The 128,744-nt window shown below is 44.3% G+C and overlaps 1 protein-coding gene across 1 annotated transcript; it reads left to right on the plus strand.

The window, feature by feature from the left end:
- The first annotated feature begins 264 nt into the window (after positions 1 to 264).
- On the plus strand, positions 265 to 99,630 carry LOC118772137 (coiled-coil domain-containing protein 91-like). The gene is made up of 13 exons (XM_036520407.1): positions 265 to 335; positions 23,090 to 23,132; positions 27,734 to 27,815; positions 34,794 to 34,912; positions 35,569 to 35,733; positions 36,368 to 36,472; positions 55,804 to 55,881; positions 70,537 to 70,644; positions 72,884 to 72,976; positions 73,739 to 73,807; positions 74,132 to 74,308; positions 79,127 to 79,240; positions 99,432 to 99,630. Exons 2-13 carry the CDS (start codon positions 23,103 to 23,105, stop codon positions 99,579 to 99,581), a joined length of 1,290 nt encoding a protein of 429 aa, XP_036376300.1. The 5' UTR covers positions 265 to 335; positions 23,090 to 23,102; the 3' UTR covers positions 99,582 to 99,630.
- The last annotated feature ends 29,114 nt before the right edge of the window (positions 99,631 to 128,744 follow it).

The raw sequence follows: 128,744 nt of genomic DNA on the forward strand, positions 1-128,744 counted from the left end.
ACACTACCCCACACCTGTTGAGACGTGTTAACTTGGTGGCTTTGCAAGAGAATGCTTTGCAAGAATGTTGCACCACAACACTCCAAAACAACAAATTACGAATATATCAATTAGGCTGTTATGCTGGTATTGCATTTTACCAGATTTCCTTGAAAGCAAGGAGTTTGATGCCGTCTGCAACGCATACATTGCAGCGCGTCCGCTCCCGTTCTTCTTCTCCTGTATATCTGCATTGCGTATGCAGTCGTTACACTTCCGGGTTGACCATTTCCTGTTTCAGGTAACCTTTTTAACTAAAAAAAACTACCGAGACCGAAGAGAAGACGAGCATTTAGGTAAAGCATTTTTACACGTAAATTATTGTGCCCATGCCAACTCTGCGATTTCTGCCATGCAATCATTCCGTTCTCTCGGTTTATCCTGCTACGATTCATGCTGAGCTGGTTATCACTGTGTCACTTCGCGAGCTAACGTTCGCCTAACATACAGAGCATAACGTGCATCCAAAGGTTTAAAGTTGTTCGTTCATCGCTGTGTAAAAGCAGTGACCGTCAAAGTGCTGTCAGACGAAACTTTCAGTACCACAAGTGAAAATTGCGGTAGGCATGAATAGACTTAACGATATACAGCTATCAGGAGAACAGTCGCTACATTGATAACATCGGAGAAAGTAAGATAATTTGTCGCGTAATGAAGTCCATTTCAGATTTGATCGTTGATGATCGTTAATGATGTTCGTAAGGGACCAATTCCTGTTTGCATCTGGTGACCAGGATGTTGTTGCGAGGAGGGGTCATAAGACACTGCTGTCAAAGAATATCTTGTTGCTGGGTGTTGATGACTGTGAGGACGGTTTTGAAACAGAAAAGTAACTTTATCATAATTTCATAATTTTATGCCTTTGTCACCTCTATGACTTGATTTGGCGTGCAGTTCATGGCTTTATAGTCTTTATGAAGTTTATTGATTCCATTAACGATGGCAAATATTGTATGCATGATTTATGTGTATTTACAAACACAGTAAATAATATATTCACTTAGTTAACAAATACACAACAATGCCAAAGGAGACTTCAGGGGAGAATTTCCAGTCGCAGATTTCGGGAGTAGTTCTACCACTAAATAACTAATAGGACTAGTAAAAAAATAACCAGAAATGCTAACACGAAGTGCTCCCTTAAAGTGGCATAGATGTGCAGCCATGTTTGTGCGGGTTTGAGGATGTATAGTGTGTACAGATTAAGACAGCATCGCAGGATGGATGGACATGCCTTAAAAGGATTAGATGTGGTTCTGGTGCATAACTGACACATTTATAATGGCTATGAAGAAAAACTATTAGTTACATACATAATTTGACAGCAAGTGTGTCGCAGCAAGTGTATATCTCCACACTCAAGTCGGCAAGCATATAACAATAAATAGTAAGGTTCATACACAGTGAAACTAATGACATAATTCATTTTATACTGTAAGTGAGAGGAAAGGTGGTGGGACTAAAAGTATGTGAAAAATCCTCTCTGAAGTGCCAGCCTCTTTCCTGTCTCCTGTCTGTCGTTTCAACACACTGGTGGGAACAGGACCAGACATTACATTCGCAATAAATGGCGGGTTTTATATGATAAACATCTCAAGTCACCAAGGCCTGTTTGCACAATTTGTGGGTTGACAGCTTGGAGAATTTTTTCCTTCTTCTTCCTTTTTCTAGATTCATTGATTTTTCACAAAGAATTTTTTTCTGAAAACAATGTTTGTTTCTGGGTGGGACTGGGAATTGAGGGACCATTCTTTTTGCTTAGCTTAAAGGGGCTGTCCACAGGAAAAGGAATTGTTTCTTTTGCTATCCCACAGATATGTTTCACAAACGGTTCTTTGCCATCTGATCAATCCAGTTAAAATGTGAACCACCATGAATATCATAATAAACAGCTTTGTTTGAGTTGAAGACAGTTTTCTGCAGGTGGCTGCAGACTTTTTTTAATACTTCACAAACTTTTACTTTTTTGGGCTGTAGTAATCTAGTGTTTTGTTTTGTTGGTCAGCTATTCAAAGAGGGTGACTAGATCTCTACCTAGTTCATTTAGTAAATTGTGTTTCCTACTGTATAACACCAGAAGGTTTCCATCGAGCAACTCAGTGAAAGGCCCATGCAGCAGAGTGAAGATTAGAATTGACCTTAAAATGTATTTTACAAAGCAGTGTCTCATTCATGTGTTTCATTGATTTTATAACTAATGAACATATTAAACAATACATTAAAATCTGAAAGGTATTAAATGAACGTTGACACTACATTTGTCTCAGCCTCTCATTCCCTACTCAAGGTAGCAACAGATTACAGCAGCAGGTTTGTTGGGTTTGCTCTTATGTAGGTCCTTACAGCCTTGCCGAGCAGCAAAGGAAAGTTCACACAATGGTCCTTGTCTCTCACTTCCTGTCTGTTCTGTACCACTTGTAGAAGGACTCAGTGATTGTAGGTCATTGTATGGTGTTATTTTTGGTACCCACTCAGAAAAGGCCTGAGAAATTATTTGAGGGATAAATACGTTAAAATATATACATATTAAAAATGTTTCTTACTTCAATTTTTGTTTGCATTTGTAGTGCATGCAGTGGAAGCCACCACTAGCGGCTAGTGTTTCATGTTTGTCACCTTATTCAAATGCCCAAATAGATCTGAGAGGTTGACTTGGAGGTGAAAGTATGCTGGGCTTGAATGGTATTCTCTGGTGTGTCATATCCAATCCTGCATATCCTCCTGTCTCTACTAGAGAGCTGTCAGGCTGTAGTGTTGGCCAAGGCTAATCATTGTTGTGTAGATCAGATCATTAGGAGGTAAGACTGGTAAGACACTGTGGCTCATTTGTGCGTGATGTTTGCGTGGTTTGCAATGTGGCGGGAAATGTTTGAGCATAGAGCTGTTTGTCCGTTAGAATTTAGGAAACTCCAGCATTCTCACAACATTTTTACATGGGACCAGCTCACCAGCTGTTGATAGCAGGGCTCTCCTTGGCCTGCTTGCCTGTACACAAAGGGGCGGGGTGGTGGTTGCTTTGGTTGCAATTAAAATTACAGGTTCATTCAGCTAATGCTGAAATCCAAGGATGAGTCACTGGTGATTACCTGACTCAAAATCTCCCAGGGGTGCCCTCACTTTCACCCATGGAGCTTCTCAGGGGCTTTATTTATAGACCAAATGGTGAGCACTTACACAGTGAGCATGGATCAAGGCAAGCACAGAAGAGCCATGAAGTGATCCAAATACCTGTGAATTTACTCTGTCCCTACGTAGCTACCACTATGTGTACACAATGATGTTATTATGTAAGTGTAATTACTCAAGCCACACACTGTGGTAAGCACTCTGTAACTATGTGCACGTACACAGCAGTTTACCATACCTTTGGCAGAGTGTAAATACACAGGTACTATTGCCACTTAATGTTAAGAGGGACTGAAGCAACACGCAGTGCGTAGTTAGATCCGTTTCAGCTTCGTAACTCCAAGCCTCTTACACAGATTGCAGTGCTTTACAAAGATACCAGCCCTGTGTCTTGAGAAGTACTGAGGTCGTCCTGAGCTCTAAGTTGACCAATGCAAAGCAGTGACCTTGAATGGCCCTAAAGCGCCATGCAGTATTTTATTACTGTCTTTGGCTGGAGATTCAGGTCTGGAATGCTGTAGCTTGGTTGTGCAGAGGTATGCCCTGGAACAAAAACATGCAACATGAAAGAAATGGCAAAGAAATTCCCAGTTAAAAGCTTTCAGTGTCAACAGGGGACATGAGGTTTTTGTGTAGAAATCAGAAGTTAGCTGTTGCTTAGCAGGGAAGAGTGAAGCTAGACAGAAATAATGGGAGTGTCTGCCTCCACATCATTACCAACACAGGCAGGGACTGTGTGGCTCTAGGGCAGATGTGCTTGTACAGTAATTAGCTAAACGAGCAGGGCTGCATAAGCTTAGACCCTCAGCTCCAGACGGAGCTGTTTATTTAAGTAATTTTGCCAGGGATTTCACCAAAGCAGAACAGTCGTCTCTTCGCTACCTGCCCGTAAAGTTCCACTGGTTGTACATGTCTATTGTGAATCGGGGCCTGCTGGACACTTTCAGGGCTGTGATTATTTGGCACATGCTGTAGGAGATGGATATCATTACAGTGAACTCAAGAGAAACTCCATGCTTGTAAAATATTAACTCTACCTAAATAAAAAAGCCTTATTTTTACTCGAGTTAATACCATCACTAGCTGCATGAATTTTGAGCAAAACGTCAGTGTGAAAATCAATAAATCCAGGGAATTTCAGCATTGGTGCTTCATGCTGTGTGCACTGAGTCATTTGGAGGCTCTGTGTTCTGAAATACACCTTCCACAAGTTCCCTGTAATGACTGAAGGGCAGTTCCAGGAGGTTGCACAGCAAGCAGCTTCAGCCCCAGTCAGACTCAAAGGTTTCCATCTTTTGCAGCCGTACCACCACAGAGCTAACGTGGTTCAGATTAAGCAGTCAGATGCGCTGCACATAAAGCAACTTAAAAAAGGAAAGCTGATTAAAAACAGCCCCACATTACATGCTGTGAGGTGGTTCTACTGTATGAAAGGGGTAATTAAGGCCTCGCAAACAATTAGTAAAGTGCGACAGAATCAAACATAAAACCATGCTTTATGATTTGAGCCTGCGTTAGAAGGAAGCTCTTTTTCTGCTGAAAAGAGGACAAAGCCAGCCATGGTTTTTGCATGTGTGCGGCAATAATAGCTGTGTGCAAATGATTGTGCTGTGGTATTTACGAAAGTAGAGGGGAAAACAATCTTCATCTTTCTCCAGGGTCCCCTGTTCCCACCCACCGCTTTCTTGCTGAAACTTGAACTCACCAAAAGGGTTGATAGAACTCCTTTTGCTCTTTAGATTTTTGATTTTTAGGTGATTTATTAAAGTCTTGATGCAACCATAAATCTCAAAAAATCTTTTTTGCCTTCACCAAATTGGACAGCACTCTGAAAAAGACCTCGAGGCATGTGTGTAAAAGTGTAAAAATGAAAAACCTGCAGATCAGTGAACGTAAACTTGATGTGTACCTGCACCCCTTCAAAAAGGAAAAAAAAAATACTCTTGAGTGCGGACCAAGCCATGTTGTTTTGGACACAGAGATTTTTTTGCTGTTGACTTTCCCAAGGTCACCTTATAGGCCAAGCAAAAGACTCTTCCATTGTTTGCTTTTGCTGTGGACTTTCAATTATACTCAAAGTGTTTCCAAAACCTTCGGTATTTATTGAATGAAGGTCCTGTTTGATCCAGGCACTGTGTACCTCGCCCAGCTGCAGTGTATTTAGAACCACATGAAAGGTCCTACTGGTTGTGCACGCGTAACAGTGTAAAATGTGGTCACAGAGTACACCTTTCACTCCAAACCAGAGCTGCGTAACTCCAGTCCTAGTGGGTGGAAAGGTTTCTGGTTTTCTGTGCACCTGAGCCCATAATTACCTAATTGAATTCATTATGTGTTTGATTGGACAAGGTTAACCCATTTCCTTGCTCTTAAGAGGCTGTAGATTTAAAGAGACTCATAAAACGTGCTGGACTGTAGTCTCTACAGATGAGTTTTGGGGACCCGGTTAAGTGGAAATTTAATGGGTTCACACGCTACTCCAAAAACTCCATGCCCAGTATATTTTGTCCTTCATGATGTTTGAACACCACATCCCAAAATATAAAACAACCACTAGTATGACCAGGTTTAGTGATTTTTAAATTATTTGTAGTTTGATTTGAATTGTTTTTTTCAGTTTGATTTGCAAGAGGAACACATGGTTGTTTTATAAATGATAGAAATAAATTATCAATAAATATTTGCAAAACACAAGGAGGTACAGGTCACATCAAAATAAGGTTATTGATTGATAAAACTTTACATACAGTGTAACCAAACCCAGGGGCATAGCATAGCCAGAGCATTGTTATAGCAGGAAACTGAAAGCGCAGAGTTTGACCAATGACATCAAAGGTGGGTTGGACTAGGGGTGTTAACAGCAATAGGTTGTTCAGTCAGAGGCAGAACGTGTTTTAGTGTTTGAACAGCACGATGCATGGATGTATGGGGAGTGGACCAGCTATTATCTTTGTATATTTTGAGCCCATTTTTGTAATGGAATCTCGTTTTCATATGTCTGTGCGTCATACCGGTGTAGTTTGCCCTTCGAATGTGGAAATCAAGCCCTGCCAAAGGATTTTGCAAGCAAATAACAGATGGCTAATGTGATCTAAGTGAACCAATTTAATTCATATTCAAACTTGAAATTATTGCAGGCAGGTTTCACCACACTGTGGCAGATGATTTACAAGTAGCTCAGCATTTTTTTTTTTCCAGACTGCCATAAGAAGTTCTGGACAGGCTGATTGGATAATCATTGCAAATAAGGACTTACACTACACTAGTCTGTCATGAAAAGAAGAGCATGTGATAAAAAAGAAAACAAAGAAGCATGGATACGTCCAATTAAACGCTCTCCCTGGGTTTAAGCGTTTCGGGGAGTAGCCGCAGCATATTTGAACAGTGGCAGGTGCTCTGTAGGTCTTGTCACAAGTGAAGTTCGTCATGGTTTGGATCGTCCACCAGGTCGGCCACCGCCGACTGGCGCGGTCGATCCTGCGAGGAGAATAAGTGCACTCTGAAGAAGTTCCCACTCTCTGGCCACACACACCTCGAGTTTGACAAGTTAATGATGGTCCGAGCATGGCTGTTTGTTTAAGCGAAGAGCGCGCTCGCTGCCTCAATAAGAGCTGCGCACACAGCCTCCGACCGCAGTTGAGGTTGAGCCGGTAAACAAGGTTGGCAAGCTAACCACAGCGTGTGTGTTTGTATGTGTGTGTGTGTGTGTTTGTGTTTGTGTGAGGTCTAAGTGGTCACACGGCAATTACAGGCCTGAGGTGGTTCTCCCTGATTTATTCAGACAGAGATCAGACCCGCGGTGCCTGAATGAGGCGTTTGTGAGGCCACCCCTTCCCTCTGTGCACACTTACTGGGCCCTGATCTACCGCTCTGAGGCTCGGGCCTGTCAACATGACAGATGACCACTTTGCAAATACACACAAACAAACTACATTGTGGACGGACCAGCTCTTACAGCTCAGAGAACATATTGTGCTGTGAGGTGCAATGGAAATGGTCTTGCCTCCTGTAATCTCTGATTTGGAGATGAATGCGGTCATTGAGGGCATTGGCAATTTCTGTGACTTCACTGCATCACAGATGGAAATGCCATTCCTGATGCATGGCAGTTTTGATCCATTCCAGGTTTTACTAAAAGCAGGTTAGTGTATGGAGAGAGAGTCTGCCAGCAGTACACTAACCTGCTGTTAGCAAGACCTGGATTGGCTCCGACACCTGTGAAGAATGAGGCCAGTCTCCTGTCTTTGTGTAGTGGTCTTAGTGTACAGTGTTTGCTCTGGAAATAGCAGGTTGAATTCAGATCAGCTGCAACCTCAGATTTGCTGTAGACTTCCACTCCAGCCGTGTCCTTAACCACCTGATTCAACCAGTTCTCTTGGTTTAAGAATGAGAATCTTAGCACTGTAACGTTAGCACTGGGGGAGATGGAAAACCTGTCTGTAGCAAATTCTGGTTTGGGAGGCCTATTTGGCCCACCTGCAGTGGAGCTGGATACCCCTGGCTTTGGCAGTGCATTTCATTCCTTATGTGAAGAAAAGAGTCAAGTAGCTTCAGCGGGCCAGACCGAGGCTGTGAATGTGTCCCCCATGGCGGATCTTGGCCAGGTGCAGTGACCTGTGACCTAAACAGGAAGCTCTCTGCTTAGACTGCGCCCGCCGGTAATTCTGCATGGTACGCTTAAGCGACCACCGTGAATTATGCTTTCCATGAAGGAAAGCGAGCCCCTCTCTTTGCTGGGTCCCATGTGCTGCTTGCTTTTCCCCTTTCGGCTTGAAGACGTGGTACAGACGCAAGCCGTGATGTCAAACTGTTCGGACATGAGGTGAAACAGGTACCTTAGGGGGATTGCTGGGGATCGTTTGGAGTTTCGTGTCATGCCGATTTTGCGTTCAAGATTAAATCTTTTCCTCCACTTTTCATTTTTGCACAAATGAGTATGAGTATGTGCTTTATTCCCACAAATATGTGCTGGAACCCAAAAAATAATAAATAAATAAAATATAGTATTCTTTAAACTTGAGCTTCAGTTTTGCTTACTTTTTGGATTGGTTTTCTTAGGTGTCGGCAAATGTGATAATTGCGCTACTTAAAGAAGGAGGAAAGATTTCAGGACACGGAGTGCAGACGAAGCCCCTGATCTACACGATGCCATTTTGGATTATGTAAAAATGATAACCATATACATGACACAGGAAAGGGAACACGGTGCAGACAGGTTGTGTCATGGTGCAGGGTACCTTCAGAGAGTGAGGTGAGATCCCTGGCCACATTCTTCCTTCGGACAGGAAATGAGGTTGACTCAAGGCACATAAAACTGTACGCGCGCAGGCTACCGACCCACCGGTGGGCAAACTACGGTACCGCGAGGAGGAGTGACTTCACTCCTGGGTTACAGCGGCTTTCTCTGTCTGCCACCCGGCCCACTCCCCGGCTCTGGTCTTTCCCCCCTGCTGAGGGGAAATTGGAGCTTCTGGGAAGACCTGGCTCTCGGTGGAGTTTGTAGAGAGAGAGAGAGAGAGAGAGAGGAGGAAGGTCTCACCGCTGGATGAAGAGCAGAGGGTCTGTTCCAGTGTGGCGGGAGAGACGTCAGGCGGTGGTGCAGGAGGGGTGTTCGCTGGAGACGACGGCGGTTTCTTCCCAGAGTCCAGCGGTGCACCCAGACGAGACCTGCGCTACACCCCGTTGCAAGAACACGCTGAGGGTAGAGAGGGGTGGAGGGTGCAGGTTCATGGGGTTTTTTTCGTTGTTTGTTTGTTGTCTTTGGTAAGGCCGCAGGTTTCACCGACAGGCATTGCTGGGTTACACCTTGATGTAGGCGGCTGAATGATGAGTGATTTGCGATAAAGCGGAACATGATTCATTCGTTGTAATTGGCCATAAACAACATCACATAGTTTGGCAGTTCTTACAACCATTCATTCTGAATCCACCTATGTATCTCATTTTTCATAATCTTGGTGTCATGTTATCGCGTGCTACATTTGAATATTGATGGTCAATACAGACACACAATTTATATGTCACTAAATCTAGCTCCCTTACCTCCTAGTGCCCTAGTCCATTAGATTGAATTCAGCTCATGATGAGGCAGTAAGCCACCCCTTGTTAAATCTTTCAGAGTGGACACACTTACACCTGGCTTTGCTGACCATTTGATTGCCTGAGGGGTCTGTTGGAGTGACTCCTTTTGAAAGTTGACTCCATAAAGCAGGTTCATCCTGGGGCTTTAGTCCCTGGCTCCACTGTTTGTGAGTCCACAGCCCTAACCACTGGACCGCACTGTTGTCTGATGCTGGTGTAGGAACATCATGTCACCACCCTTGGTTAACCAAAGTTTCCAGCCATTAATGGGAGCAAGCAAGTGTGGCCACTGCGAGGTCAGACTCATGACTAATGGGCTGGTCATTATGGGATGTTGACTTCCAAGAGCAGTCTCAACAGTCCCTCCCAACGCATCAGTCTACAGGGTCACTGTGTCTTTACACCAGCATTTCAAGTTTCAAATTAAAGTTTCTTGTTTGTTTAGTGAGCTTCTTTTTTAATTAATTGCTGTCTGGTGTTCATGCAAGCACCACTTAAAAACTGTCCAAGGGTGTGGGGAGCTTGGAAAGACATTTTTTACTGTGACGTTGTTACAATTAAACTGATCAGTCGGGTGTGTTGTGCGGCATGAACAGGCAAATAAACTGAGGGCTTGGAGGTGACTGAGTCACAGCCGCCAGCAGTGGCCTGCCTGTCTGACTGTAGAAAGGATATTTACTGTGGCAAATTGGGTTGAGCACTTTGCCCTGAGCACCTTGGCCGAGGGGACCAGAGCTTACAGTCTCTGTGTTACCAGGTTTGAAGGAGTAGGTCAGCAGCAGATAACATCACTGTGAGGGGACCAGAGGTTTGGTTGATTTTTTATGACAAGGTTAGCTGTCTTGGTTTCATGATGGAAAAAAATGGTGTAGTTCTGTCGCTTACAATGCTGCAACGAGGATGTTTTCTGCAATTGGTGGAGTCAGCGTCCAATGAGCATCCATCGGTGTTGATCTGGAAAAGGCTTTCTGTTGCTGACTCATGGATCCGACTCCATACAGAAACTCTGTGTCTGTCTTGGGCGGGGAATGTTCTCTCACATTTCGCTTCTTTACAGAACTGCTGTAGTCAGGATTATAACACTTAAAAAGTACAACATGTACTCTCCATTTGGTTGCCAATGCTGAGGAATCTGCTGTCCAGGAATTTGATTGGCAGAAGATTAAACTGTAATGACATAGTGAATCCACACTCAAAGGAGTTCAACACCCAATTTTGAAGAAGTCTGTGTGTCTTTCGGTTTGAGTTAAAAATGTGTTTACTCTTGTTTTAGCGGGGAAGTAAGTTCAGCTTTCACATTCTTAGCTGTTTGCCCAGTCACATCACAGTGCACATCATCGTGGCTTATTGGATTTTTGTCTGTGTATTTCTGTATGCTGTGAAATAAATAGGGCAGATTTATGTACGGGGTAATTCATGTTCAGTGATGAACTGGGCAGTATTGAGTTTTATTTTAATTCAAATCTGAGCATCTGCAGTGGATTGCTTTACTGTCCAGCCACAGATGACTGGAAGGTGATTGGTCAGTTTGGACGATATATATATATATATATATATTTTTGTAAGATAGGCATAGCTACACATAGTGAGAGCACACTTTCCAAAAGCTGATAAAAGTTCATCTAACACAAAAATTTGTTTTACTTGCTGCTGAACATGATGCTGGGGAAATCTGTTCCATGGTTGAAGTGACACAGCATGTTCTGTTTGCGGTTTCCTCCAAGTTTGAAACCGTGTCATCCAACCAAACCCCCTAGTGTCCCTTTCATTTTCCCTCAACTGAAACTCATTCACTGCATCTTGACATTTGTGCCTATTTATTAGAAAAACTGATTTTATGCTTATAAATGCTGAGCTTCAAAGCGCCGTGCTGTTAATAACTTTAAATTTGTGTAAAAATGTATGAGTTAGACCTTTTCTTGGATACTTGGGTTTGTTAGGGCTTTAGTTTGCATTTGTTTGCAGGCAATGCTCTCAATTACTGTGCTTTCAGTGACTCCAAGCTGAGCTGCCTGGCCACCTCGCCACATGACTGTAGAACGCTGCGTTTGAACTCTTTCCTGTACTGTAGTCTTGCTCATTGTGGAGTAATTGCCGTGACCTTTGCAGGTTTTTCTTGGCTCTGTTCAAAACCTTTTGAACCTTGACGCTAATTAACCACCAAGTTAATACTCTCCCTGTACCATGTTCTTACTTTTTCACTCTACACTTAACACTTCTGTTTGAGAACTTGTGAGTGGGTTCCTTTTTTTTTCCTGGTTTACTTTCATGATGTAATAGTTGGCTAAAATTAGAACAATTCATCTTGCATACTACATAATGCTCAAGGAGGTTTTATTTGAATGTAAATCTCCAGAAAAGGCTCAATGGTGCTGAATGCTGCAAATTTAAGACAACAGTCTTGAATTTACTGTATGGTAGATTCCTGGAGAGGAGAGGGTAATCATCCATGTACATTGATAAAAAAGGTGCAGTTCAAATAAAAATAGCCTGTGCTGGATATATCGTTGTGAGCACTCAAACCAAGAGCTGTGGGAAAGCCAAGCCACAACTTGTTTTCTTGCCTGAGACATTAGCAGACAAGCATGTGCATTTAAAAAAGACATTTTTGGTGTTTTTTTATGGCTTTTCCTTTCAGTGTATTTCCAAAAGAAGGTAAAAAAATGAAACGATAAATCAAAATCACTTAAAAAGTATCCCCCCAACATACACACACACACACAAAAAAAGAGAGACTTAGCTAACTTGAACTTTCCAACCGTCAATCCAAAATTTGGGCCAAGTGTTCTCTACCAGCTTGTAAGCGATCCATTCAAATGAGCTTGTGTCTGCCTGTTTCCTGCCCAATTACAGTCGACTCGCGTTTTATTTATTTATCCATAGGCTATTTTAAATGGATCCCTTTCAATGTAAAGGTCGTGCCGCGCGGTCCTGTCTTCCCAGCCCGCCCTGGGGCACGGCGCGCGGTGCTTGGCAGAGGGAGACGGATACAAATGGCAGCCTCTGGACAGCTTAACAGTAACAGGGAAATGCCACCCGCTTTGAACGTGCCCTGGGCCAAAGAGACAGGGCAAAACCTCCCATTTTTACCCTCTGGAGGAGCTGGAGCAATGTGCTCTCATTTCTGTAGATTACCACCCAAAATGTGATAACCCATTGGTGTTGTGAAGTGTTGCGTGTCCATTCATTGCCTGCTTTCAGCTTTGTCTTTTACTCTGTACGTAAGTACTGAACAAGAACAGATTTTAAAAGGACCAGTTCTGTGGTGTGAGGGGTGATGTACAATATTGTTGGTTTTCAGTGTGGGTAGATTTTGGGCAAACAAAAATTCCTATTTTTTTTCCAAAATGAAGTCACGGTTTTGGGTAAGCAGTCTTTATGCATCAACTAAGATCACCAAAAGTATTCTGCTGTTGTATTAATGCACTCATTCCAAATGTGTACTCCATCCCAGATCCACTCCAAATGTGTACTTGCTCCAAAATGTCCCTGCGTTAAATGCTGATAATTTACAGAGCTCTTGCCTCTGGTTTTCTAATATTATTGAATTTGCATCACATTCTCTCTCGCTTCACAATTGATCAGGGTAGAGAGTTTTATTTGGGTTACCCTTTGTTACCTAAAACTGTTCTTTGTCTAATTTAATAACATATCTGCACTACAGGTGGTATATTTATTAGGCTACTTGTCTGAAATGTAGAAATTATGGTTTCATACTGTACAAATGAGTTATGAGTCAGAGTTCACCTGCTGAAGCCATAACTGTGAGGGGCTGTCAGACCAAGTCAGACTTCAGATGGTGATACCTGGAATGAAACTGAGGGCTACCTAGGGGGCTGTTAGAAACCTGAGGAGTGCTCTATTTAACAGGTGTGTCTGGTTCCCATATTGTCTGTGGCTAAGCCTAACAGAGTCAATTAGTCTGATCTTCTCGAAAGCAGCCCTCATCTATGAGGCCTTCTGTGTATTGCTGGGTACTGCAAAACTAAGATGGTTAATGCTGTACTTTGGTAAGGAGCTGAAAATTTTTCTTAACGAGGCTCCAATATTATCTCTGCAGTCAACCTTCAGTGACAGAAAGTATGAAAAGCCATATGATTTTCATTATGGTCAAATTGATAGAAATGTAATGAGAAGCATGCCTTTTTGTTGTTGTTCACAGAAAGACTTTTAAAGTCTTTGGACTAATAAATATTATGATTTCAACACCTCCTCAAACAGAGTCTAGACAAAAGAAAATGAGTAAATGAATCAATAAAAGAAATGACCTCTCTACCACTGTATTTTCCGCGAACAATATTACGATGGTCGAAAGGGGCATCGCCAGGAAAGAGAAGGACCTGGTTGTGATTTCAGCTTCATCATTTCAGGTTGTAAAAGTCAGACAGCTCTTTAAAAAAGTGGAAAAGAAAAATACAGGATTTGCGTATAGATGATTAAACGCATTCCCCCCCACCACTCCACTGTACATGACCCCATTGGAAAAAGGGGGATTTATGTCTGTGTGATGGAAAGGTTACTGTTTGTAACTCTAAACTTTGGGTAATATCGGTAAAACTGCGTGCTGACGATTGCATCACAGAGTGTGTTTACTATAACATTAACTGATTGTTTTATTTTATTTAAAAAAGAAAATGTAAGAGTTCGCCCCATCACTGACATATCTATACTTGTCGAGACCTCAACTGTGGACATCAACAAAACATCTGGAGCTGGTAAAGGCAAAGAGGAATGGAGAGCTGGCAGTTGTAAACTTACAGTAGGGGCTACTGTATGGTCTTTATTTATTAATCCCGCCCTTATTCCTGCACTAGGTTTGAATTACTCGACCACATAGTAAAAAAAAAATCCCAATCCACAAGACTGCCTTTGGTTTGAAATCCCCTGGCAGACTGTGATCCTGTCACTGAAGTCTGGTGGTGGCAGACATCTCGACTACAGTGCGGATGGATCACCTCGAATGCGAGCGTTGTTAAACTCCAGCCGAGAACAAAAAAAAAAAAAAAAAAAACGAACCCAGCGCAAACATGAAAACCGCTTTAATGAAACTTGTGCTTTAGTCAAGCGCTAACGATGTGAGCTCGCCACCCACCCAGAGTGCAAATGTAGCATTGTGGCAGGTTCCCAGCCATGGAAAATGTGGCTCAGTTTTGAACTCTTCGCCCACCCATCCCCCATCCCCCATCCCCATCCCCTTCCCAACCCCCCCTTTCCTCTCTGGTATGTCTCAGTTCTTTAGTTAGTTGGAGGATACCATCATTTTTAACGGGGTGCTGATGTTGAGTCAAACATTTCACAGTGTGACTTGAATTCAGATTTCAGATTCAAGATTCTTTGCAATACAGACATTATACCATGTACTCTAAATTGTATACCCATTTTCATCCATACAGATAGAAGTGTAGTATCTGTGGGTTGTCAGAAGGGATAACACGTGAATCTGTTTGCATTTGGATTACTCTTGGATATGGCACTAAAATTTCAGATGTGTTTGTGAAATCCTATTTTTTGCCTACAAAATCACAAATACCTTTGCTGCAGAAATTACACTCTACAGCTTTCAACTGTAGTACATATAAGTCATGTACATTAAATAAATAGAAGAAATTGCATGTCACACCGGATTCAAAAATTTTTCCTCGCTCTGATTCAGTTTTCACATCACCGTTAATTGAGAGTGAGGGTGGTGTTGGGACTTGCGCTATAATCTTACACAGCGCTTTCCATGCATGGAGATGTCTGATTCTGAGCGGGAGCCGTGTCATTCATTATGTGGGCTGCCGAACACATCCTCTCATCTGGTTTTCAGTTTCTACTCATGGGCTTCTTCTCCACATGTCTTGGTTGTAATGTATATTTCGGTCTGGTGCCATACCATGGTTTTACTCTTCTGAGCGCATGGGCTTAGGTATTCCCAGTTGTCCTTAAGGACTGAAGAAGGAATTTCATTCGAATGGGTTATTTTTGCAGCGGTGGGATCTTGCCTACCCCTCCTGAATTAATTCTATTATTTTTGGTTTGTACTGTCATCCAAGTGGAAACTGAATAGTTTGCATTGCAATTATTGTCACAGCAATGGAAACCCACCTCAGTGCAGTGGAAGTCATGACTGAGCACTGACCCCGGTCCACTCGTTTGGCGTTACTGAAAAATTGAGTGGCAGAAGTAGTCTTAAGTTAACTTTTTTTTGACTAAATATACTGAAATTGCAATTGATTTGATTTTGCAAAACATATTACCATATGAACAGAGTGGAACTCTAGACTTAACTGTGCCTCCTACTTTCATGGCTCAGTGGTTTCTTGTCATTTGGCTCATCTAAAACCCTTTTCCTTAAAATTCTCTTTCCCTCGGTCCTCGGCACTAACAGTACATGTATTTCCACAGTAATTCCACACACAATTAAAGTTGTAGCCAGTGGTGTCTTCTGCAGTGGCTCCATTGGGACCGTGTGACTTTTACCCTTCTTATCCAGTTACCCACGGTGTAATTTCTGCTTTTTCACTGTATAAGTTCTGCAGCCCCAACATCATGTTGCTGCATTGTTTTGGCTGGTCTGTGCAACATAACAATGACAATTGAATGGACGAATGAATTGTCACACTTAATCCAGTTAACCCATATGAAAAATTATGTGTATTGGAATTTATTGAGGAATATGTTGTTCGGCCCAATAATATAGTCATGCCAATGCCAATATTTTGATTTATAGTTTTTTTTTTTTATTATTCTTATTTTCCAAAATACATTCTTAGTGCATTTTTTTACTGGAAGTAACACAATAGAGTTTATGTTTGGCCTGCGTGATGAAGGCAGAGAAACAGCATGTTCCATATGCAACTTAATTTATATGCTGTTAACAGAAAGGTCAAAAATGAGCATGTGATATGATATGTGGTATAGTATTCTTGAAATGCACCACGACTGGGCATTGTAGACAGCAAACTAAGCAAATCCTTCTCCCTTGTCCTCACCATAAGCAGCTTTTATTCAGCAGCATTGTGTATGTCTGCATTCACACTAATTAAATGCTCTGGCTTGCTATAAGGCTGGCTTGAGTCCTCATGTGGTGGAAACGTATCGTGTTCTCGGCTTGCAGGACGTGGTTCAGAAGGCATAATCTTGCCTGTAAGTACTTAATACATATCATAAAACATAATTTAAAAAATTTTTGATCATAGATCCCCTTTAATTTTGTGACATCCGTGTTTGGTAATCGCACAATGGGCCCTTCCCTTTTAATTGACTGTGTGTGACCAACAATCCCTCAGTATTATGTTGGCCGCAGTGAACAAATACATAAATAGTCCTGTCTAGCCAATTGTTCCACTCTCAGATAGCACCCTTTCATATGGTAAAGATCACTGCTATTCATTTTTTAAGGCCACAGTGATGGAAACAAAAATACCACAGATTGTTTTATAAACTGACTGGTAAAGATAGGTTCTATAAATCAATTTGTAGAACCTCTCACACATAAAATTGCCTGATTTCCTTGAACAGAATATATAATTTAGCTTCTTTTTTTAGTATCTATGGAAACATCCTTGTTGATCTGGTGTTGACAGAGGTGTCCCGTGCCAAACACAGGGAATTCCCCCAAACCTCCTCATAAAATGTGTATATGGAGGAAATAACAGACACACACACACTTGAGGGACAGGGGGCTTGTTTTGGAGAAAAATGCCTGGTTTAAGCACTCTGTTCAAGGAAGCAAGGTAGTCTTGGGGGACAGGTAACGGGGGTGTAATATAATCCAAAGACATACAGCTGAGTGGACAAAAGGTTCAAGGTTGAAGGGCCGTCATTCAAGGACGGAGGAGGAAGACATTTTTTTAATGTTTAATTTTATTTCATGTAATGAGATCCACGGATAGACTGCTGTTGAGGGGGTGGGGTGGGGTGGGGGGTTGGCGCACAGTTTCAGCTCAGGCATAACAGGTGGGGGGCACCGTTCTGGGTGGGAGAGAGGCATGGGCTGGTCTTGGATTAGCAGCCCAAATATTGTGAGAGCGGGAGGCAGAGGGGCGAGAGCGGGTGGCGTCCTCTGTTTGCCTGGAGCAGCGCGTGACTCTGGAGGCGATGGGCTCCGGGCCTCTCAGTGAATCCCTGTGTTACGGATCCCGGGGTGAAACCGAGCCCATGTGAGCCGCGTAGGGTCCAGCAGACGCGCGGCTCCCCACTGAAGTAGTATCCCATGATACAAATTGCTTGTAATAACTAAAAGCAATTATAGCCCCCAAAAAAAGGTGTTTTGATAACATTAATCCTTGGCCGAGGGTAGGCCCAGATCTGAGGTGGGTGTTTATCCAGAAAATTGTGGCCGTTCCAAGAGTTAATAGAGCCCTTTTTCTTCAGTCGTAGTGCAGGGTTTCGAGCGAATAGAAAAGTTTTGACTTCCACTCAGGAAATAATTAGTCTCATTTCCTTCTTTATTGGTGAAATTTGGGTTGCTCCGCCAAGGCGGTAATGGAAGTTCTGTGTCATTTTTTTTCTGAAATGGATGCTTTAAGAAAAGAGCTTAGTGAGGATTTATTGACACACTGTCCCTTTTTTTAGACAAAAAGTGTATACCTGCAACAATTCATTGATTGTAAGCAAGATTTGAAGTTGTTGTAGTACTGTACCTTAAATTCTCAAAGTAGTTGTTTTAGCTTTATTCAGTTACTTTTTTGCTGTTGTTGAACTCCAAAATTATAGATTTCTCCTGTCATAAATGTTGTCAAAAGGATAGCACCGTTCCTTGTTTTTGGAGGAATACACTGTTGTTCTTATGGTGATCGTGTCAGGATTGACTTGAAATGGGCTGTCAGTCATCATTATTGTCATGGAAAACTCACTCTTGGAGTAGCGTGATTGGTGCTCAGCTTGCGCGTCAGGAGCCGCTAAATTTGCTGTGACAAAAGCCGTTACATTTTACCGACAAGCGAAAGTGTTTACAGCGACCCACTCAAAGTGAAGTACGGTGTGAATAATATCAAAGCGTAAATTCACAGAAATCTGCTTTTCGCATTTTTTCGCCCACAGGGCTTAAATTGAGAACACATGACGGTGCAGAGCCTGTCTTCCAGCCTCCAGTTTTAAGGGGCTCCAGAGAGCCACGTAGCATCTTGAGGCTGTAACAGTGATTTAAAGGTGCTTAGGTGGACTGTCAAAGATGGAATCTGTATCAATATTAAAAAAAAGTGTTGCAGGCACCAATATCCTGATGGCTGATGAGACCTTTCAGCGTAATTTTTGTGCTTAGAACAAGAATGTGGGCTCCTGTATCAGCCATAAAGATCTCTCTCTGCAGTGCACTCTCTGCTTAATCCAACCAACTACTGATAGGTGAGTGGCACCAGCTTGAAATACTTGTGTGTACCAATGTGTGTGCATGTGTGTTGCGTATGAAGCATTTCATACCACGTCATGCAGCACACCAGTTTTTCTTAAAATGAAAGTAAGTGGCCGTATTCATCAAATAGTTTTTTTTCCCCTCATGTTTTTTCCGTGTCTTGTACCTAACTGAGGTCCCTGAGTCTACTTTTTATATCCACTGAGCAAGCACAGTCCTCGAGTCCCAGTGTCCTCGCCTGAACCGTGCGCTAGTGGAATACTAACGGAATGGCTGACAACCTGATCTGCATGTCATTCCATATGGAACAGACCTCATTCCACAAATACAAACCCCAGGCCTGCTCCTCTGCCCTCCGTGTTTTTGTGGTTTGCATGTTTTCATTAATTTTTTCCCCCCCTCTTTTTTTTTTCTTTTCATCTGTTCCCGTATATGCGGTCCATTGTTACAAATATGTACAGTATTGTGTTTTATTCTTTTAATGCAACGCGCTTAGTGAAGAGTTGCTGTTGTCATTTCTGGGCAACCGAAACCGAAGCTTATGGTAATTGAGAGGGGTTTGTTTTTTTGTTGCTGCTGCTTAAATTCAATGAAGAGTACTTGCTTGCAGAGAAGCTTACAAAGCAAAGGTATAAAAGAACATCCGATAGGGTCAAGACCACCTCTGAACATTTTGTCCCGTTTGCCAGAGCTGAATGCCAGGAGGCTCAGTCTCCTCTTGGAGGGTTCAGGGCTGAAGTCCCTGTTCTTGGAGCATGTTAAGTTTGTGGACCTCTTGCAGCACTGGACCCTGAGGTTCATCTTCTCCACAACGCGGTGCTCAGATCCAGATCCAGCTCAGACGCAGAACTAGCAATGAGCTAACATCAGTGGCTAAATGAAGGAAGAATGATGTTGATCGTAGCAAGGATAATAATAAACTGCATATGTTATAATAGCAGTACCAACTGATAGGGTGTAATATACTTATAAATTGCAGTGTAATGTCTCTTTGTTTGGACCGTTTTCTGGAAGGCAGGGAAAAGGCAGGGAACAATGGAGGAAAAATAAACCTGTTGGTTGTCTTGAAGTCATTTAGATCATGTATTAGTATTGTGAAGCTCTTACAGTCAGACACAACATACAGGATGCAGTAGAACAAGAAGAAAAAAACACTGCAGATCATTTTGTTCGAACAGTTGGAGTCACAGAGTCATATATTTTTCAAACTGCGTATTTATACTAACATATTCATACTGCAAAGCAATTCATGAAATCTCTTGAGGTACTGTTTCACAGTACATTGTGCAATGCCACTGAGGCCCATTGTTGTGCAAAATAAAACTAGCCTTGCATTCAGGCTTTCTGAATCCATAGTGATGCCTGTGGTGCTTTTAGAAGATTGTTCCAGCTGATCAATCAGGAAACAAAGCTGTACAGTATTCGGATGGCGAATGGCTGGGGGGTATGGGGCAACTGTCAGACCCAGGGTATTCCATGGGAAACCAGCTCCTCTTGCCTGTTTCCACTTTTCTGGAATCTCCGTGTGGTGGTGGAGGTTCAGAAACGCTTTGACATGTTCTGCCCTTCGCTGTCCAAGGTGGAGTAATGAAATTTACTGCATCCTGCGTGTAATGGTTGTGTAATGCTTTCATTTCGGTGGCCAAGAGTACAAGCTGTGGTGCCAGTGCCAAGCAATCATGGGCACCTCACGTTCCCGCTCGTCTTACACTCTCTCTCTCTCTCTTTATTCCCACGGAAATCCCACATCTGGGAAGCTTCCAGGGGATGCCATTTTGCTGTCCCAGGAGCTTGACCACAAAAGCATTCCCTAAAATGTTGCAGGAATTCTACTCGCCTTGACACATTCAAGCACAACTGACTTGAAAAGATCTATAAACTCTGTGTATATACATGTATTTGCAGATGTGTGTTTTTTTTTGGTATTGTTTATTTTGTTTTTGTTTTTTTTTTTGGAGTGAAGAGCGGGGCAGCACTTTAGCTCGGACTGTGCATGAAAAAAGAAAAGGAAGTTAAAAAAATAAAAAAGATGGGCCGTGAGAGTGGCCCGATATCTGGTTTTACTCAAACTTGTTGATTGTTAAGATCAGCCATTACCAATGGCTGATCCAGATGGGTCCTGATGCAGAGGTATTGATTAAAGGCTACATCTGTTCTGAATTGGACGCTTTTATTGTAAATTATTACCCTTTGTTGTGAATGCCTTTTTTTTACTCCGCATTTGAAGATCAGGCTATTTCCATGAGTCACCCAAACTCCTCACCAGTGTCCAACACAAATTTCACAAAATTACTTGGTCTACTTATAATAGAAATATAAATTTAAACCTTATATAAGTAATTAATCGATTGGCCAATCAGAGGCACAGAATTCTTGCATTACAAAATAATAGGCTGGCTAACGCTAACGTGCTGGCAAATATACAATGCTTTAGGCACCGTTCTTTCACTGGTATTGCCAGTTTGCTGATTGGGTTTTGTTGAGTATCGGTGGCCTGTCTTCATGTTATTCACATTTTACTATCCATAACATCGAAGGTTTATGACAGCATCATTATGCAACTGCGAAAATAAATGACACTTCTAATTCTCTCTGAAAATTGTTGTCGTTTTGTTTGAGATGAGGGTCACACAGTGTACAAAGACAAGGGGGAAAATTGAACAAATGCTCCTATCCAGATGCTCTTGTCTATGTGTCAGTCAGTCACACGGTACTGGAATCACCAGTGGCTTACAAAAAACAGATGAGATACAATAAAAAAATTCAAAGTGTAAATCAGTGTAGTGTGTTAGTGTACTTGTTGACAGTAGTTGGGGAACCAGGAGGCAGTGTGAGGATGGTCAGGGTCTCTGTTATCCTGGCCACTCAGGGAAGGATCATCCTGTATACCATAATATAGATGACGATCCACTCCGCTCACATGCCAAACTCTGACAGCGGAGCATGAGAAAGTAAACGGCAGTAGATTTGTGTTGTGTCTGAATGCCGGAGAAAAGTGGAGCTATAATTGGCAAATGGAAAGACTATCAACAGAAACACTGCACAAAGACGCAGCGGTGACACAGGGCTGACAGTGTCGCCCACCAGGGGAGGGCTCTCTGCGTTTTTTGGAGTGCAAATTTCTAGGCCTCAGAACTCAGGCAGCCAAAACCAAAGGGTTTTAGGGACTTGCCAAGGTCTGCTTCAAATTTCGCAGCGATTCTTGTAATTACTTTGTCTCGTCTGGAAGGGGAGTCTTAAAAGACGTTCAGAGTGATTCCAAATTAGCGTTACAGACCGAGTAAATTCTTTAAATGTGCGGCCCTTGTCTAAGGGTGGCTTCGTCTTTGGAACCAAAAGGACGTTTACAAGGCTCCTAATAGCCGCACTGGTTTTTCTAGGTTAGGGAGATGGTGGCTGTGTCTCACCAAGCTGTGAGTCAAAGCCTGCTTTACTGAAATGGCTAAAAATAAACATTTTTTAAAGTGTGGCTTTTAATAACAGCACGTAAAATCTGCTACGTGTTAACGGCCCTGTCGAGGAAAACCGAAAGACATACCAAAGCAGTCCCATAACAAATTGGGATGACAAATAAAGAAATTTGTCCCTTTTGAATGTAGCTTTAAAAAAAACGAAGAATAAAGTAGATGTTTGGTTTGTCTGACGCTGGGAAATCACAGGGGAACGCATGATAGAAACGCAGAGAAGGGCAGGCCGCGCGTCTGTGGCGACGCACCCGAGGGAAATCGCTGTTTTTATGGGTGTTTGGTTCAATCTGACGTCACACCAGCGCTAAGCCCGTGCCATGACTGCCTCCGAAACGTCAGGCAGAATAAGATCAGTGCAGGCTTTTCTGACCCACTTCCTCCAGTTGATCGTCCTCCTGCCACACAAATAGACACAGCTCTATTTTAGTTTGCACATATTCACATAATTAACTTGATGACTAAATTGGTGCTAAGATGCTGTACAAGAATAGTGATTACCATTTTAGCCTGAGGAAAACAATGATGAGTGCAGTTTTTTGTTTTGATTTTTTTTTTGAGGCATAGGCATGTGTTTTTTAATTGATGCTATCAATTGTGGGAGTCTTTCAAGTGTCTAAAGGGTCTGTTTGAGAGCTGATAAGGATTTGGAAAGAATTGTCTGTGATCAAGCCAAGTTGGTGATGAAGATTCAGTGGAAGACCATGGGTGGGCTTATACTGACTTCTAGGTAGCCAGACATTTGAAAATGAAAAGGGAATCCAGGATTTTTCTCTCAACTTCAGATGTCCTGTTACGTGACCTGTATTACAACACACACAGGCAATTGGTGAAAAAAGTTTGAAGCGTTGAAAAAAAAGTGACCTCTAGGTTTTACTGCTGCTTTTTCCATTGATATGGACACAGCTTAATTCAGCATTGCAAGATAAACTGACCCAATAGCCCCTGTGGAGTGAGATGGTTAACTGCAAGGAAGCTGGCAGAAAGGCCTGTGTATTTGTCTCCCTGCTGCCTGATGTTAAAATTATTCTCTGTTTTTCAGAGTCGCAAGGAGAATGGATGATGACGAATTTGGAGGGTTTGAGGTAAGAATGTATTTGAAGAGGAATAATAGAGGATTTTTTGCTTGACTCGGGCCTTTGTTTAAACTTTGCAAACTTCCTTTCCAGACATTTTGTGGGTTAGGTAACTAACCTCTTTTCGGGGGAGGGTTGCAGAAACAGAAGTAACTTTTTAAAGTGGTTCACATCCTCATAAAACACCTAGAGCTTTGCCATCAGAGATTTTTTACATTAGGAAGGGTGTGTAGAGAGACGAGGGGGGTGGGGTTAAGTTAATATGGCAGTCTTTGGCAGCCATATAAAACTGGATCAAAGCTGCACCATCTGGTTCATCAGTGCTTGTTGCTATTTGTTGCAGAGTTTTGATGACCCTCATTGCTCGCATGTGCAGTCTATATCGCTGAGGTTTTTTTCTGAAGAGAGTGAAAAAAATGCGCCTGCATCTTTCACTGGCGTGGGCTTCCATCGCACGGTACAGCGGATCCGTCTCCACAAGTGAATTTGGAAAATAAATCCCTTATGCTTTTTGCAGGTTTATAGTGTGCCATTACCTGCAGCCGGGAATGCTTGGGTTGCGGATGTGGGAGCGCTTTGGTTTCATTGTGCACATTTGGTGAGGTAATCAGTCCTCTGGTCCCATCTGAAGCCATGAGATGGGACGCTATACCAGTTCCTCACTCACGGACGTAAAGCACAGTTGGTGAATCACATCACTTTGATGATAACTTTTCCTGTTCAACATCCTCCTGAGAGACCACAGACATATTGTCGTGACACACAGTTATATTTCACCTCTGGCTTTTATGTAGAACCAATGAGCAGAATGTCTGTTTCAGGAGTGCGATTGCTCCTCAGACTGTTCACTTGCCTATAAACAGAGGCTATTTCATTCACTTTTTCTGTTTTGTGCTGATTTGTTTTGGTTTTTTTTGTTTTTCTTTTTTGGAAGGAGCCATACGCACAAAATGACACACACTCCAGATCTAAATGGAGACTGTGTGTTGTGGCTTTTCGTGGCTTTTCTCGGCGCAGATAGTTTTATTTTTAACATGTGGATGCGCGATAAATAGATTGTTTTCTTTCCATATTTGTTTTGATGTGTCACGCTGTGTGGGCCTCCGATCCTCGCCATGACTGCAGCAGAGAGCAGTGGCCGTGTTCCCTTTGATGCTATATGGCTGGCAGCAGTGACAAGGCTGTCCTTGCCCCACAGCACGTCCAGCCTGTGCCCACATGGTGACGCACTTCTCCAGGGACGGCAACGACTCTGTCCCCCCCCACCCCCGGGAATCGTATGTTGGCCGCAGCTATGTTGGTAGTTTAGTTTTACTCCCAGAGCCCAGAGCTCTTGGTTTGGTACTGTGCCCTGAGGGAGACTTGTGGAGCTCTCAGTGAAAACCAATTAAATAAACAAACAAAACATATGCTTTTAAAAATGGCCTCAACCCTGGTCGGTTGATTTACAGTTTAGATTAAAGGTATTGGTGGGTTGCATGACACTGAATAAGCCGGGTTAAGGTGGAAGCCTGCCCTTTGCTCTCTGTCCCATTGCTGTTAACTTCTCTGTTATCAAATAGTAAAAAGCCACAATACAAGGGCTGCACATACTGACATACTGGGAGGGCCTGGGTGGGGCCAAGTGAAAGTTTAGGTGGGCCCAGCCCATCCTGACCCCCTGATAGAACCAGGCCTGGCACAAATGCAGGATTGCACATGATATATGACCCAGATAAATCAAGTGCATTATGTTCTACATTACTTGTACCTCTGTTTTAGAGCAATATGTAAATTATCTGATCTTCCTGAATCTATTTTAAACAACTGCTGCTTCCTGATATTGGGGTTAGGATACTTATAGTCAGTTAGCTACTACCAGTATTACCAATGCCTTGATGCATCATTCTTGTTATTGAGAGAAGCCAACATTTATAGCCAGCATCCAGTAGTCTTTGCTGAAAAGAGACTACATTGGGTGTAAATGCTTGCAAATTAAAAAAGATAGTATAGTATAGGTATTCACTGTCCTGACAGTCCTCACAGGGAACAGAAGAAGTGTTGACCTCACAGTAGGAGCAGGAAGGAATAACCATTGCATTAAGACCGTTTTTAGGTTCCCAGACATATTCATAAGTCCGTGGGTGCTGTTGAACAACTTGATTGGCAGATATGAACATAATGAGCTAAGTTTTGCCCCGGATGATATTTCCTTTAGCTTTTATTATTGAATGTTTTTTAGGGTATTTCTGTTTGAGCATGTTGATAACTTTCATTTACAGTTTGGTTTGTTTTACTGTTTTGGCCATTTTAGTTTTAGTTTTTATTAACTAAGAAAAAAACACTGATATATTGTGTTGTGGTGAAAAACATGACATCAGTTTCTTTCATAGCATGCCATTTATCCTTTGGACCAGTCCTTTTCTAGGTTTATTATTGACATAACAAAGACAGACAACCACTAATGTTTTTTCTTAAAACAGACTTTCAATTTTTAACTGCACTTTCGACCAGATGTAACCAAAACTTTGACCCAGCTGTTAAAAATAAGTCAAAAACAGCGCTGGGTTCATCTTATTTTCTTTTTGCATAAAAACTTCTAAGGAGCATCTAGGTCAGTTCTAGATTTTTGATGTGTTATCTTGCATGCATTAACCTTGCAGTTCTTTAAATAAATATAGAAAAAAGGTCATTTTCAAAAATTAAGATCAAGAGAACAATCAGACAAAACATTAGAGCTAAAATATTCTTCTGCTGGGCCATATTAACTCAGACATGCTCATGTCATATATAAGTGATGCAGATATTGGCTATAGTTTAGGGTTTTCCTCTTGGAAAAAATAAGACTTCTTTTCCACGTTTCTTCTTGGGAAAAGAAATGCTGCAAGGTGTATCCCTGTTGATTAGTGGGTAGGTCAGTGCTGTGAGTCAATTTCAGCCTTCATGCTCTATCATAAGAAATTCATACTGTTGTTTACCCATCGGTATAGTAATAAGAAATTTACAGAGTCATAGCAGTATTTTACAGTCCAATGTAAATATTAAATCTAAACGTTCTGCCTTAAGCTCATATAAAACAAATGTTTCATTTTTTTGTCACTTTTTACCCTGTCAAGAGCAGAGATGGCCATTTCTGTATTACTTGTTGTTTATAGTACCTGAACTTTTGTGATGCACCCTGGGATATTATGTGTTCAACGTCGATGACCTTTACTTTCATTCCCTCTCTTATCCTGGGGGCAGGTGTCAGGGGTTGGTCCAGAGGCCACAGCATGAACACCGTGTCCTTCCTCTATCTCTTTTTTTCACAGTACATTAAACAGAGGGCAGTGGTCTCCTTCGGTTTACAGTCTCCATGTTCGTTCTTCTTTAATGGATTGGGAATTATGTAACAACACTGTAACAATCTCTAGCCTAGTGTAACATTTTAAAACCAGAAAACAGATTGTTGGTGTAACATACACATTTGGTATCTCGTAAATTTGTTTTAAGAAAGTTTTAGGATTTTCCTTGTGGAATGTAAAATATCCAGTATGAGCGTAAGTAAATCTCTTCATTTCAAAAGAAAAGGAGGAAATAAATGTACAGTATGACTGAAGATAGAGAGAATAGGAGAGAGTTGGAATGAACAAACTGGAAATAATTAAACAATACCATCTGAACAGACAGGCATTGTTGCTCTTTAACAAGGCAGTTTCCTTCCAACCAGCAACTCACTGTAACGTGATTGTTCCTAATAAACTACAGTAAATAAAGTGCAGCTCCATGACTTTTAGAGAATCTCTTCAAGCATGGAATGATCTGACAGAGTTAATTCCGGGCGTAGGGCACCGTTTTGTTTGTGATTATGTAAAGGAAAAAATGAGGTGATTCAAGCTATGAAATCATAAATGAGTAATTTGGGAATGTATACAAAGTCTTTTCCTCCGTATCACCTCCATGTTGTCATTGATTAGGGCACCAGTCAGAGCTTCTTTCAATTTCCAATTTTCCAGATTCTCCCTAATTGCTTTGAAACCACGAATTCTCTTTCTGTTCTTCTGGGGCATAATTTTTGCCAAGGCAGAGAGTGTTTAACTATCCCATTGCATTCAGACCTTGGAAACATCCTGTTTTGTTTCCTGTTTTGACTATTTTGTTTTGTCTTTTTCCTCCAAATGCCTTTTCAAACTAAAGTGAGCCAATGCTGGAAATGAATGTTGGAATGATTGCAAATTTCCATTGAAGCGCATCTCTTAAGTAACTGATAAGGCTTATTCTCCTCAATTGTTAAGCATTAAAAACACCAGCAATTTCAAAAGTGTCTTCATACTGGATAATGCCATTTGTTTTATTGAAATCCTACTAATAGCTTGTTTTCAACTGGTAACCCCACCCCAGCAAATGGCTTTTCCATTAAAATCTGTGGTTAAACATCTTCATAACTACTGACCCACAGAGAAAAGAATATAAACTTTACTCAGCCTGATCATAACTGATATTTAAAACAACCCAATTTTGATGTCCCCAATAAAAGGAAACATTTATGCAGTTTTTCCCCATTAACTTGAGCTTAACAGTTTTGTCATGTTCAATGGTAGGCTTAGATTTTTGTCCACTTTGCTTGACCTTTGACCTGTATGGTCCCACAGGCTGCTGAGACATTTGAATGTGGGGACGCAGCTGCACAGCACCCCGTCTCTTCCACCATCCCATGGGCAGCACTCTCCTCAGGTGAGCAACTCCACCACGCCTACTCACCTGTCCTTGGCGCTCCGCTCTCACCTGTGCTGTCTCTCCCTCCCTTCTGCAGTGTGTGAACGACTGCACCAAGCAGCCAGGATTTACACGCCGTGCAGGACTGCCTGTTTCATATTGTGTGTCCAAGCAGAAAAGGAATCACACTCAGGCTTTACCTGTTCACTAATTCTTTATGCCACCTGCTGGTGTCCTGAATAGGGCTGATTCTCTGGTCTGTGTGGATATTTGTGTATGTTTGAAGACCACCTGCTCTGTGCATCTATTTTATTCCAGGAGTGAAACAGGTGAGTTTAAAAGTCTAATGGGCTACACATATCAAGGAGTAACCCCTGCCTGTCTTTTACAGCGTCACATTAACACTTTATTCTGTTCACTAAGATGCATTCTTTTCCCTTTTTTGCTGTTTGTTTGTGTGATATGCCTTTATTCAGCCATGGTGGCATAAGAGACACCAGTATTCACAGAGGCAGATGCTGGCCCTACAGAGTATCTAGTTTAGGCAGAGCAAACTGCTCCATATATCACAGGGTGCGTGTGTCAGCCACTGGCCCAGGGCCAGGCAGAGGCCTGTAATCACACACCTGGCGCAGCAGCAGGGTCTTTCGGCCTCTGCTGATTTAGTATGGACTGACTGACAGTCAGTGGCACACCTGCAATTTCATCAAAGCGCGTTGAAGGGGTCAGAAACTAATCTTTTCACAATCACAGAGCTAAATTCAAAGGGTTTTCTGTCAAAGGTGTTATCTTTTTCAGCTTAGAGAGGCTATAATGCAGTAAAGAGGGAAAAAGATAAATTGCATTTTTCTTCTCAAAGATAAACCAAAATGCAGGTCTCACTACTTTAAGGCCCTGTTTGTACTGTTAACAGTTGCCTACCCTCAGTTAACAAAGTAGTTTGAGAAGTTAGGCATATATAATGAACAGAAACGAATGTATTCTTTTTAAAAACAGTGGATGTAAAGGTAGTGAGCTTCACCTCTAGATGGTTTTGTGGAATGAGAGTTGCTGTTGGGTAGTGGGGATTCATCACTCTCTAATTTAGAATAGATTACATACAAAGAGGGTGATTTAATCCACACATTTTTCTCTAGAACAAAAGTACCTTTAATAGTTTGTGTAACCCAGTAATTAACAAAGGGAATATAGGAAATCTCCTTTTATTTTGAGATTTAATCATTTTTTTTGCACAGGAAAGGTTTCTTTAATTGTGCATGCTCCAAAAAACAAGACACAAGTAAGCACTAGACCACAGTGAGTCATCTTAGATATTGTTTCAATGCGCTTTTTCAGGTTATAGTATAAAAGAGAGTTAGAACAAGCATACTGTCCTCTCTCTCTCTTTCTTTCTCTCTCACTTTCTCATGCCAGTGGTAGTCTGGATGGGGTCTTGGTTAATACTGATGGCTTGATTTTTGTTTGTCTCTGCTGACCATTCTGTAGAATAGAGGTATACAATTCCCACCACGGAGCTAAGTAATTTCTAATTTTAATTCTGCCTTTATTCTGCCCTTTGGCAAAAGAACACAAGAAATGCTATAGCACCAGAATACAAACACTTTGCTGTAGTGACATTTTTATTAGTGTGCACTGTTCCGGGCTGCGGTAGCGTTCTGATGAGAAGATCACAGAACATACAATATGAAGCATTAGAGTATTATTTTTGACTTTAGTTGCTTACTTAACGATTGCAACAAAATGCTCTCAAGCAGAGGATTCTTGCACCCTTTTCTGTATTTCATGCAGTAATCACAAATTTAAACATTCGGTCACATTATACATTATGCGCGCATACATAAAGCATACATAGGCATTATGGCTGAATTAAGCATTCATGATATATTGTGCATGACTGGAATACCTCTTGTCTCAGCTATGGCATGTGTGTCATGTGACACTGTTGGCAGGTTTGGATGTTCAAGTTCATTCATTTCTACGTAACATGTTATGACATGTAGTATACTGTCATGTATCGTGCAGAGTGTGTTATGAATGCTTAATGCAGCCGTTATGATATGTTTATGCAGGCTTTATGTGTACTTTATGGAGCTTCGCTTAATCTGCAATGTGACCGAACCTTTTCTGTCACAGATTATATCGCAGATATGAAATCAGAAAGTCTTTTTGCCTGTGATTTTATATCATTGTATGTTTTTTTCAGCAGTTCATTCAGTTTCATTAGGGATGAAAACTTTTCAACCCGTCCCCTCAATATTCCAGGCAGGCTTTAATATCAGACCAGTCAAACCGCAGGTCTGTGTCAGCCAAGGGGAAAGTGCATGAAGGTGAGTTAATAGGAGGTTTAGGAGTTTCTTGGCCCAGCAGACATCCTCTGTCCAAGTTCAAAAACAAACCCTCCAAAATTATAACTGCTGTAGAGTATGTGTATCCTGTCTCTAAGGCATTTAGCCTGAAAATGCTTCAGATTCCTTTTATGACAGGAAGGGGGCTTAAAGATTTGGTGCTTAGTGTTGGAGCAGCAACATTTTTACTTTTATCTATAAGATACAATTGTGCTAGAGAGTGAATAGGTGATCATCTGGTCTTTAACTTTCCAACTTTCCCCAAACCCCGAATTTCACTTTCCACTGAGATGCCTGGACCCTGTAATTGAAAACTAACCCAAGGACATTTTATTTATTTTTCTGGCAAAGCTTGACTATAATTAATCACATCTTAGAAGTAACTAATGCATTGTGTCTGGCGTTCTTCCTTTGAACAACAGGATATAGGTTAATTGCATGGGTTTATTCACTTTCATGTAAGCAAGACTGCCACCTTAGTTCAGATCACCGTTGAATACTTCATTATAGCATAATGCTTCAGAATCCTGCTTTCAAGTTAACTGAAAAAAAGAAAACATGAATGGCTTTTTTTAGAGGAATTATGATTTAATATTTACTCAGTCTTTATTGAAATCAAAGCATAAGCAGGTAGGAACAGAGAACAGAAGGAGCAAAGTAGTTGACGAACAAAGGCCTGGTGGTTCTTTGTTTAACTGCCTCTTATTAAGTACAAAATTTAGTGTAGCAGGAAGATAAAATTCATAATAAAAGAATTATTCACAGTTACATTGCAGATTGGCCTGGTAATGTTTGTGTAGCCATTCCATTATTAACATTTGTGTAGTAGTAGTAACATTTATAAAGTAGTATTCTTCACCAAAAAGAACCAAAAAGAAGAAGAGCTCACCTGCCAGTTTTAGCTTTGAAGGCCAGGATTGGCCAGGGCTTGGGTGCAGGCCACACCCACTGCCTGCTCACGAACCTGCAGTGACCTCTGGATGACTTGGCCACTGCTTGGTGCTGTTGAACTTTTGGCCTTGGAGGCTCGTGAGTGTGATCAGCAAGTGAGAGGGGCCGGTTTTAATCACATTGTCAACTTCAGCAGGATGGATTTGCCTAAGGACATATTTAGGATTACACCTCAAATGATCTGGGCCTCATATGCAAGCAATGCTTTGAAGAGCTTGTGGGGCTTCATTGGCAGGATCTTGTCATTTTCTCAGGGCACAATAGAAACTCGACATTTTGACACATTTGTCATAAATCTTCTGGTTGAGTGTGTGTGTGTGTGTGTGTGTGTGTGTTTGTGTGCCCATGTGTGTATCATGAGCTATTTGTAGCCCTTTGAGAAGACTTGTTGTTTTTCAGGGTACAGAGTTCCTATACACTCACTTTGGCCCGGTGCTGGCTATGTGGTTGGGCCATGGTGGAGGTTGGAGATTCTCAGGCCATGCAAACGAAGATGTCTCGCAGAGAAAGAAAAATATCCACACCCACTGACTGAAAAGCACAATAAATAACACATTCATGCTGAACTTGGAACTATGCAGGGTCCCCCCCACCCCCCTTCCTCCTCCACCCCCCCCCCCCCCCCCACCCCCCCCTCGCTGATGTAAATGTGTAAGTCCGTTAATTCACTAATGAACAGTGAGTCGATTAGACAGATTACACAGCGCTGGCAGCGGATGAATCCGCAACAGAGGATAATCCAAACACGCGCCGGTGCCAGGAGGCTTGTTTTCTGTAGGAGTGCGGTTTTCTAACAGTCTAAACCCATCAAGCGAGCGTGTTAGCGACAACCCAACCGGCGTTTGCGCTGGGATTTTTTTATTTTTTTTTTATATTCCTCCCCTCGTAAAGCTGTGAGAGGAAGGCAAGGCGCGCTGCTGTTTGTCCTGTGCTGCCCACGGTCTCGGGCTCCTGTGTCCCAGGCCCAGGCGCCCGTATAAGGCAGAGCTTTCATTGCCTCTTCACAGCGCAGAAAAAAAAAAAGCTGTGATGCATGAGGGAGAAGGAATCAGGTTTTAAAAGTTTGTTTTTAAAAGGCTGTAAATAAAGCAGCAGTGATTCACGGCCCGCTCCCTCTCTCTCCTGCGGGACCAGGAGGCTTGTGTGGGTGGCTTTGGAAATGTTGAGCAAGCAGCCGCGCGCGGCGGTGTTTACACTGTTATTGTCTCACAGGAATCGGGGGGCCCCTGTGGGCAGCACAGACAGATTACTGAAAGGAATAACCAGCTCCCCCCCCACCAACACACACCCTCCCAAAAAAGTGTCGCTTGCGTTTTGGGAAAAGACTGGGAGAATGCGTGTGTGGAGTGTGTGTGTGGGGGGGACCCCCTTGTTGGTTGGCAGTGAGCGGGCGTGGTGTGGAATTCCAGGGCTGTGAGCTGTCGTGGAAGGGTTTTCCTCACTCAGCCGTAGCCTTTATGTACCCAGGCTGCTCGTAAAGCAGACGTGGGGGTCTGGCCCTCCACTAGACTGGGGCATGTCACCCCGTCTCCCAGCATACTCCAGGTCCAGAATGTGTCATGAGTGGCCACACCCACAGCTCCTGCCACTCATCTGTAGAAATGTTTTCCAACGTATCTTATGTTGCACATTGGTTGCGCGCACACACACACACACACACACATACACACACGCACGTGCACGCACACGCACACCAACTCACACATACACCTTGTGAAACCAAAAATACGTTTTTTGCTTCCCGTGACCAAGACTGTTCTGTTCGGTAGCCAGTTCTTCCTTTGTGGGATTATGATTGGCTGGGCCCACCAGCCTTGACCGTATTGGATATGTCAGTATGTTCCTCTCTCTCGCGCTCAGCTCCTGCTAATTGCTGTTACAGTCCTCTCTCCTCCATGGGAACATAGAGCTCGGCTTCTCCTGTCCCATCACACTGCATCCAAATCACTCTGCCAAGCCAGTCGTACTGCCCACGCCAGGAACTCATGCACATGTGAACTTATTCCAGCACTTATGTATGTGTTTATGACACCACCAGATACCACAGCTCTGTCTGATAGATTGAGATGCTTGGACTTGGGTCTGTTTTGTTGTGTCCCTGTGACTTTATGAGATGGTCTTTTGAACTCTTATCTTGGAAATTTGGAAGATAAAATTTGTTTGTAAGTGACACAAAACCATTCAGGGTCATCATCAGTCGTTTTTTTGGATGTAACGGCCTTTTTATTGGCATACCTCAGGAAACTATCGGGGAGCATGAGGAGGTTCTGATGTCACTTCTTGTGCCTTTATCCATGTCTCCACATGGCGATTTTATGTGCGAAGGCACCAACTTAATTAAGCTCTTTGAAAGGAGCAACTTGGATGTAATTGATAACAGTCCCCTCCCCGAACTGCATTGCTCCGGCCCAGCAGCATAACACTTGGCATGCCGATGCAATCATTGGGCTTGAAAAAAATGTGTTTCCCTGTGAAGCTAAAGGCAAACAAAAGCTTCAGGACTTTAAGGCCAATGTATTATTGTTGTTTTTTAAACCCCACAGCTGATTTTTTAGCAGGGATGGGTTGCCCGCTATGCGGTCATCAGAGTTTCAGACGAGCGAGACTTAATCATGTGGAGCGCAGAGGGAGGCTTCTGACCCCCCCCCCGTGTTTCTGCGCATCCCCATCTGCGGGCTGGCGACAGGTCACGCGTTGCGCCCCGCCTTATATAACGCCTGGGAAAAGGCAATGCTCACGCAGCATTTACGGCCTTTGACTCCTCTCCTCCATAAATCACTGTTTTCAGCAAGCGGGGCTGCCAAACCACACCGAGAGCTGTTGTAATTAGAAAGGGGGATACTCCAAACAAAAACAAATTTATCCTTCTCCCGGCCAGCGTAAGTAGTTGGTGTGAAAACCCGATTGGGGGGTGGGGGGCTTTCCATTGCGGCGCTTTTTGTCCCAAAGACCATTCTTCAGGGGGTTTTGGGATTATCACCTCGTAAATCCCCCCCCATGCCTCCCGGATGGCACCACAAGAGGGTGGCAGACACCCCCCCCCCCCCACCAGCACCCTGTTCTCCAGTCTCCAGCCCATGAAGACCCCACATGTTGGGAACAAATTCAGCGTGCACTGAGGATGAAGCACACTGTGGAAACTGGGCCGAGGAAAGGCTGGAGTCCTCTCCACTCTTCTCTCAGTGCCATCTGCTGCAGCAGTCTCCAGCATTGGTCCTGGAAGAACGCTAATCTGGTTTGCACTAAAAAGGCGCCCTTAGTTTGCGAGATAAATCATGGGAGATAGTACATACATTGCCCGATGATTTTGTTTTTTTTGATCATTTTTGACATCTCAGTAAATCAAAGAAGCGTAAATCAGGAAAGCATGCTGAGATTTCCATGAAGTTAAAGTCTTGTCCTTGAGGCCTAAACTCTGGGACTTGCTGTTCCTGGATGTTCTTTCAGGTTGTGTCTTATTCAATGGCCAATTTATGTAACCCTTGAATTTTTTTGTCTTTTGTACTTTCTAAACAGGTCTAAAGTTCTGAAACGCCTGTGGGATTTATGAGACCGAAATGTGAAATGTGTCGTATTTGCCTAATATCTTTATTGTTATCGGTGTTCCCTGCTTCTCTGAGGTTTCCTATTTCCAGTGCCATTGTCACTGCCATGTCCTGTTTTGTCTCTGGTTGATTTTGGTTGTCCATGTTGTCCACAGTCCCAGGGATGAAGCTGTCTCCGAGCGCCCCCCCGGACATCCTGCTGGACCAGCACCCATCCTTTCAGACAGACTCCCCGGAGCCCGGCCCCCATGGGAGCCCACCGGAGCAGCACCAGGTGGGAACCACTTCCTGTGCTGCTTCCTGTTTACCTACAGGAAAGGGAAAATTCACAGGCCGCCCACCCCAGGCCTTCTCCTCATCTTATCTGTGGGGAGTTGACTGTGTGTCTCCATCTGATTCCGACTTTCTCTGTCACGTCATTTTTCCTGTCCTGCTCATCGGGTGTTTCACTGCCTCAAATTTTTTGATCCACCCTGAGGCAGTTTGCTTGACTGATTTTTTTGTGCCTTAATTGATCCATTCGACCTACTTCCATTCCCAGAGTTTACCATGTGTTTGTTAGACTACAAATCCCCTATATCAGGCATATCTAACACATGCTGGTTATACTGTACTTTGTCCCCCCAAACACATATCAAAATAGTTCTGCCACTTGTAGCTTCATTTACACCATACCTTTGCTGGTAGACCTCTCACCCTGTGTGTGGTGTGGCGTGTGTAATAGTGGTAAGGGAGATTTTGACCTGTGACCTGTGACCAAAGGGTTACAGTATTGAACACTGCTGTTTTACCCCTGAGCAAGGCCCTTAAACTGAACTGCCTCACTAAATCATCCAGTCATGTCAGTAGCTTGTATTTTAAATATAACTTATGCAAGTTGTCCAGGCAAAGGGCCTAAGACACAAATCATTAATGTCATGTGATGTGTAGGTCATCCCAAGTCATGATGACCCAGCTGTGGCTCAGAATGTTACGGCCAGTGATTCTACTGACTCTACGGAAGCCCAGGAGGCTCACGCTCAACTCCAGCAAGCGCTGTCCAGCCTGCAGGCCAAGCTATCTGCCAGCGAAGAGGAGAAGGCCCGCATCAAGCAGGTCAGGTCCAGAGGCTGCTCAGAGACACTGATTACAGCACCAGTCAGTTCTGGACAAGGGTGTTAATGTTTGCCCACTTTCTGGGAAATTGGGATTGGGGTGAGATTGGGGTCACACTTGATTGAAGTAAACTTTGATAAAAAAATTCAGAAAAAAAGATTTTGAGCATAGTTCTGTGTCTGAGAAAGGCTACAGATGGATTGTTGGACAGCTAAGTCTCTATTTGTGCATAGTCAGGCTTTTTGGATCTGTTACTGTAAAATCTGGTGTATGATTCACTTGGGGGGGGGGGGGGTGTGTTAATGCATAGGTGTGACTTACCCATATTCAATTGATATTTTGTGACATTTAAATGAGATTCTCCCTGCTATAATGGAGCCCTAGGTCTATAGCATGTGCACTCAGCAGTATCTACATTACATGACTTTGTGAAGCCAAATTAGTTTAAAATTACTTATTCGTCGATATCCCGTTCCCTTCCCCGTAACAGTGCGTCGTAACTTAATTGCAATGCCCTTTCATTACTGAGTGAATGAGAATGCTTCGCTGCGATTTGGCTGTGGTTATTAATCTATAAGTGACTCATGTAATGTGCGAGCTATGATGCATCCCCTCCTCTTTTTGCTGCCGGCAGGACTTGGAAGAAATGATGGAAAAGCAAGCCAGGATTGAAGAGCAGTTCCAGACTGAGAAGCAAGCGGACACGGAGCTACAGAGGAGCCGCTACACCGAACTCCAGGTAGGAGAGGGGGGGGGGGGGGGGGGGCAAGCAACCGCTTCATTTTCTTACCAAAATACTTCACAACTTTTAATCTCTGTGCCCATTCGGCTCTTTCCTGTGAGGACGGGACCTGGTGTTGCCCCCCCCCCCCCCTCCACCACCACCACCCCAATTAACCGCGCCAAGCGTCTGCTGCTGTTTGGACATGGGTGTGTGGGCAGGCGTGCTTGAGGTTGGTGGAGAAGTCAGCCTTTTCTCGCATTAATAAGGACTTCCTTCCTACCAGACAGAGCAAAACACCTCGGTGCTTACAGAGGAAGACGTGTGGCCTGCCCAGTCTTCCCAGGTTGTTGAAATGAGCAGGGTGGGATGTGGATGTGACAGGAGGTTGAGGTGTGCTGCCCCGGCGCAAGCCAAGGAGGTGTGTGTCCGGGAGGGGTCGGCGGGCGCGGGCCAGCATGGGCCCGAGTCATCCGTGACGGTGGATTACCTCATTATTGTCTGAGGGTGTTTCGGGTTATCGGGCCAGCTGTAACTCTGAGTGAGGCGGTCTGTCCAGGTGTGCTCGGGTTATAGCGGGTGTCACCAGGCCACCTGGTTTTGGGAGGTGTAATTGTGCTTTTCAGTCTGCAACAATGAGGCTGCTGTCAAAGTTGAAGAAATGATCACATGAATTGATCTTGTAAACATCAGTGGTTCAAGTCAGTGGGGACAAATAACTGCTGTTTTTGTTGCAGTGCAGTTCCCTCATCCCTCACCTGGCGCAATTTAAACGATGTCTCTCTATGCGCTGTAAAGAGATCGCTTTTAGAGTGGGTTGTGAGGCAACTCAGAAAAAACTCGGAAAACAGTCAAGTTTCTAAATCTGTGGCTGAAGTTACTAATAGGTTCTCTGAATTGTTTTTGATTAGGCACCGCCAGCCCTCGTCCTGAACAGTTGCGGTGTCTTGTTTTTGCTTCATTTACATCTCAGCTTGTTTCATTTGACTGATTGTATGACTCATAAAGGCGAAATGTTTGCCTGACAGGCTTGTAATGTTACAGACTGCATGGTTAACACGGCATCAAACTTTCACTAATTATCTCAAAGTGCCAAAGACACCTGACAGTTTTCCAGCTACCACAGACCTATCTGTATTGGTTTCTTCTTGCAGACAGCGTGGAATTTTTAAAACCACTTTAAAAAGCTCAGAACCACCCTTATTCAGAATAACGTTTGAAGGTTTTTTTTATTACCTTTTGGACTCACATAACTAGGTGACGGTTGCTAATTTCAGCTCACGGTAATTAGTGAAGACATGTTCTTTGTTGTAATTTGTTGTCTTTGACACAATTTTGGCTTCTCCTTACAATAACGGTCTGCCACAACAAACTGGATGAAATATTCCCCCTTCTGGGCCACTTTTGACACACGCAGCACAATTCCTGATTTATTTGGTTACCACTTGCTTTCAGCTGCGAAACTACTCTGCCTAAATTAAATTAAGGTGAGATGCAAAGAAATGAATCACCATGAAAGAACTGGGACGACATCCACACAAAAAAATTCTATTATAGTGCTGTCAGATAGTACCTCGATGTAGACTAAAGCATTATCCATACAATAGCTTGCAGTGCTAATGAATACAGTTCTGCAGTGTTACCTTGATTACTCTACTGTATGGGATGTAAATTATAAAAACAATCTTTAGGCTGAAAATTACTGGAGAAAATGATTGTTGGTACTTTCTGAGCTGTAAAAAAGGTGGGGATCATAATTATTACTTGTGGGAATATTTTTAAATGCTTTTGGTTGTTAAGAGAGTATGATTTTGATGTCAAGATAATGTTTATCTTTCCTTTGCTTGAAAAGGGCAGAGTAAAGTTTGTGAGGGCATCACAGGTAATGTCATAGGTAATTACCTCACTTTCATGGCTAATTGGTATATCTGTTGCTGTTATTGTGTATGCCCTTTGATTCTGAAAGCACTCTTAATTAACACAAACAGAGACGCTAAGCAAGTCCTGAAAGCAGAGCTGCTTGTTCTTATTTTATCACAACTCACCGACGCTGCTGCTGATCTTTCGTGTTTGGATGTGTCTTAGTCATCAACTAAGTATCATGACCGGTATTGGCCTGATGCAGAGACTTCCGTCATGAGATTTTTTTTAGATTTTCGGGACACAAGCTTGTTTAATTTTACTTTTTACGTTAAAGCACAGTGTAATTATGGATCTGTTATTTTAATCAACCAATTAAGGACATTTTAAGTTGTCATTAGTCATTAGGAGCTTTAAAGCATAGGAATGTCCAGAAATGCTTTTGTTGATTATGATTGGCCACAGCTGAACAGCACAACAGCTGAAAGGTGATGTGAGGATCACCCCCTGGGTAGGACACCTGGGGCTATAGAATGGTATGATGCACATTTGGTTGTGCACCATGAGGAGCTGAAAAACTGACCTTGTTTAGTCTTATAACTGGTTTTATTTTATCAACTCCAATTTACACATCATATAAGCAGGGCCGCAAGGTAGAAGTTCTGTTTTGTATTTTGCAACAGGGAGCCCTGACTGCTCTAATCTTTACTTGCATCTGTAGGTTATTGTGAGATGTGAGTGTTGTGGCCGCATTCATTTTTCAGCCTTGTGAGTCGTTTGGTAACCCTGTATGATGATACATTACAGAGTTAGTACATATTTGAATCTTACCACCACCAAAAATTGACATCTTCGTTGTCGTCATCGTCATGATGATAATAAAAGAACACATTTGTTTGACTGACTGATCAGACATTATGCAGGGGGCAGAAGGCCAAAGGATAACATGACCCTTTCCAGATGAAGGTGTCTTCACCTTTTAAGTCAAAGGAGCAGGAGACAGAAGCCAGCCCTCAGGAGTTTGAAATGAGACCATGTGACTGGAACTGTGCCCCCTTCAGGCTACTGTGTGCAAGCTCACCCCAGGACATTGTGCGTGCAGTGGCAGTTGACATTTAGTCAGTGGTACCATGTATCACACTCTTTGAGGCCCCTTCCTGGAAGGCTTGGTGTGTCATTGCACCGTCTCTGCACAGATGGGTTGGGGTGAGTCGTTTGTCACAGGCCCCTTTAGGATGAATCACCGTTCCTGGTTGGGGGCCCTCTGGAAGGGAGGGGACTGTCTGTGATGGAGCAGCCGGATTTACGGCCAGTCTGGTCATCGTCAGCCAGTGGCCTCTCGGTGCCCAGGGCATTGATAATGTCAAGTGAAAAGGGTGCCGGTGTCATCCCCTCTCCCCTCTCTCTCTGCCCCCTCCTGTCTCTCTCTCTTCCTCTGTCTGTCCCCTGCTGTCTGTCTCTTTCTTCCTCTCTGTCCCCTCCTCTCTCTCTTTTCTTTCTGTCCCTCCTCAGTGTCAAAATCCTTCTTCTTCTATGATTAATAAACATGTTAACAGACTGAGGAAAATGAGTGTGTGTGTTTCATGCACACATTAGAGAAAATGTAAGAAATAATGTATAAGAAAAGAAAATTTGGAAGATATGTTTCAAAGTCTGCAATGTGCGGCACATCTGTTTGAGTGTTTAGTATCACACTGCATTGGTGGTAATGTTCAGAACAGCCAGAAGGGTGTTTTGTTTACTCCTGACACTCGGAGGAATATTATATCTGCTGTCCTTTTGGTATGCTTTGGCATGTCTTTGGCATGATCAGAGAGTTTCCTACTGCACATTTTCTTCCATAGTTTTTTTCAGCATAATTTTTGGATATAGAGAATAGCTCTGAGACATTTTTCAGCTCTGAGATACGTATAAAGATTATTTGTTTGAGAATTAAGTGTTTTTTCATTACCAAAAGTCCTGTTTACAGAAAATATGATTCCATTTTTTCAAAGCTGGTAGTGCTTAAGTTACAGTATATGACTGATTCAGGATCTACACTTGCATTGTTGCAAAATTAGCTGATGATTCTGTATCAAATGGTGACTTCAGCGTTTGCTCATTTTTGTTGGATTGCATCATCCCATGTGAGAATTCAGCGCAGGTATTGTGTCACACCCAGCAGTGATACACACTTGAGTGGTACGTCCTGTCTGACTCACAGCAATGTAACCATGGCAAACGCACATACATCCACAACAGTGACTTGACCAAACTTATCACGCGAGCACAATATACCATAGCAGTGTTCTCTGGTACCCATGTGCTGGCTCTGTTGCTACAACACCGTTAATAAATACCGTTTAGTGTAATAATGCTTCAAGCAGAAAGAGATACATTATTGGAAGAGGTATGGGGAGGTAATGATGATAACTAAGTAATGGTGTTAAGCAGATAATGATGTTAAACAGGTAACAGGGACATATTTTACATCAGCATATTCCTTTCTAAAGGGGAGGGAATGAGCCAGGCCTGTGAGCCTGGCTCCAGCGCAACACAGGAGCACATGCTGTGGCCTGTTCTCTTCATCACTGGCTACATAAGATCAGTCCTGCCCTCACCATAACACCCACAATGACCATGTGAAAAATGTATGGATGTTGAAAACATGAAACATCAAAGCAGCCAGATAACAAGAACATCCAACCACCTCCCAACCGCCCATTAAAAAAAAAACAAGAAGACAGGATACCTCATCACACACACACACACACACACACACACACACACACACACACACACACCTTATGAGATGAATGAATGCCTGAATCATGAAAAAAGCGGTGCAGCGCTAATTCCTCAAACCAATTTGCTCTGTTTGTAGTACGCCACCGCATGTAATTACGCTCATTATGAGTTCCATGAGTGCTGATGTCATTTGTTTTGTGATTCGCGATGCAGATAGTGTGTCTCAGTGTGGGTGCTGGAATGTGATGGGTGGAGACGGGGAATGCCGTCGAAAAACCACACATAGAAATCAACACGTTTATCTTTTTATTAATATTCCCATTTTACGATTACTTTTCTCACATAAATGTATGCGCTTGGAGTTCCCCCCTTCTATTGTATGACTGATTTTGTTTCTTGGCTATCATTTTGTGAAGAAAGGGATTCTTGAACATTTTTCTTGCGGTGCGAACAATTTTTAGACAAATAATTTCTGATAAATTATCACACAAGAACGTTTTTTTGCCATTGACTGTGTAAGCCAGAGCATTGCTCAGATCTGACCCCTGGGAGTGACCTCCCAGAGACCACATCAACGCTCTGGACCAGCACCCATTGCTTTCTCATCTCTCCTCAAGCAGCACTCAAATTCCCTTGGTTCCCACCCAGAATTCTTCTCTGACTGTTCTCTATTCCACTGGGATTGGGATGGTTCTTGTTTTCCTGGCGTACTGGTTGCGGTAGGCCTCAGTGTCATTGTTCACTGTCTGGATTGACCCAGTTTTTTTAAATAAAGGGTTAATATGTACATATTATACTGTACATGAAGTTGTACTTGTTTCCCTAAAAGCAAATTTCATGATGCTGATGGTCTATTGTTTTCTGTTGTACACTTTCATTTTAGTAAATGGTTATAATTCTGTAGCTTGCAGCTCATGAGAATGGTTTATCCTGTCCTTCCCCTTAAAGTGGAAATGTTTAATTCTCATCAGGATAGCACTCGCTGGGATGCACGCCTCTCTCTCTCTCTGTTTGTGTTGGGAGAACACTTGTGGCTGTGTTTGAACCCAGAGCCTTCCAGCTCCAGCTCCACCACATCAAAAACCCTGCACTTTCCCCACTTCAATCCAAATGGGTCATTTGTTCGTGTCGTCCATTACAGTGGAATTTTCTGCATCATGTTTTTTAATATAAAACGAGCATCTCCGGGCCTGCAGTGCAGACCTCTCCGCCCCCTCTGTCATGCCATGTGTTCGCCCTTATTGTTTCCACATTTGATGGCTGTTTTTTTTTTTTGCTGTCAGGTCATGCCTGTTTTTTGGGGGGGTTTTTTGAGTGCATGCACAAGGTTACTGCATCAGGGGATCCCAAACTTTCCAAGCCCACCGCCCACTTAATAAATGAAAAGAGTGAACACATTTCCTGTGACCCACCCGTTATTAAACTGCAGCCCAACATATGTTCAAATATGTCAGAATAGGAGCATGTCCACTAGCCAGTTTGGTGCTTAGTGTGATTTGTATGAATGGCAATGGAAAGAGTAATGTGTAATGTGTTTCTGACACGTATCTTGCAACCCTCCAAAACCTCCCTCTCGACCCTCAGCTTGGGAACCGCTGTGTTACATGATAGAATAGGCCTTTTTTCAGGGGAGCTTTCAGTTTCCCCCAGGTTTCTCCGATTTATTTTTGTACTCGCTCATGTTAGCGACTTTGAACATGCAAGGGTTTATGGGCGTCATAAAGCTACCCTGTCTGTGGAGACTGGAGGGCCACCACTCCGGGCCACAGGATGTGCCGTTTTATCATTTCCTGAAAGGCGATGCAGAGAGCAAAGCGCTCATGTTCAGCCTCTGTGTGGCCAGGGGATTTACCATTACTGTCATCGTCTCAAAACAGCTGGACCCTCAAAAGTACAGCGTCAACGATTCACCAGCGCCACCACTACTAACAGTTAATGAATAGCAATCTGTAGGAAGAGGTCCATAAAAGAATTGATTAACACGCAGTTCTGCCACTTTCACAACACCGCTGAGACCCACAAGAGGCACGGTAATGGTAGTCTTATAGGCTCTCGCCGGTGAATATATAGCCATCAAAAACCTCACTGTAGCTTTTTTGTTTCTGGAATAAAAAAAGTTTAGCTGTTGTCAGTGCTCAGCTACATTGCATTATATTTTCTAAACAGACGCCCTTATCCGGTGCTATTTACACAGCTCTCATTTTTGTCATGTTATCCATGTACACAGCTGGCTAGTTACTGAAGCGCTGCATCTTAAGTGTCTTGCTCAAAGGTACAACAACACTGGCCCCACCTGGCAATCAAATCTCCAGCCATTGGGTTATGCCATGGTACCATTGGAAAGTTCTGAGCTATTGTACCGCTTACCTAAACACGGGCACAATTTTGAGGGCATTCCGCGTTAGCGCGGCGTGGAATGGCCCAGCTTGGAGCGGAGGCTGTGAATGTGAATGCTGCAGCTGGCCCCGGGACAGCTCTCTGTGTGCTGCTGGGTCAGAATGACTCCAGGAAGCTGTGTCTCTCTCTCCTAGCGTTCAGCTTACTCCCGCTGAGTTCCGGGAAAGCTCCTCCGCGCCCAAGGAGCTGGATCCAAACCTCCCACTCATTGGGTCTCAGGGAAGTCTGTTTTTTAAGTTTCGGCATTAAGACTTCCAGTATTATCTAGGTGGTCTGCTGGTTAGTGTTTTTTTTGTTTTTAGTCATTGCTTACAGTGGCAAGAGGCATGTTCCATTGTCTCTCAGGTCTTGCTGCTGCTTTTTCTGCTCTTCCCTGTTTAAGAGTATGCCAATTAAAGGGCACAAACAGATGTAAATAAATAAATAACAGATGTGATTTAAAAGCTTTTAATGCAGTATCTATTACTTTTATGTATTTAGTTTATGATGTTTTGAGGGGAAAAAGGTATATCGATTCGCTTTTTGGTCAGACGTTTTTTTTTTTCTCGTGTCTGTTTATTTAATAAATCTCTGCAGAAAATGAAGTGTGTAATGGTTTGGAAGCATTGACCTCTGATGAACTCCAACTGCTAACAGCCTCCTCACATTGTCACTCTCCGTCCGATTTGATTGTCATGTCCGCAGAGACCGACTCAGCTGAGGTGCCAGAGTGGCACGGCGCGGAGGCGAGCGCGAGATGTGATGCAGCGCGCTCTGGCAGAGAGCATGGGCGGGTACTGCCGCTGCCTCATCCCGTTACTGTTTATCTCCCCTAATTATGAAGGTCAGTGAGTTTAGCTGGCCGGTGACGTGTTTTATTCTCACAAGTGGAACGGCGTGAGACACCCCTCCGCCGCGCACTCCTACCAGTGGAACAGTGCAGCAGACCAGGTGTTAAACCTCCGCTCAGAGCAAGCGATTGCCAAGGCTGCATGCAGTGCTCTTTAATGCTGATCTCATGCATCTAATTCTCTCTAGTGCTTCTAGTTTCCATTTATCACAATGTATCACAACTAACTGTAGCTCCATGGCCTCAGTCAGCACAGATCTCTGCTTTTTCATTACATTATCTTTAGCTGGGTACCCCCGCTATGCCCCACCTCTCTCACACTGGTTAATAAGTAGCGAATGGTGCAAATAAATTCCTGCTTCCCACACGTTCAGCATTTATTTCTGAAATGATTTCTAATTGCAGGCCATTGGGCTGTTTATGTGGCATTTGGTCAGGTTGCTTCCCCCTTCATTGGCGAAAATGCCCACCTCTGATGTAACCACACACTGGCCACATTGAGTATTATGCAGCCAGCTGTACCTGAGGCTACCAGCTTTCAGCCTCATCATCCTTATTGCGGGCTGTAAGTGGAAACAGGCTGATAAGTGTGGCCACCTTGAAGTACACCTGGGCGAAAGTGAAAACAAGACTTAACTGCATATCTTTAACCAAGTGATCAACTTGGACAGTTAGCCAGTTGCGTATTTTTTTGTAATCATCATAAAAGTTGCGTTATGAAGCACTGTGCCTCAAAGAAATATTGTGTACACATGCTCAGGGGAGCACCAGTTTGAGTCAGGGATCAAATGACCCAGTTAATTAAAAAAAAAAAATCTGCCTCAAGAAACTGAGTAATTAAAGTAATTCATAATAATAGTTGACATACCAACAGAAATACCTTGGCTCACAGGTCTGAGACAGATAAAAGCATGGTCATTATAACATTAGGGTAATTAAGCCATGCTTGTTATAGTGGTATAGTGTTTGCTGGCAGCACCCTGCATTCCACATGCAGTACACACATGTGTATGGGCCGGCAGACAGGAATAGGGCAATCATTTAAGAAGGTGCTTACAAGAGGAAATGGCAGCTACAGTAGGAGCGCAGAGATTGTGTGGTCTCCCCACAGTGTGTCATCGGGGTGGGGCAATAAAAACGGGCCACTCAGTGTGGGGCAGGTTATTTGTGTGGGGGAGGGGGGGGGATTATTCATCCACTTCCTATATGATCCCTGGTCTGGTTGAGGACAGAGGCCGTTAAACCCAGACGTTGCTGAAGAACACCCTTGTTTGTCTTCTCGGACGAATTGGCCCAGGGTAAAAATAGTGGCTTCGTCACCTCCCTCCAGGGTGCCCTGGGATTGTCTTGGTGGTTTTGGGGGTGGAAAGATGGGGCCAGGGGAATGCCCTCCCGGGGCGTGTTGTGTTGTTGTCTCTGTCCCTCTCTGAGGGAGTCGTTTCAGCCGGGATTTGGGCCCAGTGCCCACACTGACACACTGCGGGGCACATAGAGGTCAGGCTTCAATTCACCAGTGGCTCCTTTTACAGCCGATTTTGTCTCACAAAATGAAGGAAAACATAATAATGATAATAATAAAAGTATATATTCATGTGTAGAACATGTCCCCCTCTCCTCCATGAAGGGTAGTTTTGTATTCGACATTCAGAAAGCAGCCGCCCCCACTCCTCCCACACACATGCACCACCAACATCCTCCTGACCCCCAGATCCCACCCAGATATTATTGGACAGCAGCATCTGAAACCGTAAGAGTTTGTCCCGCGGTGTGGATGAGGTTATGAATGGGACAGAAGGAGGTTTTTGTTCGGCGTGGCTAAGAGGAGGGACCCTGTACAGGTAGCTCAGCAGGAGTGGGATGGTGGAGGGGGGTGCTGGGGGGTGATGGCTGTGACAGACTGGGCCGGCATTGGGCCTGTCACCACCCCCTCACTCCCCCCCGCTGGGCACTTAGTGGTGGGGGAGAAATATGGAACTCATTAGTCATGTGGACTCATGTGGAGTGCGCTTCCACACTCAGGTGCACAGCAGGTAGGGGGTGAGGGGGCCACCCCACAAGAGGGACCCCACACTCGACCCCGGGGATGGGGGGGTATGATGTTACAGGGCAAGGGGGCAGCTAAACTGAAACAAAAAGACCACTCTCTCAAAAATGACTTTGAACAGGAGCGTTGTGATTATATTACCCAATATTTGTACTCGCAGATGGGCAGAATACTTTGAGACGGACACAGTATGTTGGCTGTAATTTACACACATGCTGTTAATCTGTAGTGGTCCTTTATTATTTGCCAAAAATGAGTGATTTCACTCAGTGTTGCTACTTCTTAATGCAGTAACATACAACTATAGGGATCCTCTTAGTCATATAAGAACATACTGTAAATACAGCATAATTAATGTATAAATAATATATACAGTGTAAATGTAAAATCACATTCCATTTCTTCTCAGAACATGCTGCCATTTAGTTCCTGCTATTATTTATGACCGCCCAGACTTTTGGCTTCTGACAGAATTAACCTTTGTCTTTTTTTTTTTAACACTGAGTATGATTAAAGCCATAAATTGTTGTAAGTGTAGATGGCATGTATGCACATGCTATAAACCCACACAGAACACCAGTATAACATTGGGTAATAAGACTTCCTCATACGGTACCCCAGCGTACCACACTATGATGAAACATCCATGTAGGCAGAATAAATACCGATATTTCAAAGAAGCGATGGCTGGTGATTAATGATCGTCGGATTAACCCCGCGTAAAACGGGCCCACGGTCAGAAAAGCCCTATTGTGCAAATAAAGCCGCTCAGGATTACTGGAGGACAAGTTAAACTGGGCGGGTAATTACCCTCCTCTGTGTGAGTTTACCAGCAGGGGCTTCAGAGGTGAAAAAACACCTTGCCGCTCTCGGCCCGCTGGGCCCAGCAAGAGTAACAGCGCTTACGTTCTCCAGCTCTCTGTCGCACTTCTCCAGCCCCCTCTGAGATACCGTCTCGCAGCAGAGGGGAAATCTGAAATACAGTAAGGAAATATTACAGCATAAACAATGCGGCGCAGCGGGTGTCGCGTTGCGTTATTGCTTTCCACAATTACAGTTATGGTAATAAAGCGGTTAATCAGTAAATGGAATTCAGATTTTATTCAACTGTCATTAATTATGTCAGCAGTAAAAATCTTGAGTAAACACTGGGTAGGATCTAGTGTTTCACAGTAACAATTCTGCCTGATGGTAATCGCTGAAAACTGGAATACGCACTCACTTCATTGATTTAGAAACATTTCCTCTGTTTGTCCTCTTTTCCCTCTTAAGGAAAGATGACCTAAATAATGACTTTTCAGAAACATTTCCAAGTTTACGGCTGGCATCCTGTAGGAATAATATAGCACATTCAATATTCTCCCTCAGTTTTGGAAAAAAAGTGCCATAAATCAGGTAGAGAGCTGGTGAATGTTAGTATCAATTAGAAAGAAATTCCTCAATTTTGATTAAGCGTGTCTTAAAATAACTCTCCACTGAAGGACTCTCAATTTATTTTTCCACACCCAAACTTGAACAAAACTTTCCAGAGATTTATGTAATTTCATCAAAATGGGAATGTAACGTGTGCTACCTAAATACACTGCCCTCTCATGGTGGACTATTGCAAGTGCATGTCTTAAACTTATCCTTAACCTGCCAGTCTTCCCCTATCTGATCACAGAAAGAGCTTCTCTTCTGTGTTTTCTCACATGGCAGCTGCTCAGTTTTCACTTTGGCGATAGAGTGACTGTTCATGTATTAGAGCAAATGCAACTTCCCTCACAGAAATTCCCACAAAGGGGAGACTACAGCTTTGTGTTGAACAACTAGGATGGATGCTTTAAATACAGATATAATTTTCTCTCTTGATTAGCATGTATCAGTGATCAAATGGACAAATAGACAACCCTTGTGGCCTGCCAGCTCACCTGTCTTTATGTACAGTTTTACCTCTGTTTTCAGTCCTGTGTGTAATTCAGTCATTTATGAAATATGGAGAAAGCCCTTATGATATATTCCCAGTTCTGATGCTGTATTCTAAATGGTATGGCTTCTGCCTTATAAAATGACTAGGCAGGTACGCACAAAGTAATGCAGTAGTTTAGTATGAATGACTCCTAGATAAAAACCTTAAAAATTTTCATATTATGGAAGCATATACTATTCATGTGGACTGACCATGTACCATAAGTCACATGCATCAGCTGTAATTCTTAACCCTTAGATTGGTTATAACACCTAAGGTATACGCAATTGTTTTACAATCTCTCTAATCAATCTACACTAAAAATGAGGCCACCTCACCAATAATAACAGAAAGGAATACACCCAGCAGCCCCTTTTCACTTCAATCAAAGTGAGTGTTTTTTCATTCATTAAACATGTTTTTCCTCCACATACCAGATTCATATTCCTTACTTTCTTCTCATGGATCTTCTTCTCTGAATCCTTGTATGTGTGATGACACCCCAAATTTTTCATTCTTTGCACCCCTGAAGATCTGTACACAATTTGACCTGGTCTGAAGTTCTCACCCAGCCACTCTATATATTCCAAATAAGGGCTCGAGGGAAAGGAGGGTCTTGCAGCTTGTTCCTACTCCGATTAATGTGTCCACATAGTTAAAATGTGAAAATTTGGGCTCCCAAGTAGTTCAGGGGCTAAGGCACTTGCAGTAAGTCCAGGCTGATCTCCACAGCCCAGGTTTGATCATAGCTGTGTCACCAGCATGATGATGACCGTCAGCCCACAGTGGCAGAATGGACTGGTTTCATTCCACCAGTGATAGGGGTGTGTAGGTTGTCAGAGGTTGCTTGTCTTGTCACTCTCAGACACTCGCAGACAAATCAGGTACCTGCAGGCTGCTCAGATGCCATCAGTGAAGGCAGGCCCATCCTCCAATAGGTGCTTAGCTCACTGAAGTGCTCGGGGCGAAAAATAGTTATTTTGGCTCATGAGTGTATGGGAGAATTGAATTCGCCATACCCTAGCACCCCTGCATGATTCCGGTGGTGAGAGAAGACAGGTCCAACTGGTGACTCGAAAAGAGGAGTGCATAAAGGGGGGGAAGGATAAATAATAAAAATAATAAATAAAATTATAATTAGCTGTAATTACCAGCATCCTGTTAGAGCACAGTTTGCTTTTTCCTTCAAATCCTGTTAATCGAAATGCAGCGGGCTTAGCGAGCCCTTTTCCTCTGCCCAGGTGACTGAATGCGCAGTGGTCTGTGTGACCCAGTGCTGCTCTGTCGGACAGAGCTGAGCTGCAGCAACACTGTGTGGCAGAGCCTTATGTAAGTGCAGTCTGATGAAGACGAGAAACACCATGCTCGCCTCCTGAAAGTGCTGTGCTGCAGGTAAAAACATTGCCCTGAGTTATTATGTTGCTCTAACTTGCACAAATATTTGAAAGTTGCTTATTTATGGTTCATTTTTTTTGCTTCCCGTGCAGCCCCCCCCACTCCTCACCACCACCTCCCCACCTCTGAACCTAAACATACACAAGCACTTAATTTTTAAACGACCTGTTCGTCTTGCTGTGACAGGGGCGTCACCACGGCGCCCTTGGTGGGCCAGGTGTGCAGCTAAAGCCACGGAGCCTTGCCAAGACCTGTTGGCACGGCCGGCGACGTGGGGCCATGGAAATTTCTGGAATCTGTCTGTGCTGCGCTGGCGGGGACCTCATCATCAGCGGGGCCGGTGTTGGCTTTGCCTCCAGCTGCTGCTTTACAGCCTGGGCCCAGCACCGCGAGGACGGCATGGCCATGGCCACACACGCGCCACACTCCCACGCACGCACGCACACACCCGCGACGTCTCTCTCCCTCTCTCACGCGTGCTTACAAACACAAACACAGCGACCGGGGCCAGCGCCGCGGCGAGAGGCGCGCACGCGTCCAGGAAGACGAAAACAAAAATACAGTAGAATGAATCACCGCTGCACTTAATTAGCGGAGTTACGTAAACGGCGGGCTGGGCTCGACGGGCAGCGCCCTGGGGGACGGCAGAGAGAGGGGTGTGAAAGGACACGGAGCAGGCGCTGCTGACCCTGCAGCGGGACCCGGGGGTGCGGGGAGGGGAAAGGGACGGCGCTGCACACACGTGCTCTGGAGACCCTGTGCTCTCGAGGGACTAACTCCACTCAGTCCCAGCTGGTGGCTCCTGTTTCCCACCTCTTGATTTTCACTTCTCTGATGCACCATGTCTTCTCAAAATTGGCAAAATACTTTTACCTCTGACAAAGGACAAAGACGAAATGCGAAAAAAAATATAAAAGCACTACAAATTCTTTTTAAAGTATTTTTTCCATAGTGGGTCCCCACTATGGAAAGCTCTCCTTGTGGCGTTGGCCAGACATGGCTTGAAAATGGCCCTCATATCCACCGGTGACTAATCCTGTGGTATACAAGACTCTGGAGGAAGCTGTAGCAGGAGGTCTGGAGGCATGTAGACCAGTTAAACCCTGGAACCCAGACAGGGGAGAGCCTCACACAGAGGTGCACGTGCTCTGTCCCCGCCGATCTTACCGTCCTGCGCTACATATAGATTACTCAGCGCTTACTTGTTGGCCTGACATATGGGGTGAAGAGAGTGTCCTTGGACAGTGACATCGTTTTTTTTGTGATGATGTCATGAAGCTCCTCCCAGGGCCAGTGAGCGCATGGTGCTGGGTGACCTGTATTGGGAGGGCTGGAAGGAAGTGGCGACACACCTCTGTGGAGGTGAATGGACAGAAGGCCTGTCTGCTCTGTCATGTGTTTGCGGTGCGTTTTGTTTTTAATAAATGTTTCTGTGTTTTTTAAAATGTTTTTAACATTTTTTAGCAGTTTTGCCAGGGGCTGGGTCAATACTGTACATAGACAGTATTTCTTAACAGTGAGGTTTTAAGAGACCTGTGAAATCTAAAGTTTTACATATAGCAATTTTCTGCCTTATGTTGAACCAATGTGGTAGCACAGAAAGAGATTTTTCAACTGAAATAGGAACTGAATCAGTTCAGAATCATTTAAACAGCACAGTGTAATAATCTTCACATGCCACCTCAAGTGACCTCACCACAATTTCTGATTTAACATCCTCTGCATCCTTTTTGCATCTTAGCTTTTTTTAATCTTTTTTTTTTTTTTACAAAACATCCAGACATTTTTCTTAGCTGGGAGATCCAACACCCACAGAGACCACATGCTTGTTACCGTGTGTCCATCTCAGCACCCCAGTACATCACAGCAAGGGCATTACTCTCAGTGAATAGGAAATGGTTTCACTTCTGCGTCTCGGACATATATCAACTCATCACAGCGAAGAGCCGCTCGCAGGGTATGAGGTCATCTGTTGAAATGTTAAGCGCTGGCTGTGCAAGCTGTCTAGAACAATGAGGGTGAAAACTTCGCATTTCTCCCAGGCTTCTCTCCGTGCCGAGTCTGCGGCCGCGATTCCTTAAATAACCACTAGCTCCGCTTCAGGTTTTCCAACACGCTTGTGCTCTGTTCTGGTCATCCTGCTTCCTGTGAATCCAAGTTTTACACAATTGTCGGGGAATCCCACCATATTGACAGGAAAAAGTACAACACCTGTGAGAAATGTACAAAAAGTTTTTTTTAATGTTCTTGCAGGCTGGAGAAAACTGGTTTTTGAACATACGTTCTTGAATCACTCTGTACCTGTGATGTTATGAGCAAGCGGAAGACCTGTGCTAGCCTGTTTTAACATTTTACTATTGTATGACTGCCACTGTAACTTAAATGACCAGGATATGTGAAACTCCTGCAATTCAAGATGCCAATGCTATGAGTAGTGTTTGCCTTACTTCATTTTGCGTGGGAATGTCTCATCCAGAGGTGCAAAGGTACAAACTGAACATCAACTCCCAAAAGAGCTGCTTTGAATTTTTTGTGATGGGAGATGCAAAAAAGACAGGTTGAAATATGTTGTCTGCATTTTTTTATAAAAATAAAAATTCATCTGAAATGAAATATATATCACAATACATGAATATGCAAATCTTTGAAAATTTGTGGTTTAAATGACCGTTTTTTAATTATTTTTTTTAAAAAAAATTTTTCCCTCTGTCATGTATACCCTTGTATGTTTGTGACGCATGGCACACAATAGGCTCTCTGTGGTAGACGGTAATCGGTTGGAAAACGCTTCGCGACCACACCTAGCCTTCAACTGACAGCCCCATTAACTTTGACGCGGGTGTACCGCGCCGAGAAATAACGGCCATCACGGCTAATGCCACTAATGGTGCTCTCAGATATTTTACTTCTTGTCAAATCAGGAGGTTTCTCTCCAAACTGGGTCCAAGTTGGGAGGGGGGGGAGCGCCAGAGCGGCACCCCTATTGAAAGTGGGAAAGACCAGACCACAAATAGATAAACAGGAAGTGCTTTGTGTTTTTTTTACTCTAAGGCTCCTTTCATGTAGATGGTCTCCCAGTGCTGGGAAGAGAGGAGGGGTCTTCTGAAAAAAAGAAAACCCTTTGATTGCTAATTCATTACTTGCTGGTAAATGAAGAAAGTGGCTAAGGAAATTGAAATTTATTTCAGCGGTGAAGCTGGCTGTGTTTTTTGGAACGTGGTGCCATTTTCTAAACATGAACAGTGCGTGTTGGTCAGGGAAGAGGTGAACTGCAGGCTTTTGTGGCCCGCCTCTGGGCTAAGTGTGTTTAGGCTTGTGGTTTGAGAAGCCCTGTGACTGGAATGGGAGGCAGAATTGGTCATGTAAGTGCTTAGACAATGCAGTGGAAGAACTATATAAAGCAATGGAAAACAGCCTTTCCGCATACTTCTGGTGGCATTTCTCTTTTGATTGTTTTTCTTCCTCTGTATACACATTAGGCTTTAGTACCTTTCTTAAGAAATTTGTCAGAAAGGCATTTAGAACTGCAGTGCTTTACCCCCTTACAATCAATGCATTCATTTAACAAGACGACAGTTTCTTACAGTGAATGTGTCTGGCAGTACACAAGGAAACACAAAAAGAGGCCCTCTGTCAAACATATTTTGAGTCTCGAAGCATTTTCGTACACCCCATGCAAGACTGTGGAAAAATGTTGGACGACAGAGGGCTGCTCATGTCATCCATGCTGTGTAATGGCCCTATTGGCTGGTGAACGGTTTGGTGAACCGGTTGACATTTTTACCCAAATGGAGTCCCACACCGACTGACCCACTCTGTGACTCCTTGCGTGCATTAGCCCTTGACCAAGATGTACTGGCAGTTCAGCAATGACTCAGACGGGAGGAACGCTCCTCTCCCTGCCTGTTCAGGTGAGTGCGGGAAGGCACACAGGTACGGAGACTCAGGTTTTGGTCATTAGCGGGAGCGCAGACAGACTTGCAGAGCACACTCCTCGGCCGCCTCACAGGGCCTCACGCTAAAGCAGCCGAGGCTGAGTGGCGTGCCCCCCTCTCCCCCCCAGCACACTGTTCGTCCTCCCGCGGCACGGCCCCGCAGCTCGCTGAAATGAAGTATGGCTCCGCTCGCTGCTGTGCTTCCTGCCTACCTGTAGGTCCGTGAACTCAAGGTCTGCAGCCACCTCCCTGGGAGTCACAGCGGCGGATAATTTTAGCAACCGGCAATATACTGCGTTTTTCATGCAGATCGGATTCGATGACAAGCTGGGAGTCATTGACTGTTGCTACATCATATATATATTTTAATGCAAGCCACATGGTATACAGAAGAAAAATGTGTATATGCTTACAAAGAGAGGGGTTTTTGTTCAGGGTCCTCAAAGTGGAGTGTTTTATGTTGATGTAAGATAGGGAATGAGGTTATTTTTGTTGCCGTGTAAAGACACATTTTCCATTTTATTGAGTATTCCCCTTTGCGGTGTGATTTAAATGAACATGTCAGATGAAATGTGCTATGAGTGTTTGAAGTGAAATGTGTAATATGTCCACGTGTCCATAGTGTCAGCGATGCCAAATCATCACTCAGTGATGTTTTATTGTTAGATTATTATTCAAGGTAAAGTGAGCTGCAGTATTGCCAGAATACCATACTGTACCTCTGGTAAGAAGAATGTAAAGACTATACACATTTTATCCTTATCAAAGCAAGATGTCCCCCAGTACAGTGAAACATTCTGATGTAACGGTTTCTACAGATGATACATCATCACTGAAGAGTAATGCCCTTCCTGTGATGTACTGAGGTGCTGAGATGGACAAATGATAACAACCATGTGGTCTGTGTGGGTGGGGAATTGCCCAGATAAGAATTTCTTATGTCTGTGAACAAAAGTAGAAAGCCAAGATGCAAAAACTGCATCTCCTCTCTAAGGACGATGAAGAGTCCTTTCTGCCTGCTGTCTCAATGGCAACTGAGGAACGCAGTCGAACTTCAGAGCTAAAGCTTGCTGAACATTAGTACACCTGAGATTGTGGAACTTCTCTGTATTTGTCCACGCGAGGATTTCACAGTGGTTTCCCAACGTTGTCTTCAGCCTGCCCAGAGGGTTGCTGGCTGCAGCCAAATTCAGGCCCTCACAGAAGCGTCCAAACCAACATCGGCTCTCAGACCCAAAGGCCCCTGAAAGCCGGTCAAGAGCGTACTGAGAAAATAGTGATCGTTTGCAGACGTGCAGAACCTGGTCTTTCATGTGGAGTGTAATGAATTGAGAATGTTTAGCTCCCCTCTCTCTTACATGGGATGCTGCAGTTGTTTGCATGTTTTTCTGGAAGTGGTGGATAATTGAAAACAGCGATTAGCACAACAGGAGACAGACAGTCTGAACTGAAATAAATTCCTTGCCCTGCAGTCTATTTGCTTGTCAAATGGTATGAAGAAGAGCACTGTGGGATTCATGAGGAATATTGATGGTATTTTTCAGTTGTGCGTTTAAACACACATCCATTTCTTCTGTCACGCATGTAAACCACCCAGAATATGGAGAATCTCAAAGTATTACTTGTCTGGCAAATTTACAGCATCAAAATGAAAATATGGAGATTGAGTTATTTTGTAAACCCATAGGCTATGTTTCAGAATATGTTCTTATAATCAACACGCTGCAATACACACACTATATATTAAACGCTGCGAGTACAATGTACTTTATTCAGAGGAGTTCAGAGAGGAGCAATTGTACTCTCAGAACACAAACAAGAATTGTGCACAATTTCCTTTTTTTTGCTTCAACTAAAACCTGAAACTTTGACATAAGTTGGAATTTATTCTGGTTAAAAAGTATTTAGCGTGGTTCTGTTGGAAAGTATCTGGTTAATTGTGTGTACATTTTGAAATACGTTTATTTGTGAAGACTGAAATAGACTGGATCATAGAGAGCATGAGCAATCATACTTTTTTGTTGTTTCTTATTTTTAAACTTGAATTGCCTGTTATGTTCGTTGACCGCTAAACCAGTTGTAATGTGCTACCAGTGGTGAGAGAAACGGGAGCAAATGGTAATAATGGGATTTTTCCAGAGTTTATGTTGGACTGAAACGGCCCTGCCTCTGTTCCTTCCTGCTTATTCAAAGTGCTTTTTGTATTGCTTTCAGGAAAAGCACAACAGAGGCCTTGAAGACATGAGGAGGGCAGGCCATGAATCCTTGACAATAATTGTGGAGGAATTTAAGGTAAGTAAAGCTTATATAAATTTCGGACAAGTATATCCCTCATAGACTAAGTAAGTTCAGCTCTTATAGACTGTAGCCACCAAGTCATTTAAGGTAAGTATATCTCCTATAGACATCATCTAACAAGCCATATCAGATAAATATCTCCTTGTAAATCCTGTCCACCAAGTCATTCAAGGTAAATATGTCTCCTGTAGATTCTAGCCACCAAGTAATTTAAGACAAGTATATGTTATAGACTCCAAGCCATACCACCCACAGATGATGGCTCAGCCATGACCCTGTAAGGCCTGCCACTACAGGGTTTTTTCATCCATAATTAAGAGCAAGGCCAAGAGACACACTCTGCTCACTCATCTCAGACTGATCTCAAACAGGTTGGCACAGAAGGAGAGACCAACATCTTGCCATCTGGCCCTGATATCACCCACTCAGCCACAGTGTGGCAGATGTGACATGAGAATATTCATCTTAAGCATATGTCGCAGTTCTGGTGCTCCCCACACCCAATCCACCTGCATGTCCCATCAGATCATTAGCCTCTTGAGTAGGCGTGCACGCACACCGAAGTGCATGTAGGCAGCTCAGCATTTCAGCCCCGAATGGACGTGCTTCTCTGTGCCGGAAGCTATCCATTACCCATTAGGCCCATGCAGGACCCGTTTCACTGGGCTTTTCCATAGACCTATGGTAGCGGCTGATGTCTTCTGACAGTTTTATAATCAAAACTGCGGGGGTATTGGTTTTGGAACGAGGCGGGGAAATGACATTTTGTATTGAATAACTTAACAATTCCTCCACACTCTCACGTTCTTTATCACTGTGGACAATGATTTATTGCTTTTTCATCGCGGAGGCGAACTTAAACTCTCAATAATAATCAGCTCTGCTGCTGCAGTATCTGTCCAGCATTTTTCCACCAGTTGACCGCTCTTGGCTTTTTGTTTTTTTTCTCTTAAAGAATTGAAAGGATCCGTAAATGAAAGGAAATTAGTAACTGGCGCTAAAAAATTGAATGTATTTTGTGGCTTCTTTGTATATTTTACACATTTCATATGAGGTTTTTATACTTCTCAGGGCCTTTTCCTCTGCTTATATAGTCTTCAGGTTCAATCCCGATTTGTTTCTCTTTCAAGCCTAATGGTGTATTGGCCCTCATGTAACATTGGCAAAGTGGTCGATGAATTAATGGAACCTGGAAAGGTATCTCCTTGGTTTTTATATGACTGTTGTTGTGTGATGGGCATTTATTATTCTGGAGCGATGCGATACTCTTGGGCAGGGAATAGGCACATCCTGATATGTGATATGAATGATTGTTCTGCTTTTTGCTGGGAAATTGCTTTAAACCTCCATTGGTGAGAGTTACACAGATTCCCTTTGTTTTGTGCCAGATCTAAGACTCCAAAGCGCTTGTGGACACCCCATTCCCAAAGGTGTCAGATACAATGTTTGTACATCTGGCAAAAAGGGAACTGATGAATTAGGTGTTGCTGTGGTACACCTGATCAGTCCTGCACTGAAGGTGGTATTCTTGCCTTTCGTCTGCTGTTTCTGCTTGGGCAGCATGAACAGTAGCAACTGCAGCAAATTGAAACAAATGCAGTTCAGAAGAGACCCCCAAAAACCGCACTCTGCTTTGCGAACCAATTCGTCAGACTTCACATGTAACAGAGTCTTACCTTTATAATATACCACTGTCTACATTCTGGGTGAAAACAATAAAGAATGTTTATATAAATAATTGCAGGAAGGGGAAATAGTGGCTGGTTCACTGGCCAAATGGTTTTCACCGGACTGTTGGTTTGCTGGTTTTTTCTTCCAGGTTTCGCTCTCTCTCGCTTTCAGGAGTGCTATTCTGTTGCAGAGCGGAGTCGGGTGAAAAGCGAACTGCCGCTCGCCACTTTGTAATTATTTTCACAGAGATGGACACACTCATCCAGATGGCTGGTAATTGTCCCATATCTCGTCCAAATCCTACATCGTATAGCTGTCTGAAACGTCCACATGTTTATATTGAATGAGAAAAATACAGAGCTATTTGATTGCATGGTATATTAAGTGTAATTTGTGATTCTTGCTGAAAAGCAGGGGAGCGCAGGCAGGGAAGGAGCACGGCTCAGTGCTGAACCCCAGTGCTGCTCTTTCAGATGAAAACATGCACATGGTTACACACTTGCATTGCTCCTTTCTCAGAATAAAGGAGTGGACATTGTAGTTATTTATAAGAATAAGTAGAATATTGAAAGGACTTATAGAGATTTTTTATCCCCTAAGGGAAAAGCATTGGTGTAAATGGTTCTATTTCAGATTTCTTTACTTCTGCTAACTATAATAGTTGCCATCTGCTCTCACCTGGGTTCTTCCTTATTTTGACTTGGCCACCAAATGATCAAATAAGATCAGGAAGTTTGTTAACTTCTCTAGAAGAGAGTGAGATTTATTCAATGAATAAAGATTTACATCATCAAGGTAATTGTGGGGGAAGGTGGAGGGGGAAGCAGACAAACTATGTGGTCCTCCAGGATAAACTACTGATACTTCCAGAATTTAGAATGGTAACTTAATTTATTCATTTCAGAGAAGAGGTAATTGTTCAGTTGTTGATGTAACAAAGTCTGTAAATAAATTAATCATGCAGCAGACCTTTGATTCTCACTCTCTCAACTTGAGGTTATGGCACATTCTGCCAGGCTGCTGTAGCACACGATATTGTCCACAGCAAGAACCAAATGGGGATTCACTCTGGATTAAAATAAAGTAAAAAAAAAACCTTCCATACTGGAGATTACAGCTGAGCTCGGTCACATTACAAAGAGTACTGTTTCGAGCATGTCCATCAATCTCAGGGCCCGGAGAATTCAGCCCCCTTGTGTTTGACCAGGTCCACGGGGGATGTGGTTAAACAAATAAGTGAGAGGAAGCCAGCACACTTGCAGTATATTTCTAGAACTTTTTTTTCTTTAAAAAGAAAACAGGACCCGTGTTTTCCCTTCCCCTGGTTATCTACTCAGTCTCTTCATCAAGCACAGCGCTGGGGGGTGGGGGGTTCAGACACCCGCCACACACACACTCACCTCTGTGTGAGGTTTAAAAATAGCCCCGCGTGTGTGTGTGTGTGTGTGTGTGTGTGTGTGTGTGTCCGGATCTTTGTGTAAAGGACTTAATGAGCTGCAAAGAGCGTTTTAAACACCCTGGCAGGTTGCAGGACGGTCCCTCCCCTCAGCTTGTGCTGTCTGGGGAAACTATTCGAGGCATGCCTTTAAACTGGTCTCGCCTTGGGGGGACGCTGGCCCATAGAGTAGAAAGGGAGGAAGATCTGCAGCTGTATTCATGGACAACCAAGTGGCTGCTGGAGTGACTCAGGCCCAATTGACGGATTTATCACTGTGACTGTGTGTGGTTTAACCGGCACCTCATTTCCCAGCAGCCACAACTCTTTTTTTTTTTCACCCTCTTGACTTTTATTTGCTGTCCTCTCAAAGAGACAGATCTTACGCTGGTGATGTGATGACTTTTCTGGTTCTCTGTCTTTCCTAGCTTCGTTGGTCATTGTCCATCTTCACCTTCCTCCTCTTCATTCAGAGTTACTGTTTGTGCACTAAGGAGCGTTGGGACATTTTTTTTGGAGATGTTGTCACTCAGATAGTTACCCCGGCAGTGTGCTGCCGCTGTGTCTGCGTTGATCAAATTGAAATAATGCCATAGTGCAGGGTGACAAAGTCACTCGGAGTAAAACGGAACACCTCAGCATGATTCCAGGTGTAGGTTATGGCGACAAATTCAAATCAATCTGATGAAATGTTTCAGCAGCACCTATCCAGCCTGAGACCCAGCTAGCCTGCAGCCAGCAGTCCCTAAAGTCTCAGTGTAACCAAGATATCATCCTCCAGTGTGTGCTTTTCAATGGTTATGATCACATGGCAGTGTCTGTTCTGCACCTTCAGTGTGCCATTGGTGCATTCCCGCCGTCTTCATAATCAAGCATGTGGCCGACAGACTCAATCCAAGATCCTTGCTAATATTGTATATACTTTAATACTGTAGTTGATTCCAGGTCTGCGTCCCTACCATTCTCCAGTGTAGGTGAGCCATTTACTGTCCTTGAGGAATAAGGCCAAAGATATTCAACCGCCTGAGAACAGAAAACAGTCGCAAGCTGAAATAACGGAAATCCTCAGGGTTCACAGTTTCACTGGGTTGAAGATCAATTGGAAAAACTTAAATCATAATGCAGATCTCTTTTATGAGTTCAGAAAGTACATCAAGCTCCATTTCTATCAATTTATGTCCTTTCAGTAAATCTGAAACTGTCAGCCAAAGCTGCTTTGCTAGACCTGGGCTGGCTGAGTCTTCTTGCACGTTTTGCATGCACATGCTTTCCAGTTGGGATCATAGCTAGATGTGTAAAGGATTTATGGATGGCGTACCTGGCTAGGGTTGCATCCTTCCTCGTCTGTGCGTCTCACGGTAGGGATGACCCTTCCATAGCGCCAGCACCACTAAAATTTTAATTCAGTTAAATAATACAGTACTTTGCTAGGTCATAAAGCAGGGAAAGTGGAAAGGGGGCCTGCCAGGTAGGGGTGGCAAAGTGAGGCGTCATGAACTCTCCAACTCGCCAGTCACCAACTCACATGGTTCAATCAAAGGCTTTGCTCTCCATAGGTGGGTTTTTGCCATTGAACCATTTTTTATGCTTTCCCCCCTCTCTGGAATCAGCAGTTTATTAGTATATTAGGCTTATTTCATTGCAGTAACCTCTGATGCCCTGAAACAACACAAAAGCAATCCTTCAATACACTTGTATGCAAAAAGAGAGAAGGTGATTAGGACCCCCCTACAGGGTCTTTTGATTTAAATGTAGAAAGGTCGCACAAGCAAGGATCGCTGGGGGGTTACACTCAGTGTCAGCACATCTACATGTCAGCGCTGTAAGTACATCATAACAGTACACCATGCCTTGGACTCCTTTTCCTGTGATTTGCGCTCATATTTTCAGCTTTGGTTAAATGCCGGCCTGCTTAATCTAACAGTGCTGAGACAGTGGCACTGGTTCCTGTGCTCAGATCTTTATGTGCTCGCTGAAGGCTCTTGGCTGCCTTTGTCCTGTGTTAGTTGGTTCAAAATGAACATTAAGTGAATTGCTCTGGCCGGCGGCCCATCCAAATTTGGGGAAAATGTCTGCAATTACTGCTCCTGGAAGACAGAAATTGTCCTCGCTTCAAGCTAATGTCTGAGAGCGTGTTTATAAGGATAGGATTTGCATACAGTTGACTTCCTTCCATTTGTAATTGACAGCAGACATTTAATCCAGGGATCCAGAGTTCTCGAGGTGGTCTTGGGAAGCCAAACATCTTAAAACCCTTAGCTGGTATCAGATCACCGAGGAAATTACTAATGAACAGGATGGCAGTGAATGGACAGAATTTGTAGACTCATACATGAGTTTCTCGTGTATATATGTATATTTAAACAAATTATGCTTCCACCCCCTCCCACTCCGAATGCAGAATTCAGAAGGGAAATGGCATTAAGGCAACTGCACACTCCACAGCTAAAATGGTACTCAGCCCCAGTCCTGAAGGTTTGTTGTGTAGGTTGGCTTGCACTTCATTCAAGCCCCTCCACCACCTGATTCCAGTAGTCATTGTTTGCAATGAGCCATTCTAGCTCTCTTTTCTACCTCTGAGTGCATTGGCAGTTTAAAGAGAGCTGGATGATGTGTTGAACTGCAGTCCCTCAGGCTGAGAGGTGAGTGGCCCTGCTCTGCAGTGTCAGATACCCAATATGGAAGGACAGTGACTGGGAAAACACTGTCTCTGCCTTCCTTTGACCGCGATAGATGGGTAAGCTCATCACACTTTACATTCTAATCATTTATAAAGATGTGTGTCACATTAGGCTCACATTTTAAATGTGTGTAAAAACATTATCACTTTGATTTTACTGTTATTTCACACTGTATTGGTGATTCAGAAGTTCAGTTTGAAAGCTGTCCAGTAAACCATAAACCATTGGCCATGTTTAAACCGTTTCAAATCTTGAGATGTTATCTCATGTATTTCTTTTTTGGAATGAAGTATATTCACCACTGTACCATGACATGAAATGTAAAAGATTTGTGTTCTTTGACAAAACGGTAGAATTTTTGAAAGCGTTCCAGGCATCATTTAGATTACATGTTCACAGAATCACAGACCAGCAGAAATGTTGATATCTCCTCCCCACTGCGAAACCACCCAAGGTCTGCTTGGCCGTCTCTGGAGTCGTTGACATTTGCTTCTGAGAGACGATTGTCCGTGAAGAGGGGCCGTTTTTTTTTTTTTTCTTTTTTGCCGCTTTTCCACATGTGGAATTCCTTCCTCTCCATCCTCACCTGGCCGCCCCTGCCTTCGTGTAAACGAGAAGGAGAGAAAGCCGGGGGGAGCCCCCCCCTTCTGTCTCCATCCCCTCTCCGTCCTCGTGATGAATAGTTATCATGTGCTGGCCAGCACTGCCCCCCCCACACGCTCCACGCTCCACGCCGACGCCTGACAAGCTGCTGAAAAATGGGACGACTCGAGTTTCGTCCTAAGCTGCACAGCATTTTTGAAAAAATAAAATTAAAAAAAAGCTTACAGTTCCAGGACCACAGGTTCAGCATGTTTTATATCAAAATAATCGCCTGCAGTGCCACGAAGGCATTCAGTCGTAGGTATTTTAATGATGGCGTTCGATGCGAGCAATGGTGTGGGCCAGAGCACCTGGGGGCAGGCTGGACCGGTATTATCTAAAGCTGGATAAAAATAGCTTAATTGGCTATCTGTGCAGGGGAAGGAAACCTCGTTGTGAACCAAAGGGTGGGCGTTTTATTGCCTTTTAAAATGTCTGCAGCCATCCGTGAGAGACAGTGGATTGGAGCGCTCTCAGGACAGCACGCCGTGTGATGGGACTCCAAGCTCGCAAGGCCTGAAGAGGGACAGTCTAAACACCGGGTTTTAATAGCTGCACCGTTCCCTTTCGGAGGTGTCAGGCGATGACTGGCTCGATCAATCGCCTCGCGCGCCCAGCTCCACCAGGCCCCAGGGCGGTTTTTCGTCCCGGAGACGCACGTGTGTCTGGACAGAGGTGTGATAAACAGAGTGACTAATCCCTGTCCGCAGGTATGGCCGCGAGGCGCTGAGATGGACGCGGTTCGCTGCTGGGCGTGAATGTATGGAATGGGCATCGGCGCAGCCCACTGGAATGTTATATTTTCCGCCGTTCCCAGGGAGGAGCAGGTAGCTGAGGCCAGGTCCCACACGTCAAACCCAGAGAAAGCAGATTTAAAACCTTGGCCATTGTTAGGAATTTCACTTCCTGGTATGCCTTTTAACAAATAAACAGTGTGGAGATTGGCCGGAAACCACCCGTACACCCGGATGAGTGGGAATAGAAAAAACCCCGCAAAAAAATGAAGGCATTTTCCAGACTCTGCTTCTTTCGACAGAGGTCACAGGACCTTCCAGAAAAAAAAAATGAGATCGGTGAAGACATCTGTGGAGTAGGAAAGTATGGCTTCGTAGGCGCCACACTCTGCTGTGGTCGGTTTGAGTATGTATTGAGGAGAACGCACATATTGAACGTGGAGCGGCTTTTCAAATGGGAGATGACGTCCAGCTAATGCATGTCACCCCAGGTTCTGTGCCCCCCTCGCTTCTACACCAATAGGGGACTCAGCACAAAGGCATCCTCTTTGAGGCATTATCACAAAGGATATGTAATGTCAGTGGATCCACCACAACGACTTTCTGATCATCCATGCAGGAGGATGATGATGGTCTGAAAAACACAGCTGTAACCACATCATGTCTGTTTGGTAAAATGTTAGTGCACAGTAAAAGTGTGTTAGTGACAGTAAAAGACATTTCTTGTTGGATAACTTGTTGCAGGTTTAAGTGAAATTGTTAGCTATGGTTACCCTAGTCAGAGAATGACAGTGTGCTGACTTTGGTAGGGCTCTATCAATGGCCTTGTTCTGTTGATAAGGGGGGGCATATTAATGCCATTTGTTTGTCTTTAGTTGTTAATGGTGGGTTTGACATTCTACGGGATAAATCACCACTTCACTCACTACTGACTGCAATATGTCCAAGTACTTTTGTCTGTTACATAAATACTGCATGAAATGATGTAGTACTTATGTAGCAGACAAAAGCACTGGAACATGTCGCAGTGAGTAGTGAGTGACCACTGAATCATTTTGATGTCAAAAAACATTTACAGTAACTAATATCCAAAAGCCTGTACAGTTCCTGCTCATTTTACCAAATTTCGCACATTTTGAGATGGTTTGGATTTTTCCACTGCAGACATGGTGCGGCGATGCAGGTTTCGCTGACCTCGCACGCTGGACGCAGGCCGGACTGCAACACCCAGCCTCGCCGAAAGCTTTTCTCAAACGGCTCCTTTCAAAGTGGCATGGCGAGCCGACGCTCCGCATCCCAGGGGCCGGGCTTTATGGAACCTGGCGCTGTTAAAGGGCCGGACCCCTGGGTGCTAGCCCCATGCTTGGCCGGCAACCGTGCCACTCACTCCAGCCCCGCCTGGACGTGAGTGGGTTGGCTTCGGTCTGGGGATTCTGTGGTATTGGGTTCTGGATGGCTGGGCAACAGAACTGCGCGCTGGCTGCGAGGCGTGCATGCTGTGCAAATGTTTTTTCGAAAGAGCCCTCGCGACTGCTGGGTGAAAGATGACTTTGTAACCGAGCTGGGTGTTTTTGGACCCGGCCCGTCTTTGCAGGGCCTTTGCAAAAATGGACCTCTTGATTGCCCTCTCCCGAGTTTTGTTCCCTCTGTTTTTGTCAGAGGACAAAAATTGTCAAGCGGTCACAGGCTGCTGTATGACATCACTCGGCCTTCTTTCCCAAACCGAACTGTAAAACCGTAATGCTGGCCCTCTCGGTTTTTTTGGAATACATGGAAATGTTTCATGGTTTCCCCTTTTGAGATTTTTTTTTTTCCCCAGAAGGTGCCATGTGTGGTAGCACCGGCGTGGCGGTCTTGCGATGCTCGGGGCCCAAAGCAGAGAGTGCGAGAAGCTGATCGGTTTCATTAGGTGAAAATGTGCAGCCACCCCTTCGCACGTCTGAGTGTGAACAATGCTACTGGTACTGTGTGGAAATCCTGCCCCAGCACGTCACTCCAGCTTAACACCTCACGAGGCAGCCCACACAGGAAATACAGGGCAGCAACACTTGGTGTCAAGAATATTCAGTCTTTCAGCTGATATAAAACTGTAAAAACTGAGACTGGATGGTATGTGCTGCCCATAGTGAGCAAGCTGCATGCACACCGATGTCTTGCGGTGTTTAATATTAGGAACACTTTGTGTTGTTAGTCCTGCACCTAGGGTGATGCGTTTCACCTAGACAGTCAGATTCTTTTGGACTGTCCATCTCCATTAAGGGAGATCAGTAGCGATGCTTTAACACTAGACGTCAAAGCAGAGGGGTGGAGATCTTCACTCTATCAGTGTGCTTGCTTTTTAGATCTTGATGGTGAGGTGGGGCTCACAATCAATCCTGATCCATTTAGCCGAGTCCTTGCTGTTTCTCCTTGTATTTTTTTTTATAAGCGATGCTTAGTGTTCATGTAAAACACAGACACTTTTGTCTCTGCCTAATACAAACCGGACATTTGTCCTAAGCAAACACCGTATCGGACACTGTATCACAAGGACCCATCTTCTAGCTCTGCGCGCAGTCGGAGTAGAAGCACGTCATGAGGTAATGCTTAATCTGATCCTTGCCTGATTTGGGTTTCCTCCATAGATCTCTCACAGGGTCGCTGTTGATCTTATTTATAAAGGCATTTCAGATGCTTTGAAGAGTTATGTAAAAATTGTATAAATACTAGTTGTGAAAGATGACATCTGTGTTTATGTGGATGAATAGCGAATGCTCGCAGAATTCATTTCCCAGCGCTTTTCCTGATTCCCTCAAATCCTGCGCCTGATCATTTTGCCCTGCAGAAAAATTCAACGCCTTTAATATAATAAATGTTATGATATTCCCCCAGCTTATCTTTTACGGTTACCCACCCTGACAGACTCTCTCAGGCCACAGCGATATATAAGATCAATAGGAAACGCCTAAAGCACAAACACTCCCCCACCCTTCAGTTCCCCTCAGCTCCTCTACCCTCCCCTGAGTCCCTCTGATCAGGCCGGCAGCCATTCCCATTGACCCTTGGATGTTGGACGCAGGAGTGTGGTCTTTGGCAGCGGTCGAGGAAATCAAATCTTTCATTTATTAGTTCTTGTTTCCCTTGTTGTTCTAAGGATTAAAAATAAAAAAGACTGGAATAATGTGATGGCAAAATAAATAAATGAAAAGCTTTAGAAAATGTAAATCTACTGGTTAGCATTATTTGTAACATAAAAGGCTTTCCACACATTTCGGAGTTGGCAGTTTTGCCAACTTTTTTTTTTTTTTTTTTACTTTTAAACAGGAGGATAATGTTTCATTTTATTTTGTGTATTCATTCATTATGAGTACAGTATCCACTTCAAATGGGTTCTTTGCCTTAATGTAATAAAACTCTCGAGAGAAGAAAAGAAACTTGGCCAGAGTTTTTTGGCAGCTCTTGTGTTATGTATTTTTAAGAGCATGGGAAAAAGAGTAGATAAAACTTGACCTGGGTCTCCCCCTCCATTACCCTCCTCTGTCTCTGAGGGTGTTGATGGACCAGCGGATGAGAAGTGTGGATGCTGTCTACAGTTATTTAAAACAGCCATTTATCCTTATATTTTTAAGTGTACTGCAAACACACAAGAGGGTTTCATTGCAACAATGAGCCGGCTTGAATGGAAGCTTGCCTGCCCGACAATGTTAAAAAACGAGCCTAGCACAAACAGTCATTTACCAAGAGCCATCTAAAAGATGAACCAATGGCTTACAGTGCCTGGTTTGTCATTTCGAGTGAAAACATGGGTTAAAATGTGATTGCACAAAAGGTGGACACTTTTCCCTTCGGCTTTGGGTCGAGCCTCACACCTGAATGTTGAGTCCACACGCTTGCTGTCACGGCTTTTTAGTTTTTGATTTTCGAGAATGTGCTTTTCCAGACCTTAATGGTCCCTGAGCTGCAGTCTGGTCCACACTGCATTAACCGGCGGTCAGCTCACGGTCACATATGCCGCAAATATGGGCAGCCTTGGCCAAACTGCGAGGTCTTCTCTAGACGCTCCCAGCATGCAGTGCAGCACCGACCCGAGGTCAGCAAGCCTGAGGGCAGGAAGGAGTTCTGTTCATTTCTTTTTACACTTTGTTCAGTGGCGTAGAGTCATTCCCCTTGCTCAGACCTCTGATGTGCCTGCCTGTGTGAATTTGTCACCACACACGTGAGGACGGTGTCACACAAAGCCAAAAATGCAAAATAGAAACAGTGAAATTAAAAAAAAAAAAAACCCACCACAGTGCCAGAAGTGGCACGGTCCTCCTCACTCCTCTTGAGAGATGTGTTGGAAAGAGCTCTGTGGGTGGTTGAGGCCCCCCCCCCCCCCCCCCCCACGCCCCCCGGGGTTTTGGGAAGCATGTTGGTCACGCCCTCCCCTCACGCTGTTACTCTCCACGCTCGGCTCGGTAACCCCCCCCCCCATCCCTTGCGGCTGAGGCTACAGCTGGCCACACCACAAGATTTCTCACACTGACCGGCTCTCTGTCTGCACCTCCCGTCCCTGCGCATGTCCTTCAGATGACGCTGTCCCTCTCTGTAACATCCATACACTAACCCCCCCAACCCCCCAACCCCCCGTTCTGTCAGCGGATGAAAGATGGCTGGCATTCCTCATTGCCTCTTAAACGCTCCTCTGCTTGTGTGGTCCATCTCTGAAGACGACGTAATGCTGGGCGAAGCCAGACTCCGCTTTGTCACCTCCAAGCCGCTTGCGTGTACGATGACGGGTGTATCCCTCTTCCGAGCTTTGAACCACCTCTCTGTCAGGCTGCTAGAAGAGCCCAGGGTTGGGATTAGTCGATCTGTATCAGGGAGAGCTGTTGCGTTTGCTAGTTGCCAAAAAAGTCCTCAAATGCCAAAAGAAGTCTACTGTCTTGCTGATGATTTTTTACTTCAGTCATGCCTAATTATAATGCCAGCAAAAATTGTACTTTGTGTACAGAACATTACATAATGTACAAAACAAACAATGTATTTTCGCACCAGAAGAGTGTTGAGTGATTCCACATTGATTTATAATTAGTTTTTCTTCCAGTGAAGTAGGTCTTTTTGAAGTACAGAATGCAGCAGACATTTCCAGACCGCAGACAATTATTTTTATTTAAAAATTATTAGTCATCTAATTAACTAATGATTCTAAAAAGACATAATCAGAAGTTTGAGTAAAAACATAAAGATAATAAGTAATTATCAGCTTGCATGTGGAGATTTATAAGGGTTTATAAGGTCTGACATGTCTGCCTGTGGTCGAGATTCTGCTGTCCACATACTGAATTTGAGCCTAAATTATTTTGCTCTTTGGATTAGGGTCAATTTATTGGAACTTATGGAAGATCTCATATCTTAGCAGTTATTTTATCTTGTTATTCTGAATTTGATTCCGTCTTATTTGTGTCCCAAATTTCACCCATGATTTCTATTGAATAAAAAGATGAAACTATATATAGATGCAAAATTGTAATACTTCTGAAGTACCAAGCCATCTCTCTATGTAATGTGCTTTGATAAAGTAAAATTTCCACTGCAAATGTGAGGTTAGTGCAGAGCATTCTCAAAATTCATTCAACGCTGTTTCATTGTCCCATTTGTAACGCACTCCTCGCCCAGTGCCTACAGTATTTTGTCATCACCAGCACGTTGCATATGGGGAAGCGTGTCGGCCGCTGACAGCGTTATGACTCAGGGGCTGGAAATCCCTTTTTCCACCTGACTCTTCCCTCGGCTCTCTGGAGCGCCATACGCTTCGCCCATAAGACACGCAGCTGTGTGTTTGTCACACACATCGCAGTGCGGTGACAGTCACGGGTTTTTACCTGTTACCTGGGCAGAAACTAAGCACAGGGTAACCTGCCTGGACAGAGGGGTGTCTGTGTTTTGCTTCCCTCTGGCCCTTGCCCACTGAAGACCTTCAGCCCCCACAGCAGCTCTAAAGAATCCCTGCAGGACCAGTGAAAGCAGGAAAGGGCCATGTGGAAAAAGTAGGTAATGTGCTGGATTGGGACACTGAATTCTCATGAATGCACACTTTGAAAAAAAAAAAAAATGCCATGGGTTCAGTGAATCAAGAAAGTGGGAAATGAGAGACATTTACAACATGTAAGCTGGGGACCAAGGGAGGAGCCTGCCTCTCTAAAGTGGTGTAATTTTAGAGTGATGTCAGTATTTTGGCCTGTGCTGGTGGCTTCACTATAATAAGGTAATTGACATGCGAGAACAGTGAACACAGTGATTAACACAGCTATTGAGTGGCAGTGTTTAGAGAACTAGTCTTGTTAACCAAAAGGGCTGCAGATTTGAACCTTGTTGGGGGGCAGTACAGGCATGCCCTGTACTGGTACTCAGTCTGAGCTACTGCCGTAAATATCCAGCTGAATGCAAGGACAATACGTAAAGCCTGGCTTAGGCCGTATAATAACCAAATAAGTGTTTTAAATAAACAGGAAGGTATTTAAGGCTTCAATTCCCAAAGATCTCATTTGACGATGCCTACCTTTTCTGTAATCGTATTCAGGTGAATGTGTCTTACCAGCATTTACATAGGTGTGTATCTGTAAACATATTACATTGTATGTCATGTTATCCTGTAAGTGTTGGTTACAGTGCTGCCTGTGCTGTAACTTAGAGTTTTCTATAATTTGTGCTACTTTAAGTATGGGATTTTTAAAATGCACATCCTTGTTTACACGCAAATTGTCTTAATTTAGATGGAGAGGAACTTAAAAATATATCACTTTCTGTGCTTTGTCTGGCTTGAAATAACTCCAGGCGCTGACTCTCAGAAATAATAGAACTTCACCTTTCTGTGATATTAATTTGTCCTGCTAATGCTTCAAGTGGAATATATATCAAATGTTCTAATGACCAATATAATTAAGATCCAAAAAGGTCATCATTAACCCTTGTTAAAATTTGGCACAGTTTCTCTGGTATTCCAACAAGCTGAACTTTTGTGCAATGGGTTAGATGCAAATATTGTTGAATGACTGATAATGTGATACATTCTGTCGATCTATATTTGCTTTAAGCATCAACTGTGATTTTTGTAGTATTTTCACACTGTGGGTAGGGTGCTGGTCCCCCTAATATTTTTATGTTCAGATTGCAGTATGGCAGAGGTCTCTCAGATGAAACAAGAATTAAAAGCACCTTTAGAAGTAGGATCCATCCATATTGTGCCCCTGTCATCTCTGGACTCAGCTTTGAGCACCTCAGCGTGGTTTTTTAATCAGAAAGATAATAAATATAACTGAGAAAGGGAAAACCTTTGGTAATGTTTGCCTCAGATCAAATTATCTTACACGCATGGGTTATACAGCGTTTCAGCTGATTATTATGAAAAAAAAAACCAGAGAGATAAGGTTGCTGGATCCCCTGAATGTGGGTTGTGTTGTGCAACAGCACAGTGATGTGTGCCGAAGGTGTCAGCTTGACGTGTCAGCCCTTTGTTCCTCTCCAGGCTTTGACCAAGTCGGCTGTTCTGCAGCAGCAGGAAGTAGGTGAAAAACGTCTAGAAGCAGCCATGGAGAACCAGCGTCAGAAATGTGAAGAGCTCCTGGAGGCCCAGGTAACCTGGAACACAGTGCCCCCGATGGCGATGTCCTGTACTGTTTATTAGTCCATACGTCATGTAATTATGATATTATGAAGTATTTCACAACTATGTATTAGTCAGTCGCCCCCATACATAAGTCAATACATTCAGGAAAACAGTGGTAAAGTAAGTCAACATATTAGTCACCAGCACCCAGACATGCACTCATTATTGCCCCATTTATGTCATCATGTTTCCTTTGTACCTGAATGTTCAGTATGTTGTTCTCTGGCATATGAACAGGTGGACTCTTCCTCTCAACCCACACTCTCCGGCTGCTCCCTGTTCCCTAACCCGCACTCTTATTGGCTGGCATCTTTCAGGTGTCTACGCCGTTCGCCCCCAGCATCACGGCTCCACCCAGTGTCTCTCTTCCTGCACTCAGTCTGTCTCAGACATCAGTGCCAGTGATTCACTTCCTTCTGTGGGCAGTGGTGGATAAGCAGTTATCCCCCCCCACCACCACCATTCCCACAGACTCAGTCTTTCCCATCCTGGGAGTGTCTCCTAGATTCCTACTCAATCCCACTGACATGAGCTCAAAGCACAAGACTGTGTTTTCACAGATCTCACAATCCTCCCAACTACCGGTGCAGGATTAAGCCACCAGAGTCAATCCTCGGTCTCCTCAACCTCCTTCAAATTATATTAAGTTGCAGTTGCACACCTGCAAACAGAAAAATCTCTTGTACTCTCCCTCTCTCTTTTTCTCCTTTTCTCTCTCTATTTCTCTCCTTCCCTCTGTCTCCCTTTCTCTTTTTTTTTGTCTCAGCAAACCCAGAAAGGATGAGAACAGTCTTGTGAGAGCGGGGGTGAAATCTGGTTCGGTTTACGGGATATTATAAAGAGAAATAAGCATAGGAGGCGAGCGGTTCACGGGGCCGGCCGATGGCTCTTTGGTGCAGGTTGTATTGACAGCTGCTCCGGTCCATGCGGCGATGCGTGGAAACAGAAACCGGGTGGGAGCCGGGAGCTGGGAGCGCTTTCCCCCGTCGGCGCTTTTGTTGCCGTTCCCAGATATCGAGGCGGCCTCGCTGAGGAAAGCAGCATTCTGTTTTCGTTGAGGATTAGGGGAAAAGAAAGCAGCGAGCTGTCATTTTTCACAGATGGTCCTGACCCCGTTTTATAACGTTTACGGTACCTCTCAGGGAAGTGGAAAAAAAAGCCCCTTCTTGCAAACCCCTACTCTTAACTGTCTGTAGAGGTTGGTTCTTCTTCATACTCCCTTTTTGAGCTGCAACATTATGATAACATGCAAAGAATGTAAAAGAAGGGAAAATGTGACGGTTTTTAATTGTGTAGCCCACCATGAAGCCTCTGTAACTTTCAGTCTGAATTTGCTTTAAATACTCTGAATTTCAAAATGGATTAACATTTCAAATTGCCATTTTATGAAGCCCTGAGGAAGTTACTTTTGAGTGAGCGGGTTGATGTTTTGAAAAGGCTGCCTCTGATGCTAGTGGATAGATGAAGACTGCAGCTACAATGAGTTCAGATACACAGATTCAGATTCTGCGCATTCAGATCTGGAGCCCATTACCTCAGTTCACCATGGCAGTTATTACCCTGCTGCCACTGAATAATGAGGTTCAAAGATCCTGGTTTTTCCCCTTTTAACCCAAATCTCTTCTCTACCTGACAATCATGTTTCATCAATTTGTGGGGGATTTCTGTGAGGGTCTGTTTTTACATGAGTGGTCAGCGGAAGCAGATCTGTCATGGAGTAATCCTGTTTCGGTCACACGGGAGACGAAGCCACCCATTAGAAATGTACCCAGAAATCTACCCTGATAGCCAGATATGGGTGTTGTCATGTTAGTAGATTTCAGTAGATTTCATCACTTTCATCTGCCCCATCAACCTCTTGGCCCGTTAATTTCTTTTTTATTCGGAGGGGTGGGGCGGGTTTGTAATGGGGGTGTTAATAGATGCACGCTGCCCTCAGAAGCTGCTTGGAAGATATGCAAGCTTCGGTCATGTTTTCAATGGGTGGGATCGCACCGAAAATGGGATCAGTGCTGCACAAGCCAAAAGATTTGTGAAAAATAAAGCAGTTCTCCCTGCCAGAGTTCCCCTGGTTGAGCTGTAATTCACGACAGGCTAGGAAGTGAAAATGTCAGTTGATGCGATTAAGAGGTGCGGGGAGTGTAACCTTATCTTCCTCTCAGCGTACCTGATAATAATCAGCACTCTATGTTTTTTGTCTTTCCAGCACCAAAGGCTGTTGGATCTCCTAGATGCTGAGAGAGAGGCCTTAGAAGAAAAATTAAGAGAAACGTTGAGTCAACAAGCACAACATCAGAAGGTACCGCTTTTCAATAAAGGAAGTGTTTGCGTTGGCTTTGCTGAAAAGGTTGATAGTTATTCAGCTCTTTCTCTCTCTCTGCATCAACAACTGCCCTGGAAGTCCCCAGCTTACCTAATGCATGTAAAGACATTGCTCACTCTGTGATTCCAAATTATTATTTTTTTAATATTTTTGTTTTTCCATTGAAGGAACTGATTCACAGACAGGAAACCTGAAATGCTCTTTACCATGAGTGAAGAGCAGTGAGCTGACCCAGAAATGGCTATTTTGTAGATTAGATGTGACCGGAAACATGCTTAATCAGTGCGAAAACAGGATGTGTAAGAATGAGTCATACTAATCACTTAAAAACGCAAATCACTAAATCACTAGATCACTAAAGAAAACAGCATTCGTGCAAAAAAACAGAACACCCATATCCCATGATTCCACAGTCCAACCATGGCTACATCATTGCCACGCCCCCTTCAGCAGGTCCTATCCTGCCTGTTTGTTTCTCTTCCCTCACCTCTTGTTCCCTGCCCTGTATGAGCTGGTCTGCTTGGCCATATTTTTCAATTTAATGCCTCATGCATTTTTACACACACGCATACAAACGCATACACAAGCGCACGCACACAAACACAAACCATTTCACAGCTGAATTTGTTTTGAACACTGTCTGCTTTTTTGGGTGGCGAGGCCAGGTTATGGTTATGGCTACGGTTATGATGTTTGTGTTGCATTTGCAAACCCTTGTTTGTGTTTGTGTTCACGTAGGAGGTGCTAGAGAAATGTTTACAGGAGGAGAAGCAGAAGGCTCAGGATGCAGTAGCAGCTGCTGTGCAGGTCAGTGGACCAACTCCCAGCATCACTGAGCCTCTTGTTCTGCAGACTCTGTAGGGAACATAATGCTCTTCACTCTATATGCAGTAAGGAACATCCAGCTGATTATTATATCAGCAGTTCTTATAAAAAGGAATGCGCTACACTGGGCATTTTATATTTTCAGTGCCGACAGCTCTGTTTGAGTTGTGTGTGTGTTTGTGAATGATTGGGGTTTGGATTATGGCTGGTAAGCTGATCTTGAATCAGCTGTTGGGTCGGATAATAATAGCGTTTGTGGATGTTTTTGGGGCGTGGCGTTGACTGGGGCATGTGCTTGCGTTGCAGGCGCAGGAAGGGCGGATGAAGGAGGCGGTCCTGGAGGCGGTGCAGGAGGAGAGGAGGCGGGCCGAGCGGCAGCTGGCAGAGCAGAGGGCGGAGTGGGAGGCGGAGCGTCTCAGAGATAGGGACCTGCTGGCACAGGCCATACAGGATGCTCTGGCGGACCAGCGGAAGATCAGCAAGGTTTGGATGCTCAGTGCCAACCACCTCCCGCCCCTTCAGCATGTACTTGCAGCTACACACCCGGATAATGGTATTTTCCTTTCATAACAGTAGGCACTTTTTGCTGTTCTTTTTTTTTTTAATGCAGTTACACTTCCATTGTAGTCAGTGGTGCCTTGTACACCGCATCCACAAATGTGTGACTCCCTTTTTCTGAACTGTGAGAATAGAAATCATTCACTAGCCTCACAGTACAACCCGCTGAGTCAGAATTATGCCCTGGACTGGTTTGAAAACACAATTAAAAATGAAATCTTGCAGGCAAACCTTGGTTCGGGAGCCCTGTTACCTAACCCTGTATCAATCCTGTGCAACTCCAGGCCTTAAAGGCTACAACCCAGTAACCTAGCAGATTTCTATGAACTCTCTTTAAAATGGGAATTTAGTAACGATTATTGAACGTTGAATATTCACTGTCAACCTATTACTCACTTTCTTCTTGTAATGGGATAGTGAGGCTTCATGAATCTGAAAGTAGGTGGGGCTATCATACTTCGAGTGGTTCGTGAGAATCAGTGATTGACAGCACATGGTAGCTCCACCCTTTGTGTGGTTAATTTGTCTTCCCGTTTATCTCATTTCTGTCTGTTTGGCAAGCAGGCAAATGGGAAACTTACTGAGTTCTGTTTGATTCATTCTACTTTTAAATCTGATTTTTCCAGTTTCCTATAAGGCATTCTGAAGTGTTCAGTATGCAAATAAACATTTTTGATGGCGTTTTGAGGCTGGTGTTTCAGCGGAGAAATGCATTCGAAGCTTGTGGAAGTGGCTTATTTAGAGAGTTCATGACTGTGGCAATGACATGAGACCAGGGCATTTGCACAGACTGTTCATTATGTTGTCAAGTTTTAGGAGAGGGGTAAACCAGTGCTCAAGGGATAATTGTAATGTAGGGGTTTTTAACAAATTATATTCATACTTTGTTTGCTCACTTATCGTAACCCAGCATTTCCAGTCTCATTACTTTAAACCATGAGGGCAGATGTGTGCGGTACATGAACACCACCACATGACATTAACACACTTGCGTTCAGTTCTGTGGTTGAAGGCAACAGCAGACTAAGTGGATGCATTAGGGACCTGGCCAAACTGATCATGGCAGAAGCCAAGTGAAACCATGGCCTGAACATGCTGATCCTGTTCTCCACGGCTCAGGCCATGGGACTCCAGATGGTCAACCATTCATGTTTCAGTGTTTTAAATGTTCTGCCCTCAGTAAAATATGTCAGAGGAAATTGGTCTGAAGGACAATTAATCAGTTAGTATATCCTCAACCGAAAAATGTAAGCAGAGATGGTGACAAATGTATAAACATCAGAGAAAATTTTCAGATGACCATATGCAAGGGTGGGGTTTATGATAACACATTACCAATATGTGCATACAGTGCTAATAGTTCATGGTACATTTATATATTCAAAATGACCAAACTGTATATTTTTTCAGGAAGTGACTCCAGAACCATATAGATGGAACATATAAATGTCAGAATCCACATTTTTCTGTGAATGCATACAATATGCTTTTTGGACGGGTTCTAGATTATTTTGGACCATTTCAGTAATTAGCTTTCATGCAACTTTCATGTCCAGCTTTTTTTTTTTTTCACGTGTGTGACGGTTGACGTATATCTGTGTGGGGTCTGCTTTCCCCATCACCGGTTCATGACCTCAGTACTCGGCCTCACATAGGGCACATTCAGCAGAACGGCATTAAAATGTAACCTCTCCTTTGTCTTTGTCCGTTCAAAGCTCTGGCATGACCCAGTTCGTGGCAGGTGCAGACCAGCACCTGTCTCGCGTATTCAAATGCACCGGGGCCTACCCCCTGTTTGCCCTTCCTCTGGAGAGATATCCTTTCCAAGCGGTCTTTTCTCAGATGTGTGGGGTTACTCTCGACCCCTGTCCCAGAGCAGGGGGTTTCGGGCGCGGATACTGCTTTCTGTCTCCCCGAGCTGTGCTTCAAATCTCTGGCCTTTTTCAACACTCCTTTCCTGGCAAGATGTGAGTTTCAGCTCAGGATGTCCTGTTAGGCAGTAGCCACTCGACTCCATGTATTTACATACCTCTTTATACGTCCTCTTTTTTAAAAGAGGAATGTTAACATAAAGTAAAAGGCAGTAAGGTCAGCTTTACCAGGCATCCGACCTGCCAGACGGTATCTCTGGAACAAAATCAGGAGCAGTCATCATCTTTTATTCTTTCTCATTGGCTCGTAGGCAGTCCGTTTCTTTAATGGAAACATTTGAGTTGCACTTTTGTGCAGTGTATTCTCTATGTATCTGCCAGGATCTGAATATGATAGAAATATTTCTTTGCGTTACATTGACATCTTTTGTCATTTTCTCATTAAATCCAGCACATGAGTCTTGAAATACATCATGCTCATTACTCATTGGATCTGTTTTTTTCCCTTTCTTCCCATCCTCTAAGATTTCCATTTTGTTTATATTCTGCTTGTCTTACATCTCTTTTTTGTTGTCTGTTTGTTGTCACAGCAAGTCCAGCTCCAGAAGCATTTTTTGTAGCATTTTAGTAGTCCTCCTGACAGTAGATGATATTCTGTACCTTCCAGCCTGGACCTTTATCTCATTAGGGAGCGTTTGTCCCTGGGCTTTAGAGGAGTGCTGCTCAACCAGAGGCTGCAAGCTGCCCCTGCAGAAAGTACCTCACAGAAAGCGTTCTCGCTTCAAATTTATTCAAATTGATATCCCCAGCAAGGCCAATATTTTTTGTTCTACCACTAAATGTCAGAGATTTATCTTCCAAACATCCTAGGGGTTTCTGTAGGTACTTTTGGACCCGAGTCTGGTGGGTTTGACGCCGGGCCAGTTACAACATCCCCACCTCGCCAAGAGTCTGCGCTGAGTCCACCAACGGCGAGCCGTGAACCGCCTGTCTGAGAGCTACACTAAATCCTTCTCCCTACACTGCTGAGAGGCAGAGAGAGCCACCGTGACCCACAATGCTCCATTACCCCGCCGCCTGTCCAACAGGGACGACCTCTGGGAGTGCAGGCAAAACTGTCTGCTTGTAGAGCCTTGACTGTGATCTAAAAAATAAATAAATATTTTTTTTTTCCAGGCTTCAGAGTAAGAAGTTTTGAGGTGAGGTGTTTTTTGGTTGCTTGTATGAATAGCAAGTGACAGACAGCATGTAAAGCCGACACTTTCTCATGCTGCTCTACCGCCGTCATAATGATATACAAGCCACTGTTTGCCACAACTTTTGAGGCAGAAAGTTTCCTGTAAACGCTGCTCTCGGGCTTTGGAGTTATGAGCGCCCCCCCAACACTGCCCCCCCCTACTCTCTACCCTCCCTTTTTATAACAAATTATTTTCTTTGATGTGTACAGGATTTTTTTTTTTTTGCTCTGAAATCTACACCAATGATTTTTCCAGGTATCCGTCAGGAAGGGAACAATTTTCCAAGTTTAATAATGAAACGCCTGGGCTATGTAATGCCTCTTGAATCCTGGGTGTACATTTCTGCACCCCCCCCTCACCACCCCTTTTTCATCTAGGTGGGACCTGAAAGCTTTGACACATACAAACCAATTAGCTGTAGTTAAATCCTCGGAGGTCAGCGCGGCTCCACGGAGCATCTCCGTGGCGCGGCTTGCCGCAGAATACCGTGGAGCACCCCGTCACAGCGGCAGAGCGCGTGCAGTCCGTGTTACTTCATCATTGTCATCGTCATTGTTATTATAGCCGTCAGACCGGCCTTCGCTGTTTACTACTGCACTTTATGGGTTTTAATCTGAAGGGATTTAAATCGGTTACTCTTTTGCGGATGAGAGTTATATTTTTTTTTTCGTTCCCCCCCCAAGTAAATTATACATGTACAGTATTCTTACGGTTAACCAGAGATGTAAATTCATTTTCTCTGAAACCACAGAGTGTCTAAAAAGAAATGAACGAGCCTCTTTGAGTGGTTCCAGAGCCCAGCTCTCAGATTCTTTTAAGCATGCTTAAAAACACAGTGTAATGACCTTATAGAATGTAAGGCAGCCCCTTGTCAGTTTGTGTAGAATGGGTCCTCTGGCAGAGTGCTGTTTTTTTTCCTTACACTGTGCATTATATAATAACATTACGTAAAAGCGTATGAGCAAGAGCTGACTGGAGCGTTAAGAACAGTTCATCACATGATCTGGCCGTTACTCAATTGGTGAGAATTGTCTTTGATTGAAGACATAAGGCGAAGGCACAGCTTTTCAATAAGCTAACTTTAGGTCAAACAGTAGAGAGTACAGGAGTAGTCTGCGGAAAGGGATCAGAGGATCAGGCCAGCACATCCACCTGATGATCCTCTGATTGGTTCAGTCCAAATAAATGTCACTCCCCTTTGTAGAGTGTACCAGCAGTTGCATCTTGAGTTTTAGTGTTTTTATTGTGACGGACAGAAGGCCAGCCTTTATATATAAAGCCACAATATCACACCATTTCACAATGACTTCTGCCAGGAGAACTGCTGCATATTGGTTATGAAAGGGCCAAGCTACTTGTTGCCTCTGTAAAACAAAGAATGGCAACCCATACTCATTTATTTATTTAAGCAATTTATTTTACAGGGACAGTATGCATTAATCAGCATTTCAGTATGCACAAAAATGTGTAAATTAGCTACAAGAACAACAGTACATGATCAAAACAACAGATCAATACAAAGATTAAAAAACACGGTGTAAGGTCATGGTGTCATGGCAGTCGGAATCAGGGAGCGCTATTTTGCTGAAGTGAACGCGGAGGTTTTCCTAACGCCGAGCCGTGTTCCTCTGCAGGAGGCGGTGAAAGAGGCCGTGGCGGAGGAGCGGAAGGCCAGCGAGAGGCGGCTCCAGGAGGCCACGCTCAAGGTGCGAGAGGAGCTCATGGACTTTGTGAAGGAACAGAAGAGGGTGAGTGTCACTATTTGTCGCTATTTCATCCTATTCGTAAAACATCAACATGCGACTGGAAGCCATCAAAAATTCTCCTTTTTCATTCATTACTTCTTCCAGAAGACTCTAAGATTCGCAACTTACAGCTTGATTTTTACAAGAGCTAAGAGGTGCAAGCTAAAAAACTGGTACAGGGGTCCAAGAATGTTGCCCCTTCGTGGATTTCGACCCCACTCTGGTGCACTTACCTTTTCTCCAAAATGCTACCTACTGTATGGTGTGACTATACCTACCTACTGGTGTGACAGTATGTAACAGTATGTAACCCATAGAATGGACTTCTAATTTTACAGCTTCACCCTTTTTACTCTTTCCTCTGTCGCTCAGAGTGTATTGTGTGAAAATATAATTCAGAGAGTATATAAAGGAGGAGGGAGTGGTGCTCCACTCTGTGACCTGACTTCATGTTAACTTAACCTCCTTAACCTAACTCAATGGACAATCTCCCAGTCTTCGGTGTAATGTCTCAGGCAGCGCTTGCCGCTCACAGCATGCTGTTTGATAAAGTCTGAGTGTATTTTTACACTGTGGTAAAAAGGAAAAAAAAACAACATTTTTAAATCCATTTTGTCCCTCAGATCAGATGGGAGGCACTTAACTTCGCTTTAAGTTTCTGTTATTTCAACAAAGCGGCTTTCGATCTGTTCTTTTACAATCTCTGATTGTTCTGTACACAAACCCCGCCCTGCTGGTCCAATCCACTGCTGGGCAGCTCCAGGGAGTGGAAAAAGCAGCTCCATCCTGTCCCGGGGGTTGCTAGATAAACTTGGGTCACTGGCTCGTTGCTGGGCGTAGTGGCGAGTGCGAGAGCTCCGTGAGGCTTGTTTGCCTGCACTGAAATGGCCAGGACCCCCTCCAGGGCGCAGGTGTGTCACTGGAAGCAGCTGTCTGCCCCTTAGGGGGGTGGGTTTTATTCGAGTGGATAGGCCCCGGCCTCCGTTTGCTTTGGCCTACTGGACCTGTTGGTCCACGGCCTCAGGAAAACTTCAAGAAAACCGCTTGAGCCTGTTTTCTTTTTTTGTGGGGTCCGGTTACAGATTCTGAATTTCTTTTCCTTTTTTTTTTTTTTTTTACATTTTTCTTTTTTGTTCACCTTGTCCCTGAATCCACTGTTCGTTAAAGTGGTGTCACGTTCACCTACTGTATGAATCTGCAGACATTCACTTCCTGAAGAAGAAAAAGAAGGGGAAGACCATCCACACCAGTGTCAGGCAGGGTGGTTTTACAGATGGAAACTACACACAGTGTCCCACACTGCTGCGGAGTTTGACCAAATAAAATGCGCGTGTGTGTGTGTGTGTGTGTGTGTGTGTGTGTACAGATACTGTAAAACTATATCAGAATGTAGAAGGCTGCTCTCTCTCTCTCACACACACACACACACCCTCTTACGTTTTCTTTTCCAATCCATGAAATGACTGCACCGCATGACGTCCGTAGCTGCCAGTCTGCCTGCCAAAGACACCGTCATTTAAGGAGTCAGATACTGATGGCCATAAACGGAGTTGTAGCTCTGCACCGTGTCATCATGGTGAGAGGGCATGTTGGCAGCCGTGGTCTGGAAGCTCGGCATGAAAGCCGACCCGTGTGGAAAGCATGGGTAATCTCGGCATTGTTTGTTAGTTGCACTGTGAGGCACAGGCTCATCAAAGGCCCAAAGAAAGGAAGCATTGTCTGAAATTAGGAGTGGCCTCGGCGGCAGGCCGAGCATAACGATGGGGCAGATGATGTGATTTATGCAAAATCCAAAACAGGTTGTTACAGCTGACGTGAGCCGTCTTACAGAGTGACGCCTCGCTGTGACATATTGCGTGCTTAGTGACTTTAATGCCAGTGGTAATCAGTGGCTGTTAGTGTCCTGGACTGATTGTGATGAATATATATGAATGCCATTATGTAGTCTTGCATTGCAGTTAATACGGCGTTACGGATTTCTGCATAGAGTATAACCCCCTCAAGTAAAGCATAACGAGACTGTGAAGCATGTGGTTTATATGTTCCCCAGATGACTGCTTCTTAGGCATACCCATTGGTTAATGTCTTAATGTGCCAAATTTCTTCACATCCCCTTAGAGAATAGGACAGTTAAAATGGGTTCTGTTTACACGTGCACATACGCTTTGCTGTTCCTTTATACCAGAATCCTACAGAAAGACAAACAGACATGCTTGTTTCTCCCATCTTGTGTTTATTCAGCATTTGCCTTTGAAAGCTGAGCTCTGCTATAAAAGTTACCAAAAAAAAAAAAAGAGCAGCATCGTGCCAAATTTTCACATTGAGATATCCATTCACATGTGGGAATAACAAAGCATATTACACTACATTAAAGGACATGTTCAGGACCTTGCAGTGCATTTTGAACTGACTAACTGAAAACATAATTAAGCATGAAGCTTTTAGGTTGTTATTTATATATACATTTAAATGCATTACACTTACCCATATAAAAATTGCCTGATAATAGAAACAATAACAGAAGAGTTTTTGCTTTCTGGTGCCATCACAGTTCCCCAGTAAATCCCTTTTTTACATTGTGCGCACTGGGAATGCATTAGCACCATGTAAGTAAAACACAAGTATGTATTCATATGCATAATATAACGGTGTAATAGTTCATGCCCTGTGTGAAGGGAATAAGAGCTTATGTCCTAACTGCCGACCCTCCGTGCTGATCCAGCACTTCTCTGAGACATTGAAAGGGTTCTTTCTCTCTCTGGAAGCTTGGGAAGAGAGACAGAGGCCTGGAGGGTTTAAGGCAGCTTAGTTCTTAAGCTGGGAGTGCATTGAGTCAGGTGCGCCATCCTCCCCCCCCCCCCACCTCTCCTGTACTGTAAATCTGCTCGCCACACATAGGCCCTCAGCTTTCCTGTTACCCCAAATCTCCCTAAATCTGCCAACGGCTCCCCCCGCCTGGCACCGATCACCCCCCCCCGGACCCACCCGTTGGGAGCGCCCAACACCACGGAGCAAACAGGGACGCGGATTCGTTCTGCCGGGGGGCGGGAGGGGAAGCTCGGCACGTGTTGACTTAAGGGTTACACCGTTATGGGGCGCCGTTCTGCTCAAGCGCCGCCAGCTATGGAACAGGTTGTAGAATTAGCGTGGATCTGGGGCCCGCTTTGTAATTGCCCTCTGTAAACAGAGACATCTGGAAGGGGTGCGGCGGAGCACGAGGGGATCCCAGGCTGGGCTCCTGGGAGAGACGGGGGTCCTCAGTGAGCAGTTGCAGGTGCTGTGAAGCCCCAACCTGAAGGGACCACCTGGAAGCTGGAAAAACCAGGCCTGAGGCTCCCATTCTCAACAGACTCCATGTGACTTCATTGCACCAGTAGCAAGAGCACATACCTGCTCTGGTCATCTGGAGCATAGCACCAGCAAAATGAGCAATTCAGTGGTCCTTTGAACACGAGTACATGATGCGAATGTCAAATAAGATGCAAGCAGAGTTGTGATGTTTGTGTAAGGAGAAAAACTGAGGTATGTAGAGGTTACAGAAGTGGCTGGCTGTTTTTTCTTTGCTTTGGGCATCCTGAAATGTTTTGGAAAGAAAGATTTGCAGTATAGAAACAAACGAAAAGAATGTTTGCCAGAATAAATCAGGCCTGCATATGTGCAAGCTGGCTGCTGATGATGGGGAGCCAGGGCATTGGACAGCTGAGCGTTGCAGAGTATAATGCCACACACCACAAGTATGTCTGAACCGTTATGATGAGAAGTTTAAAAATATCCTCTACATCTTCACAAGCTTACGTAATACTGCATTCCCGTGAACCAAGTAGTCACCATGTTCCAGAAGACTGGACTCAGACATCGGAGGTCTCAGTCATTAATGACAGAGATGCTCTCTTCATTAATGATTCTCTTGTTATTAACATGTCAGGCAGAGCATTGCTTTGACGACACAAAGAATGCAGTCATTTTAGAATGCATGTCACTTGCAGCTATACTGGTTTTGATGGTGTATCATCAGTCTTATTTCTGTTTTTAGCACTTGATTGAAAAAAAACATCCGCTTTCATTTGGCAATTTGGCAGAGGGCATGCTCTCTTTCAGACTAATGTATAAATGATCTTTTTTTCTCAAACTAATGTAATCAAATTAAAGATTAATCCAATGAACAACTAGGCCACAAATTCTACACAGGCTTTGTTTTCTCACGACAGTGGTAGCTGAATGTGTGTGTGTGTGTGTGTGTGTGTGTGTGTGTGTGTGTGTGTGTGTGTGTGTGTGTGTGTGTGTGTGTGTGTTTGTGTGTGTTTGTATGAGTGGGCTCATGTGTGTATGTGGGAGTGGAAATGAGATGGTGGATTTGTACTTGTTCGACAAAGTTGTGGTGTGAGAGACGATTGCCAGTCAGCCTCCCTGTGTCTTCAGCGAGTTAGTCATCTGACCGCAAGGCATTAACACATCAGTCACAGTGGTGGGAAGTAGAGGGCCACCAAATTTCACTGTCCAGCTGCCACCTCTGTCTAAAATAGAGATTTGGACAAGCCCCAGGGTGCGAGTGAGAGCAGTACGGCGCTGGAGTCTGTTGAGGAGCGTTAGCTCAACACCTACCACAGAGCAGCGTCTGACAGTCAATGTCCAGCCCGGGCACGGCTCTGAAGTCGTGACTTTTCCCAACTTCCCCAGTGCTTGTTCACGTTAAACAGCTCCCCTGCTGCAGAGCGCAAGGGCAGGTTTTCACAGCACATTTCGGTCAAAGAGGCCAGAGCGTCTAATGCACCCGGAGGGGGAGGCAAAATTAGCATTGGAAGGGATTACCTCTCTAATGAGAAATAATGCTAAATGGCACAGGATGACTCACACTTCTGGATCTTCAGTCATGCCTGAAAGTCTCTAATTAAGGACAAAGGAAATAATCATGTACATGAAATGATATGTTTCATGGGTTACTATAATGGGCCATTAGCATGGGTGTTGCTAGAAGATGATCAGATATTTCCGTTCAGAAGGAAGGCAAACGATTTGAGGCCATCTCACAGTGTTGCTTTTTCCTCACAAGTGAAGGTGGTAAATGAAGACCCTGCAACCCACCTCCCGAAAGCCACCTGTTGAGGAGAGTTCACGTTGCCACTTTCAGTTACAGCTCTACCTTATTTTCCTGCATTTAATCAATAATCAGTGTAGCTGTGTGCTTGTAGCTTGTACCCAGTTTGTTTTTTATAGACATGTAAAGATTAATAGTTTGCTTATCAAAGGTTGGGTACAAATGTGCATGCAGTCCATGAATAGCAAGGTAATATCACTTTTTTATTCCAATATTTGTTTCAAATATATCTTCTCTCCAACAGACAGAATACGATTGTGCATATATTAAAGGCAAAATATGAGTTTGGCTTAATATGTAGTTCCATGAAAATTGATGCATTTTTTTCACAAAGCAGGGAAATAAATATTTCTATTTAAAGCAAAGGCAAAATATTGCCAAGTGAGTTCTGATTAACCTTAACGAACCTCTGTCAGAGGGGACCTCTCAGCCTTACCCATTCCGTTTCGGAGATCGTCTGTTCTGATTAGCTGCAAAAGGCAGGCGCTCTTTATTGGGTTTTATAATGACGCAGGAAGGAACAATGCCATCTGTTCCAGCAGGCCGCTGGAACAAAGGCACCACTGACTGGGCTGCAGTGGAAACGCGGAGGGCTGCCCGCCTTTCGGACCCATTTCCTCTGCCTCGCGGTGATGTCCGATGCCACCAGGGGACCAGAGGTTAAGGCCCTGGATTGAGGCAGGCGCCAGGGCCCGGGGATGGAGTGACACGGGGGGCTTGTTTTACATAACGTGTTTTAAATTAAGCGCTCGTCGAGAACAGGAGCCAGTTTAATCGACCGCTGCGGTGAGGTTTCAGGGTTTCGGGGGGTTTATCTCCTCGATCGATGCCCCCCCGTCGCAAGCAAAGTTCATGCGGGGCCCCATGACATTTCCTTCTCTGACTGTTTATCGGACGTCCGTTACGTTTATCTGCATTTCAGCGTGATTGACACCCCGAATGTAACTCTAAACGTCAGTTTGCGTCTGGAGGCAGACCAGACCCTGCCGACCTAAATCCGTGCCACTTACCGAAGCTCTTTGTAACCTTTCCTCGTGGTCGAATGTGACTTTGACATTTGACGTTTATGTCAATGTCACCTCTTTGCTTGGGTTGAGAGCCGTGATTCCCAGAGTTCATTCGCGCAAAATCCTGGCCGCCATCGTCGCCGTTGATCACTCAACCTGACGGCTTTCTAGCACAAGGGCTCGTTTTACAAACGAAGCTGGCACAAGCCCTTGGGGTAAAGAGCAGCGGGAAGATTTAGCCGTTGCAGACCGGAGGACCCCCGACTGCTACCACCACCTCACCCCTGGCCTCAACGTGATCCCTCCAAAAATGTGGTCCTGTGGTCTAAGCACAACATATACACCGTATGTGAAATAATTCTCTGTAGTAACATGATATAAAGCAGACCACCTGTCAGCGAATCTAGGTCACTTTCGGTGCCTCTCCACTGACAGAGATTGACAAACTTCCAAACAGTTCAGCAGGAAAAGTTGCATTATGGTTTTCATTAATGGTACAATATGCATGCAAGGCATATCATTTAAAATAATTTAACAATGTTCCTGCCATATAGAGATCTCAAATTTTCAGACCAAGCTATCTTACAGCCAACCATATCTTTTTAAAACTATTAAAAGTTTCATTGCGTTGAGATCTTGGGCTAGCTATTATACTTTGATAATATTGCATGATATTTATTTTTTTGAATGAAAATCAAATAATGCAGTTTCATTGACCAACAACCCAGACTGAATGGTTGTTCTTGGTTGACCTTTTTTAAACAATGTGAAACAAGCTCAATTACATAAGCACAACCACATTTTTTCTTGTTCTTCTTAATCATTTTATATTTTTAAGGTTGCCAAGTCTTAAATGAAACAATATTGCTTTGGAGGGGAAGTAATGAAACATGTACTGCTGTGACATCACAAACCTTAAAGTATGTGACAGACTTTTTAATCCCAGGGTCACCCCATACTCTCTCTTTTAATGCTCATACTGTTGAACAGTGCTCGAAAAGAGATCCTCAACATGTAAAGTCATCCTAAGATGTACTTTGTTTTTTTGTTTTTTTTTCTTTTTTGCTTGGAATGTCCTCCTAATAAAATGATTAATGATCTAAATTATAGGTGATATGAAACCTCACATACTTTATTTTCACCCAAAATTCAGAAAGAATACAATTTCTCCTCAGCCGTGGCAAATAATAAAGAATACTCAAACTCACTGCATCCATCACTATTGAATGAATGCTGCAGCAATCCTATATGTATTCATTAGAGGCAGACACGTAACCAGGACCAGGAGTCCGGTGGGGAGCTTGACCATAGGAATTGAGATATTTCCTTTTTACTCTCACGGCTGCCCACACACTATGCAGTTTCCCCCTCTCTGTATCCTAATGTCAGTTGACTCACATGTTTGCTTTAGAGAGGCCGAGCCCTGCGCACAGCTTACTAACAGTGCGTCTAGACGCCGTGATGAAGCGGCGAGGCTGCGTGTAATGTGGATGCCTCACTGAAGCGCGGGTGGTCCTGCTCACTTATCTGGAGATTACAGATGGTAAAGCCCTTTGATCCCCAGCCTTCGGTCTGCTCTCATGACTCACCGTGCCGCAGCTATACGGCTGTGGTCACTGAATGATCTCTGGAAGTGTCTGCGAGGAAACACGTTTTTTTGCGGTACTTCGCACTTGCTCATCTACCATCAAACTGCTTTCTGCTGTGAATCCCCTGGTGAGGTACCACTTTTTTGGTGGAATTGCACTGAATCGCTTCATCGGTAATGGCTGCTCCCCCTTCTTCTCTTGAGTCAGGAGATGGCCAAGAGGCAGTCAGAGAACAGACAATGTCACATCATGCTTAATAACAAAGTGCATCATTGTGTTGGCACTAGAAAGACAAATTTATACTTGATGGAACCTGTTTTTCCACAAGTGATGGATGAATGAATACATTTGTACATATTGATACAGATGAATACAGAACAGTACGGCAATGTGACAGTATCACACCAAAACACAAGAACATACACAGACACAGAAGTTTGTCTCAGGTGCAAGGCAAATGGGAAGCTGTCAGTGAAATATTACCTGCCGGGAGTTGCTCCCGAATGTTGACGGAGATTCATTGCGCAGAACTGCAAACAGGCAACATTTAGACCATTCCGGAGCTCTACGCATCTGTGTGCTTGTTGTTCTGCACAATAAATATCCCCCAGTGTCTGGGAGCAGATTCAGTGCACGGGTAGCCTTATTCCACTCGTAATTCGGGCCGATAACTCGGTGGCAGCACTTTGCCGTGATCCAAAATAATGAACTAGATGATTCACGGTCACCAGTATATCAAATATAAAAATATTACTTCTGCAGGGAAAAAACATAAATTTTAACAGTATACTGAGTCATATTTATTGAGCAAACTGGCTGCAGGGTAAGTACTGCAAACCGCTCCTGGAAATCAGAACAGTGTCTCTCAACCTTTGTCTGGGGGCTGACCATGTATACTCAATTAACTTTAATTGAGCTGTGAATCGAATTTAAATCTGATACCAATTTAAAGTGAAGCATATTCAGGGAAAAATAGTCAAAGTTATTTAGTTTTTTGTTGTGTCATATTTTGTCAGATGGGTGATGTCTGTCACCTAATAACGTCACCATTACATTTTTATTGACACAACACATTATCAGCTGTTGAGCTGTGAAACCATTCTTACATAAATGTCAGTCAGAATGTGCTTTCTCTATGTTTTAGCTGCAGGGAGAAAAAAAATAATAACTTTGGCGTGCTTATAGGAACTTCAGCATGAGCTTGATCTTTGACCGGGGGGGTGGGCGGGGTCACCCAGGCTGTGGCACACCATCTCAGAGATGGAGCTGCTTTGTCCATTAGATCCATTTGATCTCCATATGCGAGCTCATTTGGCCTTCCTGGAAGCACTTTCCTTGCCTGTTTGTGACTCCAGTTTCACAGATGCTATCAGGATGACATTTAGGATGAATGCCACACAGAGGGGACCAAAGCACAAACAAAGACTGTCAGCACTGGTTGATCATTCACATCTGCACCAGCTAAAAGAATGAGAGGGCTGTCATTGGCTCTAGCATCTGAATCAGCTAAATCAGGTGCTGTTCATCAGACATGCAAATTACCTAAACTGACACTGTTCCAGAAGCTCAGAGTCATTTGGAATAACCTGTCACATCACCTTGTTAAAGCATTTACACACCCCTATTGTAGTACATTTTGTTTAGAAATGCTGCAGTACAGAGTGAGTCAAGATTTCAAAATGTGCGTCAAATCCTTGAAACTAAAGTAATTGTGAGAATGTTCTAATGGATTCCTATTTACTTCTAGAAGACTGAGGCATGCTGTGTAAATGCATCTTATTGAATCAAAATGGCAGTAAGAGATTACCAGATTTACTCAGTTACAATTCACTGCAGAAGTTGAAAAGTCTACGATGGAACAAAGGACAGATTTTCAAGTATCAAATGAAATCAAATATGGAAAATACTGTCTACATTATATGTCTCATTGAAACTCATTTTCCATCACTATATATTATTTTTTTAAAGACTGAATGACTAGTATTCATGCATGTGAGGTAATTGAAATCGCTACAAGAAAGGACTGTGTTTATGCCAAGGTCATAAATCACTTGCGCTGTTGTTTTTTCTATAAAATGGTTGATGATGGTTTAACATTGCAGTTTAACATTGCAAATGCAGATGCCCAGAGCCGGCTTGCAAAGGGGAGGACCTGCAGACAGGCAGTCTATTTGTCCCTGCGACTGCAGCTGCCACTAACGGTTGAGCTCTTTTACTGACACTATGATCCTCATTTAGGCCAAGACTGTCGGACAGGAGCCCGTTCAAGAGGACAATAAAAGTAACCCAGTATAACGTGTGAATCGTCCCCAGTTCTTGTGCTTTACATAAGGACTAAACGGGTTAACCGCAGCCCAAGAGAGCACAGTATGCCAGCTTAAGGCTTAAAGAGGCAGACCTGTAAGGTTCCCACCAAATCAGAAAAGTGCAGCGGGGTCCAAATATCTAGGCTGTTGGTTGGCTAAAGACCTTGGTTCTCTGTTCCTGCCTCAAGGCCCTGAACTGTGTATAGGGGTTGCGGAAGGGTATATAAAAAAGGAATTTCAGAAGCAGTGTTTATATCTTCCCAGTGGTCACATTAGCCTTTGCCCAAACCCCGGGACTTGCGAGCACCACTTTTCTGTTGTTTTAGTAGGCCGCAGTTTTGGCCTGTGCAGAATTAATGCATTTCAGTTATGTGCAACTTTATTTGCTTTGTGGGTCCATGTGGGTCAATGTGTAGTTGGGCTTTATTTTTTCATTTATATGCCCTCTCTGTTTGTGTATCAGTTGAACCGTTGGTAAAGGAAAGGTAACCTTCTCCGAACTGCCCCTTTTTCCAGGCTGTTGCATGAGCCTTTCCTTGGGACATTTTAGACAAATGCACTATGTTAAAGGCCGCAATACAGGCGGAAGGTAAATAGATTAGCACAAATACCACGTTTGAAAAAACATCACCCACATTTGGCTCCGCAGCGTCACCGCAGCTCAAGATTCATGGGGTTGGTGTTTGCTGGTGTGCTTGGAGTGAGGCTTGGATGGGTATTGGGAGGAAGGAGCAAATCGAAGCCCATCCTCCGCTGCATGGACCCCCCGGGGCCCCCGCAGCGAGAGCGATTCCGGTTAACTGCAGTTAACTGCAGCGCTGTTAGTGTGGCCAGGGAGCGCGAGAGCGGTTCCTCCTCCTGGTGTGGGCCTGTCACCGACGGGTCTGAGGGAGGCGTGCCGTTGTTCTGCTGGCTGGAAAAGCGGAGGGTGGACAGGAGGGCGGCTGGGAGGAGAGCGTAGGGTCGGTGGTGACACGCATTGAAGAACGACATCAAAGACGGCCCTGGCAAACGCTCAGCTGCAAAAGTCATTACAGGCCAAGGCAGGGAGAGTCTGGAGGCACCAGTGCAGCTTTCTCCAGAGAGGGGATACCTGACACTGCTTGTGAGGCCTGTAAAAAAACAATGTCTGTGATGCTTGTTCATGGAGGACGACACTTTAAATGTCAAACCAGTACCACTTTCATACGATGTAAAGTGAATGTTGTCACCTTTTTTTTTTAATTGGTTTGGTTGGGTATTTTACAGGAAGGACAAAATGCAAAATAAGCAAAAAATGGAAAATGTCAATAAAAATCTGACGAACCTCGAGGCTGAATGTACAAAGAAAAACAAACACTTTCCAAACCTTGAATTAATGTAAGTTTCCCCGTTAGAAAAATATCATATTGTATTGTTACAACTCTTCAGACAGCCATTACAAGATATACGGCATTTACTTTGTGAAATATTATGTTTTTCTTCCCATAGCTGGTCTCCGGAGCCTGTAGACTCCTCCACTGAAAAGAAATATCTCATTTTTTTTGAGTTGTCAAAGACTGCTTCAGCTTGAGGTGTACCAGTTGTGTGAAAATTGCTCGCTGGATCTGTAATGACCCCCTAGATGGCAGCTCAGACATGAAATAACCTGTCAGTGGGAATGCAGGAGATCTGTGCCTTGTGTATGAGATGAGCTGGTAAGTTTGAGGAAAGTTTTGAGCGAAATTCTCTGGAGTTCAGTTAAAAGGGAGGGGGGGTAATTAAAATATATTACTGAGTCCAGCAGAGCACTGTTAGTGCCAGTGCCCGATGACTACGGAGCGCAGAAGTTTAATAAATGCGCTACCCCTACGCCGAGCAATATCTTTCCCAGGCTAACAGGCGCCAGAATGTTCCCTCCGTGCTGGACTCTGCAAAACAGAATTTGGCAAATCGCGCCAAAAGCCGACAGCGCCAAATTAGCCAGCTTTATATATCCCTTTGGAAGACATTTTTTTCCTTTAAGCTTACCTTTGGCAAAGCCGGTTCTCCAAAAAATCGCACACACAGGGAGGCTGTTTCTGTGGCCTGTACGGTCGTGCACTGATATAAACAAGATGAACACATCGATTAAATACAGTCCAACCTGGGAAAACAGGTGTAGAGCATTAGGATGCACAACTTGCAAACTGGAAAGCCTGACGCCAAGGAACCACATCCATGTGCGAGGACCACTGGCACACAGTTCTCCAAGCCGTTAGGTGGGATGCATGAAGCCCCAAGGCCAGGAAATAGAAGCTCCCAAGGCTGCCAAACATCTCTCAACAACTGCAACCAATACAAAGATCTAACTCCGTGTGGCCCTTCGTGCGGTTGAAGAACCGCTTCGTGGGTTCAAAGGTCGACAGAAGAGTAGCCTACGGCGTGTACTATGTGTTCTCTCAGTCTTTGAGGAAACTCTGCTCTGGCGTCAGATGAGGTGTATGACAGGCTCCACTAGGCCGGTCTGGATCGCTATGGCGAGCGCAGGATGTGCCAAGCCTTGGAACATACATGTCAGGAAGAGGCACAATCTGTGATTTCTTTTTACTATTTTTTTTTTTTACAAGGCCAAAATAGGGCCATGGTTCCAGTGCTGATTGGGTCTAACGTCCCGGAGGTGGTCCAAAACGGTCACTCCGGTGTCACATGAGCATGCAGAGCTGACAGGGTCACAGAGTTTGTGAGCGTGTGTGTGTGTGTGTGTGTGTGTGTGTGTGTGTGTGTGTGTGTGTGTGTGTGTGTGTGTGTGTGTGTGTGTGCGTGTGTGTGTGTGTGTGTGTGTGCACGCGTGTGCGTGTGTGTGTACGCGTGTGCGTGTGTGTGTGCATGTGCGTGCGTGTCTCGCCAGGGGACATCTTGGAAGCAGTTGCGTTTTTGTGACTTTTCAGAAAAATAAGCCCGTTGTTCCATAATGAACTTCTGATGACAGTCCTGTTACCAGAGAAGCCCTGGAAAGAAGAGAAAAAAAGGCATAAATCTGACATCGCAGGGTGCTGGATTACTGACTGGAGGAGCTGAAGAGAGGAAATCCATGGACCTCTATAACTCTCATCACACTGTGATAGCCAGTCATGACAGTCAGTGAAATGGTGGTGGCGCATTGTGAGCCTGGAAAAAGCAGATAATTCATGGACCAGAGCTCTGAATAAATGAAAATGCCCTACATAGACAGATTAGATAGGATACGCAAGGGAAATAAGCAGCTCTCTGAGTCTCTTGCCTTTGCATTCTGGTGCATGGTGTACAGCTAGGCCTAAACCACATAATGCTACCTCTAACTGCGTGGAAAACACCTGAGAACAGGAGAGCATGCATCTTATTTTAATGCTTAGGTATTTCATGGTAATAAACCTCTTTTGAAGGTCTGGGAATTCTGCTTAAGTAGTTGGTGGTAGACAGGGTGATGCGGTTGTCCATGCTTGGTTCTCAGCTCTGCTCTCAGGAAGCTGAATGCCAATGCAGCAGCTTGCTGTGTTACAAAGATGTTGGGAGCATGTTAAGTGCGAGCTGCATGGTAGGAGCTTATGTGGCGACAAAAGAACCGCAGTTCATCTCCAGGCCTGCTGTGTTCTTCCAGGCCTAGACCCATTGCAGCCATATGCTGGAGTTTTCTGTTATGAAACGCCGGGTTGCTCAACAGCTCAAGGAGCCGCTCTGTCCGAAGAGGACAGAAGGAAAATTGGATAGATAACAAAGGATGGAGTCTTCCCTGTCACCAGGACAGATAAGTGAGTGTTTGGTGACTCTTTCCAGGGCAGGAAGAGCTCTCTCTCTCTCTCTCTCTCTCTCTCTTTCTCTCTCTTTCTTTCTGTCTTTCGTTTTGTCTTTCATCCCACCGCAGACAGGGTAAAGCTGTTTAATCCCTCCCAGGGCTGTTCTCTCGATTTGTTTCATCGTCCTCCAGAACAGTCTCCTGCAATAATAAGGCTGGAGGGATCTTTCCTCTCTGGGATTGCTCAGGTCGCCCGGGGTGTAGGTGCTGTGCGGGAGGAGTGATAGGAATAACACTCCGTGGACCAGGCGGTCCAGCGGTCAGGTATTACGCATTAATAAAAGTGCAATCAACAGGTACAGTGCAGGCACCACCGCACGGCAGATGGTTTTTTATATGCGGTTTAATCGAAGGGCTGATGCTCTCCAGGCCGGCCTGTTTTATGAGCCAGGCGCGCAGACCCATCTGTGGAACATTCCTGCCTGCACTGTCCTCCTCAGCCGCCCCGCTTTTTACCAGTTTCAAATAGTTTGGTCTGCTGAAGCGTCAGGCATAGACAATAAAACAAGGCCTGCCTGGCACGCCCTTCCCCGGCACACACAAAGAGCTGTCAGAGCCTGTTGTTTCTGCTGGTCGGGGTGAGGGCCGGGGGTGTGGACGACCTTTCTGGCACCCAGCGGTCAGCGCTCCGCACAGGTTCCCTGATGCTGTCTGACAACCTGTGGGGAAAGCTGGCATATCTAATCACAACAGCAGCGTTCCTGGATCACTGTACTATGTTTGAAGGTGGGAATTAACGCAGTGTGTCAGGGGTGTGGCTTTTGAACGTGTGTGTGTGTGTGTGTTTGTGTTTTGGGTGGAGTTGGGGAGGGTGTATTGAACGTGTGTGCGTTTGCGTATGAGAGTGTTTGTGAGGGGTACTTTTGAACGTGTGTTTAGGGGGGGATTTTGAAAGTGTGTCGCTGTTTGTGTGTGCATGTGTGTGTGTGAGTGTGAGAGACAGAGAGAGTGTGTGTTTACATTAAGAGCAGCACATTTCGTGTTTTCCCATCCACATTCCTGCAGCCAGCTGTGAAGCAGCCGGAGTGAGGGGGAATAGACGGACCAGTTGTTTTCCCATCGCTTTTTTTTTTTTCTCGCCTGGGATGGGGGCAAACGTGCCGAGGGCGGCGGGGATGTGTGCTGGGCAGATGGGCCGCGGTTATTTTCCTTAATGGCTCTCCCGCCTTTTACACAGAGCATTCCTCGGACCGGGGATGGCGTGCCGGGCTGCGCGAATCGCAAGGATCGCCCCAGCGGAATGAGCGGCAGGCGGAGCCAATATGTGACCTTTGCCCTCTGTGCCTGGGTTGCCCCTTTTGCAGGCGTGAAGCCCATCAGTCAGTTTCCTGGAGGTGTATTTTTGGACGTGGGGGAAATAACTATTTAAACCTCATTAATCAACCCCCAAGCTAAATTTAGCCACAGGATGAGATCATTCACAGGTATGGCGGTGACCCATGGCCCTGAAGGATGATGGGATAGATGTGAATAGGGCTTGTTTATGCCAGTTGATCCAGACCAACTTTGTTTTCAAAGAGAGAGAACTGGCTTCTTTCAGTTACATGCTGTGAGATAGTTTTCAAGAGGGCAGGCTGCAAATGGAAAGGAATTTTGGTGTCATTTCTCTGAAGGATCAGGGAGGATGAAGGGCATAGCCATATTTTTGTTTTTAAAATTGTGAAATAATATATTTTATATGATTTTTTTTTACTGTCCTGGCACTGTATGAGGTGTAATAATTATAACTGCTGTAGGTATGTACTTTGCCACTGAGCAATAGAGAAAGTTTAATGCAACGACCACGCTAGCCCCACACGTGAAAGCTCGTTTCTCTTTTTATTAGCATCACATAAAGTTTTATTCTGTCACAGATTTTTATTTTATTTCCAGTCTTTAACTTCTCTGTGAAATGAAGAGGGGACTGACATGGTAACGTGGTAAACTATGTAAAGCAAAATATCATCCATCTTTTCACTCAAATTAAGTACATTTTTGTCACAATTGAGGTTGTCTACATTTACAAAGAAGGTCTAATCCTCTCAAGACTTTTACGTGATGGAAGATCGAGACATTTTTTCCATTCGGGGGGATTTCCCCTTTTTTACATTAAGTAAGCATGCCTCAGTGAAAACATGGTGCATAGTTATACACAGTGACTCAAAGCAACTTAAAAGTTCACACCTGTCAGCTTATTCATTATTTCCTTGAAATAATTTGAGAAATAGCTCTGCCTGCTGTATACCCAGACCACCACGTGGCAGATCTCTCTGCTCAAACTCTTGAAACCGTAAAAGGCTGGATTGGATGAAAGCAGCCATGCAGAGGCACCAAAGCGCAACCAGCATTACTCTCTCAGCTGTGCAATTCCCAGTGGCCGTTCCCCAATCAATGGAAAGAAAGTGAGACCCCACTCGATTATTGAAGCTTCCTCTTACTTGCATGTGTTTCTGATTTGGTCATGAAGCGAAGTGTTTTCCTTGGATGCCGAATTTGGCGGTCTGTTATAGACCCTGTTAGAGACATTTCTGCGTTGCCATCCATCGGCTTGACTTGTACACCTTGTCCACTCAGGTTTTATTCTGTCACACAAGTAGAATTTTTTTATATGAAGCGTGACCTTTCTACTGTATGCATCTGTGCGCTGTTGTTTTGTCTAACTGTAGAGGATACTGTACCTTATTTTTCCTGTTTGCATCCATGTTCATGCTATTGTTCTACAGCTCCACATCAGCTCTGAAGAATATTGGAATGATGGGATTTGAAACAATTTCAGTGGAGCTGGCTTGTGCAAATGTGTGGTTTATATAACTGGACCATTCTGGATAGTAAAAGGATACTGTGCTTGTTGTGCATTTGTAAAGAATGTAAGGTTAATACTTCCTTAAACATTTGTATTCCCTCTGTGTGTGTCTCCAAAAGTTGAATTGCTGTACCTTGGAACGGAGGAGATGGGTTGTATTTTCCTTGAACATGGCCGGTTTCTTAAGGTCACAAGTTCCTGAAAAGCGAACAGAGTTCTGAAAGTCAACGGATTTAACAGGATAAATAAAAGACAATCAGACGCACTTCCCCGCGAGCAGTTAGTGGCCACCTTGGAGCGCTTTCAAACCATCACCATTCAGGGACCATTGATTGCTTTTCCATGAACAAGACATTAGCTTGATTCAAAGTTACTCTCTTAGAGTGCTGTCCTCTGCTGAGAGGGTTTTTTTTTTTACCCCTCTTTTCAAGCAACCCGATCGGTATCTCTGTTACGAAAATAAACACTGTTCAATAATTGTCCATTTTAAAATTCATGCGCCTCGTTTCCATGGCCAGAAATGGACAGGAAATCGTATGAGACTTGGAAAAAAGGAAGAGGGAAAAAAAGTGAATGTGAGTGTACAAATGAGAAATTAAAGCTCAACCACAGCCCACCACAGTAAAGAGTCAAGTACCTTTGGGCTGCTTTCCACTAGGGCTTTTCACTGTTAATACTTATTTTCATCCACAGTACCAGAGACACAGAGCACATATAGGGGATAGATTGCACGCACGGCGGATAGACTGCAGGTAGAATGAATAGGCTGCACATATAGTAGATAATGGACAGTGGCAATGGACAGACTGCTGAAACGATGGACAGGCTAAATGCACAGTGGATAAACTAAACAGAGGGCAGTCAGGCATAAGGAGAAACTGTTCTGGTCAAAGGCAGTCCGGTGTTGCTTGCTTCATGATTGTTGTGCACAGACCATTGGTTTTGCAGTTTAATGATGATGATGATGATGATGATGATACTTTATTGTCAGACTTTAAGTCTGAAATTTTTCTTGCATCACAGCAGCCCCATTTGCAACATCACAGAGAAGACAAGAATCAGGACAATGAAACAAAGATACATACATTTAACATAACCATCACAAAGGACAATATTCAATGTACATTTGATCTGGGATTAAGCTCCGTGTTTAATTCTAGGATTGACTGAGTGCTTTAGTCTAACCCTATTTAATCTTGGAACCCTGTGTCTTCGGTTTGATGGTAACAATTTGTATTCACTGTTCAGGATATGGTTGGGGTCAGAGACAATGTTGTTAGCCAGCCTTAATATGTTACTATGGTCGGCCAATTCATAGAGTTTCTCAAGTTTCTCTCTTAAGGAGCTCAAACCTCAATAGCCACATATTTCCATATTATTTAGGGTACTGTAATGACATTAGAATGTTCGTTCTTATAAAACATTATACTGAAGCCTCTTATTCAAATGTGTACTAGATACATACTTTGATTTTCAAAGCGAAAGTGATCAGGCACTCTCCGTGGGTTGCAGTTACCCTCCTGGGCTTTTGGCCCTCTAGTGGTAACATGAGATACTGCCACTCATTTTGTCAGTTGGTGCATGAGTGAAGGGTGCTATCATTTTAAGAGCTGCTTCCTTTGGTTGCAGCCAAACATAGCATTGAGAGAACAGATGCCGAAAGTTTTAGTTTCAGTAATTTGATAATGCATTTTGACATTATGAATACAGCCAAATAGAATTTGCAAAATTACTTTTTTTTCAATAATTTCCAGTGAATTTAAATTATATGCTTGAGATAAACATGTCCCACAAATATTTCTCCCAACCAGTTTCAGCAAGCATTATAGATGTTCCCCAGAGATTTCCTTTGGCCGTTTTTATGAAACAGGCTCATTCTGCCAGTCCAAGCCTCAGCAAGCCCCCTGAATACGCAACCCCCGACACCTGACAACTGCATGCAACCTGTTGGCTTGTGGCTCAGACATGTAAACGAATGTGTTCCACACAAACATCGGCGCTAGGGCTGACACACATGGTGCTCAGGAGGTGTTCCTCAGTGCAAGCCGGACATAAGGTCCACAGCCACGATCGGGGGCCAAGGACGGCTGTTTATTGTGTTCTGCGCCTTCAGTTTATTTTAGTCCGGCCACTGGGGAGGGGGTCAAAGGTCGGAGTGTCAGGCGTTAGACACTTGTGGCCCAGGCGGACTCCAGAAGGCCGCAGACAGAGGAAGAATGTGAGGAAGCTAACAGGGCTCGCTCAAAATGCCCCGTTCGAGCGCAGAAAGTGAACAGATCCTGGCCAAATAGGGCTCTACAGACCGAGAACGTTCTGGAGAGCACTGGCTGCTTAACTGCCAGAACCTCCATTTATGTTTATTTACAAAATGAGTTCATTCCTCCTTTGCGAACATTCAGTAAAAATAGAAAAAGAGAAAAATCTAAAAAGCTGCCATAAAAAGTTTGTATTCTTCAATTTGCCCTCTCTCTCTCTCTCTCTCTCTCTCCCTCATTGGGCATGGCAGCTGGAAAGGTATTTAGTGAACCTTTTCATTGCAAATATCACCCACTGTGCAACGTGCCACGGTGAGGCAACTCATTCCAGAAAAAAAGGACATCGATCACAGCTTCAGAAATCACCAGACGGGACTTCCACAGTCCCCAGAGTGATCTGTATTTCTCTGAATATTTGTTCTGTGCATACGTTTTCTGAGTGCGTTTGCACCTTTTTTCTGCCTCAGTGGTGGAAGGCAATGTTACATCGGCTCTTTGGTTACATTGCCTCAGTTCTTTACCTGTAAAAACATAGATGAAATATAGATATAGGAAGTGCAGGTACGTGAGTTATTCTTGCTTTTATTTGTGATGAACTAAACAAAACTGAAATTCATGCCGTGTGGTCAAATCGTGAGAAGGAGTGTTTCACCGTGTTGCTTCAGCCTGAATGGAACATTTCTGCTGCGGCGAAACCTGGCCACCTTCGGACTGATGTCACCTTTAAGTTCATGTGGCAATTTTCCACAACAGCAGTCCAATGGTTATAGCTACTTAGAACAACGCTTTCTGTATGGCCACATGTTCATATAGCAATTAGCAGGAACAGGTTTGAATTTTAGCCTGATGTTTTAGATGCGTAGGGTACCTGCACATGGCAATGCATTTATTCTCTTTTTCATTTTCATTTCTGTATTATTTAAAAATGTATATTAAACATATTTCATTAAAATGTATTTGCTAATATATATTTTATGTATTGTGATGATGTACATCATTTACAAGAGCCTGTGATGATTAACTGTCTTAATCTTGAGTATTATACAGTACATACAGTATGAACTGATGGGTAGCATGGAGATAGCACTTATGAGTAATAAACATCAATCATAAGTGTCTGTGGTCAGGAGCATTATGTCTTTTTAACAGTGTTGACCATCCATGTGAACTCCTCACATTTCTCACTGTGTATGGTGCCTCATGCATTTGCACTCAACTGATGCGAGTACCTTTTACACACTAGGCCTCCTAAATCCCTGAAGTATCTCTGGAAAAACACACCATGAGGGGGTCTGTTGCCCAAAGCAAAACTAACTTTCTCTTTATCTCTCTCTCTGTCTGTCTCTCTTTCTCTCTCTCTGTCTCTCTCTCTCTCTCTCTCTCGGCAGCTGGACCAGGTGACCCGGAAGAAGAACCTGGCCAGCCTGGAGCTCTTCCTGTCCTGTGCCCAGAGGCAGCTGTCTGCACTCCTGCAGGATGGGCCCGTCGAAGCAGAGGGTGACCCGGACACGCCCACCAGCAGCAGCCTCGATCTCTGACACCCACATTGCCTCATCTAACTTCTCAAAGCTGTTGACCCACACACTGATTGCACATTACAGATTACACTAATATTCCTGGTTTAAAAAAAAAAAAAACAATGACCATCTAAAATGCCTCTTTTTGATATGAGGCTTGTAATTTAGTGATCCGAAGGGTGGTTCCAAAGACTCCGATCTGATTCCAGCTGAGGCCTGTGGGAGGACATGTCCCTGTGTTTTCCCCTCGCCCGTCTGTCGAAAATCCTCCTTTTTTTTCCTAACAAATAGTGGGTCTCGCCTTGCATCTTAATCTCATGAAACTAGCTGAAATGCACTAAGCCTTTCTCTGATTGGCTGCCAGAAGCGGAGGTTCCCCCGCTGCTTTCATGTTTGTTTGGCCTTGCGTCTTTATTTGCCTGTCTTCTAAAAAATTTTTTTTTTTTCCGCAAGCGGCTGCTCCCTGCGTGTGAAAATGAGAGCGCTGTAATCAGAGGCAGGTCGCCGCCGTTCTCTTCCTGTGCTGTGATCTCTGATTATCAGGGGGTGCCTTGCTGCGCCACGCCGCTCATCGCGGTCTGGGCCCTCCCTGCCTGATTTGCAATGGGTGGTTTGCCGCTCGTCTTTGATCGCGTCTTTTCTTGTTTTGTATTTGTCTAGGTCTATAATCAAGCTTTTTTTTTCCACACAATAAACATGTTGAAGGATAATCAGGTTTACATTGATCGATAGAAAATAGGGTGGTGAATTATTTGCAAAAGGACCTTTTACTTGTTGATAGCATCCTGGTTTTGTGAACAACAAAGGGCTGAATCATTTTATGTTGTTCATGGAATGTATACTGAAGCATTTGGGCTGTAGGGTTTAGAATGCAAATAAACTTACCCTTGCGTTTGAAGGCGTTCTGTGGTGTTTAACACACAGTGGGTTTTATAGTGTCTGTCCTCAGTGATGTGCTGATAATGATATGAGTGCTGGTCTTCCACATGTCTTCATAAACACATTTTACACTGTACACTGATAAATAATTCAAGCATTTCTCAAAACCAGTTCTCACAAAAAAAAAAAAATGTGTGAAATGAGAATGGTGCTTTGTTATTCAAATTCATATTTTATTGCGCAACTCTTCAATTTCAATAAAATGGTTTAAAATGGAAATTTCATAATTTATTGTGAAAATTCCATTTATTGTATCATAATACTGTGGCTATGAAGAAACAGAAAAGCATGTTAATATTTAAATATGATACATCATAAGTGTCTCATATTTCAAAATATATAAAATGTATCAGTTATTGTTGTTTTCATCTAAGTAATATAATATTGTGCTGTTATTGAATATGTATACTTTACAAGATTTTTTTAAGGAATTTTTGAAAAAATATTTCACAATGCATGCAAGAAATTACATGAAATGTGTAGAAGGGGAAACTGATGAAAACTGATATGTTTTATATATTTTCAAATGTATATGCAATGTATTTAAAGTTGCATCAAAAATGTATGCCTTAAACATGTTTGTTAAATTTGAAAATGTTTTTTGTGTATGTATCTTCTGTCAATGAGACAGCAGGCGTAGTGGAGTGCGCTTCTGAGTCCTCCTACCTGCTGGTCTCCCACCTGCTGTCACTCAGCAGGGGGGCAGAATCCTCTCCCACCTCACCTGTAGTCACCTGTCCTGTCTGGACGCCCAAGTACTCCCCACTTACCCCCCTTCTACTGCCCCCCCAATTCCCCCTTCAGCCAGCGATGCCACTGCTGGCCTGATGCCTGTGTCAGGATGGCAGAAAGCCCACCAGCTGTATCGACAAGGAGCTGGCAGCAGCGGCCATGTGGGACAGCAGCCTTTTGGTGTGGAGGGGGGTGGCTAAAGGCTATCTAAATATCCCATAGACTCCCCACATCAGCCCCACCAAGAAAGCCAGAAAGATAATAAATATCCCTGTTAAGGCTTTTCAGCTCGGTCAGAGTTTTAAGTTGTTCATTTTTTTTAAAGTGCCGTTTAAACATCCCAGTGTTTGCCCACATAAAACACATCTTCACTGTCCACCTCCAGATTTAGGTTAAAATATTTTTTCCTGCAGTATCACTATAAATCTGGCAAGACTTTGTTGCTGATAGCAAAAGTAACCCTCCAAATGCAGACCTTTGCAGATTTAAATACATCATTTCTCTGTTTGAATATGTTCTCTCAATATCATAATATCCTGGTGACCTCTTGGTATTTTTTGCTGTGTGCTCTGAAACAACATCAAAATGTCCAATGTTTTTTATTGTATTGTTTCCTGTAATACTGCAAGTGGAGTTTAAATTAAGCATGACCTTATTTTTGCCAATTAGGTCATCCACCCGTATAACAAGGAGCACTCGTGACACACAGCATTAAATGAGTAAAACATCCTTCGTCTGCATCCTATCAGTCACAGAAAACAGCGTTCATGTTCACATTCAATCGGAAATTGTGTCATGCTGGTGCACTCTGGCTCCAGTGGACTGACAATGTCCAGGAATCCAGGAAAATCACATGTTTTCAGATTGGCACTGTAAATGTGATCAGCAGAACATATAGAGCTTAGGAAAGCTGAATTTGATAAAGATCAGAGGTATGGACGTTGTGGATTGCATTACTAAAATCAGTAAAAATAGACCAGCTACAAAACTGAGATGGTTTCATACAAGTGGTTTTCTTGGTCCGTTAGGCTGCCTACTGTCTTCAGTATTTATTAGATAAGGAGTTAACATGCTTAAGTTTTACCAATACTAATATTCTCTGATAATGTAACCCACAAACTAAAAAAGAAGAACTAATATGCAATTCTGATCATGCAGTATTTCGGATGTCTGTATAGTTCTTCAAAGTTAATTGTTCCAATGCTGTTGAGTATCTGTCTGTTTCTCAAATGGCCTTTAAGCGTGTCTTATCCTTGAAGCTATTCAGTTTACTGTCCCATGAGTTCTTGTAGTGGAATCTGCCTTAATCTTTCTCCGCAGTCCATCTTAATGTGTTCATCAACAAATCCCTCCCTGATTCTCCCGCAAAGAGACAGGCCCATCTGAAATACATGTCCGAACCACATCAATACGGACGTTAAAGGTTGCATGCGATCTAGTTGTTTAACTAACGCTGCCATCACTCACTCCGGTTCTTGTAGCTTTTAGGTTCATTTTAGGATTCCTTGGCTGCCAATTTTTAATGAAAAGAAGAGCAGCCCTGGTTAACCTTTTTGTTTTGTTTTGTTTTTGGGGAGCTTTTATGTTTCAGGAAAAAATGGTCTGCTTTTTGAGCGTGTGGGTTCGGACGATACGAGTGATTCAGCGAGTGCTTTCACTCTGATGGTGTCGCAGGCTGTCATGCCAATAACACCTCCTGTGCCTGCGTGTCAGAGAAGAGCAGGATGGCTTTGCACCGCACACAGTGGCTGACACACAGGCCGCTCAGAGGAGAAAGGGGAAGATTAGTATGGGGGCTCTGCTGCCGCTGCAGACAGGGGTTCGAGCACCCAGGCCAGTCAGCGCTGGAGGTCCTGGAACAGAGGTCTCGCACTGCCCCCGTCAGGAGCAAACAGCAGGGCTCCGGAGCATTCATCAGGGCTGTCACTGGCCCTCAATCCCTGGCTACTGGAACAGAGTGTCGGGTTATTGGAGGGGGTTGAAGCTGGAGGAGGGGGGAGGTTGTGGGGGGGGGGGGGGGGGGGGGGGGGGGGGGGGGGGGGGGGGGGTAGTGTGGGGGAGGCACAACACCAGAGCTGTGTAGCCACTCTCCATTCAGCACAGTGAGGCCTTTCGCTCGCTGCCACGCCGAAGGCGACCACAGGATCGCACTGTTTACTTAAGAGCCGGTGCATAAGAGAACGGCAGACCACCGGCAGCCGCCACCCGCTGGGGCCCTGGCCAGGACCTGGGGCTCATCTTTGTTGAAAGTGGCTCGGGATCCTGCCGCCTCCTGCTGGGCAAGGCCCTATATTTAGCAACAAACCGAAAAACCTCCTCATTCTTAAAAAGCTGTTTTGGTTTCCATTGAGGAGGGGGCGGGGGGGTGGGGTGAGGGGGGGCTCAGAAAATGGACGAGCTGGAGATTTTAGAGATTGCTTGGAGTGCAGAGATGTGGATGAGTGTGGGAGTGTGTGTGTCTCTGTGTGTGTGTGGCAAGAGGGTGGGTTACAAAGTGCCTTTTTCATGCAGATTTTGTGGGAGGCTTTTTTCGTGTTTTTTATGCAGGCCCCCACAAATTGTTGGATCCAGCTCCACGCCCCCGTCCTCTGCGCCCCCCGTGGAGGCAAATGTATTCAGGAAGTACGGTGGGGGCGCGGTGGGGGCTTGTTAGACAGCGGTTTACATGGAGACGGGGACTGGTCACTTCCGAGATGTCGGGGAGGAGAAGCCAAGAACCTGCCCACCAAGCTCTCTCCACTCTCTACCCTGCTGCAGGGGCTGCTGAACGCACAACTGCCAGCAGGTAAAAAGGACACCAGGGGCCACACCTATACAGCAGGTTAAAAGGACACCAGCGGCCATACCTGTACAGCAGGTTGAAAAGGACATCAGGGGCCACACCTATACAGCAGGTTAAAAGGACACCAGGGGCCACACCTATACAGCAGGTTAAAAGGACATCAGGGGCCACACCTATACAGCAGGTTAAAAGGACACCAGGGGCCACACATGTACAGCAGGTAAAAAGGACACCAGGGGCCACACCTATGCAGCAGGTTAAAAGGACACCAGCGGCCATACCTGTACAGCAGGTTGAAAAGGACATCAGGGGCCACACCTATACAGCAGGTTAAAAGGACCCCAGTGGCCATACCTATACAGCAGGTTAAAAGGACACCAGGGGCCACACCTATACAGCAGGTTGAAAAGGACATCAGGGGCCACACCTATACAGCAGGTTAAAAGGACATCAGGGGCCACACCTATACAGCAGGTTAAAAGGACACCAGGGCCATGCACGGCAGGTAAAATCCCCTCTCTGATCCCACAGTAGCACCTCTTCTCAGTGCACACTGAAGTAGAAACTGGACTCATAATGTACTAAAGGTCACCGACTGATTTTGCGTAACAGTTTTACAACACCAAACCATGCCACTAGCTGTGCTTTTTTTTGCTTGTCCTAATGCTGTGGGTTCTACCCCAGGTCAGCTAATGGCTTTGGAATTGTAGTCTCTGCACACTCTTTATGGTCAGGGTTTTGATTTAACCTAAAATATAACAAAGAAGGAGACCAGTCAGTGTAGCTGCAATCAGATCAGTTGTAGCAGTTTGAACAGAATCTGGGTTATAGTCCCCAGCCCTGTCTGGATGCAAGGTAGAGCAGAACACCCACCACATAGCACCTGTTAACAATGCCAAAGGGTTGCTAAGCCCTGGTCCTTAACCACCAACACTGAGAGAGGAGGATGGAATTGCTTTAATCAGGACAGCAATGGGTTCAATCAGGTGGTCGAGCACCCAGCAGCAGTGAACACTTTCAGACACTGTGGTCCGCCAAGGCCGGAGTTTAAGAGCCCCGGTCAACAGGTATTTCAGTTAATTTCTACAACAGGTTGGCAAAACATATCTGCACATGCTCAGACAGTCAGCTCATCCAATAAAAAAAAACAGGACAAGCGAAGTTGTTCAGCAGACATCCTGTCTACCCCAGAGACACCAGCACAGGGTCAGCCACACTGTCAGAGCCCACATTGGTCAGGATTCTAAAAGGGTTCTATCAATAGTGGGTGGCGGGCAACGGTTACATCACTTACTGCACTGGGTTCAAAGGCAATTAATCAAAATGTGTCAGAATTTTTATTCATTTGTTATTTTTCTCTCTTCATCACACTTCTCCCACAGTTTCCAAAGGGGAGGAAATGAAGGAATAGGTAAGGGTTCCCAAATTACATTCAAGCTAGTGTTTAAGTTAGTATAAAACTAAAATATTCTGACAGAAATAACAGAGAAATCATAAAATTATGATATTCAATGTGCAGGTTGAGCTGGGCTTTTTTTGTTTATGGTCATGCAGAATGTTGTGGGCATAAATCTTAGTCCCTCCCTGGTTACAGTTAGACACATTTACAAGTGGCAAGCATTGGCACCTCAATCTGTTGTTTTTTTTATTTTTTTTTATAAACTCCCCCTTGTGGTCAATCACAAACATATTTTGCATCTAAAAATATTTGGTTTGATATCAAACTTTCATATCAGTTCATTGGTCACTCAGTCCTGATCCTCCTCAAACATGACCACCAGATATTTAACAATTGCAGAACTTCTTTAAAAAGATTTTTTTCTTGTGAGTGTTCACTCACTCCCACCACCATTCCTGTTATTCTTTGTATTCCTGGAGTTTACTAAACATTGCCTACTGACTCTACAATGAAATAAAACCTGGATTAAACCCAGGGAATTTATTTTCCTTTTGAAAGAAGCTAACAAAGAAAGAAAGAGAGCACATCATGGCACTTCATTGCTTTTGCACTTTGCGAGCATTTCAAAGTGCTAACGCAGGAACAGAGACAATAACAAAATGAACTTGAGAAGCACAGTCTAGTGTCATATGTAGAGTTGAAAATGGTAGTACAATCTACATCAGGTCATTGACGGTCAAAAATGGCTCAGTGGGCTAAAGACATACTGTCAGTAATGTTCACAAAACGCAGATTTCATCTTTGATTATTTCCAGGAGTTGGTTCACGCTTCCTGAATACTGACGCTTATACCAATATTAAATACAGATTTGATTTATTTGTCACAGGAGTTAACTTATGCGGTTTCAAAGGTCTAGAGACCGTCATGCGTTGTACCGAGTTATATAATGTTGAGTGTTCTACGGTCACAGAACCCTTACATCTGAAATTCAGAGCATCTCCTCTCTGCCCGTGTTTTCTCTGGAGACGGCAGCTCAGGGCTGGTTATGAATCAGCTTTGGCCTCAAGCGGAGCGCGGCACCCACCATAATGAAAGCGTTCAAGTGCTCCGTTTCTGAGAAACCCGGTGTGGGCCTGGCGCCCCGCTATCACCGCCAGTGCCAATCCCTCCAGGCACCTCATGTCCACAAAACCCCCTGTCTGATTCTCTTTCAGCAAAGCCCATCGAGGGGTAGCTCAGCAGAATATTTGTTTCCCTTCAATTAAGGTGCACTTAGGCCGGTCGCAATGGGACACCTCGGGTTTATGCTCCTGATTTACTCTATTGGCAACCTAGCCGGTGCTGGAACAAGTACGGTCCCTCCCCCCCCCCTTTTCGTTCCCCCTCTCGTCCCTGGAGCGCGTATCAATCAGCGCATGGGGCTCCCTTTCCAACCCGTCCCATGGGCTTCCAGCTCGTCCACAAAGAACAAGGGCCCGAGCTGGCAGCGCCCGTGGAATAACTCATTTGGAGGTGTAACATGTTAATTTCAATAACGAAAAGGACAGAGCACCCGGGCCAGAACACACATGGGGAACCCTCTTGCCCTAGGGGTTTTGGCTCCCTCTTAATCCCAGCACTCATGTACGAGTTGAGAGGCCTATCTGAAGGCCTCCCGTTCACATAAAATGCCCATCTGTGGGAAGCCACACCCCATGCAGAGTCTCAGCGGTCAGCTACGCTTACGAGCCAGACTCTGATTCAGCACAGGCATCTTAGAAGACGGACGTGGCCTGTCTCCCACCTTCAACATGCGTTTTAGGGCAAATACTTGAGGGGTTCACTCATTCATAAATCAGGAACTTTCAGCCATTTGGGATACTTATTTTCTGCTTGATGAAAGTAGGTTTGACCGCCTAGCTCTTTGGAGGGGAGAGCCCTTTGAAACTCAGATGGTCCATTTAGAAGTTAAGCAGCTAAGTTGGTTTGCTTTCAGTCTTTTTCTGTTCAGTGTTGGTCTTGATTTAGTTGCACCATAGCTGATGAAAAAGTGAGAATGAGGTATTGTGTTCCCAGATGTCTCTGACAGGAAAAAGAACACCAGAGGACATTAACAATATTGTGCAATGCCACACTCCATTTTAGAAATGTATTTCTCTGGCGTTGGAAGCGACGTGCATGCATAACCAATTAGCAATGTGTGGCAATCACTCTTTCCCCCGTGTCTGTTAGAGAACATTTGATCTAATTAAAATTTTGTTTTCTGGACAACCGCTAGCCCCCCGAATGCTCTCACACGAGGGTGTGCGCAAATTGGATTAGAGAGCCGTCATTAGTAAGTTTGACAAACGCTGGAGGAAGAGCGGTGCCACCCTGGGTTTGGCTCCCCTCAATCAGTGCAGAGGAAACACTGATCCTACGGGACGATACGGGCCAGGGATGGGCGCTGCGGTGGCTAAAAATACCGCCTTCACTTTGACACATTGCATTCACGCTGTGAAAGAGAAGTCATTCATCCATTCGTGCCTCAGCAGAATCCCACACAGAATTCACATTCATGACCCATGACCTTTGACCCTTGATCACGTGACCGACTCCCCCATGACTGCTTCCCTTCTTTGTGTTTCACACACCATCAGTGGTTTCTATAATATTGAGGTTTCTTTGTTTCAAGTACATATATTTGCATCCTACTCATTTCTGAGTGTAGCAGTCTATTTCTGTCTGTCAATATCTCTGCAAAAGGGAACACCCTATTTTGCCAACCTAAAATCAGGAACATCTGTCCGCTCAGAGATTACATTGTATGTATTCATGATCTACCTTAACTTTCTTTAAACACATATAGGATTCTGTTTGTTTCACATTTCATGTCAAAACAGAACACCCCTTGCTACCTCTTCTACATACATTTATTGCGCTTTACCCTCTTCTTTGGTTTTGTTTGTGCACAGGATTGTAGGTATCAATGCATGTTGCTCATACAGGAGCCCCCTGCAAAAATGACATGGCACATTTCTAGGAATCGATCCTTTTTTATCCTGCAGTGCCTGTTTCTAATACAGGTACTGTGTTCTCGCTGTCATTAGCAATGGAAGAGCGATCTTCCCCCTCCCTCCTCTCTGTGATTGATTTGTGCGCTGAATCATTCCTCCCGTGCGGTTTTTCGGCTGCTTAATTCCTGGCTGCGCCTCCGGTGCAGGAGCCCCTGCTACACTGCCCCTCGCTCCGCTGCCATCTCCCGGGCGCACTCTCCCTCTCTTTTTCCTCAACAATAATGCGCTTGCTAAGAGATCCTTCCTTTCCACTGTCCCCTGCACGGCCAACGGTCTAGTCCCCCCCCCTCCCCCCCCCCAAAAAAAAAGGCCCTGATGAAATAGCTTGCTCCTTAATCCACCCGTCTCCAGTTGCACCTCTTGAAGAGACCTGCTGGCTCCGGAGGTTTGAGCGCTTGAGGATTTGCCGAAACTGTCCTTCCTTGTTTTGATCGTTTCCAGGGCGAGGCCCCCCTGCTTTTTCCCCTGTGCCTAATCCTCTCCTTGCGTCGTAATTCTTCTTTATGTCACAGCTGATGATCCTGCCCTTTTGGCCGGCCGGCTGGGTTTTTCCAGCGAGAAGGGCAGGTAATGCGATCTCTTTGAATGAAAAACCAGGGATGAGTTCAGCAGGCCAAACATTATGTACTGCGTTGTTTTGCAACTGTGTGGACGGTTGAAAAAGGTCCACCACTGCAGCTCACGCAGCACGCTGAAGCCAGGACTGGACTTCCTCTTCCACCAGCGCCTCGATAAAACGCTGCGTAACCTTTGCCACTGAGACCCACCCAGGGGGTTGTTCTTTAACAAAAAGGGGTTGCTGGCATCGACCTGATAAACAGTGGGGGAAAACATGGTATCGATCGGCCGCTTTTGAGACTGCCTGAGGTCCTCTCCGTAAGCGTTCATGACTGCTGATGCTGAGATGGGTGTGGCGGCCTTGTTTGGCACTAATGGGGATTGGCCAGAGGAGAGCGTATGGGGTAACTGCTTAAAACCCCTCACATTATTACTGGACTCATCCATCACAAACGGCAGAAAAACTAAGTGACGCTGGAGCAGCCAAGGTGGCCAAAGTGTATTTGTTTTTCCAGCTGCTGGAAAAATACAATCCCTCTGCACCTCGGATTTTCTCAGCTGCGGCCTGAATAATGTCCTAGATACCCATAATTTCTCCCGCCGCCGATGTCCAGTGATTGTGAGAGGGAGATATAAAATGCTCTGGTCTTGTCAGCGTCTCATACTGCGCGTCCCTCATATAACATGAACAGGGCCAGGCAGCTCACCAGCTCACCCGCTTGAACCTAACTCCTCGCTGGGGTAGACAGGGAATTAGAATCAGCTGGGTAAACAGCAACAGATGGTCCTGTTACCCCCCCCCCCCCCCCCACCCTCCAAAAAGTTCCAATAATGTTCTTGCAGTTCTTGTTATATTCTCCCACAGAAGGTGAAACCATGTTACAGCACTGAATTTGGTTTCACGCTGTCTGCAGAGATCGGGCAGAGCACTGGGTTGATAGGTGGTCCCCATGGCAACTGTCCCACACCCATCTTGGTTGTGCCCTGAATGTAGAGCAGTGACATTCTGAGGTGTACCTTGATCAAAGGGACTACTTGCAGTGAGTTCCAATACAGTGAAAATTGAAGTGCTCTCCTTCCAGTAACTGTGTAGATTTCACTGACTGTTTCAAAAATGTCCTGGTGAAATCCGTGATTGGAAGGGTTATGAGCTTTCGGAATAAGGAGCCGTTACAAGATTTACATGGCTGAATGAACATGCTGACTGCTGACAGTTGAGCATTACTGAAGGCAATTTGCAGATACAGGCAAACGTTTCAACTACAGTTCTCCCATCTGGCCTCTAGAGGTCACTGCTGATAGTAATCCAAAGGAATGTGGCTTGCTGGCAGTTTACATTACTTTCAACCTGGAAATGAAAGTTAGGTGTTAAATTTAGTTGATTCCAAATAATGTGGTAGCAAAATAAATTGAACATGCATCCCCAGTGTTACAATATTTTGAATTGACATTTGAATCTCATAGGTAGGTAGATTAATATAAAGTTTGAAAGGATACAACTGAATTTGCAACGGATATCTCAACGAAAATCAGAGTCAAAAAATCAAAAAAGTGTTGGTAGTAACCAAAATATAAAGTGTTTAGAAGAAGAAGGTTTTTGGTAAGAATATGTAAATGATGTGATAAATTTATGTCCATGTCTGAGCTTCTGTTTTGTTTCAACTTTACTAATAAGACATACTTTTAACGGGATCCTTTTAAGACTAATGGAAGTGTAAGTGCATCTTGGGTTTTCAGAAGAAATACTGATGCAGATATATCTCTCAGGAATTATAAAAAAGCTACTGCCATAGTTCTTTAGAATTTTATTATATTAAATTTAGAATTATATTTTGTGTTTTTATCTGAGATCATCTGTTTAATTTCTCAAAATCTGAAGACGCACTGCCTTGACAGTTCTTGATAATCAAATCAAGGAGGTAAAAAACTTTCACCCGTTGGACACTTCTTTTAAGGATGAACCACAAATTGTCCCATACAAACAGGACACTATGAACCATATTTGAATATGCCTCAGTGCCAAACACTACCCTGAGGTCACAGATGCATACTTGGTTCAACACGCAAGTGCAACACCATATCTACATTAGTATGTCTTACGCAAATAAGAAATAAATATTATTAGGTACGCTATTGGTGACCACCAAGAAGACCAGTGTGGTGTGTGGTGTCCATTGTACTATTGAGTGGAGCTGTGTTTAATGACAGGCAGACCTTACTAAAAACATGCAGTGTGGGGAGATGGGAGAAATCTTTCCCACGCTGGCACAGCACAGCGCTCTGCGGGCCCGCCAGCGGTGTTTGCAGGGAGAGAATGTCGACAGCACTGATGTGGCGGTGTGTTCCCAGCACGGACTGCTGGGAAGCAGGGTTCAGGATGCGACCCCTTCCACACACACGCACAAGCTCTCTCGTGCCTTGCCTCCCTTCGTTTGTGGCGAGGGTGGGGAACAGCGACCTTCATTCATGTACAGAATGAGCAGCGGCTGCGTTTTCAGGTGCTTCAAAGGAAGGGGCCTCTTCCCTGTTCCCCTGCCTGGAAAGTTCCGCGGAGGAGGAAATTATTTGTCAAGGTTTTATTTCTTTGATGACAAGTGTCGGAGCGCTCCCACCCAACCCTGTGTTTACCAGTGTTACAATGAGCTTACTAAGTCTTTGCACAGCTAAATCACAGGTTGACATAATGTAGAAATGCTTCTGCGATAGTTGTAATGATAATAATAAGGATGTAATGAGTTTTACCAGCATATGAGCTTTTACATAGTGGCACGTTTATATTTGCAAATCTGACATCCCGTCAGGGTCTGAGTCCGGTAATTGAATTTGAAGAAATGTTCTTAAAGTGTAAGCATTTTTATATAATCGCTATCATTACCGGGCCTAGCAAAATAATCAGCTCCCTCAAAGAGCTCCGGCCTGCGATGCGTTTGCGCCCTGGATCTTGAAAAGTGTTTGCAGATAATTCCGCTCAAGGCCAGAAACCACAGCGTGGGGAGAGAGAGTGAGCGGCAGCCCCCGTGGAATGTAATGACTGCAGGGGTTTTGAGTCAGGCTGTCACACAGCGAATTACAGCAGGGTAGAATGTGCCCGAAAAGCAGAGAGGCTGCTAAGCAGAAAGCCATAGGAATGGAATCCCTGAGCCCGGCCTGATGGAACCTATTAATAGCCACAGTGAGGACAGTTTCTCTTTTTTTTGGGGGGGGGGGCGGTGGGGGAGTGGTACTTCATGGGGCAAGAGAGAGGCAGAGTGGCATTTTTCTCCGGGGGGATTTTCGGGTTAGCGGGTCAAACCCGCGGGGAGCGGTGAGGGCGGGGCAGTGTGTGGGTAAGGAAGCGGGCCGGAGGTTCAGAGTGTTTCGGGTGCCGGCGTTAGGGAGGGCTTTTTGGCAGCTCACCTGTCGCATTAGAAAAACATCCCCGGAGGAAGCACGCCCCATGCCCCATGGCACGCTAGGCAGGCCGCATCCGCCCCGCTCCAGCACAAACCACAGGCCAACCTCAGGGAAGGGTGGGGAAGGGCTGCTCCAGGGATCTTGGGGGGGGTGGGGGGGTAGTTATTATAGGAATATACGGACAGACATCCAGTACCATGGGCAGAAGGTAAGATTCAGTCATCCCTGGAACAGTTCGATTCCACTCTGTCCTTTAGCAGCTTAGGGGCAAAGGTGAGGCATTTAATTGAGCTGTTTTGACCCTACTTGCGAAAATAGCTATCGGCCATTCTTTCAGTACTGTACAATAGCTGTCCATTCTCGCTGGCCATGGGCTGAAGAATGGTAATGATCATGTGTAGGTCTTGACGTCAAGCCACAAGGTCATTATTTGCACGTTTGCTCATGCCGTTTGATTTTCCTCATTTATATGCTCAACAAATGCCTTCCATCTGTCAGCCCTGTCTTGTCATTGTTAAAAATAACCATTTAAACAATTTAAATTGAGGCAACAATTTAAACTCATTCCACGTCAAGACATTAATTTGTTCATTTTTTTTTTTTCAAAGAATGCACCCATCTGTCTCTGATTCATCCAGCGTATAAATAGATTCATGGTTAAGGGTGGTGACCTCCATTATGAGTATTAATGGCCATTTTTTTGTGAGAAAGACGATTATGGACATTGGGCAATATATTGTGCTGTAATGAGGGATGGAATTTCAAATAAGGCGCTTTGACTGATACCACATAAGTTGAATAATGGAAAAAAAATATTTGAGATCTGCATTTTCAGTGCAGATGTTCCTCATTCCTGACTTTGTTTCCCAAATCTTTTTTGTCTCCTAATTCTTCACTTCTGCTTGTGTAATTGCCCTCTCAGCTTTATGTATGAAAACATGTCTAGAAAGGAGAGCCGGTCCCAAGAACGTGCGTATCAGGAGTTCAGGTCAGGTTTGCTTTTGCTTGGGCTTGGGCTGAATAGCTGGGCCATGTTGAGTAGAATCCTTCTTGATATGTGGTTAGGGTTTGAAACATGGGCCTTTCCTGGCTTCACACAGGGGCTGGATGCTTTCTGTGGAGGTACACCCAGAGGCTCTTCACGGGAGACGACTTTACACCCACCTTGCAATGTCTGCCTGAGAGGTGGCAGACCAGGGGCCAGGTGAAGCTTCACTGCCTGGGCGAAGAGGGGTTCGCCGCTCTCGAGCTCCGAAAGGGGGTCTGCGCGTCACGAAATGAACCTTTACTCAACGTAGGTGAGCCGGCAAAAAAAAGTAAATGAAATGAAGCTGCCGGGGCTACCGCAAAGTGCATGCTGATGTCTGACATCGGAAAGCGAGGGTGAGGGGGAGAGGGAAGGAGGGGGAGGCCGGCTTCCAGGAGTGGATAAAAATACAGCATGGATGTTGCTGACTGTAATTTTTTATTGCATTCGAAATACGCAGGCATATAAAACAAAGCGGTGGTTGTCACGCTAAAGGGTCCCGCTGCTTAAGAGGTGTCAAATTATTGTACCTCAGCTGGATATATCAGTGCGGGGAGCCAGGAGGTGAAGGAGAAGCCAAACCCAGTAGGCTTTGGCAGCGCCAGCCCTCACCGCCGGCACAGAAGAGCCACACTGTGAGGTTTCTGAGCAGCGGCGGCGATAGGCCTCTCTGGAGCGTGGCGCTGGCACGGCCAAAAAAACCGCCATCACTCAAAGACTGGGTCAGAGCCCCAGGAGACGAACGGGAACCGGACAGGACTGCCACCCTGACAGCATGTCCCTAACCACCTGTCGCCCCCGCCCCCTTCTCTTTTTTTCAATGCAAATCAGGGGTGCTTCAAAAACAGGTCTGAGAGGGGGGAGCGGTGCCCTGGGCGAGAGCGGTGGCACGAGAAGCGTTCTCGGTTTTCGGGATTACATAAATAAAATAATAGCGGGGAAGTGCGATCCGCTCCGCCAGCCCCCTCGCATGCCTCAGACACCTCCGAAGGCGTGCGGAATGCCGCGCCTGAGGTTTCGGCCAGCATCGGGTAACCGATCGTTGTCTACGCTAAGCACATTTTCTGTTTGTCGAAAAATTAGCTGCAGCCCCCGCGTAAAAGACCGCTGTGGCGAGGAAAAAAAAAATCCAGAGATAACCCTGTTTTTTAAAAGGATTCTTTCTGTTCGCCTTTCACTCCCGTTTCCCTCCACTCTGGCTCTTCTGCACCGATCTGTTATTTTTTTATGTTTTCCTTTTCCAGGGAGACATTTTTTTTGCTCTCTCCCTCCCTCTCATCCTTCACCCAGTCCAAGGTCTTGATGCTTAATTGAAAGAAACTTGGAAAAGATTTCGCAGTGTTCAATTTCAGTGCCGGTTTCCCCTTCACAGCTAAAGGAGAGCAGCTGAGTTTTGAAACTTGCTCTTACCTACATGGAATGCAGTGATTGGTCTGAAACACCCGGGACCCGTGTAACTAACCCGGCTGCAGCTCTCTCGTGTTTCTTCCCTCTGTGACACTATGCAATTGTCAAGTAGCATCAGACGCCTTAGCACGACGCCTCACCCCGGGGTGTGCCCGAGAGATGTCGTCCAGCTTTCAGCTCTTTATCGTCAATGTGCTTCTGCTTAGGACCAAAACACTGTTGATCTAGATGTTTTCTCTGTTGCTTAGCAAAGGCCGTGAGGATGCAGTCGTAGTGGTGCCCGTGCGTCTTGGAGAAATTCGGCTCCCTGAGCGTAGGTGGCCCACAGTGGTGAAAAGGACTGTGTGTTGGGCTTTTTTTCCTCGGTAGGATAGGAGTAGCATGTTTATTGTTTTTTGAGAGTCACTTCAGAAACCCTGCAGCAAATGTTCAGTGTCAGTCAATGTTTGCTGACTGTAACGTTGCTATATTTACTTTTTGCTGAGATGGTTAAATATTTTATGTCTCGTAGAAGATGTGTTTGCCAACTGACGGAGGAGTTGTCATGGATACTGAGGTCAAATAGGATGTTGGAGGTCATTGAGCTGGTATATTGAATTATGCTGTACAATCAGAAGAAATTTTTCATGTTAGGATTTTTCAGCATTGGAAACTATAACCCAGCTGAAATTTAGCTAAACTAAGTTTATGCAAAGCAAAACAGTTTGAACTTAAAACAGCCCTCTCAAATCATTAATCTGTTTATTCATTACTTCAGATATTGCTTTATGAAACACATGTTAAATTAGTTTCTGAATATATTGAAAATTTCCTTTTGAATGTTTTTTGCAATTATGACCACAAACAAGATTTCATTAATGAAATTAATGCCACACACATAATGCAGCTTGCAATGTATTACAATGTCACTTCCAACGAAAAAATTTAAACAACCATCATGTCTCAACCAAATTAGGCAGGGTAATGTTATGTTTCAAAATGTGAATCCAAAGGTACATTAAAATACTCCAAGATACATTAAGCACATACCCACAGTGGAGATGAACAAGTCTTTCTGTGTCCACAGTCATTTGTTTCAGCAGGTATCTTTGCTTTTTCCCCTTTACGCAACTCTGTTTTGGAGTCAGCAATTGAATATTAGACTCATCTCACCACCAATCGTCTGATACGCTCGCACACAGTCAATGGCTTTATTTCCCACTGCAAGCCACCGTAGAGTGTGCGCTCATTGGATGGTAGACGCTACTCCGCTGACACCATCTAAGCAGCTCACAGGCGTCTGAGGAAGTGAAGTGTGCCAGAGAGCGGTGAGATGAGGCCCTGGTCGACCTAACCCTATCCACAGCAGAACGAAGCCATTTTGTTCTGCCACTGCGGGATTCTGGTCATTGATAAATAACGCAGCCAGTTTTGAATCTAAGCTGTAGGGTTCAGCCTGTGCTCACAAAAAATGCCTCCCTGAATGACAAAGTACATTTCTCAATTAAATCTCAACGTACATGTATATCAAACACACATGCAGGTGTTTTTTTTTTCCCTCCACCTGGATTATTGAAACAGTGGCATAGACTGTGAAAAATTCCTAATTGGATTTCCCTTTTTGAGATAACCGCAAGGAAAATTATCAGAGCGAGGCCGTGCCGACATGTTCCAAAACACTCATAGAACATTGTATGCTTTGTTCGCCATTAGAATTGTTGAAACAGTAATCATAAAAACACATTATTTCAGCCCAAAGGGCAAGTGCTGTGAATTGAATTCACCGAATCCCTGAGTGCCCCTTGCTCACATGTTGCCGATTATGCCTTAATTGTTTCCAAGTCCTGAAGAAATTTTTTTCTAAAAATTTAGAAATTTGTGGGGGCCACAAATTTGACAAATCACTTTTTTGTCCACAAACATTAAAGACGAACAGGCGGGTACTGGGAGGTGAGGTGGGCGGTTAGGGGATATTGAAAAGGAACTTTTCTTGTCATCTTTTTTTTTCTTGTCCTTGATAGCACACCTTTGCAGAAGTATAAATAAAGGCCTTCGAACAAGTCTGGTATTGTCAGCTCCGGCTGATCGTTTGCCAGCTCTTTGCTTCTTTTTTTCATTACTTAATTGAAAAATTGAGCGCGACCCGGGCCAAGAATTACAGTGAAATGCTAAATACATTGAGGTGTTGGCATGTCGCTCGCTCTGGCACTTGTGACTGTGAGCGCTGGTGAGTTTCTGCTGAATGTCTGCTTTTGATTTATTAGGTAGGGTTAACAGAGTGGCTCCGGGACGACGACCTGCACCCGTGGAGGGAAGATGAGCTCAGAGCCCTGGTATCCGGGTGGGGGGTGGATGTGTGCGGTGGTGGTGGGGGGGGGGCGGGGTGGGTCAGTGTTGGGGGACGCTTTTTGAGGGCATGTTGGTGGCACTGCGTTTTCTGAAATGTTTCGACATTTTTTTTCCCCCCCGTCTTGAAGGGTGCTCCGTCGGACGGTCAGAGCAGAGTGAGTAAAAGCAGGCTGCAGGAGGGGAGTGGGCCAAGCTAAGCACGGAAATATTTTTTGCCCTGTTAATTCCAGTGCCTGGCGGCCACCCGGACCCGGTTGGCTTTTTTATTTATTTTATTTGTTTTTTCTTCTTCGGTGAAAGCCACCAGCAAATGGACTGATTGCGTCTAAGAGTCAGGTCTGGAGATACAGAAAAAGGTCCATCATTGATGGTTATGCACAGCGATTTACACAGAGGGGGACAACTCAGCACACCCAAATCCATTCAGCTCTGAAGCGCATGGCTCCTGGTTGTCGCACTTGCTGTTTTTGGGACCCCCCATCCTGTGTCTCAGCTGTCCCCCAGATGTCCGCCATGTGTGTTACCCCACCTTTCCTCGATCACCAGTCCTGTAGCGTTCACACCCCCTAAAGCCCAGCGTGCCAAAGCATACGTGAGCCCAGGTTATTCGACTGCGCTTTAAGTGGACTGAGGCTGTCGGAGGAATAGCGAGGCGTACAGTGCAGCCGGCTGCCAGGTGCTGCTTCAGTGACTTACGATTACCGAGTTTGTTTTCTCTGAAAAGACTGAGCCCGCACAGACCGCCTCGTCGGAGAAAATGAACCATGATTTCCTGGTGAAATGACCTGTTGCAATGAAAGGAACTCCACTGATACAAAATGATTAGTGAATTACAAGGTTGGTTTCATATCCCCCCCACCACTACTACCCCCACCCCCTTGCCCCCCTGATTAACCACCACCCCTGCCCTAAGTCAACAAGCTCTTCGAAACCATGGGGACCTCTGTTTGGCTGCTCGTTTCCGTGGCTCCCGGAATGAGTCGCTGTGTGATGGCTTTCATTCGTCTGCCTCATTACACCAGAGAAACTGTAAATTGGAGGTCCTGATTTTGAAATGGCAAATTATCTCTGACTATAACCGCACGCTTTGGGAAGATCATAATCAGGCGTTGGGAGGGATTTGGAATTTTACAGGAAATAGACTGTAGTAGTGCGTGTTTGTGTGTGTGTGTGTGTGTGTGTCTCTGTGTATGTGTGTGTGCTTCCAGAATGAAAGGCTAGCCTTCCAGGTGGATCAAAATCCATAACAGAATTCCCCAGAGTATGGTGTTTTCACAGACTGGGACTTCTCAGTTTCTGTATTTGGCAGGTAACCTTATCGAGAGTGATTCAATAGGCTGTCATGGAAAGGTACACATAATGCATATCATTGGAGTTGCAAGAACAAGGGCTTAGGATAGCAAATAACATATCAGTGATAAAGCATCAAGTGAAAAGAACAGTGAATAAGTGTACAAACAAGTCTGATACAAAATCCAAGTGTATGTTTAAAATGATTATAACAGAAGAAATAATCATTTAGCATAGGAACTTTACTCCCAGTCTCTCCCTGTTCTTCAGACAGTGTGCCCACAACTGTATTGGTCTGGTTTTGTGTGGACGCATGAGAGGCAGGTCTGATTTTCATTCCTGTTTTGGGTTAATTATTCCCATGCACTTCAGTTTCACTGGCTCTTATTATGGGGATGGAGATATGTCTTTCTTTTGTGTAGAAGAAAATATTTGACTGTTTTCTCTATGAATTAGTTAGAAAAACACAATTTTTAAAACAACCTAATTGAATAATTCAGGTAAATTCACTGCACAAACATACATTTCCATGCAAGTTAATAGGATTAACGACTTCCACTTAACCTTCTGTTTACATTTCAGGGGATATTTAGATTTCCATCTCTAAGTCAACATCCTTTACCTTCTGAAAAGTTGTCAGCGTCTAGGCCATTGCCACATTGATTAATGTGGAATGACAAGACTGTGGACACCAACCCGCAGTGACATTATTGTAGCTCGAGACCGCATTCTAAAACATCTTGCACCATGTAGTGTGAAAGCATTTTGGTGACCTGTGCAGTCAAACCGCAGATATTCTATTATGACCAGATATTCAGCTCCAGCCTAAGAGGCTCCAGTTGGTAACAGAAGGTTCCGGTGCTGTCTTGTGTTACTGTGCTGACTGTAGATGCTCTGTTTTAGACCATACCCCTTCAGGAATGTTCGTAAGGAGCCAGCAATCAGAACACTTGTGACTTCAATGGTGAAGACAGAATATTACACACACACTGAGCTGACTCTCTGGTCCATATACAGAAAATCAAACCAAGTCCACCAAAGATGAGGTTGGTCTTGTATCAACAGAAGCCTTAGAACCAGAGAACATTCCAGAACGTAGAGTCTGTGCGAATCGTGTGTTTTGCTGTCGTTGTCTTTTATTAACTTCATTCATGCCTCCAAAAGAGAACTGTCTGTGACTGGTCTCTCTCCATCCTTGTTAGCCAGCTGGTTACTCCTTTATCAGACTTACTGTACAGACTGACTGTACAGACTGTAAATGATAAGCCTATCAGCAATGCTGTATTTCCCAGAGCACTTCACCGATAATCCCTCAGGTACCAGGTACTGTTTTTAAACCTAAAAGCTTTATTTTAAGAAAAACCTAACATTCAAAAATTGTTTGTCTCTTTTATTTCATTTCCGGCTATGCGAAGGAGAGTACAGCAATATTATTCTCTATGTTAAGGTATGATGCATTTGCAAAGCAACAGGAACATGTTACGTATCACAGGTGTAAAAGTTTGCTAAGGTTAGGTCTAAACTGATGTTCTCTTTCATGTCATCAATCAGACTTGATGAGAGCTGAATGCATTTGGGCTTCATGAATTTCATTCCAGCCATCAAGGTGTTTTTCCTTTCCAATTTATCAATTTATCAGCCTCTCCTTTATTTCTGCACCCTCTGGTCTAATGATAATTGAGTGAATTGAGTGCATATTAAGCCACTCAAAATATAGTAGTTTTTTTCCCCAACACGTTTGCTCTCAGCACTTCTGGGTGTGTGCATTTGTAAGGGAGCTATAGAGATCATTTGGGGTTGCATTTTCATTCCAACATCGTTATGCGCAAGGCTTGAACTTCACATACCGTAAACCGGGGAGGTTTCTCAATGTGTACAGCAACGTGTCTCATTGGCTGAATCGCTACATGTTGTCATTGAATGCGACAGGTCTGGCACATGCTGTTCTTGGGTTTCCTGTGAAATGTTGCCCTCTTCAGCTGAGTTTGCTTGTCCCTCTGGACTCGGCTTCATTCTTGCTTACTCTGCGGTGATCAGTGCTGTTATTGCCTCACTCCCAGCATCGCAGTCCTGAAAGAAAGCCTAACGGTGAATCAGAGATCCTAGAAAGCCAGGTAGGAATGCGGGCGCAGCAGTCATGCTCATAAGACAACTCCGAAATCAACTAATCAGTCAATTCATGCGAAGGACTGAAATTCAATTCATGAATCAGAGGTCACTCATCGTTTTCTGTGGAGGTTTTTCAATGAATGAGCTGAATTTCAGTTCATTTCACGGGCTGACTGAATTGAAATGGAATTTACTCCCAACTCTGACATAAAATCATTTTTTGCCCCCAATGTATAATAACGGTCTTTTCCAACAGAAAGTTACAGTGCCCCATTTGAAAACCATGGCATGCCATCTCCTGGCAAAACAGAGAGAGATCAGAAAGGTGACATCACTCCCCAGAGTGGCACCGAGAGCGTAAGCATTCTCCAGCCCCAGTATTTCCCTCTATCAGTCCCTGCGGGGGTGAGGCCGTGACTGGCGCACATGGGCCAGTGGCTGTCTAGATCAAACGTGTGGAAAGCCATGAAAGCGACACTCTTCTGGATGAACGCTGGAACACTGCAGGTTTGAAGCCCAACCCCGCCTCCCTCCCCAAACTCCACCCCTCACTTTCAAACAAAGCGGCTTTGCCTTGGGAGTCCAGGGATATGCAAAAACGTCGGGGCCGAAAAGAGAAAACACATGTCGAAGCTGGCAGAAAAGCTGACCCAGGATTTCCTTGATTCCACCAGTAATGATCTTTGTCTGCAGGCCGTTCGGGAGATACTCCGCAGGCTTTGACGCCATGCGTTCAGCTGGCTTTCAGGTCTAACATTGCTCCACCACTCAAAGTAAATAACAAGGACACCTTCCGCTTAATGTCACGCAGGGCAGTTCAGAGAAAATCGATGTGATCGCCAAAACCGTATTCATGACTCTGGGAAGAAAAATTTCCAATTTGATTGTTTTCACACTGAAAGCGACACTTCTCATATTGAATTAATAAAGTGATATGACTAACGCCATTTGCTGTTGTGGTATATGGAGGTATTCTACATTTTAAAAATTATATTCACTGAATTTGTGAGAAATTGTGTTCAAATTTATCACCGTTATTTTGATGTTCTCAGAATTGAACCCAGCAATTTTTGTTGCCCTATTTTGTTTTTAAATATCTATTTTGCAGTGTTTTTTTTCAAACATGTCTGGTAGTTTTTATTCATAGGCAAAAAATATCTAAGGATATTGAAGATTTACATGTAACACCGAAGAGTCCATTTTCAGCCAAGTTTTAGTTTGTAAGAAAACAAAATGCTGAAAATAAATGGATATGAGGAGATTAACAGGGTTCCTCTCTTAGTTACATCAGAAATGCACCATCGGCATTTGAACATTGTATTAGCTGATGAGCTACCATTAGAGACATCTACTCATCTAGCAATAATTGCTACTTGCTTTTTTTAAATCATAATTGTTTGATTACATATTTACATTACATTGCCAGATTTCTTTGAAACAGTTCTTTGTTTTATCAGAAGAAATCCTTTGTGCAAGTGTCCGTTTCCAAAGTTTTAGTTCAAACACTAGAAAGGGTGGGCATTCTTTGTACCCGTTTTTTTCAAAATTTTTGCAGGGAGAACTGTAGAAAATATACGCCCTGTATTTTTCCTGCCTGGCCGTGAGTTGAGGGTCCTTGTAGTCAGTCATCATGACTTAACGGCAGAATCCAGAGTGACTTCCAGCTGATTGACACAGGCAGCGGCTGCACTTCAGCCTTTCATTCACGGCAGAGTCACCCGATCCGTGAGTAAACTGGAGCACGCATCATCGCTACATGGATATTGGAAGAGGGCTTGTTTTGATTTCCCCTTCAAGAACTCCCAAAAGACAGCGGTTGTGGGATTTCTGACCGACTTGGTCCTTCTCTGCCCGCTTTGTATGTTTTGGTCCAGGTGGTGTTACATTCTACCAGCTTTTTGGCCCCCGGTGACTCGCCCGGGCCTTCCCAGGTAGTGCTACGGGTGGCCAGCGAGCCGAGTTCGCACGATGACACCTGCGCCTCGTGGCCGCAGCGCCATCTAGTGGGCGAACCCCACACGGGCCGTGGCGAGCAGCTGGCCGGAATGCGTGACAGTTCGGCGGTGGGATTAATAACTGTCCGTCACTGGTCAGCGCTCTGATCGATAGCCCGTCAGACTGCTCTCCTTTGCCTGTTTAATCGGACAGATGTCTTGCCTTGCGTCCATCACAAACACGGCATGGTCTCTGCTCAATGTCTGGAGGAGGCCCAGGAGAAGTGTTAATTGGGGTACGTGTAACAATAGAATTAGCTGTCACTGAAAAGGGGAGCGTTTTCCATTTCGGAGTGTGGTTTGCGTTAGACAAATAAGATGGTCTTAATTGCAGAGGTATTGGATCGCCGAGCAGTGCTACATGGCTCTCTCTGCGAGCCAGGTTCGCACTTAGGGACAGTGGATGGATTTCGACTTGGGCAGCGCCGGTGATTGTGCTTGGCTTGGGCCACTGGCGCGGGATTAACGTAGTTATGCACGTAGAGGCCTGTGCTCTTTTAAATTACTATGGGGGGATAAAGGACCTACAGTGTCGAAGCCCCTGTGATAACACTTGGAGGCCACCGGGGGAGCCGTCCCCCTGAAGCCTTGGGTTTCCAGCGGGGAAGTTCACAAGCCGCTCTGGTGCAACCCTGTGCTGCCTTAGCCCTCACTCATTGCAGTCAGGAATGTGTGGCTGGTACATGAGGGTGTTACCAAATGACAAGACCTCAAAAGGAAAACGATGATTAAGGTACCAGCCTTTTCCATGTATGTGCCAGGGGAAGGGGGCTTGAGTAGAGTTTCTTGATAGGGTCGAACTCCTAAGGCTGCAGTTCCACCCTGGCTTTTGTCCAGCCGTGAACGCGGGATGCCTGCCTTCCTTAAACACGACACGTGGCGTGACCCGAGCGGGCACCGCACGAGGTGGGCTGCAGGGATGGATTGCATGATTCAGGCGAGCTCGGCGCCAGGAGCCGTAGGTGGGCTGTTTTCAGGGTTCACGACTCGCTGAAAAAGCAGCCTGACAAATATCACATTGCACGTGTCTGCAACCGGAGCAAACATGGGACTTTTCCTCCAAAATCCTTCCTGTAGTACAGCAACATTTATATACACCTATATACGTGTGTACACCTGCCAGAATATATGTCAGAAGGGGATGAAAATAAACTCTGACAATAATAATGCAAATATATGATGCAGTCAGTTGGCATGTCACCCGCTAGCAGCCATTTCCAAAGTCAGGTGGGGATAAAGAGGCGAGGGGTGGGGGCAGGTACAGGGGGCACAGAGAGAGAGTGGCCTTTTCCTCAGGGCCGAGGGTCCGTGTGGAGCTGCGTTGCGTGTGTGTGTCCTATAAGCACAGAGTTGGGATTGTCAACGGCGGAAAATATACTGTGTGAGCACTGTGGCAGGGTCTCTCCGCGCCAGGACACACAAATCTCATCCACCCCACCGAAAAAAAAAAAAGAAACCCTGGCGTCCTCCCCTCCTTCTGGCATGGGACACGGCGGCGAGAGCCTGATTTTAATTAGCAAGGCATTTATGAATAACATCCTCTGAGGATTAGAGATTGTTGTTATAGGGTTTGCGCAAGGAAAACGACTTAACCCTCCACGTGTTCCGACGCGGTGGCGCACCTTGTGCAGATATCCAGTGTCGCGACCGCACGGCCTGCTGGGACGGCGTGTGTATCGGGCCGGAAAAGGCGTGCCTGTATCCTCCAAGCACGGGCCTTCATATGGACGCCGTCAGCAGCGCACAAGGGCGATTCCATCCCCAAGCGCTGCCCACCTAACTGCGGATTGCCGGCAGGCTTGATGCGCCTGTGGCAGGATGATACTGGGTCTGCCCTGGCTGGGTTAAATTAAGTTCATAACACACTGAACACTGATTCAGCTCAGTTGTCAGAGCCGTTTTAGCGCCGATCCGAGAGCCTCTGGGCGTCACATTACTGCGGCTTACTTCAGCCTATAAATGGAAGGTGATACACGACATTGGAAGTCGCGCGACTTTGAACAGTGCTTAAAAGGCATTACGCGCATATATATGGAAATATAAAAATGGCTTTATGATTTCTAAATGAGGTGCATACGGAATCCCCAAAGTGCCTTTCTGTAAATATTTTCACACCTCCGTGTCACAGAGGGCAGCCGAGTGCCATTCGAAGGCTCCCGATGCCAGAGGAACGGAGACAAAGCTGCTTTCCACATCGGCTCTCCCTGCGGTTCGAACGGCACTCTTTATAAAGTGATATATAGCCAGGGCGATAAAACCCCTTCTCCTTCACTTACATTCGTTCCTTTGGCCTCTGTGCCCTTTTTTCCCCCTGTCTGCTGTGCCCTGCTGTGAGATCTGCACTCTTCAAGGATACTCTGCCGTTTGAGGGCAGTTTTCATTTTTATTGCGTTTCCAGGGACCATATAAACTTGGTCTTCATGGCGGCTCCAGCCGGGCAGGACTCCAAGTGTCAGGCAGATTCCCTTGCCTCTCAATCGCAATCCATTCATCTATTACATCTTAAAAAGTGTCTGCGCTCCTTACGAAATGGACAACCTGAATAAACATTCGGTCCTCTCTCATCCCATACATATTATGAAGACCTTTGGGGTCTTTCTAAGTGTTCAGCTTGATGTATTAGGTGACACCGTCATTCAGGGTGGATTAGATAGCTGGAGCATTGTATGAACTTGGTTTGAGCCTGGGTATTCAGAGCTGACTGTACATAGGAATCCCAAAAGTCTCACATGTGAATGTCTCTCAGGCCTAATTCAGCTTGAGTTGTTTGCCAGTGTTTCTGTTAACCTAGTCTCCACATTTCAGTTCATCTTTGTCAGATGGAAGTGTGATGTGGGCCCATACGAAAATATTGCAGATTTGGAGCATGCACAATGGCACGCAGCCAAAATGACTACAAATGGGTCAGAACAAACCATGAGGTCAGTGGATCGTGTGGATTTTGGCAGACATGCACTGGAAGGTGATTGAAGAAAATATGTCCTCAATAATACGTACAGTACACATTAAGAGCGTCTGTTTGTATACGTGTGAGGCTGCACAGCAGTGATAATGTATGTTATGTATGTGTGTGTAGAGGCTATGTAAACACATGAGTAAAGTTTAAATATGGAGGATGAAGGAAGGTACTGAACCTCAGAACTATGTTTTCCCCGTCCTTCCCCCGCCCTTTTTCCTGTTTATTAAGTAATTATTTTAAATGATTTATTTACATGTATTAAATCATGTAGGATGGTAATAACTCTAAGGGCTTCATGTCTGATTTATTATTCAGTGTGTTTATAGGCGTTACATATTTAAAGTCCATATTAATCCTAAAATAACACATTTTGAATCAGTGCAAATGTGAGGGTGGTGATGGCACACCGGTGCTAGAATGTATGTGAAAGTTCAATAAATCACACACCTTATGGTAAGGGTTCACTTTTGGTCCCCTGTTTAATCAAATGCAATGCTCTGAGTAACAAAGCCAAGCAAATACTACACTTTTTCATGTCTGGTAGTGATATGTGATCAGTATAGGTAAAGTTAAGGAAAATCATTGTGAGAGAGGCAAAAGAATGTAGCACCTGCTTGTAGTCCTTATTCAAAGCAAATGACTTAACACTTTGGGTTAGATTTAATGGAAGTTAATGTGCCGTTATGGCACTGTGAGTCATTTGTTCATGACCCTAAAATGCACTTGTGTTCCTTTATTCTTGGTTCGCCCCTGCTGCGCTGTTCCGACCTGCCAGTTCAAATCCCCTTGCTAGTCCATTGCTGTGCTAAATTTGTCTGGGCTATTCACGATGTGAACAGTTTTTGAGAAGAGTGAGAAAGCGGCTTTGGCCAAAAGCGATCTGCTTTTAATTCATAGTTACTCGTAGCCATTTGTTTCCAGTTTGTCATGAAAATAACCTTTTTTTTCAGATTTCTATTGTTCTTGGTCTGGCTTTTCTCTATCTGTCTTGTCATGACTGATGCTTTTGATTTAATCCATGTTTCATGACATCTCTTAACCCGTATCCGCTCTTTTATTAGCTACATGTTCACTGATATATTGTTACAATATTTCAAGGCAATCACAGGGAGGAATTTGTTATGAAATGCATTGAGGAATACAGCTTTGATTAGTCATGCGACAGTGATTGTTTTGTTGTACACTTTCAGCGTGGGCATGTTTGTGGATGCTGCCTTTTCAGTTGGTTTTTAAAGATGTTTTTTCCATGTCCTGCCTGGAGCTAAGGAGCTGGACATTTGGAATATTTTCTTTGTGCAGTTCTTTGGACATGTGATTGCAACGTGGCATGGAATGCACATGTTTAAACACCGTTCTACTGTCCATTATTACATAAGCACTGCATCACTGTATTAGCTAATGAGGGGATTGGGCACTCAACTGATCAGGTGATTCAATGTATTATACATCAAGCCACATAAAGGAGCCAGTATGCCCCATTTTGTGCCACATTTGTGCTGTCAACATGTTGGAGACTGGACTAAGTAAGCACACTGTCGCATACAGCCAGCATTTTGGCAAGACATTACAGCCAAACACAACTACCCTATAATGACAGACCAGGATTTGGTATGGGATAATATGTAGCATCCAAAGCCCAATGAACAATAACATGATGGACCCCAACTGAAACTCATTAACACGTGTGACCACCAGGGGGAGTAAAATGTACATCTGGGCAGAAGTGTGGTAAGGAACAGGGCTTGTAAGCCAATGGTTGCAGGTTTAATTCCCAGAATGCCTACTGCTGCTGTACCTGTGAGGTAAATTAGTATATATCCAGCTGTAAAAATGAATAACATGAAAGTTGCAGGCTGTGGAAGTCTGTCTGGATAAGAGCATCTGCTAAGCAAATGTAATTCATTGCTGCAAACCAGGTTACAGATTACAGCCAACAGGATTCTGCCCCTTCTCCTTGTAAGCATGTGCTTCTCTACTGTTCTTTCAGTGCATCATCCCAACTCATTTCTCAATGGGGCTCAAGTCTTGTAAATGGGACAATCATTATTGGTGCTTTTTCATTTGACGAGTATACCTTAATTCAGCGTTTCCCAAACCTCTCCTGGAGGACCACTTGTCCTGCATGCTTTAGATCTCTCCCTGCTCCAACACAGCTGATTCAAGTGATCGATATGAACTCCTGAAGCTGCTTAATAACAAACTGATCATTTAAATCAGCTGTTTGGAGCAGGGAGAGATCTAAAACATGCAGGGCAAGTGGTCCTCCAGGAGAGGTTTGGGAAACGCTGCCTTAATTGATAGCCCTTTGCTTTTTCACCCCAGCTTGGGCACATGATAAGCATTAAGCTCACGTCACCATGAGGAACACGCAATCCTGCAATCATGTCCGAGAGTGCACGACAGGAGAACCATTGCTGATTGGAGGATTGCTGCATCTGTCACTGATGACAACTGATGAATCTCTCAGATGTTCTGACAGAGCGGACAGACCATGACAGAATCCCGGAGGGCTTAAGCTCGCCCTAGCCTGGTGGGACAAAGGTAGTGGTTTCCCAATGTCATTGAATGACATAGCCCAGTGTCACACTAGCACTGTCTGGGCACTAGAGCTCTGCACTCGAAAGTGTCTTTACCAGCCGACACACTAAGGAGCCTGTGGATCCTAATAATCTGGTGAGATATAGTTCCTTGCTTTGGTGTACAAAAGAACACAAGCAGATTCATGATCGCAGCGTTCACAGTGTTTGAGCCAGGCGCTTGTGTCTGCGGATGATCAGATGTTTGTTTGTTTGAGGTTTTTCTGGCACCGTGGGACAAACCCATCACAGAGGAACAAAAGAGACTATTGTTTTTTTTTTGAGCAGCCACGCCAGCTGCTTTGTATATGGCTGCAGTTCTCATGCAGAGTCCGTTCTCATTTGTTTTAAAATCTATATTTGTGTTATTTCTTTTTTTTTTTCTTGTCAATGGGAAATTGATCAGCAGTCATATTTCTGCGGGTGGTAAAAGTTAGTCTAAGGCTGAGTTTTCCTCTGTTCCTTCTGCGGTCAACTCAGTATGGATTCAGCATTGCTGGGCAGGTTACTGCTGAAGTTTCTTTTCCAAGATCAACCTGACTTGGGGAGTCTGCATTCAACATTTTTTTTTTTCAGTGGTTCAAAAATTCATTCTTGAAAGGATCTTGGCCCTCTGAAATGCTGGAGTTCATAGAGGCAACTGCTGTATTCCCTC

This window comes from Megalops cyprinoides, chromosome 25, assembly GCF_013368585.1.
Source record: "Megalops cyprinoides isolate fMegCyp1 chromosome 25, fMegCyp1.pri, whole genome shotgun sequence".
Lineage (NCBI taxonomy): Eukaryota > Metazoa > Chordata > Actinopteri > Elopiformes > Megalopidae > Megalops > Megalops cyprinoides.

Coding starts and splice junctions, on each gene's coding strand:
- LOC118772137 (XM_036520407.1), top strand. CDS start 23,103: ATGGATGATGACGAATTTGGAGGGTTTGAG. Junction 74,309..79,126: donor ACCAGCGGAAGATCAGCAAG/GTTTGGATGCTC, acceptor GTTCCTCTGCAG/GAGGCGGTGAAAGAGGCCGT. Junction 79,241..99,431: donor TTGTGAAGGAACAGAAGAGG/GTGAGTGTCACT, acceptor CTCTCTCGGCAG/CTGGACCAGGTGACCCGGAA.